Source organism: Cibotium barometz, chromosome 7 (genome assembly GCF_041138505.1).
Source record: "Cibotium barometz isolate CiBa-2024 chromosome 7, ASM4113850v1, whole genome shotgun sequence".
Lineage (NCBI taxonomy): Eukaryota > Viridiplantae > Streptophyta > Polypodiopsida > Cyatheales > Cibotiaceae > Cibotium > Cibotium barometz.
The window spans coordinates 40,041,486-40,185,664 of NC_141052.1; the positions used below are offsets into that span (position 1 = coordinate 40,041,486).

Consider the following 144,179-nt stretch of genomic DNA (forward strand, 5'->3'; position numbering starts at 1 on the left):
AGAGTCCCACGGGGTGCCCACTGCTGGGCTGTCGACTGTGTCCTCCCGGGTAGTCCCTCTCAAGAAGTCAGTAATCTGTCTCTGTGTGGACTCCCTGCCAGTCGGGAGTCTGCTCCTGATAATGGACTCTCTGAGCCTGCGGATCTCCAGGAGAGAGAGAGAGAGAGAGAGAGAGAGAGAGAGAGAGAGAGAAATGAAATGTTATATTAACGTCTTCAAAGAGGCCAAAGTGACCTATGAGACCAAAGTTCCAACCATGTGACATCTGATACACTGTCTGGAAAAGAAAAGAGATAGCCCCACAATACATCAGTAGGGGGAAGCTAATGCTACTAGTCAAAATGGGGTACATGAGTACATGGATACATGAATACATGAATATGGGGGAGTACAAAAGTGACAGTGAGTACAACAGTATATGGTTGGAGTCGTAATCATCCTAGGAGCTCTAGCATGGGTCTCTGCTGGATGGCCTGGATATCTGCCATAGTGAGATGCCTGGTCGGACGAGCCCGATGCCTCGCAATGATGCTCTGAATCCTCCGGTGTAGGCACCATCTTTGATGTAAGGATCCGCGAACCCTCGGGTGTCTAGATCTGCCCAACTGGATAGCTCTCGCAACTAGAGTCCCACGGGGTGCCCACTGCTGGGCTGTCGGCTGTGTCCCCTCCCGGGTAGTCCCTCTAAATAAGTCAGTAATCTGTCTCTATGTGGACTCCCTGCCGGTCGGGCATCTGCTCCTCATAATGGACTCTCTGAGCCTGCGGATCTCCACAGAGAGAGAGAGACAGAGAGAGAGAGAGAGAGAGAGAGAGAGAGAGAGGGAGAGAGAGAAAGAAAGAAAGAAAGAAAGATATATCAACGCCTGCAAAAGGCCAAAATTGGCCTATGAGACAAACAAGTAGTACAATGATGTTCCTCCAGTCATCAAGAGGAAAATGTGGAGTGAGAATAAAATGTACAAGTATGACAACACGACCATAGGGGACTCAATGGTGGTGTACAAACGAGAGGGTGTGGATGGAGTACTAGGGCTACTAATGCATCTCTATATGCTCAAGGGGCGATACAAGTATGATATGTTATCTGCTCCTAACTCCATCCAATCCCATAGTCTTCAAAAAGGCCAAAGTGAAATGAAATGAAATGTTATATTAACGTCTTCAAAAAGGCCAAAGTGACCTATGAGACCAAAGTTACAACCATGTGACATCTGATACACTGTCTGGAAAAGAAAAGAGATAGCCCCACAATACATCAGTAGAGGGAAGCTAATGCTACTAGTCAAAATGGGGTACATGAGTACATGGATACATGAATACATGAATATAGGGGAGTACAAAAGTGACAGTGAGTACAATAGTATATGGCTAGAGTCGTAATCATCCTAGGAGCTCTAGCATGGGTCTCTGCCGGATGGCCTCGATATCTGCCATAGTGAGATGCCTGGTCGGACGAGCCCGATGCCTCGCAATGATGCTCTGAATCCTCCGGTGTAGGCACCGTCTTTGATGTAAGGATCCACGAACCCTCGGGCGTCTAGATCTGCCCAACTGGATAGCTCTCTCAACTAGAGTCCCACGGGGTGCCCACTGCTAGGCTGTCGGCTATGTGTCCTCCCGGGTAGTCCCTCTAAAGAAGTCAGTAATCTGTCTCTGTGTGAACTCCCTACCAGTCGGGCGTATGCTCCTGCTAATGGACTCTCAAAGCCTGCGGATCTCCAGGAGATAAAAACCCAAGCATCGCTGATCACAATAGTCCATGACTCTAGCCAGTGGTCCAAATCCCTCTCTGAAAAGGCAATGGTAGCGCCCTCGAATCTCATAATATGCTGTGCAGCGACAGATGTAGTGCTCCTCCGTCTCTGGCTCTATCCAACAAATCTGACAAATCCTGTCCCCTGGAGGTATGCCTCTAAATCTGCCTGTCTTTATCTCTAACTGATGTGAAGAGGTGCGGATCTGCCGAGTGGCGCACCTCAATCCATGAGACAGATGGGTATCCATGTAGCTCGGTCTAAGTATAAAGCCATCCTCATCAGTGGTGCAGAGAAGATGGTCTCTATAGAAAGCCATCTTCGTCCCCAACTCCTGTGAGGGCTCTAGCCATGTCCTCCTAGTGTCCAACTGAATGAGGTTCTGTGTGATGACTCTACTAATCTTAGAATGTGTCAAGGTGAGAGAGGGTGCCTCCAGAGAGTACTGGAAGGGTGGAAGTTTGTCTAAACTGAACCCGTGGAGGTCAAACCAGGATGCTATCTGCGCATACCAAGATGAAGTGTCTCCCTCCATGGCTAGCTGATGCGAGGACTCTAAAGCACGTCGTGCATACCGGTGTCGGGGAAGCTCCCAGGTGCTATGAATGAAGGACATTGATCTAGCAAGAGCCTCCACTACAATCGGTGGTGCTCCCATCTCGGCTCTAATAATCTCATGGGGTACTGAGGCCTTAGCCCGAATCATCCTGGAGATCATGGACACAAGTGGTCTCTCCATCGATCTCCATCCATCGTATGTGCGTCCCAATTGATTGTGACGATCTAGGCTAGGCCCCCAGATCTGTACTCCATATAGCATAGCCGATGTGACCACCGTGTCAAAAAGCCACAGCTTAGTGCGTGGCTCCTGAAACTGTACCTATGAGCACATCCTCTCTAGACCTCCTAGTGCTGCATACCTCTAGTCAATCTGGCCTCTGCTGCCCCCTCATGGAAAATGTGGGCCCAGTGAACACCACTCCAAGATATGTGTATGAGTCAACATACTCCACTGTCTCCTGCCCATATGTGAAAATAGGCGCTGATCTCCAAACCCACAGAGCTGTAGTGTTAAACACCATAACCTTGGTCTTACCAAGGTTAACTGAGAGCCCACTGTCCTGTGCATAAGCATGTAAAGTATCCAAGTGCCTCTGCATACCCTCTGGTGAGTCTGCTATAAGCACAATATCATCAGCATATAAGAGCAGAGGTATCCAAGTGCCAGCCAACTGGGCTCCTCTGTCCCCTTGTGTCCCAATATAATCAGAGATCTCATCAATGTATAGTCCAAATAGAGTCGGAGAGAGCGGGCAGCTTTGTTTCACCCCTATAGTGGAGTGTACTGGCTGGGAGAGACCCTCTGAAGTCCGCACCTGCCCAACTACTGTCTCATAAAGTGCCATAATACCCCAAATAAGCTCACATGGAACCCCCAAGTCTTGCAGCCTGCGCATCAGTCTAGCTCTGGGCACTGTGTCAAAGGCCTTGCAGAAATCCACAAAGCCACAGTAGATCCTCCTCCCATGTGCTCTGCCCTCCTCAATGATAGCCCTGAGGGTAAAGATATGATCCAAAGTAGAGAATCTCCTCTTGAAACCGGCATGTCCTTGAGCTCGGACCCCTTGTCTCTCTGCCCATCTACTCAACTCCTGCTCAAGAATAGAGGCATATAGCTTGGCCAGGGAGTGACCAATCATAATGGTGCGGTAGTTAGTCGGCAGGCTCGTATCTCCAGACTTGAGTACCGGCACAATCGTGGAAGTACTCCAAGTCCCAGGAAACCCCTCACACATGGCTCTATTAAACATGAGAGCGAGCAAGTCTACAATCATATCTCTAGCATGTATGAAATGCTCGGCTACAATGCCCTCATGATCCTGTGCCCTCCCTGTATGCAATCTGTTGATGGCCCTCCTCACCATCTCTGCTGGAAGAAGGTAGAAATGGGTGGACAAGGCTCTGGAGGGTTCGGTAGAGGTGGCTGCCATGGTACTGTGTAGAGGGAGGCTGCATACTCGCCCCATGTATCTGGAGAGGTAATGGCCGGAGGCGGGGGGCGTGCTCTCTAAGCAATCTCCAGGCCTCCCCAGAATCCTGACTCAAAAACAACTGATAGATGTCTCTCTCCAGCCGAGCTAAGAATGCTCTCTTCTTCCGCCGAATGAGGGATCGGAAGATGATGCGTGACTGTGTATATGTAGTAACACCTGTGGCCACCTCTCTCTGTAGCCGGGCACTAAGCTCCCTACAGTCATCATCATACCAACTATTCTGGGGCATGCTCCCAGGACGTGGTCGTACTGTGGGCTGCGTGTGTGGTGGGAAGGCCGTCACTGCAGCTGTATGTAAAGCCTCTGTCGGGATTTGTGTGAGCTCTGCTAATGGCCTCTGTGGATCCTCTGCACTCAACAAGCTGTAGATCTCTGCGGTGTATACTCCATCAATCTCTCTACAGAAGGTATATCTCGAGTGATAGGAGGACTGCCCAACCTGGCAGGTACTGTAGTGGAAATCCACCGTAAAGGAGAAAAGTGCACGATCCACCGTAACTCCGATGGGCCTGGGGCCAATCGCAAAATCCAAGATACTCGGGATGAAGGTTGGCGAGGCTAGAACATAATCCACTGTGCTGGCCCCATGTCTGTGTGGAAAGCAAGTAAAGCCACTGGCAAGTGGATACCTCTCTAGGCCATTTAAAATGGCCAGCCCATGTGCAGTCCCCATCTCCAAGAGGTATCTCCCATACTCAGTACACTTCACCTCATCCTGTGATCTCCAGGTCAAACACATCTCCTCCACATCTATCTCTCTCAACATCTCCTCCGAAGTGTCAAAGAAGGAGGTCTGGTACTGAGCCATTCGAGCATTAAAGTCCCCAAGTATGATAACATCTCCCTCCCTGGAGAACTCCCATATGTCCTCATCTAGAATCATATATGGAGATTGCCCCTTGGGCACTGCATAATGAGATGTGCTGGGTGGAAAGTAACATATAGCAATGTATAGGGGTCTACCCTCATCTGCCCTCACTCTGACCCACATGTACCTCGCGCTCTCATCACGGCGCATAACATGGATGAGTGGCTGAAGCTTCTCTCTAAAAAGAACTGCAACTCCTCTAGATCCGCGACCACCATGCTTCGAACGGGCCTCCTGTCTACAAGTCGTCTCCCATCTGTATCCCGCCACTCTCGGTAATGTGCTGCCTGGGGCCTGATGTGTCTCCGAGTAGACCCTATCTCTGAAGCTGTCCACAAAGGCCCCCACATCCAGTCTCAATGCTCCGTTGCAGTTCCATATTGCAAGTCTCAGACTCGTCCCATAGGTCTCGCACCGGCAGGTGGTGCATCTCTCTAGTATCACCACTCTGCCTCCTCTGTAAAATGCTAGCTTCCCTTTTTCTCTGGCTGCCCTAATCTCCAGCATGCACTCCCTCATATGTGCTAGCTATGCCAAGGTGAGGTCATCTCCTAAAAAGATGCCCGTTTTCTTAAGGGCGGAGCGCTTGGCCAAGAAATCCTTCTTGGCCTCCAAGGTGGGAAAGCGTAAAATGAGAGCTCTCTCCTCCATTCTTGTCTTTCTTGCCCACTCTCCAAGCCCCCGTGTGTGTAGGCCTCGAAATGCCCATGCGTGTGTATAAATCTTTGGCTTCCTCTACATTGTCACCGTCCTTAAGCCCCGTGATCCGCACATGAAGTTCCCTTGTCTTTCTTCTTTGTTCCTCCTCAATGGTTAGGTTGATAATCTTCGAGGTAGATGTGCTTTCGGCCTCCTTGTTCTTACCTTTCTTGACCACTTCTATCCATTTCTCCGTTTCATCTACTTGTTTTTGCGTCTTCGTGAGCACCTCCACCCACGAGGAGATCTCCCGGGCCTTCTTTTCTTCTCCCTCTTGAAGTGTTTTCACTTGGGTCTTGATGGTGTTCAGCTCCTCCATCATGACGGGCTGAATTTCACCTTCCTCGAGCTTATGTTGAGCACGTGCTTCTTCTATCTCTATCTTGAGATTTGCGATCTCTGCATCTTGGGCTGCTATCCGCGCTTCAAGTTTCTTGACTTTGTCAAGAAGGCTCCGGTTGACCATATTAATTGCATTGTCCGTCTCTTTCTTGTGTTGTTGGATGGCTGCCTTGATCACGTCTTCAATGTCAATCCTCTCCATCTTGTCTCGGGCTGAAAAAGGCTGGTTTCGGGTTAAAAATTAATTAACCCTTGGCCATAGGAAGAGCTCTGTGCATGTCTGCAGCGCTTCCCAGAGAGAGAGAGGCCAGAGGCGGCTACACGAGAGAGCGAAGGAGGCGAGGCGAAGGAAGCGAAGTGAGAGAGAGAGAGAGAGAGAGTCAGCAAGCGGGAGAGGGAGGTGACACAGGTTCGAAGAGAGAGACGGAGGCAACAGAGGTTCGAAGAGAGAGAGAGAGAGAGAGAGAGAGAGAGAAGAGAGAGATAAAGATAATGCACAAATAAAGAGAGATTTCTACGACTCAAGTGATGTGACTTGTGTTATATTTCTTCACTCAAGTACAAATGCTTTTATAGGCTTAGAGCCTCTCTTGTATGACATCATTGCTTAGGTCAGTGCACATCCTGCCTTGTGAGCCTTCATGCTATTTGTACATGGCTGCCTTCTATGCACGTCTGGTTGCAACCAACACCTAGGTTTTCTTCCAATACAGGGATTCCCGACAGCAATCCCGTCTTCCGGTAACCATATCCATTTAGCCACAGGGAAGAAGACAAGACTGCTCGATAATTACAATAGTATCTCAATAAGGGCTTTGTTCAATAGAGTAAGTGTCCATGGGGTGCACACGTTCTTTTGTCAAAGAAGAAAGATGGCGGCATGTGTTTCGATGTTGATAACAAAGGGTGAAACAAACTCACTATCAAGAACAAGCATCTTTTCCCGAGGATGGGTGACCAAGTTGATCGTCTTCAAATCAGGTTACCATCAAATAAGGATAAAACATGTGCCTAAGACTGTGTTTCAAATGCGGTATGGCCATTATGTGATGAACAATATGTTTTGTCCATATCTAGGGAAGTGGATTGTTGTCTTCTTGGATGATATACTGATTTACACTAGATCATCAGAAGAGCATATATGGTATCTCAAGATCATCTTCCATATTTGAAGACAAAAGAAGCTGTTTGCAAAGGAGTCTAAGTGTGACTTCTTCAAACAAACAAGAACTTCTCTATCAAGATCATATGGTGTGAGGATTGACACGGATAAGGTTCAAAAGGTCTTGGCATGGCCTATTCCACGAATGATTAGGCAAAAGAAATCTTTTTTTGGGTTTCACTGACTTTCTTCAAAGTTAATCAAGGCTTATGCCAAGATTGCAACCCCGTCGACTCAACTTTTATTTTTTTTCCCGGGAAAGAGATCCTTCTATTAGTTACCGAACAAAACAGCAATAATGGCCAAGTACAAACTCAGCTCCATACAAGGGAGCATACAAGGGAGCGAGAATCAAGAAAATTGAAATAAAGGATCCTTCTCCCCCAACTGGCCACCCTGGGAGGAGAAGGCTAAGCAATAATGGCCAAGTACAAACTCAGCTCCATACAAGGGAGCATACAAGGGAGTGAGAATCAAGAAAATTGAAAAAAAGGATCCTTCTCCCCCAACTGGCCACCCTGGGAGGAGAAGGCTACCTCATACAATGTTGGGTGGGGGAGGGGAAAACAACCACATAGGTGGTTTATAATACCAAGTGGGCTCACCACCATTGTCAGTGAGAAAAGAACCATCATGATGCCAAGTCCACAAGAAGGCCTCATAACGCTTCCGCATGTGATTGGAGCCACCCTAAAGCTTCCCCAATGTCCACGGAGGGTATGCGTTGACTCAACTTTTAAAGAGGGTGAGGAGCAAGAAAGGCAAGATAGTCCTACAGTGGTTTGGAATGACAAGTTGGATCCTTGCTTTTGAGCACTAGAGGAGCTAGTCACCTCGGCTCCTATCTTGTTCCACGATGGGAGACCAATAGCATTTGAAAGGAAGAAGCTTTCTGATGCACGATGCGGTATCATACCCAAGAAAAGGAGCTTTTGGTAGTTGTTCATGCACTTTAAATCTAGAGACACTATTTATATGGTGCCAGGTAAGTGGTATGGTTCAGACACTATTTATATGGTGCCAGGTTAGTGGTATGGTCAAATCACCATTCATTGAAGTATGCTTGTGATCAACCTGACCTAAGAGGGGTCAGAAGGCCAGCTTGGTTGGACTCATGCAGGAAATCGATTTTGAGATCCGTTACCGAAAGGGGGCAACCAATCGGGTTGCAAATGCACTTAGTAGGATTGTCATCTCCTTCTCGAAGATATCAACTGACTTCTATCTCTCTCTCAAAGGGCATTGCCAAGAGTATTCGTATTGCGAGAACCTTGGCCTTCGTCAACCGGCATTTTTATTGGCTGCATATGAAATCTTTTATTGAGGATGATGTGTGAAAGTGAGCCTAGTGCCAGCTCAACAAAGCTGAGAGACTTAGAACTGGGGATATGTTGCATCCACTGCAAATTCCTAAGACCAAATGGCATAGTATCTCGTGTTGGAAATAAGTGCTCACTAGGAGTACTTTTAGTCTTGGTCATCTCAGTGTATGCCACGTGGCACCTCTATAATTGTCCCATAAGTCACTCTACTCTATCTTGTACTTCTCACCTATATATTGTGGGTGTCACATCAATGAAAGCATCTATCTTGTGTCTTGTCTACACTCATCTCAAGGTATGTCTAAGCTTTGTGTTTCCTTTTTAGTCTTGCTCTCATTTCAGTTTCAGTTTTAGCTTTGTCTCTCCCCCATTTTTCTTACATGGTATCAGAGCAGGTTTATCCTGGCTCCCTTCAACCCACCATAGCCTCAGCTCACCGACTATCTACTCGCTGCTCTTGCTCTCCACAGTCCATGGCAGCTCAAGTTCTACCCATACTGACTCAGCCGTTGCCATTCCTAGTTCGCCCCTGTTCCCTGTAAGCGACAGCCTGCAGTCGCTTGGTTCAGAACAGGCCGCCGCCTTTGCTGTTGGCCACCGCTTAGTTGGGTGCTGCCCCTGTTTTTGGTAGTCGACCTGCTGCTGTAGCAGCCCAACAACTAACTGCGCTTCTGTCCTCTAGTATTGCACATGCAGCAGCTCAGCAATTTTTTTTTGGAGCCACCTCAGCTTTGGACGTTTATCGTACTACCCTGATGCGTTACTTTGGCTGCCTTCTTCATCGATTCAAGGGGCTATCTCTGCCTGGGATTTATTGCGCTTGAAAAGTCTACAAGGAGGGAGTTACTATAGCCTCTCATGTCAATTATTTTCGCAGTCTTATGGTTCAGCTTGCATCAGTAAAGTCCCCCATCTCCGAAGATATTGCTATTGCTGTGCTTCTCAAAAGCTTACCTGACACCTATGCTACACTTGTCACTACCTTCAAGTATCACAATAATCCTACTCTTGAAGGTATCATCAATGCTCTCCAAGAAGAGGAAAGAACAAAACAACAAAAGGTAACTGACACTGCATTTCTAGCAAAGAAAGGAAGTTCTAAGGTAAGAAAGCCTTGCACCCATTGTGGAAAAACTAATCATATGGAGAAGGACTGCTTCAAGGCTCATCCATGCACCATTTGTGGCCGTGATAATCACCGGGAGAAGGACTGCTACTCTAAAACCTCTACATCAGCCCCCGCATCTACCTCAGCCCATGTTGCTGCAGCATCTTCATCGGCAGATCTTGCTGTTCATTCCTCACATGATGAGGAGTGGGCTTTCTGATTACTTCACCTTTCTTTTCTACCACTTTGACCACCGATGATGTAGGTCAAGGGGTTCTAGTGTCTTACTCATTATGCTTTTTGACCTCTCTCTTGACCCTACCCAAGAGGCAAAGATTGCCCTTGAGGAGGGGATGTCTTCAAGGTCCATCTTTCTGTCTACAGTCAGGTCTACAGTCAGTCTTCTGTCTATCTAGTCTTGTCTGTCTGTCTATTTGTCTATCAATCTGACTGTGTCTTGTTTTAGATCCATCTTGTCCCTATCCTTGTGGACCCATATGAGGATATCACTTGAGGAGGGGTGTCTCAGGATCTTTTGTCTGTCATGTCTTGTCTCTCAGTCTATAGGTCTTTATGTCTATCTTCTAGTCTTGTCTTTCTGTCTTTCTCCTAGTGTCCACTTAAGGAGGGTGTTGGAAATAAGTGCTCACTAGGAGTACTTTTAGTCTTGGTCATCTCAGTGTATGCCACGTGGCACCTCTATAATTGTCCCATAAGTCACTCTACTCTATCTTGTACTTCTCACCTATATATTGTGGGTGTCACATCAATGAAAGCATCTATCTTGTGTCTTGTCTACACTCATCTCAAGGTATGTCTAAGCTTTGTGTTTCCTTTTTAGTCTTGCTCTCATTTCAGTTTCAGTTTTAGCTTTGTCTCTCCCCCATTTTTCTTACATCTCGATGGATTTTGTAGTGGGTGTTTACCTCAGACTAGTAGGGGCCATGATTCAATATGGGTAATTGTGGACCGATTGGCAAAGATGGCGGGGTTTATCCCTACAAAGTTGATGATAAAGAATTGGCTCGGGTCTTTGTGGAGCCGTTGTACAACCTCTATGGATTGCCTCATTTAGGTGGTGGAGACCCACATGTTTACTCAAATGTGCTTTTCTTCAACCAAACCACGGCCTTGCAAGAAGGATTAGCCCATATCTGGATCATCGATTCTCGTGTCTTCATGCACGTATGAAAGTACTTTACACATACTATATCCTCGTGCATGTATGAAATTACTTTACACATTCATGAAAGGCATATGCACTAAGAAAATCCATCAACCAGCTTTGGACCTGCTCATGTCAAGGCACAAGCAACGCAAAACAGAGGTATACATGTGTACTCAAATGTGCTTTTCTCCAACCAAACCAGTGTCTTGCAAGAAGGGTAAGCCCATATCTGGATCATTGATTCTCACGTCTTCATGCATGTATGAAACTACTCTACACAGACTATATTCTCATTCTCATTCATGAATGCCACATACAATCAGCTCGCCCATCGTCCAGCTTTGGACCTGCTCATGTCAAGACACAAGCAAGGCAAAATAGAGGTACCATAAGACCATAGTTGCCAAACGTTTTTAAAACGGGAAGTATTATACGAGTTTTATACTTTTAAAAATGTTTTTTTATTTTTGGAAAAGTTTTTTATTCATTAATTTTTTTAAGCTATAATTATGGCCTGTATATATAGTTTTAAAGCCTAGGAACCACAAATTTTATGTATAAAAGTTAAACTTGTGCATAAAAACTCAAGAGTGAACAATTTGAAGCCTATGGCTATCATAATTCATTAAATCATAATGATAATACATTCACATGGCCCGAGGCTCCCATGGGTCTGGTGACGACAATGCCATTCAACATCAACTTTAATATTGATTTACCAAGGACTATTCAAAGTTAACCATTCATGTGTCAAAAAAAACATGACCCCCAAAAAAAAAAGTTTTAAAAATATTTTTTTAATTTAAAAATTTGTCTTTGAAAAAACGCGTCCCAAAAACTAGGACGTTTTGAAACGTACACGTTTAGTATTTTTTCAAAAAAAACGCGTTTTTTTGCAACTATGCATAAGACGACAAACTATGTTCTCATGCTCACACATGAACGATGCATGCAATGAAAATATTCAATGATTCGTCGACCAGCTTTGTACCCGCTAATGTCAAGACACAAGCAAGGTATACATTATGTGACAAGTGCAGCCGCCCATGCACATGCATGGGCAGAGATATTATATGGTTTGCATAGAAATGCATAATAAACAAAAGCTCTTTGTTCTTTTTGATACTGACCCTTAGAGTTAAATCTATGGTGTAGATTGAATTTATGTTCACACTTTTGCACTTCTATTATATATAGACACGCACAAATTTACTCAAATGTGATTTCCTCTAACCAAACTGCTCCTTGCAAAAAGGGTTAACCCCTCTCCGAACTAAAGGGTGATGATAGGGCATGAAAACCATGTGTAGAGCCACATATCTTGCATGAGATGATCATGCTTCGATCAACAACAAAAAAGGGACCATGGCAAGATGTGGAGTGTCACATACAGACTTGACTGATTGGAAACAGAGCATACAGCTTTTAAAACTGTATAATAAAATCCTGCAAAAGTTTCTTACATCTTTCACAATGAGGGAGGCTATTTGATCCCGATCCAAAAATGAAACCAATGCGTCTGCAAGAATCTACAAGGACAAAAGTCATAGCATTAAAATTATGAATTACAAAAAATACACGAGGAATTAAATCTAAAACAGTGACTGCATCTCAGTAGAACGACAACTCAACAATGAAAAAATGACAACTCAACAACTTTCATTACAGAAAACCTCCATTCTGGCAACGACTAATCCGTAGGTACGGGAAATGGCCAAAACGGAGGGCCTCCAAGTGGAAACAACTGTTTCAGAAGTCCTTCAGCCCAGAACACAATTCTGCCATTTGGAGGGGGGGGAGCGGATGTTTCAGTCGTTTCCCATCTTCTCTGTCGTTTCTGGCCCTTTCCCCAGCAACTAGCATCTTTCATCTGCACCCCCCATCTCAGGTCAAGTTTCCTCAGCCACCTTCTTTCTTCTCCTCTCCATCGAGAAATTTGGCAAAGTTCGCCATACTTGTTGGCATAGAGTGAGATAAAATTAGGTGACTGCACAAAGTAGCTCACATATTCCTCCACATTTTCAACTAACTTTACATTCTATGATTGCTACCTGCTGGAGTGGCTAAATAGATGGCACAACTTGTGGGCAAGCCCTTCGGGGAAGCAGAGGGAAGGTCATAAAGGGATGAAGCAACATAATGTCCCTCTTTAGTTGGTCCAGAGGTGGCACACTCATACCTGTAGCCCGACAGTACAAGATTCACCAGCTAAGGAGGTCATTTAGAGAGGACTAGAATCCTAGCCAAAGTGTGCAGCTAGCCACAATCGCACCATGGTGCTTATATGCAGTTACCTAGCAAGGAACAGAAGGCTTGCTTACAAGGATGTTCTACTGCTTGTGGCTGAAGCCCCCCTTGCCCACAGAATGAGAGCAACAAAAAACATGCATATAAACACTGATCGAGCTTTAGAAAAGTGAAGTCTCTCTGATGGCGGTTGATTGAAAAGAAGTGATCATTAAAAATAGCATGCTGTACCTTTACAATTTGCGGCAAAGACGAAAGCTCCACTGTTGGCAACTCCAAGGTTTCATTGCTCACTCCATCTGAAAAATGGCATCTTTAATTGCTAGCCCAGAAACTAATGATATTCAGTTAATGATGCATGGATAACCCTGCCTTTCAAAAATGGCGATACTAACCATTGCCTTGCGACGTGCCTAGATGTTCCAAGACCTCATTTGCAGATCCAGGACCAACATCCAAAGCTGCAGTCAAAACAGAGCAATAAGTGGTGGCATATTTCCATCATCAACCAAGGAAAAGATAGTGCTTTTTTTTCTTCTTCTTCTCTTTTTTTTTTGGCTTTTTTGGGGGAATGGGAATGGTTGGGCAGGGAATGTTCTTTACCCACGGGTCAGCAGTTGGACGGGTAAGAATACGCATCCATCCTCAACAGCAATGGGTGGGAACTGTTCTAGCCTAAAGACTAATTTCAATGCCACAAAGTATTGTTTACATTATCCTGGCCAACTATCTATACACATCCGAAGTACAAACCAACTATACCATAGAGATTAGTTTCCTATCTAAAGTTCAAGTCCATGCCACCCATGTGGTGGAAAGTTTCAACTCTCACCTCCTACGGCCGAGAAATGAACAGACCTTCGCACATCACAGATCTGATCCCTGCAAACAAGACAATGAGGATTATCCTCAGTAAAATATTGCCCCTTGGTGTGCATATCATTTGAGAGGAAAATCTTTTTTGGTAAGCAAATAGTCAAGAAAGGATGACACTAAAAATGCTTTTAAACAGGCCAAACTAGATAAAAATGACCTCAAGCACACTAGAAAGTGTAGTTCCTGACTCTCAAAACAGCAAACACGTATGTATCGCCCGCTGTGACATTCCTGATGCTCATAAAAGCAGGCACGCATTTACCGCAAGTTGTACACATGATAATTAAAAAACACTGATGAAAAGAAGCATAAGGGACATACCAGATATAAGAACAACACAGCGTCTCCTGAAAACTTAAAGCCAGATCTGTTGCAACCTCTGGATCTCTCCAAGATATGATTGTGTCTGCGAAAATCCACGAAACGCTAAGAAAACCTTGATCTTAAAAAGTGACTACTAACAAGACCCTGGTCCTCTAGAGCACCCCTAGATGAGGTGCTCCCTCAAAATTCAAAGAGACACCTACCACACGTACTAACAGTACCAAAGTGGCAGGACGCAGTGAAAAGGAAGATCCAACAGGTGGCAGACTCCTTCGCGAGTCAACTGGAGGCTGCGATGGAAACTGAAGTGAAAGAAACCATAGATCGACGGCAAGGAGCAGCTTGGGTTGAGATCTATTGGAGATTGCCATTGATCACCTTTTGTACCAGAAAAAGGTTCAGTTGTATTTCATTCATTGTACATAATACAGATTAGCATTAGGATCACTAGTATGTGTATGGTCTTGGCTTGTCTCTGCTGCACATCTATCTCTATTAATGCAATCGCAGTACCAGTAGTCTTACATCTGGTATTGAAGCCTAGCCTGCAAGCATCCCTACTGTGTTGCCTGCCTGAATCCTAATTAGCATTAGATCAGGGGAATGTTAGGGTTTGGGAAGAATAAGTTTGGGTATCTTTACTGATCCACAGTATTTTGTCTGTGTGCATCATGGACACAAAAGCAATGATGGCTGCATTCTCCAGCTGCTAGAGCCAACAGATGGAGCACCTAGAGGCTTGCCTACGGCAAGAGTTGGAACCACCCCCCCCCCCCCCCCCCCCGCCCCCAAATAAAGGATGAAAACCCTTGAACACTCCCAACTCAACATCCATTGCTGCCTGTCACTCACAGCAAGAAGATGACGACCTCAAGCAGGAGGCGGAGTAGCCAGTTTTCTCCAACCAGCACGGTGAGAGGCAGTTGGAGCGCAGTTCCAGATAACAGGAGCACTCTCAACATCAGACAAGCTGGCACAAGAGCAACCATTCATTGAGCTGGCAGTAGCAACCCCTTCAAGGGGAGCGCACCCCCCCCCCCCCCCCCCAAAAAAAGAAAACCACAGCATGCCCATTCTCCATCCTCACTACTACGTCGCACAGCTCAGTTACTAGAATCCAGGACTTTGTTCTCATGCCTCGAGAGGAGCGGAACCAATTGTTGAAGCTGCTTAAACTTCCAAAGTTCAACAGGAAGATGGAATGTGAAGTAGTCACAAACTAGGCAACAGAGGTGTCCGCCACTCTTGCTGTGGCAGGCGTTTCAATGCACTTCAGCTACATCTTGTGTGGGCAGTGTTGATTCGCACCGTGCTGTTGTGTTGGGAAGATTACTTGAAGAGCTATGTGGTGAAGAACTCAAGCGACTGCCGTCACGCACTTTTGAAGATGTTCACCCCCATTGATTGCTGGTGCAGATTGCGGAAGTAATGGGAGAGCTTCTCACAAAGGCAAGAAATGCTCTACACAGCAGTTTCACCTCGGCTCCCAAGTAGCTATTGGTCACCTTAGAGTCTCATCACATCGATTGGAGATTGAGACTGGCACAGCAACACAGATCCCCCGAGAGGAGAGGGTATGCAGATGCACAGCATATACAGCCATCAGAGAGAGAGATCCCATTTTATTCAGAGAGCCACATTCCCTACGCCAACTCTTTGAGACAGCAGACCAGCGCATACTGGGAAGATTCATTCTAGACATACAGCGTCACAGAGAGACATCATTACAAGCTCAAACAGCTCCAGAGGGGGGACAACAAACACAGATTACTACATTTTTTCAGAGATCCACCCCACTCCCAGTCCCTACACAGCAGGAAATTACTCTCCAGAGAGCAGAGACACTCAGAGCCCGCAGGAGACAGAGGACACCTGGCTTTCGGACACCACGCCTATACCAGAGAGAAATGACAGAGATCAGAGCTCAATTTCACAGAGAGGGTGCGGAGCGACTGGCTCGCTTCAAAGCAGACCCAGGCATGTTCTTCAGGGAGCTGTGGACACCCCCTTCATTCCCAGTATGGTACAGGATGGAGCTAGCTAGGTTGCATATCATGATTATATACTCCATGCATATAGCTTTGCATTCTCCTAGTAGTAGAGCTCCATCCCCTCCCCCACTCATTATACTTATTGCACAACCAGATTCACCTTTTTAGTTCATTACTTTTTCATTTTGTTGGGATGACAGAGGATACCCCACACGTACACTGATTTGTCTCATAGGCCGAGTTCGGTCTTTTGGAAGACGTTAATAAAATCTTTCTTTCTTTCTTTCTTTCTCTCGTGAGAAGCCGACAGGTCTGCAGGGAGGCCTGGACGGGCAGATGCAGCAGAGACACGTGCTTTTTCTCCTTGGAGGACTGTCGGGCTGCAAGAAGCGCACAGCCAATCTCTCTCTCTCTCTCTCTCTCTCTCTCTCTCTCTCTCTCTCTCTCTCTCTCTCCGTTCCACATGATATTGTATCCCCTCACTATATTCCACTCACCTCCATAGCGTACCCCCCCCCTCACTATATTCACACCCTATAAGGGTTTCTGTTTACCTTCCATTTCCAGTTTCATTTTCTAGGTGCCTGTAGTATCATCTTTATTTTTCATTTTCTGGGTTTTTTTTTTATCCAGACATTGTATCAGATCCACCATGATGTAACTTTTGGTCTCATAGGTCATTATGGCCTTTTGAAGACGTTAATATAACATTTCATTTCTCTCTCTCTCTCTCTCTCTCTCTCTCTCTCTCTCTCTCTCTCTTCGCAAGTCTGGGGGAGGTTCTGGAGACTGAAGACATGTCACTTTCTTTCTCTCTCTTGCTTTTTGGGAGAAAACAGGGGGCTGGCAGGCTGCTTTTGGGCGCTTTTCTATGTGTGCAAAAGTTGAGGGCTGAAGCTGCGGCACATGCTCCTTTCTCTCTCTCTCTCTCTCTCTCTCTCTCTCTCTCTCTCTCTCTCTCTCGCTTGGTGCACAGGAGGGCTGGACTGTAGGCGCTCAGGGCTGCGTGCTCCTCCTGGGTGGCCAGGGGGCTGGTTTCACTGGACATCAAGGCGGACAGGGGCTGGTTTTTCATGAACATAGACATCATGTCGATGGCCTTCAACTAATGGAACTTTCAGCTTCTCTTTGCTTTGGTTCGGGACTGTTTTGGAAAGGCTTTATGGACTGCTTCGTGGCAGTGCATGTGGCTACGAACATGAGCAATTTTTGAGACTGTTTATGGGCTGTTTTTGGTTGGCTGCAAATTCAGCTATGTGCTTGGGTTTCCAGCTGCAAGTACAGGTCAATTGAAAGTGTTTCTTGGCATGGGAGTGATGCAAGCTCGCATGGCTGCGTGCTCATGGAGCAGATTGTTTTCTTCCTGTTAGAAAGGAACAGAGGGACCTACAGTTATGGGCATCTCTAAGTTTCCAGATGTTTCATGAGGGAACAGGTAACTAGATGTATGCCGTTGTTGGCACTGTTGTTGAATGGTGCTGTGAATGGTTCTGTATGAAAACAGGACAAAAGTTTCAAAGGGAAACAAGCCTAAGGGTTTCATGTGGAAACAGGTCGTAGGTTTCTCGAGGAAACATGTATTTGGGTTTCTCTGTCATGAACCATAGAGCTTGATTTCCACATGTACATAGGGGCCCATGGGCAAGAGGAGAAAGTGACTATAAATAGGGCTTGGGAGGATCTTTTGACATCTTTTGACACTTTTACTAATTTTGGTCATCTTGTACCTTTGGGCTCCATCTATGGAGATTTGGCCTTCCATGGTCAAGTTCATGGCTAGCTTGAAAGCAATCCTCTTGGTGAGAGGTTAAACACACTTAGGCTATTTGTGCATCTTCTCTTGCTACATGCACTTATAGATTCTCTCTCTCTTGTATATTCATGTGATGAGCCATTTGATCACTAATCTCATGATTAATGGATGCTAGATTCTTGCTTTGATGTGTTTGATCCAATATTTTACTCTAGATCCATTTCATTTGGTATCAGAGCCTTGATTTTGATCCATTATCAAGGTTTTGGGCATGAGATTAGTCATTTTCTTGATAATTTTCTGAATTTTCTCTTGATTTCTTGGAGTTTTGGCTTAATCTTGCTTAATTTCTACTTAATCTTTGGAGATTAGTGGAGGGGAGGCATCATTTCATGTGATTTCATGGAGATTTGGCCTTCCATGGTCAAGTTCATGGCTAGCATGAAAGCCATCCTCTTGGTGAGAGGTTAAACACACTTAGGCTATTTGTGCATCTTCTCTTGCTACATGCACTTATAGATTCTCTCTCTCTTGTATATGCATGTGATGAGCCATTTGATAACTAATCTCATGATTAATGGATGCTGGATTCTTGCTTTGATGTGTTTGATTCAATATTTTACTCTAGATCCACGGATGTCAAGAAGTTTGTTTTGGAATGTGTGTCATGCCAAAGAAATAAGGATAGTCACCAATTGCCAAGTGGTTTACTTCATCCTTTGCCTATTCCGGATGGAAAATGGACTCACATTTCCATGGACTTCATCACAGGCTTGCCAAAGACGAAGCATGGATGGGATCAAGTATTTGTGGTGGTGGATAGACTCACCAAATCAGCTCATTTTATTGCTTCCAAGACTACTTATGGGGCCTCTCACATTGCCAAGCAATTTATGGAGCATGTATTCAAGATACATGGTTTGCCACTCAACATAGTTTGTGATAGAGATACCAAGTTCATGGGCACTTTTTGGAGGACATTGTATGAGAACTTGGGGACTCAAATCACTCCTTCTACAGCCTATCACCCTAAAACGGATGGGCAAATGGAGTGCACAAACAAGCATCATGGGATGAATGGCTTTACCTTGCTGAATTTTGTCATAATTCAAGCAAGAATTTGAGTATTGGGATATCACCTTTCAAGGCGCTTATGGGTATCAAGTGCATGTGCCATCTATTGCCTTCCATGAGGATAAAATGGTTAATCCTTTAGCCAAGGAAGAGTTGGAAAGGATGAGACAGCTTCTTCAATTATGCAAGGATAATATGAAGAAGGCACAAGAAGTCATGAAAGCAAATGCGGATGAGCATAGACGCAAAATGGAGTTCAAGGAAGGTGATTATGTGTTGCTCAAGCTTCCTAAGAGCCGTCACAATATTCTCAAAGGGTCTTCCAATTCCAAGTTGGCACATAGATACTATGGACCATATTTGGTAGTCAAAAAAGTGAGAGATTTGGCTTATAAGCTTGACCTACCTCCTTCTACAAGGATTCATAATGTGTTTCATGTATCCAACCTTAAGAGGTTTGTGGGCTCTAGCTCCCCCTGTTTGTTTTCCTTCTCTTGATTCTCAAAGGTGTTGAAGTGTTTTGTGTGCGAGTGTTTGTTTCACCACCCATCACATTTCTGAAGGCCGGTTTCAGAATAACACTTGGGAGTTGGTTCCACTGCCGTCAAAACGGTCAGCCATTGTTGTAAGGTGGGTCTTTAAGACCAAGTATACGTCTGATGGATCGGTGGACAAGCACAAGGCCAGACTTGTGGCTAAGGGCTATGCTCAACTGCCTCGCATCAAATATGAGGACACCTTAGCACCGACAACGAGGATGACCACAATTCGGACAATTCTTGCCCTTGCCTCTTCTCAACAGCGACCGGTGTATCAAATGGATATAAAATCTATGTTCCTTAATGGTGACTTACAGGAGGAGGTGTATGTTGAGCAACCTCCAGGCTTTGAGTTTCCCGGATCAAAGGGAATGGTTTACACGTTACGGAAGGCCTTGTATGGTCTTAAGCAGGCTCCCAAGGCTTGGAATCAGAAGATTCATTCCTTCTTTCTACGGAAGGGATTCAAGAGATCAGTTGCAGATCCAAACTTCTCTCTCTTTCAAGAACGTGGTATGGTCACCTTGAATATCCTTAATGTGGATGATCTTATTTTCACTCGCAGTCATGTGGAGCACATAGCTATGACAAAGGTTGCCTTGTCAAAGGAGTTTGAGATGACGGATTTAGGCTTACTCCATTTCTTTTTGGGATTGGAGATTTGGCATACCCAGAGGGGGTTCTTTGTCTCTCAGCAGCGGTATGTTCATGAGTTGTTGGAGGCCTTTGATATGGAGAACTGCAAGTCTATTTCTTCCCCGATGGACCCAAATACCAAACTTACAGTTAATGATCCTTGTGAGCACGTTGTTGGCTCCTTGTATCGGAAGCTTGTTGGTTCATTGATTTGGTTGCTGAACACTAGATTGGACTTGAGTTTTCCAGTGGGGCTATTGAGCTCATTCATGTAGACACCTTTGAAGACTCATTGGGACGCAAGATTGCGGATCTTGCGATATTTACAGGGTACGAAGGATCTTGGACTCTTCTATGTTACTGGAGGGGGAAAGAAGGACCGAGTCAGACTCCGAGGTTGGAGTGACTCAGATTCAAGGTGGTTCCAAACATAGTGAACGATACGTTTAGTACGTTTGGAAAACGTGCTAAACGTGCTAAAAAGATTCCAAACGTTGCCTCCGATATATATGTATACAAAATTTATAGTTTACGTATAAAATTTTGAAATATGAAGTTTGAAGATTCATCAATGAACATTAAGACACTTACTAATACTATACAACCTTTAATTTCAATTTTGCGCAACTTACAACTTACAAGTCACAAGTGACAATGGCAAATGCAAATATCAAATAAAATAATTAAACAATGAACATAGATGATAGTGAAATGGATCATGGATAAATCCGAAATCATAAGACTGTAGACATAAGTCATACATGATACTACAAAGAATATAATCTCAATTCTGATTCCTAGAGGCTAGGCCCCTCAAACTAAGAGGCTGGGCCTAACAAACAAAGCAAAGTCTAGACTAGTTACCAAAAAAAAAAACTATAACTATAAAACTATAATAGCAGCTAGCTACTCATCTAAACCAGATGATGACTCTAAAGAAATATCTCCATCCATCAACATGTTGCCATCCAAGTCATAGTCAGGCTCTCTCACCACCGACACTGTAGGAATGGCGTCACTCGTATCTATGGGCCCCTCATCTAAGGGACCATCATCATCATGTGCAAGAGACTCGCGTTGCTGAGCTATCAGAGCACGGCCTCACCCTCGACCTCACCTACCACAACAGCCCCAACCACCATGACTGCTAGTAGAAGCTCCATGAGCATCAGCATCTACAATACTCATAGCTCGTGATCAAGCACATGTAACCCTGAAATCTATGCTCTCAAGCTCTCTGTGGAGCTCTCGGTATATCTTCCCCTGCTCATCTCGCAACCGGTTCTCCTGAAGCTGAGCTTCCGCATCACTAGTATGAGCGAGGAGCCTATCAAAGATAAAGGGATCCACCTGCCACATGTGACATGGCGCATAACACATATCAAGAGTCAATACTCAATGCTCAATGCTTATGAGCATTCATTAGAACTCAAGAGTCAATGCTCATGGGGTTACACATAATGAAGTTTAATAACAAACATTTTGAGTTGGCAAGTAATTTACCTCGTTCACACCGGTGGCAGTCTTGAGTGTGCGCAAAAGATGGAGGTTCGAGCAACAAAACACCAACCTCGCTAACTGCTAAGTACTCAAGTGATTACGGATCTTGGTGTGCACAAGAGAGTATGCACTCCAATTCCGTTTGCATGCACCAGCAGAGCTACTCTGCACATGCCACATAGCACTAGTAAATGTCAAAAGACAAGATTACACATTGGCTGCATTGTATAAACAAAGAACTTCAAAGTTACAAACCTGAGATAGCAATCTAAAGGCCACTTTTTGGACAGTTTTGGCTTGGTATCCATGGATGTCCCACCACGTAAGTAGTTTCGCTGCCCTTGAACTGCTGAGGCACTCAACTTGCCAAAGGCAACTCCCACCCGATTGCGGTAGACGACCAACTCCTCATCGAAGGTCACCATGTCATCATAGCTAAGCACTTGAGACACGTAAGCATCCATCCTTGAGTAAATTGAGTTGCGTGTCTGTTTGGAGCTTGACCTTGTTGAACATCGGATGGAGTAATGCTGCAATCCCATGAATGGAACAACGCATGAAAGTCTATCGTGAGTCAGCAATGGCCATTACCTTGCCACGTCTGACATTCCAAAATAGATATCCAATAGTAAGTATATCATATAACCAAAATTACAGCACGTACCATAAACCATATTACATAATATATATTGGTCCTTGGATATACCTGGCAGGAGTGATAGTCGACGAGGTGACTAATGACACCATCTCTCTCATTCGATGAAAATGATAATAGAGGAGCCCCAATGTAAAGCCCTCCATGTCACTGAATCGGATGAAGACATACATGAGCTTTGCTAAGCTCTCAATATCAAACCAAAAGGATCATCCAACACTTTGCGTTGGATGTATCAAGTGGGCTCGTTGGTCGAATCATGTATCTCCCTCCATGCCAATGATACCACTGAGGCTCGAAGTGCATCCTGTACCTCATGTAACCTGCTAAGCACAAGATACATATAGGCACATCGGGTCTTGGATGGCCGCACCATGTCCAAGTGTGAGTGGGATCGAAAGATAGATAATGCCTAGTGTTTCTTCCTGAAGAAGGTAGTGATGTGTATGGCCTCATCCACATCTGGCTTCACCCATCGAAACTTCCTTGTCCTCCATCATGAGGTCCAAGCACTGTGTAGCACATGAAGTCCCCACAATGGATAGAAACTCTGCCTCAATCATCTCTCCCATGCTCTTGCAGTTGGACGCATTGTCCGTAATGACCTGCACCACATTCTCTGGGCCAGTATCGATAATAGCTTGCTTGATGTGTTGGAAGATGAATGTTGCAGTGATCCTCTCCCCTGCCTTGCCTGCATCCACGGCACGCAAGAAATAAGTGCCCATGCAACTAGAAACAAGGATGTTGATGATATGTCTTCTCCGCACATCACTCCATCCATCTGAAATCATACTACAACCATGCTTCTTCCAAGAATCTCTTATTGGCTCTAGTGCATTCTGTATGTGTTGTTTCTCATCCTCTAGCATGGTTGTCCGCATCTGCTGGTAGTCTAATCCATACCAGTTCTCACATGGACCTACATCAGAGACGGCTTTAATCATTCTCTTCCACTGATCCGTGCGAAGGACATTGAAAGAGATATTGCACTCAATGAGAGTGTGCTCTATCTCTATCTCCGCCTTCCGCTGCCTCTCCTTCACCCATGAGAATTGGTTCAATGTACTACGTAGAGTGGCCTGATGGTGTCATCATGCACTACCACATGCAATATCCTCCACATGAGACTGTCCCATCATCTACTCTAGTCCTCTTTCAGCTAGGACCTGCACCTGAACGTGTGGATGGCCCTTCCACTAAGCCTGACTGTGACATCTGTCCACCCACATATGAACATGCTGGCCCCCCAACAGCTGATGGGCCCATATGCGCAGGTGTATCTAGTTGCTCATCCTCAATGATGACTCTACCAACCCTACCAAGCTATGATCCGAGGAAGATCCGTGGGTTTTCCCGACGAATCTCATCAACCACCTCTTGTGGTGCATTTGCACATGGTCTGCACATGGTCTAATGCCACCTCCCGTACCTTGGCCAACATGATAAATAACACGAGTGGATGTGCTAGTAAATATTCCTCCACAATATTTGCACTTCCACACACGCGTGTTGGAGCGACCGACACATGGGGTGTTGGGTGTGCCTTGAATGATGGTGTGCTTTGCCCATACGGAACTCGGTGCACCCTGCATCTATGGCATATGCACAAAAAGCAATCAAGAAAATGGAGAAATGTCAAGATGACTCAAGAGTTATATTTCAAGCACAAAACAATTCAGCCTGTGTGTAGGGAAGGTGTGACATAGAGAGAATCCTGGAAGTCAATGATCCTGGAGAGTGGACCGAATCCCTCACGAAATAGACAACGAAACCTCCCGCAGATCTCATAGTATACTGGGTAGCGGCATATGTAATGCTCCTCCGTCTCAACCTCTGTGTGGCATAGTCGGCAGATCCTCTCCTCTCTAGGTGTCCGTACGAGCTTCCCGGCTCTGAAGATGCGCTCAGCTCTACCTGTCTCCACTCTGAGGCGGTGGGAAGAAACCCATATCTGGCCAATCGCAATCCGCATGGCATGGGACATGTGAACACTCAAGTAGCCCGGCTGCTGGATGAATCATCCTCAATGAGTGTGACGAAGTGGTCTCTGTAAAAGTGCATCTTCGTGGGGAGCTCCGGGGGTGTGATCCATGTGCAATGTGTGTAGAGGCTAAGAAGATCTGACCGGATAACCCGGTTGGTATCCTCGTGAGACAGCCGGAAAAAAGGAGAGTCCAAACTGTATTGAAGGAGGGGTAGGCGGTCCATGCAGAGCCCATATACTGAGAACCAAGTGGAAACTAGTGCATACCATACTCCGGAGTGCCCCTCATGTGCTAGCTATCTGGAGGACTCCAAGGCAAGCCTCGGGTACCTGTGGGGATCACATATGACTAATGCAATGGAGGTATGTGACTGTCTGGAAGAGTGCCTCCACTACCATCGGGGCTACAGCGAACTCTGCCTGGATAATCTGGTGTGGGACTGATGGTTTGCTGCGGATCATACGGGAGAACATCATGACCTGGGGCCTCTCAACTCGCTGCCAATCCTCATCGGATAAATCTGTCCCCAGAAAGCTACTCCATACATCAAGGCTGGTGTGACGAGGGTGTCAAAAAGTCAGCCCTTCGTCCTGGGCTCCTGGAAATGTGGCTGGAAGCACTGCCGCTCAAGTAAGCTCAAGGCTGCATATCCCCGCGTCACTCTGGCATGTGCTGCGGGAAGCATGGTAAAGCGTGGGCCAGTGAGAGTGACACCAAGGTAGACATAGGACGAGACAATCTCCACAGGATCCACTCTATATGTGAAGCTCAATCTGGATGTGACAAGGCGAGAGGTGAAGACCATTACCTTGGTTTTACCAATAACAGAGAGGTCCCGCTGAGTGCAAAAGTCATGTAAGGCATCCAACTCTCTCTGAAGCCCTTCGGCTAAGTCTCAGAGGAGGACGATGTCATCTGCATAAAGTAGTATGGGGATCAATATGCCTGCCAGTGTGGGACCAGCCCCGCCTAATCCATCAATGAAGCTCGAGATCTCATCAATGTAGAGGCCGAAAAGAGTGGGTGATAGAGGGCAGCCCTGTTTCACCCCAATAGTGCTGGAAATCTCCTGTGCTGTACCTCCTGGGGCTCTCACTCGTCCGGTGATGGACTCATAGAGGGCGATGATGCTCCAAACCATGTCAGATGGGACTCCAATCTCCTGTAGACGGTGTAAGAGTCGGGGAACAGTATCAAAAGCTTTGCGGAAATCCACAAAGCAGCAATAAATCCCTGGTGTCGTGCTCTACCCTCCTCGATGATGGCACGGAGGGTGAAGATGTTGTCAAGGGTAGAGTAGCTCCTCCGGAAGCCAGCTTGTCCTGAGGCTCTGCATCCCTGGCTTTCTGCAAATGAACTGAGCTCCGCCTCGAGCACTGATCCATAGAGTTTGGCCAATGTGTGGCCAATCATGATCGTCCTATAGTTATTAGGATCAAGTGGATCTCCGGCTTTGAGGATGGGGGTGTCGGTGTCGGTGTCGGTCTCGGTGGACCAAGAGGGTGGAAATCCTTCACAAAGGGCTCTATTGAACATGTAGGCTAGTAGGGGCGCTAGAGTATCACGGGCATGCGAGATGTACTCGCTAGTGAGTCCCTCATGATCTTGGGCTCGCCCATTGCGTACTCTACAAATGGCCTTGAGGACCATGGTCTTTGTGAATAAGGTGGAGGTGGTGGGGCGGGGGTTTGGTGGTGGGGGTAGGGGTAGGGGTAGGGGTGACTGATGGGGGATATGATAGAGGGAGCGTGCATAGGAGTGCCATGTGTCGAGGCAGGTGATAGGTGTGGGAGGGCGATGTTCTCGGAGTTTCCTCCATGCCTCTTTGCAGTTCGGCCCTAAGAAAAGTTGGTATAACTCATCCTCTTTCCGAGCACAGAACTCCCGTTTCTTGCGTTGGGTGAGCCGTTGAGAAATCCGTTGCGCTTGGCGCTTCGTGATTTGCCCAATCTGTACCTCATGCTTAAGACGGGAGCGTGTGGCCTGACATTCGTCATCATACCAACAATTCTGGGGCATGGAACCGCAAGGTGGCTTGGCGATAGACCACCGCGTGCAGATGAAAGAAGCTGTGGCGGATGTGTGGAGTATGGTGGTGAGTTGTGTTGTGAGGGTGGATAGGGGGACAATAGGTTCCACATCCTGGAGTTGGCGATAGATGTGGTTGGAGTAAACAAGGTCAAGCTCGTCATCAAAGAGGACCTGAGTGTAATGTGGGATTGGGGGGGGGGGGGGGGGGGGGGGAGGGACGGGTGGTGTGCAGGTAAGAGTGAAAGAGAGGTAGGCATGGTCAGCTTCAAAAGGGGGTGGCGGAATGGAGAAGTCGGGGATAAGGTGTGTCAAGCCGGAGATCCCATAAGGTAGTCCACAGTGCTAGTACCTCCTGAGCGAGGGAAGGAGGTGAGGGCGCCGGAGGAGGGCCACAGGACATCCCGTTATAGATAACGAGACTATGTGCAGCTCCCAGCTCTAAGAAATCTCTCCCGTACACTGTGAACTCCTCACGGTCCTGTGATGATCGCTGCAGCCCTGTGTCAGTGATGTCCAACTCCTATAGTCTGATAGGGTCGTCTAGATCGAGTAGTGGGACTTGCTGACTTCCCGTCCTGGCGTTGAAATCCCCGAGCAGGACGACTTTCCCCAACTGTGAGAACTCCATGATATCCTCATTTAATGGTAAGTACGGTGGTTGGCCATGCTGTGCGGCATAAGGGGAGTGGCGTGGTGGAAAATAACACACAGCAATGTGGATGACTCTGTCACTGCTAAGTTGTAGCCGCACCCGAAGATATCGTGCATCCTCGTCCTTCTAGACAATGCTGAGAATCTATCGAAGATGGGATCTAAAAAGGATAGCAACCCCCCAAGAGCCACGTACTCCTCCTAATGTGCGGGTCTCGCCTCGAACATCTGACTCCCACTCATACCCGGCTATGTATGGTAAGCAGGGCTCTGATGAGTCTCTGTATAAAAAAATGGCATCCTTGCCTGTGAGAATCTCGCTCAAGCCTCCTAGATTCGACAACAGCATGCCATTACAGTTCCATACTGCCAACCCCAGGTGTTTGGTCTCATAGACCCCGCGTCCCTATTTGGGACGGCGCTCACTGATAATGACTTGACCATAGCCCACTTGACTGCTCAAGGGGGAGAGAGAGAGAGAGAGAGAGAGAGAGAGAGAGAGAGAGAGGTATTAACGTCCGTAGAATGCAACACGAGGGCATATACGACCAACGGTGGGACTTGAACCCCGGTGGATCATGGCCTTTATGAGAGAGAGAGAGAGAGAGAGAGAGAGAGAGAGAGAAATGAAATGAAATGAAATGATATATTAACGTCTTCAAAAGGCCAAAATGACCTATGAGACCAAAAAGGTTACAACAATTGGTGGATCTGATACAATGTCTGTGTAAGAAAAGCTAAAAACAACTAACTGAAACTGAAATAACTATGAGGAAAAGTACGGTACTAGGAGCTCCTAATGGATAACATCTGGGAGGAAAACTCCAGCAACAAAGGTAAGCATCATACACATCACTATCCAAAGAAGTCTCTCATCGGTCGATGGCGGATATCCTCAATGTCCTCCATGGTGAGTACTCTGACTGGACGTCTCCCATGCCGTGCTAGTATGGTCCTGATCCTCTGTTCTAGTCTCCGCCGGTGTCGAGATGGGCCTCTCATCTTGGGGCGCCTGGACCGCCCCAGCTCTATAGCCCGATCAATCAGTGTACCTCTAGTGCGGCTATACTCTGGGGCTAGCTGCAATGCCTGCTGGCCTGACTGCTCAATCTCTGGTCGAAAGAAGTCTGTAATCTGCCTCTGTAGGTGTCTCTCCCTCTCTGATCCCCTCCCTCTCAAGAGACCCTCTCTATGTCTACGAAGCTCCAGCAAGTATAATCCGAGGCATCTCTGATCCTAGTATCTCATGACTCTAGAAAGTGGTCCGAAACCCCCTCTAAACAGGCAGTGAAAACGGCCTCGTATCTCATAATATACTGGACAGTGACATATGTAATGTAACTCTGTCTCTGGCTCCATCTGGCATAGCTGACAAATCCTGGCCTCAGCTGGTACTCCTCTGAATCTGCCAGTCTCAATCTCTAGCTGGTGTGAGGATGTGCGCATCTGACCAATAGCACACCGTACCCCATGAGAAAGATGAGTATCCATGTAGCTGGGTCTAATCACAAACCCATCCTGCGTGAGCTGGAGAAGATGATCTCTATAGAAAGCCATCTTCGTACCAAGCTCCTGTGTCGGCTGTATCCATGTCCTCCTAGTGTCCAGCTGAATCAAGTCCTGCCTGATAAGTCTGGTAATCTCTGCCCGTGTGAGAGAGAGGGAGGGTGCATCCAGGGAGTACTGAAATGGAGGTAGCCTTTCCATACTAAAGCCATGCAACTGGAACCAAGCTGTCATCTGTGCATACCAGCATGATCCGTCTCCCTGTGATGCCAACTGTCGTGAAGACTCCAGGGCTAAGCGAGCATATCTGTCTCTAGGGAGAGCCCAAGTGCTATGTATAAAGGAGACTGATCGAGTGAGTGCCTCTACTACTAATGGGGGGGCAGCCATCTCTGCACGGATAATATCATGTGGTACGGAGGCCTTGGCCCTAATCATCCGGGAAATCATAGAAACCAAGGGCCTCTCCATATGTCTCCATCCATCAGTGCTACCAGCTCGGCTGTGGTGATCTACTGAGGGTCCCCATATCTCCACTCCATACAGCATGGCTGAAGTGACCAAAGTGTCAAAGAGCCAGAGCTTTGTTCGAGGTTCCTGAAACTGAACCTGCGAACACATCCTCTCTAGTCTCCCCAATGCTGCATAAGCTCTGGTCAATCTGGTCTCCGCTGCTCTCCTCAAGGAAAATAGTGGGCCACTGAAAACCACACCAAGGTAAGTATATGCATCTGTATACTCCACTGTCTCCTGACCATATGTAAAGGTGGGTACTAACCTCCTAACCCACTGTGCTGTGGTGTTAAACACCATCACCTTGGTTTTACCAAGGTTAACAGACAATCCACTGTCCTGTGCAAAGGTGTGCAATGCATCCAAATGACGCTGCATCCCCTCTGGAGAATCTAAGATCAGCACAATATCATCAGCATACAATAACAGCGGAATCCATGTCCCTGAGCTAGCTGTGCTCCTCTGTCACCCTCCCGCTCTACATAGTCTGAAACCTCATCCACGTACATCCCAAATAAGGTGGGAGAAAGGGGGCAGCCCTGTTTCACCCCAATAGTGGAGTGAACCATCTCAGATATACCCTGAGTAGTACGTACCTGCCCCACAACTGTCATGTATAAAGCCATGATTCCCCAAATCAGCTCTGTGGGCACTCCCATCTCCTGTAGTCTGCGCATCAGTCTGGCTCTCGGTACTGTGTCAAAAGCTTTGCGGAAATCCACAAAGCAACAATAAATCCTCCTGCCATATAATCTGCTCTCCTCAATAATAGCTCTGAGTGTCAAGATATGGTCAAGAGTGGAGAAACCTCTCCTGAACCCTGCCTGCCCTGATGCGCGTATGCCCTCTCTCTCTGCCCATCTACTCAACTCCTGCTCAAGAATAGATGCATATAATCTAGCCAATGTGTGACCAATCATGATGGTACGATAATTCCCAGGAAGCATGGGATCCCCTGACTTGAAGATAGGCACAATCGTGGACATATTCCAAGTCTCAGGAAAACCCTCACACATGGCTCGGTTAAACATCATAGCAATAAGCTCTGCAAGCATATCTCTGGCATGAATAAAGTGCTCTGCTACCAAACCATCATGATCATATGCTCTCCCAGTCCTCATCCTGTCAATAGCTTTCCTTACCATCTCAGCAGTAAAGAAAGCACATGTCTCTGGGCATGGCTCCGATGGGTCTGGCAAGGGCGGCTGTCCTGCTGCTGTGTACAGGGATGCTGCATTCTCACCCCAAATCTCTGTGGAGGTAATGGCTGGTGATGGTGAATGCTCATGGAATAGTCTCCATGCCTCGCCTGAGTCCTGACTCATAAATAACTGATACAAATCCCTCTCTAACTGAGCAAGATAAGCCCTCTTCTTCCGTCGCACTAGGTGCCGGAAGGTGATCCGTGACTGTCTGTGAGTGGTAACACCCATGAGCACCTCTCTCTGTAATCTGATCCTCATCTCTCTGCACTCCTCATCATACCAACTGTTCTGGGGCATGTTCCCAGATCGTCTCCGTGTAGGCTGACTATGGGGATATGCCTCTGATGCTGCAGCATGAAGCGTATCTATCAATATCTGAGTGAGCTCATCTAATGGCCGTCCTGGCTCCTCGGCACATAAGCGTCTGTATATCTCATCTGTGTACACGGTGTCAGTCGCCCTCGTAAAGGTATAACGAGTGTGTGTGGAGACCTGTCCCAATGGAGCGGTGCTGAACTGAAATGTAAGAGTGAAGGACAAGACAGCATGATCCACTGCTATTCCAACCGGCCTAGTGCCTACCATAAAATCCTGAAAAGAGGGAATGAGACTAGGCTGAGCCATAACATAGTCCATTGTACTAGCACCATGCCTATGTGGAAAGCAAGTGAAACCGCCCGATGTCGGGAATCTCTGTAGGCCATTCAGGATGGCCAATCCATGTGAAGTCCCCATGTCTATCAAATACCGCCCATACACTGTATGCTCCTCATCCTGTGAGAGTCTAGATAGGCCCATATCCCTAACATCAAGCTCCCTCAACATCTCCTCTGAGAGAGAGAGAGAGAGAGAGAGAGAGAGGCTTGCGAGAGGGAGAGAGAGACTTGCGAGAGGGGAGGAGAGAGAGGGAGAGAGAGAGAGAGAGAGAGAGAGAGAGAAAGAAAGAAAGATATATTAACGTCTACGAGAGGCCAAAGTCGGCCTATGAGACAAAAAATAATACAACTGTGTTCTTCCGGTCATCGGAAGAAAAGAAAGAAAAGAAAAAAGTGTGCATGTGTCTGGATACAACTGTGAATCATCATGGATCGGTGGAGCCCATATACAAACAATATAAAGGGAGGTGGGGATGTGGATGGAGTGCTAAGGCAAGATGCATCTCTATATGCTGAAAGGGTAGTACAAGCATGCTATGCAGATCTATGTCTAACTCCATCCAGTGCCATAAGAGGGATATAAGATATCATACATCGCTGATGCTGAGGCTGTGAATGGCGTGAACATGTACCCTGAGTCTGGACTCTGAATGAAAGCGAGCTAGCCTCTCCTGTGTCTCCATCTGGTGTCTCATTCGGATAGCTGCTATCTCTCGGTGACGGAGTCGGAGTGCTCTATGTCCAGTCTGTCTAGGTCTCCTCCTGGCTCTCAATTTCTCTGCTCTCTGTGCGGTCACCCCACGTGGTACATCAGCTGGCATTGGCATAGCTCTCTGGAAGAAATCTGTGAGCTGGGACTGTCTCCCACCCCTAGTGGGAGCGGGTGTCTGGAGGAGTCTCTCTCAAGAACTATGAAGCTCTAGTAGTAGTCTGCCAAGCTGTCGCTGGTCCGAGGCCTCCATCAACTGATGTAGTGAAGAGTGCTCCTCAAACAATCCTGCATATCTATCTCTGACCCCCTGGTGGGCTCTACATCTACATACAAAGTGATCTTCACTCTCCACCTCCTCGCGGCACAATCTGCATATCCGCTCAGCTCCGGGAACCCGTGCCGCTCTCCCAGCCTCTATCTCTAGCTGATGTGATGAGACTCGTAGCTGTCCAATAGCAACGCGAGAGCTGTGTGGCATGTATACATCTATGTACCGCGGTCGCTGTATAAACCCATCCCCTGAGATGCTCATAAAGTGGTCTCTGTAATACAGCATCTTCGGTGGTAGTGGGCTCTCTGGTGCTGTCCATGTCTCCTGTATGTAGTGCTGCCATATGTCCTGTCTCATCAATCTGTTCCTCTCATTGAGAGAGAGGTAACCCCGTGGAGCAGACTGATCATACTGAAAAGGTGGCAACCGCTCAATGTCTATCCCATGATGTGAGAACCACTGTAGCATCTGTGCATACCAAGATCCAGTGTGTCCAGGCCTCGGCCAGCTGTCTGGATGCCTCAAAAGCTCGGCGGGATAATCTCTCCGTGGGCATCTCCCTCATCCTGTATATAAAGGAGATCGTCTGGAACAATGCCTCCACTGCCATAGGTGGTGCAACAAACTCAGCTCGAACAATGTCGTGCGGGACGGATGGTTTGCTGCGTATCATCCTCGAGAACCGCTGCTGCATACATCAAGGCTGGTGTCACTAATGTATCAAAGAGCCACCCCTTCGTGCGGGGTTCCTGAAAATGTGCCTGATGACACTGACGCTCAAGGCCAACAAGAGCTGCATACCCCCGGGTCACTCTGTCTCGGACTGCCTGAGCCATGGAGAAGCGTCTAGCTGAGCTAGTAAATGTGATGCCAAGGTAAACATAAGAGCTCACCACCTCGACCCGCCCTCCTGCTAATGTGAGAGTTGGCTCCTGACTGCGGGTGAGGTGTGGAAGATCATAAACTTGGAGAGAGAGAGAGACTTGCGGGAGAGAAAGAGAGAGAGACTTGCGGGGGAGAGAGAGAGAGAGAGAGAGAGAGAGAGAGAGAGAAATGAAATGAAATGAAATGATATATTAACGTCTTCAAAAGGCCAAAATGACCTATGAGACCAAAAAGGTTACAACAATTGGTGGATCTGATACAATGTCTGTGTAAGGAAAGCTAAAAACAACTAAACAACTAACTGAAACTGAAACAACTATGAGGAAAAGTACGGTACCAGGAACGCCTAATGGATAACATCTAGGAGGAAAACTCCAGCAACAAAGGTAAGCATCATACACATCACTATCCAAAGATGTCTCTCATCGGTCGATGGCGGATATCCTCAATGTCCTCCATGGTGAGTACTCTGACTGGACGTCTCCCATGCCGTGCTAGTATGATCCTGATCCTCTGTTGTAGTCTCCGCCGGTGTCGAGATGGGCCTCTCATCTTGGGGCGCCTGGACCGCCCCAGCTCTATAGCCCGATCAATCAGTGTACCTCTGGTGCGGCTGTACTCTGGGGCTAGCTGCAATGCCTGCTGACCTGACTGCTCAATCTCTGGTCGAAAGAAGTCTGTAATCTGCCTCTGTAGGTGTCTCTCCCTCTCTGATCCCCTCCCTCTCAGGAGACCCTCTCTATGTCTACGCAGCTCCAGCAAGTACAATCCGAGGCATCTCTGATCCTGGTATCTCATGACTCTAGAAAGTGGTCCAAAGCCCTCTCTGAACAGGCAGAGAGAGAGAGAGAGAGAGAGAGAGAGAGAAAGAAAGCTGTATTAACGTCTACTAGAGACCGAACTCGACCTATGAGACAAATCAATGTACAACTGTCAATGTCCTCTGGATGTCCAGAAAAAAAGGACAAAATAAACATGAAATAACCTATGAAAGTATTGAGCTAGTGGGGGGGTGTGATGGATGGAATACTACTGCTAAAGGCCCAGTATGCAACCTATATGCGTAGGGTATACAAGAATGCAATGCAAATCTATCTAGCTCCAACCAGACACTTGTGGGAGAGAGAGAGAGAGAGAGAGAGAGAGAGAGAGAGAGAGAGAGAGAGAGAGAAAGCTCTACTAGAGGCCGAACTCGACCTATGAGACAAATCAATGAACAATTGTCAATGTCCTCTAGATGTCCAGAAACAAAAAAAGGACAAAATGAGCATGAAATAAACTATGAAAGTACTGAGCTACTGGGGGGGGGGGGGGGGGGGGTGATGGATGGAGCACTACTGCTAGAGGCTCAGTATGCAACCTATATGCGTAGGGTATACAAGAATGCAATGCAGATCTGTCTAGCTCCAACCAGTACTGTCATGGCCCTGTGAAAATGGAACAGAACAAGTGTGGGCATGGTGGTTGCAGAGTCAGAATATTTTATGATTCACATGGGGGGTGCCCGGACAGATACAAGTGCCTGCAAGTACAGATAGGTGCTGTTGCTTCCTCCAGTGCTGTTTCACGAGCTGAACTTGGTAAGCTCCGTTTCTGTTCATCTATCTCTCTTTCTACTGCTTGATGTCTGTTGTAGATATGAGTTATCTGGCCCCTTGTGAGAGGAGGGGTATGGCAGATTGACAAGGGTTGAGACAGAGTTTGGACAGCACATGTATGTTTGAGCTGAGATGATGTATCATGCTCTTGAGTTATGCCAGATGTATGCCCATGGCTGGCCTGCTTAGTGATCTTGGCTAATCAGAGGGAGGCACAGTGTGTTATTTGGAGACACAGATCTGTGTGCATAGATCCTCTGTGCTAAGAAGGATTTGTGGGCCGTCAGATTGGATATACAAGTGTAAACTCTTGGCTGATTTTTGTGTTGTACTCAGCCATTCATATTATTTTAATTGAATAAAGAAATACCGCAAGGGGCGCCAAGCTTTGGGGCCAACAGGTGTCGCTGTGTTTTCAGATTTGGGCACTCTAGCTCCAATCTGTTTTGTTTTCACATCTAGACTACAAGTGGACGGGTGACTGCTAGTCTACCGCACTCTGGTTTTCTATCAGAGGCCGGTTTCAAGGTTCCGTTGCCGGGACCAATCATCAACTTTCTGAAGGGGGTGAGCTCGTGGTTGCTTTGAAGAAAGCCATCGCTGAAAATTCAGCAAACATGTCTGATACAGAGGATGAGTACTTCTATCATGAAGAAGAAGAGCAAGAGACTTCTCCTGAAAGAGATGTATCTGAGGATATTTTTGCAGGAGAACAGGCTGCAGATGTTGAGCCTTATGAGGATGTAACACAGCCAGAAGATGTGCATGGTAAAGAGGGTGATGATGCTCGGTTCAAAGATCGCTTGGCTAGTGTTATGGATACTTTTATGCAGCTCACACAGAGTGAGAGATTTGCTGAATTTATGAGATCTCGCACAGAGTCCCGCACAGAGCCCGAGAAAAAGACGAAGAAGGTTCGTTCAAAGAATCTTCCTCAGGGTCATAGTGGTACCACTCCACAGGATCCATTTCCTGCACAGTTTCCGAACATGCAGCATGCTTTTGGTGCTAACCCACAGAGTTCCTTCTATGGACAGCCACCTATTCCTCAGCAGAATATGCATCCAGGTTATTTTGGTGGTGGCTCGGTGTTCCAATCCATGACTGGGGGTTACCCTCAGGGAGGCATGGGTATGTATGGGCCTTTTGGAGCCAATTTTCAGCCTGGCATGCAGGGGAATATGTATGGTGGTATGCAGTCCGCTATGCAAGGAAATGTGTTTGGAGGCATGCAACCTGGGATGCAAGGCAATATGTTTGGTGGTATGCAGCCAGGTATGCATAACGGAATGTTTGGAAACATGGCTGGAATGTATGGTATGCCTGGTGTGGGAATGGGAAATGTTGACCCAATGATGGGTATGAATGTTGGGGGCATCAATCTTACGAAACCACTTCCATATGATAATCTAACGCCTATGGGAAAGGCGAAGGATTACAAGGAAGGGGGAGCTGCAGTGAAGTTTGACACTTTCAGTGGGGCCAAGGATAAATTGAAAGCACTTACCTTTTTACAACAGTTTGATGCTGCTTTTTCTGGTGGGAATTACACAGAGTCCTCTAAGGTGAGAAAAGCTGCCACTTTTCTCAAGGGCAATGCTTTGCAGTGGTGGTCTACTCTTCTTTTGCAGGGCATAGCACCCACCACATGGGTCCAATTCAAACAGGTTTTCTCTTCCGTATGGCTCACATCTACATTTGAGATGGATGTTATGACCGCATGGCACAAGCTGGATGCTTCAAAGTGTGATAGTTTGGAGGATTATAACAAGAAGTTTTGGGAAGCTCTACTCCCAGTAACTTCTTATCGTGCCGTGCCATTATCTGAGCAGGTAGAGAAGTATTGTTGTGGGCTGCCCAAGGAGGTACGAGATTATTGTATAAAGACAAGAGTAACGAACATGTCACAGATGATTGAAAATGCTATGACAGCTAATGCGTTACTCACAGGTGGTTCATCTGGGTTTAAAGGCAGTAAGAAATTGAGCAAGAAAGCTGAAAAATATGGGCATGCTTCTCGTGATGCTAAAGGGTCTTCAGAGACAAAGTATAAGAAGTTGCCAATGCCCAAGAGGACTTCTTAGGAAAGACAGGCTTTGAGAGATGCTCAAAAGTGTTTTTACTGTACTGAAGAGGGGCATATGTCATTCAATTGTCCCAAAAGAAAGTCCCAAAAGGACCCTGACAATAAAGGAGAGCCCAAGCCAAAGAAACCAAAGCCTTCTGCAGGCTTAGTTCCTGATCTTGTGGGGGAGCAGCTAGGCGGTGAAGCTACAGAGTTGTGCACGGCATGGGACAAAGTGAGAGATCAGAATGCTTTGATCTTCTTTGACACAGGTGCTAGAGCCAACTTCATTTCACCAGATTTGGCTGGCCGATTGGGGATTCGCGCAGAGGAGATGGGGCCGTTACATGAGGCAAATATGGCTTGTCCAGGGTATGTAGAACCCGTTACTCCTATTATTGGAAAGCTTCGGCTTCATATGCAGGGTTATGTGGACAGCGAAGAGTTCTTCATCATGCCTTTGGATGGCTGTGATGTTTTGTTGGGAATGCCATGGTGCCACAGGGTACATGCGGTGGTGGATACTTACAATAGGACAATTACTCTGACTCATAGAGGGAAAGAGCATGTATTGGATGTAAAACTCAAAGAGGAATCTGTTCCTATTGTATCCGCTTCAGCGATTTCATCAGTAATGAAAAAGCATCTTTCCGCGTACTTGATTTATGTAAAGGATGCACAGGATGATGAGTCTAAGTCTAATTTGTTAATGTTAGATAAGGACAGGACTGATTTCTTAAGTGGGTTTCAAGACTGTTTTTCCGAGTCATTGCCAGGAGAATCTCCTGAGAGGCCAGAAGATCATGCCATAGATCTGATTCCTGGTAGTACTCCACCGAATAGACCGCCGTACCGTGTTAGTGCAGCCCAACAGGAAGAGATTATGAGTCAGGTGCAGGAGCTTTTGAATAAAGGGTTGATACAGCCTAGCTCATCACCCTTTTGCTCACCTGTGCTCTTAGTGCAGAAGAAGGATGGTTCTTGGCGCATGTGTATTGATTACAGGGCGCTGAACAAGAATACCATCAAGAATCGATTCCCCATACCGAGGATCGATGACATCTTGGACCGCTTACAGGGCTCCACAATTTTCAGTCGTATTGACTTGAAAAGCGGGTATCATCAGATACGCCCCCGAGGATGTGCATAAGACAGCATTCCGAACCACGTTTGGGTTGTATGAGTTCTTGGTTATGCCCTTTGGTTTAACGAATGCGCCTGCCACATTTAACAGAATGATGGACAGGATTTTCAGGCCTCATAGAGAGTTTGTGGGCACATTCTTTGATGATATGATTGTGCATTCACGAACTGAGGAAGAGCATAGAAGGCATTTGGCCATTGTGTTTGCAGAACTCAGAAACCATAGATTGGTGGTTAATGGCAAGAAGAGTGAGTTTTTCTTGCAGGAGATACATTTCTTGGGGCATATTGTGTCTGGTCATGGAGTCCGTATGGATCCAGCAAAGGTGGAAGCAATACTTAATTGGCCAGCTTTGAGGACCGTGCATGATGTACGCAGCTTTTTAGGATTGTGTTCCTATTACAGGCGTTACATACGGCACTTTGCTGAAATTGCTTCGCCTCTTCATGCTTTGACGAAGAAAGCAACTCCGTTTAGATGGGCTGATCGGGAAATTACAGCATTCAAAAAGCTCAAAGAAAAGCTTACTTCGGACCCAGTATTGGTGTTACCGGACCTCCGAAAGGCTTTTGTTGTCCAGTGTGATGCATGTGGAAGTAGCATTGGTGCAGTTCTCATGCAAGAGGGACATGTGATAGCCTATGAGAGTAGAGTTTTGCAAGATACTGAGAAGCATTTACAGGTGTATGAGAAAGAGATGTTGGCTGTAATTCACGCTCTTTCTACTTGGAAACACTACTTGCTTGGGGCTGATTTCACTGTGCAGACAGATCATCAGACCTTGCGTTATTTCCTCACGCAGACTAAGCTTTCAGAGAAGCATATGCGTTGGGCAAACTTTTTGTCAATGTTTCACTTTCAGATTGTGCATGTGGAAGGCAAAAAGAATGTAGTGGCAGATGCTTTGTCACGCAAGCCACAGGTCTCTGCAGTTTCACTTGCTTATCATCATGAGCTTGATGAAATGAAAGAGCAGTATGCCCATGATGAGGATTTTGAAAGGTTGTATGATCAAATGTCTGAGGGTCAGCGACATGAGCACTATACTCTCAGAGATGGGTTTTTATTGATGCATGGCAGACTGTGTGTTACCAGGCCATTGCGACTCAAGGTTATGATTGAAAGTCATGCTCCACCGTATGCAGGTCATAGAGGTATTGACGCCACAGTCAAAGCAGTGGAGACTTTCTTTTATTGGCCAACCTTGAGAAGAGATGTTGATGCCTTTGTGAGGCAATGCATCGTATGTCAGAAGGTAAAGTTTGACCGTCAGAAGACACTAGGGTTATTACAGCCTTTACCTATTCCGGATAGACCTTGGGAGAGCATTGCCATGGATTTTGTATTTGATCTTCCACGGACACAAACGGGAAATGATGGCATCTGGACTATCATATGCAGGTTCAGTAAGCAGGCTCATTTCATTCCCGTGCGGAAGACAATTAAAGTGGATCATATGGTGAAGTTGTTCATGGCGAACATCTTCAAGTATCATGGCTTGCCTACGTCTATCATTAGTGACCGTGATCCACGGATGACGAGTTTGTTTTGGAGAGGGTTGTTTGACAACATGGGTACAACTCTCAAGTTTTCATCGTCATTTCATCCACAGACAGATGGTCAATCAGAAGAGGCTAACTCTACAGTGTTGGATCTTCTCAAGTGTTATGTGTCAGAGCACAAGCAACAATGGGAAAAGTATCTTCCTTTGGTGGAGTTTGCATATAACAACACTGTACATAGCTCGACAGGCAAGGCGCCTTTTGAGATTGTAGAAGGAGGGAAGAAGGTACCGCCCATTTTGCATACAAAGGATAAGATCTTTGAGGCTGATCAGTATGTGGAGAGCTTGGATGAAGCTTATCGGAGAGTTAAGTTGGCCCTCCAGAAAACTCAGCAGAAGCAAAAGAAAGCCGCAGACCGTCACAGACGTGATTTACAGTTTGCATTGGGTGATTGGGTTCTTTTGCGCTTTGAAAAGGCTAGACTCAAGAAGATGAAGGGTAAAGAGCGCTTATTCCCTAAGTTGAGCATGCAATATTATGGGCCTTTTCAGGTTTTGGAAAAGATTGGTGAGGTAACCTATCATTTGAAGTTACCAGATCACTGGAAGATTCACAATGCTTTTCACGTGAGTCTCCTTAGACCTTTCCGTGGGGATGTGCCTGAGGATGTATCAGATGAGGCTCAGCCGGAAGTTGAGGAACTTGATGAGGTTCTGATTCCAGAGCAGATACTGGCACATAAAGAAAGGAAGGTACGAGGTAAAGTTTCCCGTCGCTATCTTGTGAAGTTCAAGAACTATTCACCGATGGATGCGAAGTGGATGGAGGAAGGTGACTTAACAAATTCACCTCAGGTTTTGCAGCTTTATCTCCATGCCTTTGAGTTAGAGCCGACTCTTATTGTGGCTCATTCAGGTTCAGCAGAGCACGGGTCTGGAGCATTACCTGATGCTCAAGAGGGGGGTAGCACCTCCACTCCCTTGATACAGACAGGCTTAGATGACATCTAGAGGTCGCTTGGTGCAGTTTTTATCTCACCCGAAGGTACTGAGGCTGACAGTACATCTGTTTATGGGACTTCTATGATATATGTGTACTAGTCACATGGAGATTTTTGTGGATATGTATGGTTCACAGTGGTATACAACTTGGACTATTACTATGCCATTGGTTTGCAGTGAATGTTGATACATGTGTATGGCTTAGAGAGATTGGGACGCTGATCTTGCCATATTGTATTTTTCACTTTGGATATTTTGATGCATCACCAGAATGCAATCGAGGACGCTTGCCATTTTTCAAGAGGGGGGTATGTCATGGCCCTGTGAAAATGGAACAGAACAAGTGTAGGCATGGTGGTTGCAGAGTCGGAATATTTTATGATTCACATGGGGGGTGCCCGGACAGAGTTTAAGATGTGTGGACATCCCTAGGTGTGAAGGGGGGGAACTAGAAACATTAAACTTTAATGTTTATTAAAGTTTGCCCCTAGGCCTTAGTGGCCCTAGGGAACTTATTAAAGTTTGGGGCCCTAGGGATTATTTTGGGGAGGAGAGTCACTCCACTTTTGGAGTAAGTGTATCTCTCTCTTCTCTCTCTCTCTCTCTAGCTTTTGGAAAAGAGGGAATCGTAGAGTTCTTCAAGCGCATGTACACAAGCGTGGAGAAGTGGAAGGAGAAGGGCGACTGCTGAAGACTGTTTGCTGCTGTTTTCCCTGTGCAAACCAGCCGTACAGCCCTGTACGGACAGGCTGCAGGCTCTTTCTTGGTCCACGCTACACACACAGGAGCTGCTGTACGCCTTTTTCTCTGCTGGATTCTCTGCGCACAGGTCCTGTGCAGGCTGTACCAGCAAGTACACAGCCAGTACAGTACTGTACGGCTGCCGTACAGTGTACGGACAGCCAGGTACAGCAAGTACAGTTGCTGCAGGCGGTGTAGACAGGTGCTGGACAGAACTGAATATTCAGATTCAGGCGAGTATAAGTGTGGACAGCCGACTGCTTGTGCAAGTACAACTCCTGGCACGTATCCCGAGGTGGTGCAGACGGGTACAGTGCTGTTTTTCAGATCTGTACTTTCAAGGACAGCATAAGAGTGAACATCAAGAGGAGGGTACAGGCAAGTACAAGCACATGTGTGAAGCAGGGTTGTGGATACAAGTGCCTGCAAGTACAGATTGGTGCTGTTGCTTCCTCCAGTGCTGTTTCACGAGCTGAACTTGGTAAGCTCCGTTTCTGTTCATCTATCTCTCTTTCTACTGCTTGATGTCTGTTGCAGATATGAGTTGTCTGGCCCCTTGTGAGAGGAGGGGTATGGCAGATTGACAAGGGTTGAGACAGAGTTTGGACAGCACATGTATGTTTGAGCTGAGATGATGTATCATGCTCTTGAGTTATGCCAGATGTATGCCCATGGCTGGCCTGCTTAGTGATCTTGGCTGATCAGAGGGAGGCACAGTGTGTTATTTGGAGACATAGATCTGTGTGCATAGATCCTCTGTGCTAAGAAGGATTTGTGGGCCGTCAGATTGGATATACAGGTGTAAACTCTTGGCTGATTTTTGTGTTGTACTCAGCCATTCATATTATTTTAATTGAATAAAGAAATACCGCAAGGGGCGCCAAGCTTTGGGGCCAACAGGTGTCGCTGTGTTTTCAGATTTGGGCACTCTAGCTCCAATCTGTTTTGTTTTCACATCTAGACTACAAGTGGACGGGTGACTGCTAGTCTACCGCACTCTGGTTTTCTATCAGAGGCCGGTTTCAAGTACCATAATGGGGGTGTAATATGTGATACATAGGCGATGGCGAGACAAAAATCCCTCAGAGCATGATCTCCGGGTGTGAGTGTAAATGAGCTAGCCGCTCCTCGATATGGTGCTGATGTCGAGCCCGTATCTCTGTGATCTCTCTCTAATGTATTGTAGGGCTAGATACTTACCTTCAGTCCTTTTCCAGATAGTGTATCAGATGTCATATGGTTGTAACTTTGGTCTCATAGGTCACTTTGGCCTTTTGAAGACGTTAATATAACATTTCATTTCATTTCTGATGTAGTCTGGGAGTCTAGTAGCCTGGTGCTCTCGGTCTCCGTCTGGCTCGGAGGTCCTCAGCGCGCTGAAGTGTAACCATTGCCTTGTTCTCTACAGACGCAGAGTACCAAGCTGCTTGTGGTGCTGCTTGCGAGGTTGTGGGGCTGCGGAGGTTACTTGGCGAGATTGGGTTTCCACAGAAGGAACCCACAGTCATCCAGTGCGATAACCACAGCTGTATAGCTATTGCTCGAAACTCGGTCTTCCATGCCCGGACTAAGCACATAGAGATACAATATCACTTTGTTCGTGTCATGTGCACAGTGTGTATCTACCGTCTGCTACACGCACACAAGACTAGCTTCGAGGTTTGGGGAAGCTTGGAGCTAGGCAGGCTGATTGGCGAGTTGGTAGACTAACGAGCGGGCACCCAAGTATGGACGGGCAAGCGCCCAAGTGTGGACGCCCGGTGACCGGCCAAGAGCCTATAAAAGGGTGGCCAAGGTTAGTCAATAGTTCATAGAGTCTCGCATGTCTTTGTGAGAGCTCTATGGTCAGGAGCCTGGATCTAGTGCAAACGTGCGCCTGCTTTATCAAGCCAAGGCCAGCCAACAGTCTCGAGGCCCACGAGGGTAGCTTCATGGCGGTATGGGACGTCACGAGGTAGAGATTGTTGGTCAGCAAGTCCATCTAGTTAGCTCAGCTCGTGGCTCGGTGGGGACAGCCAAGACTTGTGGGCTTGCCCACAGCTGTCAAGGTTGGGAGGTGAGTCAGGCCTGCATCCCCTTCACGTTTGCTTGGTTTGTTTTGTAGGTTTCGAGCCTTGTATCAGGAGCGTTCTACGAGGTGATCCTGTTGGGGATTGACAATGGTATCAAAGCAAACCTCGAGAACGAGCAAGTCGGTAGGTAGAGAGAAAGAGGTCAAAGAAAAGGTACAAGTTCGAGAAGATTGCTGTTTTTCTATGTATACTGCTGTTTTTTCAAATTCAGCATGATTGCTTTTGCATAGTAGGAACCCGTGATGAGGGTTTTGGTCTTGTATGGGTTGGTTTGCTTTGCAAGAAGAAGGGCTGTGTTTTTTTCAATAAGAGAAAGAGAGAGAAGAAGTGAAAAGTCTTTCACCTATAAATCTATGAGAGAGAGAGAGAGAGAGAAGAGGGGAAGGCTGTTCATGACTAAGTGGCTGTAGCTGTGTGATGCCTGAAGGCCGCGCAGCCCACATGTGCAAAGACGCCAGCCGCAAGAACACTGCACCAGTCGCACGCGGGTCGTACACGCAAGCGGACCAGGTAATTCACGTAGGCGGGATGGTACACACAGGCTGATCGCAGGCGGCGCACATAGGCAGGCGGTCACGTTGCAAAAAAAAAAACAGCCAAAAAGCAAACGCCGGGTGGCAGGAAGGCGGCACTGAGGTTCTTGCAAGAATTAGCGAAAAGCAAACGCGTGGAGTTTTTTTTTTTTTTAACCCACACCTTGTTTCGCATTGCTTTCGTTTTTTTTTCTGAACCTTAGCAAAGGGGTTTAAAAACCCATGCCTTGTTTTATATGTGTTTTTTTTTAGCAATATATATATATATATATATAAACACAAAAGCAAAAGCTACTCATGCTTTTGGGGAAGCCTATAAATTCCTCTTAAGGAGGCTTCTTGCCACACATCTCTCAAGCTCTCTAGCACTCTTCCTTGTGTAAGATCAATCTTTTCTCTCGTCTTACCCTCTTCAAGATGTCGACCCAAGAATCCGAGTTGGAGCCCATTCCCAAACGTGAAGACCTGCCGGCTACGGAAGCCACCAATGGTGATCTTTTCGACGATTTTGTTTCAAAATCTGATTTCCAAGAGTTTAAAGTTGCTTTCGAAGCTTCTTTCTCGGAACGTCAAGCACAAGTCGCCGCGCGGATGTAGGCTTTACAAAACTCCATCTCTTTATTGACCACTACCCTATGTACTCTTTCGGGTATGGATACTCTGGCATCTGCTTTAGGCCCCAACATTACTTAGGAACAGTTTGGGGGCGAGCAAAAGTAACGTACCAAGGAGATAGTGGACACTTGGCTACATACGTGGCAGGTCCATTTTTAGTTTCATCCATATGACGATGGCAAAAAGATCCAATTAGCAACAGGTTTCCTCTCCGGCAAAGCTTTGCTTTGGTCGAAAGAACTCAAATCTAAACCAGGGACTTGGGCACAGTTCGAAGAAGTCTTCAAGAAAGAATTCCTCAAGAAAGAGGATGACTATGATATTGTCGCCTAATTTGCTAGTTTGACCATGACCTCACAGAACTTCATTTATGAGGTCTATCTCCAAAAATTTAGGGACTTGCAGATGAAAGCTACGAAGATGGATTCTACTACTCTTTTGGGTTTCTTCGTAGCCGGTTTACCCGACTCGTACCGTTTACATGTTAAAAATAACAAATGCAAAACTTTGGGCGAGGCCGTTCATTTCGCTCGTATTTATGACGATGCAATTGTCTCTTCCAAGTCTAAACCCGTGACCGAGCAGGGGAACAAGCACAAAAGGAAGTTCTCTGCACCGATGGCTGGCACGACAAAAGGAAAGTCTTCGGACCATAGTCACCAGAAACAAGAAATGGGAACGGAAACGATGAACATGTCGAAACGCGAAACGCTTGTCACTAGGAACCGGGACCGGCAAGAACCGGCTGGTGGAGTCGGCTAAGTATAAATTATTGGAATAGATAACGAACAACCATGAAAAACATAGAAAAATATAAATAACGAACAACAATAGGAATTTGAGACCCCTTGATTTATAATCAATGAAATTACATCGGGATACAAGTTACAAAAGTCTCATAAGTGAGAGACTAGCTCAAAAACCGGAATAAAAGCCTTCCGGCTCGAAAAAGTCATCATGATCAAGCTCATTGGAGCCACAATCTCCTGTTGCTATAGCAAAAGAACTAGCAACCATGTCGGGTGGAGTAGAGGGATGCTCCATCCGCTCCAAATCCTCTTCGTCCTCCTCGGACCAATGCTTCCAAGCATCTAGAAACTCCAAGTGCTCAAGAAGACGTAGATTGGCACTCACATAAACCAAGTCATTGGCTTTTAGAGTGCCAAGACGGTTACGCTTCTTTGAAGCGACATGGCTGAATGAGCTCCATAGTTGCTCTAAGCAAGACTAACTAACAGCTTGGCTTAAAATCTTGATGGCAAGCCCTTGTAAATCTGGTGCATCTGCTCCATAATCTTCCCACCACACACATGGATAAGTGGTCATTCGATCCAGCAAAGCATTCGCTTTACCAAACCTCTTCTTGAGGGCCCTGTAGTCAGCTAGTTGATTCCTGATGGTTCTTTGTAGAGTGTTTGTCGAGCACCTTGTCCCACCCAGCTGACACCTCCCCATCTGCATATTGCTTTCTTGATTGGAAATACGGGTCGACCACAAGAGCTGTTGCATGCATAGGAAAATGGTACTCACTCCACCTGTCAGTGCATACGTTCCTCATCTCCGTATACAAGACTTTATTTGTCTCTATTTGCACCAGCTTCTCTATCATCCTGTCCATTGCTTCATAAATTCGACCAATGCATGGCTGCAAAGCATCTGTCATCCTTTAACAAGTGGATGATGGGCTTCCCTAGATCGAATATTTTCCTGCACTACACCCAAAATTCCGAGTTTGCGATGTTTGTCTTGCAATCCTTCCCTGCTTTTGTGCGTGCTAGATGATGTTTCTCAAACTCATCACTAACCATGAGTTGCTTTAGAGAACTAGAGCTCTTCTGTATGGACTCCATCATCAAGAAGTTGTATCCGAAACGAGTGTCCGAATACTTTCGAAGATCTCTTTGCGACCTCTTCCTGAACTCAGCCAACAAGAAAGTGTGCCTGTAAATGAAGGACACAATCTAGTTGCCCTTCTCTATGGTATCTGCTACCCACTTTATGTGTCCTAGGTCTTTGAGCAGGTTGTTCAAACAATGGGCCATGCACACGGAGAAAGTGAAATGTGGATATCACTCCTCCAACAATCTACCAGCTACCCTATTTGCTGGCTCCCCATCGGTTACAAGCTGTATCACCTTCTCTGGACCAACTACTTCTACTGCATCGGACCACTCTTTGAATAATGTCTCTGCACTCTTCCTTGTCTCCGATGCGTCATGTGCACTGATGAAGTATGCTTGCCCCCTAGAATAGGCAATGACTCCATGAATCGACCTAGACCGCGTGTCACTCCATCCAACTGTAATTAGAGTGATGCCGTTCCGCTCCCAAGAGGCCCTCACAACCTCCGTCGGTCGCTCCATGCACTGCGTCCTTCTCCTTTGACAAGATAGTGGTCCTCAAGGCCTCAGAAGTAGGGGGAGTGTAGGTGGGTCCAAACTTTGCAATTTTTCTCACCATATCCTTGAAATAGAAGCTCCGGGCTGCTTGGAAGGCGATGGCATCATGGTAGAAGAAACGACCGACTGCTACATCCACCACCTCCTTCTTCTTAGGATCCCACCGACCTGGAAGAGTGCTCTGCCTCATTGAAGCTCCCATGGGCACTGTTGGAGGAGGCCCGAACGGCATGGCCGTAGCCTCCTCGAGCTAGACACGATGGTGCTCTTTGGAGCCATAATTGACGCTGCCAATATTACATAGTAGGTTTCAATAAGAAATGAAAAAAACATTTGGACTACATTGTGCAAATTAATGAGCAAGCGACAAAGCGAGCGTTATTTTTCCATTAATATTTCCGTAGAATAAGTTCAGGATACAAACATATGGGCCCTCTTTCGAATCGCATCAACCAAATCTAGGCTTTCCCTTAATGGCAAAGGGCAACCACATCCGGCAGTTTCGATATATTGTCGTTCCGCCACACACGAGCGACAAAAGCAAACAGTTTGCTCATAGAACGTCATACTAGCAAGCACACCCACATGAAAAGGCCTCACCACTCACCAAAATATTACAGGCAGGAGTTGAAAGAACTTATAATTTAGGGGAAAAAAAAAGGGTGAATTGAAGCCCTCAAAAAATGCAAAAAAAAGGCATATGCAAATATTGATTTAAAAAAATACCTACTGGAGCTTACACAAGTTTGGCTCCGGGACCAACTCTGCACGTAGAATCTTCTTTGTTTGCAGCCTTTGCGAGAGAGAGAGAGAAAGAAGAGAGAGAGAGAGAGAGAGAGAGAGAGAGTAGGAATAATACAAGAGAAAGGGGCCAGGTTTGGTGTAGAGAGAGAAAGAAAGAGGAACTGGCTGCACTATGGTTGATGGAGAGAGAGACTCTTGCGAGAAAGTACCTCCCCATCTGTTTATTATACAGATTCTACAACCACAGGTCCATAGCCCAACGTACATAACATAAGAAAACGGCCCACAGCCCAACGTTTAGAAAAAAACGGAAGGAAGCTTATGTCCAACGTTTAGGGAAAAAAAAAACGGAAGGAAAAAAACGTGCTACACTTTTTTTTTGGGGAAAAAACGGGCTGCCCTTGTCTATTAAAAAAAACGGGCTGCGCTTTTCTATCTTGCCACGTTTTTTATTTTTAAAAAAATAGCTATGCTTTTCTATATAAAAAAACGGGCTTCAAATGTATTTAAAAAAAACGAGCTTCAAACATTTTAAAAAAAACGGTCACCTTTGCACGTTCCTGCCCGTTTCCAACCGCCTTTTCATGCGATCCCTGTGAGAAATGCCCGTTGCTAGTCGATTAGCGATTCTTCAGCGTTTCATGCTTCATGGATCCAAAAAAACGTGTTTTCACGTTTCCACCCTTGGAAACGGGCATTTCTTGTGTCTATGCTTCGGACCAATCTTTGAAGAATTCTACTTCGACCCCAGCAAAGAAAAAACGTCTCCTCAAGGCTTTGAAGCTCAAGAAGGAGGGACGTTGCTTCAACTGCGAAGAAAAAGGACATATGCGTAACGAGTGCCCGAAGAAGAAGGATGCCAAGACCAACGCAGGACCCAAGCCAAAGGCAGCTAACAGTTGTCTTTGACAAGTACGTCAGTTATTGTACTTTCTCGCCCTAGTTCATGTTCTGATTGTATGTTCAACTCTACAGTTTTTGGATTGCATGATTACCTAGAGTAGGGGCTGATCCAAGCACTCCCCTCTGAAGGAGTATCACCTCGTCCCGCAATTTCTGAATATCAGCCTATAAATCAGTCCGGAGTTTGGCCATTTGCTCCTCAAAGTAAGATTTTTCCACTCCTTCAACCTCCTCCTCTTGCTCAACCTCAATATGCTCCCCATCAAGTTGAGGATGCTCCGATAAAATACTCTTAGCCCAAGAAATCCTCAAAGCACATGCACATTTTCCAATACTGGCCACAAAACAATGGCCTTAATCTTCTCCAAATCCATTGAGACATGTGTCCCAATTTTCACCACATGAAAAATTTGGTCTGTTGAGAGTGAAGCAACAACTGACATAAGGCCATCTCCACATGCTTCCCATGTTCATCTTTAATCTTGCTATAGACCAAGATATCTGAAGACAATGATAAAAGGCTGAAAAATCTGAAACATCATCTTGTTGAAGGTAGTCGGGGCATTCGTCAACCCAAATGGCATCACAAATAATCCTAACTAAGTCTGGAAAGCTATCTTGAATATCATTTGGATATATACAAGCTTGATGGTATCTCGATTTTAGATCCAACTTACTAAATCAACTTCACTCTTGCGAGGTGATCCAACAAGTCATCAATGCAAAAGAGCGGGAACTTCTTGTTGACAATAAGCTTATGAACGCCCAATAGTCCACATGCAAATGTATACCCCAGCTCAGGACTGTTCATCCCATGCGGGACACGAGACAACGGTCCTCTGATCGAGACAAAGGTAACTCCTCGACCAGATCGGTACTAGACAGATGTCCATTCTTGTCCAAAATGTGATGCATGTCTATCATGTGCATAGAGTGTATCTACCATGTGCAACACGCACACAAGACTAGCTTCGAGACTTGGGGAAGCTTAAAGCTAGGCAGGTTGATTGGCGAGCTGGGCTAGGGATACGCTTTAGACAAGCTGGGATGTTGCATTCTTTGCAAATCCCAAGTAATAAATGGGAAAGTATTTCCATGGATTTTATTATCGGATTACCAAGAACACGTCAAGGCCACGATTATATTTGGGTTGTGGTGGACCGCTTGACAAAAATGGCTAGATTTTTGCCCACACGGAAGACCGTTACAAATACGCAATTAGCAAGGTAGTTTATCGAGCAATTGTTTAGACTGTACGGGTTACCGCGTAGGACATAGTCAGTGATAGGGACTCTAAGTTTACAAGTGACTTTTGGAGGTTTGTTTTTGAGAAGTTGGAAACAACTTTGAATTTGAGTTCCTCATATCATCCTCAATCTGATGGCCAAACTGAAAGGGTGAATCAGACTTGGAGGATATGCTTCGTGCATATGTCTCCAAAAGACAAAGTTCATGGGAGGATTATCTTCCTATGTTAGAATTTGCATATAATAGTACTAAGCATACGAGTACAGGTTTTGGTCCTATTATGCTTATGTACCATTTTTCAACCTAGATCACTTGTTACCGTGGGATTTTCAAGACTTCAGCATGATGCAACGCGTACTTTTTTGCAAGACAGCAAAAAATGTTAGAAGTGCTCAAGACAAAGACAAATTTTATTCTAATAGACATCGTTCACCGAGAGAGTTCTCTCAGAGAACGATGGTGTATTTGCGAGTTTCGAAAGATTCCGAGACTTTAGGGACAGGTCGATCTCCGAAATTATCCCCTAGATACTGAAGACCATTTCGGGTTATACACCGAATTGGTTCAGTTGCATATGAATTGGACTTGCCTTCTCATGTGAAAGTTCATCCCGTATTTCATGTTAGTAGACTTAAGAAAGTACTGGGTGGAACAAACCAGTTAGTTACTCCTCAAGAAATCATAGATGTCGAGGATATGACATTTGTGCCACACGAACCGGAAAAGATTCTTGGATTTCGTGAAAGACGATTATGGCATACACTACTCATGGAATACAAGATCAAGTGGAAGGATTGTGTTGAGGAGGACGCTACATGGGAAACATTGACTACCCTTCAAGAGGAACTACCCTAGGTTTTTACTGAGCTCAGGAGTGAGCTCTTAAGAGGAAGGGGAGTATGTCATGTGCACAAAGTGTATCTACCATGTACAACATGCACACAAGACTAGCTTCGAGGCTTTGGGGAAGCTTAAAGCTAGGCATGCTGATTGGCGAGCTGGTAGACTGACGGGCGAGCGCCCAACCGTAGACGCCCGGTGACCGGCCAAGAGCCTATAAAAGGGTGGCCAAGGTTAGTCAGTTGTTCATAGAGTCTCGCGAGTCTTTGCGAGAGCTCTATGGTCAGGAGCCTAGATCTAGTGCAAACGTGCACCTGCTTCATGCAGCCGAGGCCGGCAGTAGTCTCAAGGCCCGCAAGGGCAGCTCCTTGGTGGTATGGGATGTCATGGGGTAGAGATTGGTCGGTGCGTCTAGCTAGTTAGCTCAACTCGTGGCTCACTGGGAACAACCAAGACTTGTGGGTTTTGCCCTCGGCTGTCAAGGTTGGGTGGTGAGTCAGGCCTCCATCCCCTTCACGTTGTTTGGCTTTGTTTTGCAGGTTTCGAGTCATGTTTCAAGAGCGTTCTACGAGGAGATCCGTGGGGATTTGACACTGTCTCCCACCAAATCCTCCAAATCATCCGACTTCATAGCCCAAACATACACCATGCATGTGTGACCACCCTCGCATATCGTCCACTTCATCTAAAGAGCGGATACCACTGCCATATAATGGCAAAGGTTCCCCAACCACCTCCGTGTCAACCGAAACTGTCTTGGAATGTCAGCATATTCTCCTTGTGGTAGACCATACCCACATAATTATACAACCATGGGTAGCCTCTCGAATAACAACCACCTGATCCAAAGGTGCCACCTTGAACGAACGAACGACCGACCAGAAAAAATCTCCAAAAGCCAGCACACTCAATGTATGTTGTCTTGCCATAAGGTCTAATTTTACTTACCGCTCATGTGAAACCAAGATCCCAAACATGTTGCTGTTCAAACATAGCTTCTCCTCATAACGGGGACTTTACAAACATGATCTAGCAAATGCCTTGAAGTGGGAGCACTGACCTCTAATACACATAAGGTGGTTCAGAGTGTTAACCAAGAACATTTGGACTCAACAGAAGAAACGACAAGAGAAGTAAATAAGCACAGATGGGATGTCAAAAAAGGGGATTAAATCTTTGTAAAGATTTAATCCCCTTTTGGAATCAACAGAAGAAACGACAAGAGAAGTAAATAAGCACAGATGGGATGTCAAAAAAGGGGGATTAAATCTTTGTAAAGAAGTAAATAAGCACAGATGGGATGTCAAAAAAGGGGATTACATCTTTGTGAAGATTCAGAAATGTGTGTGGCGAGGTTTTTCTGAAGTTGGCACTTAAGATCATTAAAAAGCTCAGTCATTATTGATATGGATCTTTTGTGGTGCATAGGAGGTGACCTTTTTAAAAACAATATTCACTTGTGAAAATTCTACCTGCATAAGGTTCTCCGTTAATTCAACACTTATTTCTTTCTCACCATATCATCAAAGCATCCAAACCAGCAACACGTGCACAAAATTTTTTGAAACTTCCACTCCACTGTCATACCTTCTGCCCTGCGATAAATGTCATCTGCCGAAATGCGGTGCACCAATAATGTTGCGTTGTCCTCCTCATCAATAACTACAAGGCCGACTGCCTCTGATCGCTGTATACATCCCAAAAAAAAAACCCAATAAACATGAATGATAACAATACAAACCTTTTCAGATTGCACATTCCACTGAGAGTCTATTACCTCCAAATATTCTACAGAAACATGACCAGTGCCTTTGTCATCCCAATTTCCTGCATCATTTAACCTGTAAACCTTAGCACGCTGCACAAATTCAAAATCCCATCAGTCAACGTGCTTGTCCTGTGTGCGTGCACACAAATCTAATGCCAAATTATCCTTAACACAGGAAATTCCTTTTAAAAATACTTTAAGGTTTCTCCTTTCCAAGAGCGTGATGACAAGCTGGTCTAAAACCAAAAACTCACAAGGCATACTTGAAGGTTCCACTTTCAAGGAGTATGATGGCGTTGAACAACAAAGAAACTACTTAAATGGTCTTAAAACAGAATGAAGTTCTAAAAGTAGTCAAGACATGGCAGCTGATAGGGTGGGAGCAAAAATCAAACCAAAGTGTAAGTCAAAGCAGCAAATCATGGCTTTATAAGATTGAAGACAAATCTAAGCAAAAAGCATGGTAACATCTCGCACAAACCAAACATCAGTATAAGTCTCCTGCTTCAAAGCAGCAAATCATGGCTTTATAAGATTGAAGACAAATCTAAGCGAAGGGTGTCCAACAACCACCTGGGTACTCGAACCGATCGTGGAGCCTCCTGCCGATGCGGAGGCTCTACTCCAGCTGTAGGCTCAACCTCCTGTACCGACTGAGGTTGATCAACTGGAACAATGGTCTGGGAATCATCATCAGACTCTTCTGGATCTCCAAGAAGTGGCGGCTCCTCGACAGTGGATACTGAAACATGCTCATCAAAGACCACATCCCGGCTGACAACAATCTCATTCCTCTCTGGATCATACAACCTGTATCCCTTGGAAAGAGAATTATACCCCACAAATATAAGCTTGCGGGATTTGAAGTCAAGCTTCCCCCTCTGCTTCTTCGGAATATGTACATACGCATCACTTCCAAAAACACGGAAGTGCGAGACATCAAGGTTTCCTGCCAAAGTATGCCTCAAACGGAGTCATATTAGGTACTGAAGTCGTTGGAGACCGGTTGAGGGTATGGACAGCCGTTGCCACAGCCTCTCCCCAAAGTGGACGAGGAAGATCACGATGCTCCAACATGGTCCTCGCCATCTCCACCACAGTCCTGTTTTTGCGTTCTACAACTCCATTCTCTGAAGGCGATCCTGTATTGGCCAGTTCTCTCTTGATGCCATGATCTGCACAAAATCTGAGAAATACATTCGAGGAGAATTCACCCCCTTTGTCAGCCCTGAGAGTAATCCAGACTCTTTTTCCACCATCACGTGCCAATCCTTGAACCGTGCAAAAGCTTGGTCCTTCTGTGAAAGAAAGTAGACCCACGTGAATCTGGTACAATCATCAACAAGTAGCATAAAATAGAGAGATCCTCCCAATGATGGTGTCTGCTGAGGTCCACACAAGTCAGTGTGAATCAACTCCAATGGTTTTGAAGCCCGCCTGGAAGCCTGCTTCGGAAAGGATTCCCTGTGCTGCTTACCACGCATGCAAGAACTGCAACGTCCTTGCCTCCTGCCAACATCTGGCAAGCCAACCACCATCTGGTCCCGGAAAGCTCGCCACAGTGCATCCACATTTAAGTGGCCAAAACGAAAGTGCCACAGATCTCCGACCTGAGAACCTGTCAATGAGGAGAGTGCAGAGAGCTTGTAGATACCATTCTCCACACCGCATTCCCAAACAACCTGGCCAGTCTCACAGTCCCGTAGAGCAACTGAATGCCCATCAAATTCCACCCGAAAGCCAGTCTTGCATACTTCATGCACTAACACGGGACGTAAAGAACCAAGAGCAGGGACGTAAAGAACACGGGAGGCATGCTTGCCCCCCTTGCCGTCGGGAATAATCTGTTGGTCATGTCCACTCCCGGCTGGTTCAGGTGTGAACCCAGCTTACTCACGGGCACTTTTTCCTTGTGACTGATACAGGTTTTTCCCCCGTGTGAACACACTTATGTGTGTTGGGCACTTTGCCCTAGGCCTTTTAGTACTCACTTGTACTTTCATTTCATATCATTATTGAGTACATCTTTTCCAGCACTCTCACGTTTCTCTGTGCTTCAGGTTGTGTGTGTGTGTGTGTGTGTGTGTGTGTGTGTGTGTGTGTGTGTGTGTGTGCAGGCTAGCTTCCCTCCTACCCAACATTGGTATCAAAGCCTCGTTAGGGTTAGGGTTAGGGTTTGCCCCCTGCTGCCCTTCAGAGCTTGAGCTTCAACCTATTGCACACATCCTGCATTAGGGTTTTGTTGCATTAGGGTTAGGGTTTCCCCTACTATCCTTTGCATCCGCCTTGCCACTGCCACCCTGTAGCCGCCTTGCCGTCCTCAACTACCCGCCGCTGCCGCTCGTACGCCCTCTGTGTGCGCTGCCGCCACCGCTCAGATCTGCGCCGCCCTGTGTGCGCCGCCGCCGCCGCTCGGATCTGCGCCGCCGCCGTCGTTGCTCAAATCTGAGTCACCCATCAAATCTACGTTCGTAGCCGTCGTCATCTTCAGATCTGCCCTGCACTGCCTTGCGCCGCCTGCATCGTACGCCGCCCATCGCCCCTGCATCGCCGTCGCCTGTGTGACTGTACCTGCACCCTGTACCGACTCAGATCAGTGCGTTGCCTCACAACTCACCGCCCTGAATAGTACCAACATCTTAGATCTGCCCAAAGCAACTCCAAATCTCAGATCTGCAAAGTTTGAGGGATTTACAAATTTTTGACCTGAAATTGCACAATTTACCTATTGAAATTTGGGGCTTTTCACCATTGAGCCTGCAATTGCAACATTGGCACACATTGGCGTTGATTTCAGCACATTTGGTGCATAATTGCACTAGAAATTTGGGGATTTTGCAGAAATTGATACTATTTGCAAGTAATTTTGGGTATTGCAGGTACATTTGGTTGGCATTGGAGCATTTCCCCCTAAATTTTTGGGTATTACAGGCACATTTGGTTGGCATTGGGGCATTTCCCCCAATTTTTGGGCATTACAGCACTTGGTACAAGTGACAAACACATTAGCAGATTTACAGGTGCAGATCTGGTTCAAATGTGGTCTAATTGGTTGCCTACAAATTAGGGCTTTTCTACATTGAGCCCATTTTTGGAGCATTCGACCAATTTACATTTGATCTGCCAGGATTTGAGCACTTGCAGCTCTTACAGGTGTCAGCTGATTGTGTTTTTCACGGCACATGTATACATTTGTGGTTTGCTGCAGTATATATTGCCATTGTGGACACTTTGACAGATTTGCATTATCGTGTAGTACACTTGCAGATTTGGGACATGCATATGTATTTCTCGTGGTGAAGGAGTTCCCTTTCAATCCATTGGTTATCCTGCTATTTATCTCCCGCATTCTTACGGCTTTGCTGGACATTGCATACTCGTGGTGACTTGTGACAGATTTGCTGTCCTATCATTGCCAACAGTAATAATGACCTCTTTGGAATGCTATTTCAAGAGGACAAGCTCAATGGGGACAACTACCCTATGTGGGCTTATATGATGCGTCATGTTTTGGTTGCCAAAAATGTATGGTTGTATGTGGATGGCACTGAGGAGCTTCCTCTTGCACCTGCTCCAGCGGAAGGGGAAGTGATTCCCGCTCATCCTCCTGCAGGTCCACCTCCTCGTCTTCCTCCTACTCAGCAACAGCGTACTTGGGATGCTAGGGATGCTCAGGCCCATGCATTGATTGCTCTCTCGTGCCGCAGGCATATCATTCCACACATTCGATCTTGCACCACTGCAAAGGGTGCTTGGGATACCTTGGCGACATTGTATTCAGGTCGCAATGAGGCTCATGTAGCTTACCTTTGGGGCAAGCTTGAGACTGACCGCATGCTCGAAGGTGACTCTATCGATCAGTACCTTACGCATGTGAAGGACCTACGAGAGCAGCTCATTAACATTGATGAGGTTTTGACAGATAGCTATCTTGTTCAGACAGTTTTGCGCAACTTGCCTGACTCTTATCATACATTTGGCACCACTTTGCGGTTGTTGGCTGGCAATGCACCTAATGCGGTCACTTTTGACAACCTTGTGACTCTCTTGCTCAGTGAAGAGCAATCTCGTTCCAACAGAAACAACATGATGTCTGTTGAGTCAGCAATGGCTGCTCCTTTTTGTGGGAATAGATCTGGGCCTAAACCTAGCCCATCGAATCCTCCCAAGACAGAGGACAAGCCTAAAAAGAAAAAGCGTTGTAAGTTGTAACTATTGCAGGAAAACAAGGCACACCATAGAGGAATGCAGGAAGCGTATTGAGAGTGAAAAAAAGAAGCAACTGGCATCTTCTTCCACAGGTGCAGATCAAGCCAATTTGGCTACACATGTGTCAGCCTTGACACTTACATCTTCATTGCCTGCAAAGATGTCTTCTAATGCCATTGCTTTTGATGACTATGCTTTATAGTCTGTACTCCATGGTATGCATTGTCTGGCAGATGCATTTCAGGGGGGATTCTACTTACCCACATGCAATTAGTGATGCCTCATGGTCACTTATGCTTGTTGACCATTATGTTGGTCTATGCTAGACGCTTTCTCTTATGTGATGTCTACTGGAGATGCCTTTTATGATGTTTTCCCTTGCAGCGGGATTGTTTCTACAGTGTTGACATTGTCACTTTCTCACATGTGATGTTTACTGGGAGTGCCTTTTACACACTTGGCCAGTGTTGACTTGCTCTCATGGTTTTGACATGTCACATGTATATTATTCATTGTGGGATTATGCATCTTTACATTTGCCATACATGCCACTGATCATGGCATCGCTGAGAGTTTACCTATCCTCTCATAGCATTGGCTGATGCCCGCCTCGAGCCCCCACTTTTTCTCCCCATTTTCAGCTTTTCCCATTGCTGATTTTTCCTCATCGGATCCTCCATTGATGAGTTTCACTTTTGCAGCTTACATTGCATGTCTCACAGGCATGACTTCTGGATCCTGTTGCCTTTACACATGCGTATATCTGCTACCTCTTCTTATGCTTATCACTGGTGCAGTTACAGAGCATTGATGTGGATTACATGCAGTTCAGCTTGGCATTTGGTACTTGCCTTCAGGGGGGTATTATGCGATGCCTCTTGATTTGATGCAGTTGATGTCCACATGATCTTTGCCATGCATTTCTGGTGATGCATTTATGTACTACTGTGCTCTAGCATTAGCACTATGACATTGGGGATTCTCCTTTTTCCCGTCATATAGTGCTTGCTTTTTCCATTGGCACTGCAGTTCACTCTTACTGTGGAGCATAGTACAGGGCAGCATTCACAGCTTTATAACCCTGCTGCTACCCGTTCACACCATTCACTTGAGGGGGGTTTGTTGGTCATGTCCACTCCCGGCTAGTTCAGGTGTGAACCCAGCTTACTCACGGACACTTTTTCCCTGTGACTGGACACAGGTTTTTTCCCCATGTGAACACACTTATGTGTGTTGGGCACTTTGCCCTAGGCCTTTTAGTACTCACTTGTACTTTCATTTCATATCATTATTGAGTACATCTTTTCCAACAGTCACGTTTCTCTATGCTTGAGGTTGTGTGTGTGTGTGTGTGTGTGTGTGCAGGCTAGCTTCCCTCCTACCCAACATAATCTCCATCCAGCCCTCACTGTGTATCGGAATGGTGGAGTTGTCACCAATGAAAATGCGACCTGACTGCCATTTCAGATCCAAAAAGAAGTCACGGGACGGAGTCATGTGCCTGGAAGCACCACTGTCAAGAATCCATTCTCGAGTATCCTTCGCGGTGAAGCCAACTGCCTCCTCGCTCGAAGATGATGAAGCATCGGAGTCCATCATCTCTAAGTGCACAAATGCAGGAGTCTTTGCAGCTGAGGCTGAAGAATCAGCACTCTTCCTAGTCCGCTCAGGACACTTCCTCCAATAGTGGCCTTTCTCGCCACAATCATTGCAGGACCGCTCGGCCTTCAGTTTCTCTCGTTCTGTTTCAGGCTTCTTCTCAGAAGACTTCTCCAGTGAAGCCTTCCCTTGGCCCTTGTTGTTATTCCGGCCTTTCGGCCGTTGGCCAATTAAGGCCTCCGAACCTCCGCTGTGAGGAGGGTTCGTGAAACGTTCCTCCTGGTCCAAGACCATGGGCACAAGCTTCTCCCAGGTAATGGTGCTGAGCCTGCCACTAGTAATCAAAGAGTAGTAGAAAGCGGAATACTCAGCAGGCAAGTGGGACAACAAAGTAATGGCCATATCTTCTGATGATATCTCCTTCCCAGCCTGGAGGACTTCCTGCTGAAGGGCTTGCAGCTTGTTAATGTGCTCCCGTATCATCGACGACTTTACAGGGTTCATAACCCGCATCTGCACTTCCAAGGAAATCCTCTTCATGGGCGATACCCTGTTATGAAGAGAAGCCAAGTGCTACCATATGCCTCTGGCCAGCGTCATATGCTTAACGTGAGTGATTACTTGCGGTGTGCAGTTGAGGAAGATAAATGACCGGACCCTGGCATTGACACGATCCCACATCTGTGTCTGTGCCTCACAGTCCTTCTTCATTGTCAGTAACTCCCCTTCCTCTGCTTCCGGCCGTGGAACCATGATAACGATGAAATCAGCAAGGTCATATGATTCCAGCATAGACTCCATCATAACCTTCCAGATGCCGTAATTGTTCCCGTCCAACTGACGGTCTACTGGGAACGTGGGGAGAGTTGGGATCTTCACATGTTTCTCAACCAGCTCTTAACAAATCTGCCATCACGAGGATGTAACTGAAAAGGGGTGGGAAAAAAAACTTTAAACCTGCAAGTGGCTGTCCAGCAACTTAGCCCGCCTTCCTCTTGCTACTTCTCTTCCCGAACAGTCCCTAACAGTCCACCAATCAGCAACACAACAATCCCCCTCCTGCTCAGAAAAGTCCGAAGATCTTTCAAGAGCCTAAGGCTCTGATACCATGTCAAAATACGCAGCGGAGATGATAACCAAATCTGAGACCACAAGAGCAAGTAGAGTGCAGATAATAGACAGCACAAGAGAAGGAGAGAGAGATAGGCGTGTAACTCTTCTCTATACACAAGATCCCGAATCTGAAAACTGGATACAATGATGTGGGGGCCATGGGGCCATTTTATATGTCCCCATACATGCAATCGGCCTGTGCAAGAACAGCCAACTTGGCCTACATGTCCACGACCAGCCCATACATGCAGTCGGCCAGCTGTGCATAGTCGGCCAGTATGCAGGAGAGGTCAGGGACCACACAGGGAAGTCGGCCAGCAACCAGATCATCCGACCAGCAGTCGGCCACCATCTGGATCAGCCGGGGTGCAGAAAACTGCCTCCCACACCATGGGAAAAATGGGGAAAAATACGGGGAGTGAGGAAAAATGAGAAAACACCTATACAGGGCGGGCACACCCACAACATAGGCCCTGGTGTCTGATAAAGACAGGAGATGACTTCTAACAGTTTGATGCTGGTCGGCTGGCTACAGAGCTGACCGACTGCATCATAAATGCTACAGAGCTGACCGATTGCATCATAAATGCTACACGATTGAATAATATGTGATAAATGCTGAAATTATGATAATAAAATGCTAGAAAATATGATAAAAATGTAGAATAATGCTGAATAATATTCTGATGATTCTGCCATGGCCTATGTGGTCTTATGTGGATATGGGATGAATGTTATGCGAAATGCAACCATGAATTGATGAGACCCTAAGGCTTCTACTGACTCTATATGCATGAATTATTCTCTCCAAGTGGGTTAAGGGACTTTGACTAACTGACTGACTCTCTAAGGCTCAGGAATGACTTACGTAGCTCGTGCCTAACATATCTTGAACTAAGGATTACAATGGGGTCACGGCGTACGACAAATATCAAATCCTAGAGGGTTCTACTACTATACAGTGTTGCATTGATGATGAGCCATCTTGTCACCATGCATTACAGTGCAGAGTGCATGTGACACTTAGTTGTTATTCCAGAGTCGAAATCCAAAACTAGTTCTTTATCTGCTGCCCCTTCACGAAATAGCCCTCGGATCAGCATGTACATGTGCATGCACATGACATCCCCCTCTACTAAACTTGATGACAGAATTCCAACTTCTGTTCTTGGATGGCTGTCATCGTCCCATTGTCCATTCATGGAGTCCCAAACCTATCATCCTTCCCCCTCATGGAAACCTTTTCATTGAAAACCCTGCCCACTCTCCAAATCCAACTCCAAAGATCTCTGCATTTGTTCCATCCTTCCCTATCCCTTCATGCCCTGTCCCTAACACTTTCTCTAGTCTTCTTTTCCTAAGTATTGAGTCTGGCACTCTCACTCCACCCCTTGGAGGATCATCCTCCCTTAGACCGTTGCCTGAAAGCCTTTCACACGAAAAGACCAAGGTCAAAAGAAAGTCGAGAAAGATGGAGCAACTTCCTTAATTATAACCCCGACGATCCTAATTAGAAAGTAGAAGGTATCCTTACGAGAGCCTATACCGAAGAAAAATATCGATAATTAGGAAGTAGAAGGTATCCTTACGAGAGCCTATACATAAGAATGACCCACATAGACCAAAGTATCAATATGAGCATCAACCAATTGGCAGGAGACATTCTTTTGTAGGTGCACAAAGGGTCGCAAAGGGTTGATAAACATGAAAATTCATTGGAGGATGATGTGCAAAGGATCATGTGGGTAATCCATAGAACTAATGCTAGAGGTGTGGTCAAATGCCAAGGATACTTGGAGGATATAGGGATAAAAGGTAATCGATTAATTGACAAAATAGGAAGAAAAGAAAAAGAGGAAGAACTAATGCTAGAGGTGAGGTCAAATTCCAGGGATACTTGGAGTATAGAGGGATGAAAGGTAATCGATTAATTGACAAAAGAGGAAGAAAAGGAAAAAATAGGGTTCTTGTACCTTCATTCTCAGGGTCAAGGTAAGAGGACAAACCATACCACATGTCATTTTGGATGGAGGATCCAGAGTATATTTCCGGAGTGAATATACAGTCAAAAAGCTTAGCCAAAAGAATGGGCATAACCGCAAGTGAAGATTGGGAGGCTCAATGAATGACAAGGAGCATAGCCTAGCCTATTTATAGGCCTTGAAGACCTTGGTGGGCTGGCCGACTTGCTGTCAACCAGGTCCCCTGGACAAAGCCTCCAATCTGCTCCAACCGGCAGAGATATCTCCTCATGCACATTGGCCGATAGCCTCCCAGGTATTCCCACCGCCTTCCTGCCCATGCCTTGGCTGCCGTAGCTCCAGAGTCAAGTCCAAAACTGGTTCTTTATCTACTGCCCCTACCCTGGGATAAGCACGTACATGTGCATGCACATGACATACCATTACCTACCCCTTCTGTTAGATTCAAGTAGGATTTGAAGCTTAACCTCTTGAATCCAACAAGTAGGAGACAATCAATTGTGAGCTTAACCTCAAATAAGTATATCCCACCACAACATCCACATAAGTTCTCTAGTCCTAGGGTGGAACTGTCACCATTTTGGGCATCTCCACAATTCATTAGTGTGGATGGGCTTTGGATGCCCAAAAGATCAAGAATGTACAAGCTTTGGGATGGGGGATTATCGAGTGATAAAGTTGCACGATGCGGAAGCAAAATATAGGAGAGAGGGAGAGCAAAGGGGAGAGAGAGAAATCAAACAATGAACATCATGTTATGTAGCAAGAGGCTTTTACAATGGCAATCCCAGCCCATGTATATGATCATTGCCCTTCTTTGAGAACTTGGTCCTAGCCTGGGCTATACCTTTGGTTTTGCAATCCTTGGCCAAATGAACCTGCTTTCTAGAAGAGAGGCAGTGACACCGTCCTGTATGTTGCACTATAGCAAGTGCCTGATCCTGTCCACTAGGAGGGAAACTTACCTACTGTTGAGAAACAAGGATAGATGTCTCCTCCAAGAGGGAACCCATATGCACGGCAATAGCACACCTCCACTAATGATCTGAACACTCCACAACCAATCTCCAATGCTTCTCCAACGGAACGAGGTATGAGGAACATGCAGCCCCCTCGCAAAACTGAGAGAAGAAGGGGCTGGACAACAGTAGTAAACAGTCCACCAAAACTTACCGGAAAACATCCACAAAGTAGGTAGATCCATCAAAGAAGAGGCAAGCTGAAGATGCCACAAGGCTGTGATGCTCCACATGCGAAGAAGAGGACCAACTGCTATCCAAAGATCTGCTCCAAACACAAACACCGCGAAAGCACAAGACCGACAGCCCCTTCTCAACAAGGCTGAAGCACACGGGAAGAAACACCTCCACTGCTACCCAAGGCTGAAAACTTAGCCCACGCACCACCAACAACGGATGATGGAGAAGATAGCATAGGAGAGAAAGAGCTGCTGCCACAACAAAAACGCAGCCACCAAAGCTGACACACAGCACCCTAGACAAAAAAACGCGGCCACCAATGTGAAAACACAGCCTTCAGGAGGAAAATGTAGTAGCCAGAAGAAAACACAGTCACAAAGTGGTGAGGAAAACGGAACCGCCGGGAAAATTTGCACAAAACGCAGCTCTCTACTGCATATGTAGCAAAAACGCAAGCCTTCTTCTGCTCCCAAAACGCTTAACTTCTTGCAATAAGGAAACTTGCTGCCCCCGTTCGAAGTGCCGGTCACCTAAGCTACTGATACCATGATAAAGTTGAACAATGCGGAAGCAAAACATAGAAAAAGGAGAGGGAGAGACATCAGACAATGAACATCATATTATGTAGCAAGAGGCTTTACAATGGCAATATCAACCAGCAAATGGTGTAGAACATGTGCCTGTGAATAGGTTAGATGAGATAACAAGTGAATATGGGAGGACCCCTTTTATAGTGATGCAAAAGGGAGCTGGCCGACTACTTATGGAAGCTGGCCAACTGCCCACGACCAACTAAAAAGAAAGAAAAATAGGATAAAACCCATAATTAGGCATTCCCCCAAATACACTGAGATGCACAATTTCTAACATCTAGTATAGAGGACCAAGTTTCATAGCATGGTCCAAGCACTTGAAGATGGTTTCTTGGACACAGAAATGGGCTTTGGAGCTCAAGTGTCAAGTGGACAGTATGTATGGCAAACTCTTGAGGATTTGGGAGAGATCGAGCAATGAGACAGGTTTCCACATGGTGCTTACATGTATTCCTCATGCGGTGGAACACAAAGAGATCACTTCTAAATTTTAGGAGAAGTTGCTATTTTTGGCAATCTCTGATGGAATTTCCGTTTGCATCATTACCTCTGGAATTCGATAGAGATCGAGGATTGCCAAAGCACAATGTGAAATTAGCTATCATCTGGGATATTTTTAGAGCTGAAGATTGTGGAATTTTTGGCCTTTGGATTTGGGACATGTGGCAAATAAGAGAATAAAAGTGCGACAAGTGTCCTCACACTTGTCAATTCAGCTCTACGCATGGCATTGTAGCATTTTCTTGCTTATTTGAACATGAGAGAGTCATCTCTTGGGCGACTTTGAACCTCAAGCAGGTTTTTGGAGGCTGAAAACTCTGCTTTTTCACCATTTCTCTTCATTTCTAAGCCCACCATAGCCATATCCAACTTAGGGAAGATGATTTTCACTACTCTACACCATCTTGCACACCCTAGATGACTGTTTTGCCGAAAAACAATCCTAAAGCTTGCTGAAATTTCTAGTTTTATCCAATGTACAAGGTGTTCTACAAGTTTATGCCCTCATGGATGAACCACATGTGCTGGTCTACAGGTTTATGAGCTCATGGGTGAGCCACATGGGCTGGTTTACAGGTTATGTGCTTGTGGAAGAGCAATATGGGTTGTCATACAAGTTTATGCGTGTATGGAAGAGCCATGTGGATTGTTATACATGTTTGTTCGCCTATGGAAGGACATGTTGGATAGCCATATTGGATAAAGGACAAGTTTATGGTTGTATATGGATAATCCAGCATCTCCCGTGGGGAGAGTAAGGCCCTCAAAGCTTGTACATGTTATATTTCTCCAACACCCTCACCTCCTTTCCTTACTCAGGAGGTACCAACATCGTGGATTACTTGATAGGATCTCCCAGCTTTGGCACGTGTCTATCTTCTATATTTGTATTATGGATTTCTATTTGTCTCATGGCTTCATGATGTTTTCAGCAAAGAAGAAGAGCTAAGTATTCTTTGAGGCTACAAAGCTATTACTTTTTTATTCTTCATGGTTTATGTGTTTTGAACACCTAACCGTTATGCAAGGAGAAGCGTTGTATGTTATTCTTGAATGTATTTCAAGAAAATTTATTTTCATGGCTGAGAAGCCTAGAATCTAGAGGTCATCTCTATTGTGAGCATGATACTTGAGGACTACAATATATGACATGGTTATATATATATATATATATATATATATGGTCATCTTTTGCATTCTTCAGTTTGATGGCGTTATGGACACAGCTCCCTTTAATGGAATGTGAATTCTGTTGGGGTAAAGGCGTTATGCCCACCCTTATAGTGTGTACAAGCCCATAAGTTATAGTACATAGTACACTTAGTACTTTTAATGTACTAAGTGCACTATGTGTACTAGTGCAATATACATGTGTGATAGGGGAGTCACACACTCATGCTTTTCATGAGTTGACTTATCCCCACAACTCTCTCTCTCTCTCCCTTGCTTCTCTGTGTATGTCTCCCATGAATGAACTCTAACCCTAATTTAGGTTTCTCCCCATCAACTGGTATCAGAGCCATCTTGGTCCCTCCCTCAGTCTGTTCTGGTCGTATTCAGCTTCCATCAACTGGAGCAATTAAACGTGGTGAGCGCTGGCCCTTCAGCGTGAGATGTGTTGTGGCATCAACATTCGCAGCAAGGCCTGGCTGAGGCAGCACACGACCATACTCAGGCCTGGCTGTAGCGTGGCTGGGGCAGCCACTTCTGCATCTGAGCGTGGAGCGAAGGAGCATAGCATTGCTGGCCCTTCAGCGTAAGAGGCGAAGCGTGTGAGCGAAGGTGTTGGCGCTGGGCGTAGAAGGCACTAGGCGAAGGCCCTTCAGCGTATTAGCGTTGGGCGGAGCTCGTCTTATAGCTGGCGCTAGGCGAATACGTGGCAACAAGTAGCGCTGGATCCGACGGAGCCCGTCGACGTGCAACTGACTGCTGGGCGTGAAGCGAAGGAGCCAGCGCTGACTGCTGGGCGTGAAGCAAAGGCGCCAGCATTAAGCTGGTGAAGCGTGGAGTTCCAGCGCACGCACTTGGCGCCAGGCGCTCAGCAGCGAGCGAACCAGGCAAACACCAGGCGGAGCGATGGCGTGGCAGCTGGTAGGCAGGCGAGCATAGAAGAACGCCGTGCATTCAGCTGGTGATCTAAATCTGCAGCGCAGCCAACTCCATCAACACAAGCAGAATCAGTTTTGCCTCCCCCTTTCTGCATCAGTTTCTTGCAACAAAATTCAGAAATCAAGGTATTTGCCTCAATTTTTTTTTTGGGGATTTGCAATTGAGCAGGTGCAATCATTAATTGAGCGAATACAGGCGCCGAATTGCTCAATTTTTGAGCAAAATTGGCAAAATTGGGTGACATTGGTCACAATCAGGATCAATTTGCAGGAAATTGGTCAAATCAGGATCAATTTGCAGGAAATTGGATGTCGAAATTTGGGGCTTTTGATGTAATTGTGCAATTAAGCACTCATACATGCTGTATGATGTGAAAAATCGCACATTTGGGCAAAATTGCAGCAAATTGCAGTGCAAATCAAGGGGCTTTTGTGCCGATTTGGTTGATTTGCATGCAGGCAATCGCATTTGATGCTGTGGATAATGTGTTGATGCCTTACAAGCACTCAATGTGCCTGTAAATCAAGGGGCTTTCATGTATTTGATGTATATGTGGCCAGGGGGAAGCATCGTGAACACTCTGGATGCCTTCATGTGCGTCAATGTACCATGCATGATCAGAAATTGATCTCAAATCAAGGGGCTTTTCAAGTTTGTATGCTTGTTGAGCTTGGCAAAGCAGCAGGCAAGACATTTATGCCTTGAATCCTCAAAAATCAGCTTGCAGTCAAGGGGCTTTTGCCCAATTTCTGTTCGGGACTGTTGTATGCAGTGTACAGGACTGTAAAAGTCTGATTTTCACTCATTTGGACAGCCAGGAGAGCATTTATTGCTACTGTACCTGCTGGTACAGATTTGGCACATCTTTGTGCATGTTTTGGCATGGCTGTACACTGTTTTGAGTGACCAAAAGATTCAATTTCAGCTGCTGAAATTGCTGGTACAGGTTTGGTACATCATTGGTGAGCACTTGGTACTGCTGTACAGTACTTTGGAAGGGCAAAAGAGCACATTTAAGGTGCTGTCCAAAATCTGCAGCAACCAGATTTTGGTGTTTTCATCACAAAAAGTGGGAGAAAAGTTGCATTCTTGCTTCCGCAGTGGGAGATAAAGCTTGGGAGAACATTTGTGAGCACTTTGTGTGCTTTGGGTGCAGTGTTTGCACATTTTGGGTGCAGTGTTTGCACATTTGCAGGGAGTCAGGCATTGACAGGTTGCATTTTGCTATGGCAACCACAGGTGAGAGCTCTTCATTGCTTCACATCAAGAAGCTTGAAGGCTCACATAATTATGATATTTGGCAAACCCAGTGCTACAATGTGTTGCTTCAGAAAAAGCAGCACAAGCCTATCAAAGAAAGGGGTGTGATGCCCGCTTCTCTTACGGCTGAAGAGTGGGAAGATATGGATGAGTTGGCAAGATCTACTATCATGTTGTCTGTGTCAGACTCATTACTTTTCAGCATTCGTGAAGAGAAGACAGCTTGGGGAATGTGGCAGAGATTGCAGGACTTGTATGCCCAACAAAGTGCCTCAAGCAAAGTGTATTGGTTGAAGAAACTCATAGGTCTTCAGATGAAGGAAGGGGCGTCTATGACAGCCCATTTAAATGAGTTTAATGGCATTGTCAGCCAGGTCATTAATCAAAAGTTGGCAATGGACGATGAGTTCAAAGCCACTTTTTTGTTATGCACTTTGCCAGAGAGTTGGGACACATTTAGGACAGCCACTAGCAATTCGAATGCTATGCTGTCATATGCAGATGTTGAGGGTGCTCTTCTTCAAGAAGAGATGAACAGGAAGAACAACTCTGTTGGAAAGTCCAATGCAATGAATGCACGTGGGAGATCCCAGCAAAGGGGGAAAAGCCAAGAAAGGGGAAGGAGCAAGTCTCGCTCCAAAAAGGATTTGGAATGCCATTATTGTGGCAAAAAGGGACACATTAAAAAACAATGCTACAAATGGAAAAATGATCAAAAAGAAAAGGGAAAAGGCAAAGACAAAGAAAAAGATGAAGCCAAAGATGTAAAGCCAAAGGGCAAAAGTGGAGTCAAGATCGAAGAAATCAATGTGTCACATGCAGGTGGCAGTGAGGATGAGGTCCTCTTTACGTCTTCACTTGATGCCCATTCACTTCTTACAGGTGGTCATGGTATGCACTCATGGATCATTGATTCAGGTGCCTCCTTTCATGTCACAGGTTGCAGAGACTTGTTTGTCAGATACACTGCTGGCAATGAAGGAGTGGTTTATTTGGGTGATAACCATGCATGCAAAATTCTTGGCAGAGGTGATGTGAGGCTTGTATTTTCAGATGGCTCACAGCTTATGCTCCATGATGTCAGGCATGTGCCTGAGATCAAGAAGAATCTGCTTTCTACTGGACAGCTTGATGATGCTGATTATGTTACCACATTTGGTAGTGGAAAGTGGAAGATTAGTAAGGGCTCACTGGTTGTTGCCAGAGGCTCTAAGGTGGACACTCTTTATTTCATGCATGCAGGTGTTTGTCACCATGCTAATGTAAATGCAACCGAGCTGCCGGAAATTTCTATGTGGCATAGCCGGTTGGGACACATGAGTGTCAAGGGAATGGAGCAATTGTCTCGTTTGGGTTACTTGCCTTCTCTAAAGTTTTCAAGTTTTCAGTTTTGTGAGCATTGTATATATGGTAGGCAACTACAGTGCCCCCACAAGAAAGCTCTTGGACAGAAAGATGCTCAGTTAGAGCTTGTGCATACAGATGTATGTGAGATGCCTCAGCTTTCTTTGGGAGGGGCAAAATATTTTGTCTTTTATTGATGATGCCACACGCAAGGTGTGGGTTTATCCTCTTCGTTTGAAGAGTGATACATTCTCAGTGTTTGAGAAGTTTGTTGCTCTTGTTGAGAATCAAACTGGCAAAACACTGAAGGCTTTGCATTCCGACAATGGTGGAGAGTATATGTCCAAACAGTTCCAGGACTTTTGTGATGCTAAAGGCATCAAGAGGGAGCTCTCTACTCCTTATGATCCTCCACAAAACGGGACAGCAGAGAGGATGAACAGGACCATACAAGAGAAGGTCCGTTCTATGTTGTCACATGCTGCACTACCTCATGGTTTTTGGGCTGAAGCTGTTATGACAGCCGTTCACCTTATAAACAGGTCACCTAACACGAGGCTTGGTGGGAAAGTGCCAGAAGAAGTATGGACAGGGAAGCCTCCGTCATACAAGCACTTGAGAGTGTTTGGTTGCGTTGCGTACGTGCACATACGCAGGGAAATGCGCACCAAACTTGATCCTAAGTCTCATAAATGCATATTCCTAGGATATGGTGACAGAGGTGAAATGGGGTATAGACTTTGGAATCCCATGAATAGAAAGATCATACGCAGCAATGATGTCATTTTTTATGAAACATGCATGTATAAGGAGCCTGCAAGGCAACAGGAGCCTGGCAGAGTCATCTTTGATGATGATGGACATCATGGACAACAACAAAGGGCTGTAAATCAGCCATTACAGCAGGAAAACCAGCCCTTAAATGGTGCTGAAAATGGTCCAAATGGACAGCCAGATATGGCAGAAGATATCCCTATGGATATACCACAGTTGGAGGAGATACCGGGCATTATATTTCAGCCTTATGGCATGGAACAGGAGCCACCAATAGGTGATATGCAGGCTGGACAGCAACCTGCAAATGATGGTCATTGGGTACGGAGGTCCACTAGACCCTCCAGAGCCCCTGACAGGTTTGTTCCAGGGGTTGACTATTTGATGCTTACTGACTGTGGAGAGCCCTCATGTTATAAGGAGGCTTTACAGAGGGCAGACAAGGCTCTTTGGGAGCGTGCCATGAAGTCAGAGATGGATTCTCTGCATAAAAATGAAACATGGAAGTTGGTGCATTTGCCTGCAGGCAAGAAAGTTTTGCCATGCAAGTGGGTATACAGGCTCAAAGTTGCACCAGATGCAAAGCCAAGATACAAAGCCAGGTTAGTGGCTAAGGGCTTTAAGCAGGAATATGGTGTGGACTTTGATGAGATCTTCTCTCCAGTGGTCAAAATGACCACACTTAGAGCTGTGTTGGCTTTGGTTGCGCATGATGATCTGGACTTGATTCAGATGGATGTGAAGACTGCTTTTCTTCACGGTGATCTCCATGAGGAGATATATATGCAGCAGCCAGAGGGTTATGCAGTAAGTGGAAAGGAGAAGCTTGTATGCAAGCTGAAAAAGAGTCTTTATGGGCTCAAACAGGCACCAAGTGAATGGTATCATAAATTTGATACATTCATGAAATCTCAGAAATTCAGGAGAAGTGACATAGATCACTGCTTGTACACCAAGAAAGCTTTGGATGGCAGTCTCTTGATTCTCATTTTGTATGTTGATGATATGTTGATTGCCGGGAAATCTCGTAAAGAGATGGATGCCTTGAAGCAGAGGCTGCATCAAACCTTTGATATGAAGGATTTGGGTGATGCAAATCACATCTTGGGTATGCGGATACTTCGGGACAGAAATCAGCATGTGTTGTATTTGTCTCAGAAGGAATACATTGGCAAAGTCTTGCAGAGGTTCAATATGGACGGGGGGAAGAAAGCTAGTACTCCTTTGCCTCCATATGTGAAACTCAGTGCTATGGACAGCCCACAGTCAGATAGAGACAGGGCTGATATGGCCAAGATTCCGTATGCTTCAGCTTGTGGCAGTCTCATGTATGCCATGGTTGCTACTAGGCCGGACATTGCATTTGCAGTGGGAGTGGTTTCTAGATACATGGCCAACCCTGGCAAGAAGCATTGGGAAGCAGTGAAAGGTGTCATGAGATACCTGAAGGGCACACAGGATTTGTGCATTTGCTTTGGCAAACAGGATGCATTAGTGCATGGTTACACGGATTCGGATTATGCCGGTCATCCAGATAACCGGAAGTCTACTACCGGTTATGTCTTTACATTCACAGGAGGTGCTGTGTCATGGATATCCAGGATGCAGAAGTGCATTGCCTTATCTACTACAGAGGCCGAGTATATTGCAGCCACAGAGGCTTGCAAGGAGGCATTATGGCTATCTCGGTTAGTGGTTGATTTGGGTTATACAGGGGATATTCCATTGTTGCATTGTGACAGTCAGAGTGCCATCCAGTTGGCAAAGAACCCTGTCTTTCATGCAAAGACGAAGCATGTGGATGTGAAGTATCACTTCATCAGAGAGGTGATAGAGAACAAGCAAATTCAGCTTGTTAAGATTCACACGGATGACAACCCGGCTGATCTGTTGACGAAGAGTTTGCCTCCGGAGCGGTTTGCTCATTGCAGACACTTGATGGGCATTGGATGAGGCCATTTTCAGCCTTGATATGGCCTTGTATATTATCATGTACATGCTGATTTTTTTCTTTTCCTTTACTTAAGGGCACTTTGCCTTTAAGTGGGAGGTTGTTGGGGTAAAGGCGTTATGCCCACCCTTATAGTGTGTACAAGCCCATAAGTTATAGTACATAGTACACTTAGTACTTTTAATGTACTAAGTGCACTATGTGTACTAGTGCAATATACATGTGTGATAGGGGAGTCACACACTCATGCTTTTCATGAGTTGACTTATCCCCACAACTCTCTCTCTCTCTCCCTTGCTTCTCTGTGTATGTCTCCCATGAATGAACTCTAACCCTAATTTAGGTTTCTCCCCATCAAATTCTTTTCATGGTTCCCTTTATTGGGATGGATTATGTTTTTTGCTCCCTTTATTTGGGAGGCATTGGGACTTACGAAACTCGTGGTTATCTCATGGATCGAGGTTTTCTATTGGAGGCCAAAATGCCTCTAAACTGTGTAGCAGAAATGTTTATGGAGCACCAGGATATCTATGCTTGTAAGTGATTCTTATTTTATGTTACACACTTGAGCCCACCTCTTCTCCAAGGTGTGTGGTCAACACTGAGTGCAAGTGGTAGAGTGGACATGACGCCTGGTTGACAGGGAACTTATGTCTACGCCTAAGGTCATGTGGACTGACACCTTGTTGGCAGGGGCTTATGTCTACGCCAAGTGTCAATAGACTAGAATCTAGATTTATGTGACTGACTTGTCTCACCCATTTACTTGGGACATGATTACGATATCTAGACTTATGGGATTGATTTGTCTCACCCATTTAATTGGGATATGATTTTGATATTGGAATCACTATCTCCCCATACGGAGGCCAAATAGGTGTCCTCACACTTACCACAAGGCATTGTAGCATTTTCTTGCTTATTTGAACATGAGAGAGTCATCTCTTAGGCGACTTTGAGCTTCAAGCAAGTTTTTGGAGGCTGAAAACGCTGATTTTTCACCATTTCTCTTCATTTCTAAGCCCACCATAGCCATATCCAACTTGGGGAAGATGATTTTCACTACTCTACACCATCTTTCACACCCCATATGGCTGTTTTTCAGCAATACAATCCTAAAGCTTGCTGAAATTTCTGGTTTTATGCGATATATAGGCTGTTCTATAGGTTTATGCACTCATGGACAAACCACATGTGCGGGTCTACAAATTTATGAGCTCATGGATGAGCCACATGGACTGGTTTACAGATTTACGAGCTCATGAATGAGCCACATGGACTTGTTTGCAGGTTATGCGCTTGTGGAAGAGCCATATGGACTGTCATACAAGTTTATGCGCGTATGGAAGAGCCATGTGGATTGTTATACATATTTGTGCGCCTATGGAAGGACATGTTGGATAGCCATATTGGATGAAGGAGAGGTTCATGGTTGTACATTGATAATCTGGCGTCTCCCATGGGAAGAGTAAGGCCCTCAAAGCTTGTACATGTTATATTTCTCCTTGGATAATAAAATACTCCGAGGGGGCAGCCCATTCCGGCCTCTATGTGGTGTTATATGCGCAACCTTTATTTTCAGCTTTGTGGATTGCTTAACGCCTATGATTAAATGCCGAAATGTTTAATTGTGCCGATGGTGAAGCGACGCACACCCACTCTCGTGCTTCCTGAGTGAGTTACAGGAACTCCTCTTGTGGATCCTTGCTACTGGAATCACAAATCCCTATAAGTTAACTTGATTCCATCTTGACATGAAGGTCAGACTTGAATACAAAGAAACAAGTTGTCATGTGCATGAAAGATGCCATGGACATTCTCAGGTGCTGATCGAGAAGAGGCAGCCAGATAAAGAGTATGAACCAGATATAGTTAGGATTTTGAGCACAAGAAACAGAAGAGGACCAAGTGTTGGACTTGGAGCAAAGCATGGAAGAAAAGGAAAACTGCACACAGGCTCTGTCGGCTGCACGCAAGTACTAACGATTACATCACAGAGGGAGTCGACTGGATCTAAAGAAGGCGCTTCAACACCTCAGCATTTCAGGTGGCCGACCAGTATATATGGGGAAAAGGGGGGCTGTCGGTTGTCCGACTGCTGCAGTCCAGGGGGTCCAAGGCCTATAACAGGAGCAGGTGCTCAATGTTATGTTCATTCAATCCTCTAGGGATTGGGTCTTTAGGGTCCTAGAGTAGGACAAGAATTTTGGTGTTAATCACCCTTTTTATGAAGACAGCCTAGTGCTGTAGCAAAGTACCCTTTTTGTACTATGTGAAATATACTGAAATTCCAGCACATCTCTCTCTCTCTACTCTCTCTCTATATCTGCGTTTTGCATCAGATGGTTTCCAGGAGTGTTTAGGGCTGAAAGAAGACTCCCAGAGCTTTTCGCATGTTACACAAGTCCCACCAAGGACAACCCCACCAATTCACTGCATCATTCAACCCTCACCCCAAACTATCTATGCTAGTGCTTGTCAGCAGTCACTAGCTAACACTGTGATACAAAGTTGTCAGTGCATCCCATTCGCACTTTATTTCATATACAATACCAAAAATACATGCATGTTCAATCATGAGTTGACTGAATCAACCCATGTATCCGTAGCAAGTTGGACCAACTTTCCCATCTCATGCATGGATAGACCTTTGCACCATACCACTACTTGTACAACTTGCCAATAGCTCTTTCTCAAAGCCATGATGGTTACACCATGTGATACATGCAGCCACGTGCGAGGAAAGTCCTCTAGCATGACCCAATATCCAAGACAGCAACTCGTGTTGCTCTGTAACAAGTTCTCAAAAGCACCGAATTCTGATCACAAGATCCCCTCTGTCAACAATCCAAGGGCTGAACCGAGACCTTGTTCTGGCTCTGTTCAATAGTCGGTAAACTATGCTACCTTTCCACATCTTTCAGCCAAAAATTCCTCCCTTCCATGAGAACTCGCCCTAGTTACCATAAGCCCTTGTTCTCACTTAATGGAGCTTTCCCCACAAAGATGCAAAAAGCAATCAATCTCTGACGGTTGACCTAAGTTTGTCGAGAAAAGTTCCCCATTGGTTTTTGGTACAGCTGAGGCTTAACTGCCAACCTTCTCTCCTTGTCTCAATGTCCTCTCTTCCATCAACATCAGTCCTCACACACAATCTGTTCCCATGGAAGTCTCTAGTGGAGGTCCCACAACATGGACAAGCAGATATATCTGTGTCTTGAAGGAAAGCTGAGAGGGTGGGGAGCAAGATGGACCCAAGATGTCTGACACCTAGTTGGGCAAAACATGCTGCCAGCCAAGACCATCTCCCAGGCAAACCACGTGTGCTTCTTTACATCTGCCAAGCTCCTGTTTGGTTCCTACCTTCCCGGCCCAACTTACCAACAATATGAATAAACGCGACACCACTGGCAAATCTACTCCCAACAAGCTTCACTGAAACACAGGTTCGATATCTCTGTCTTAAAAGACAGTCTGCATGGCAATGCAACCCCTCGACAAAGTGTGGTAGATGTACAGCATCATAGACATGGGCGGACTGTTAGTAATCATCTACTCATCCTCTGATCTCCAAGTAACCTCATTGCTGATATGTATGAACTCACTGCAAGAGCTGAGCAATCATTGCTTCTTGGGTAACTTCCTCTGTAGGACAATTGTTAACACAAGATGATGGGCTTGGCTTGCCACGATGGAGTCAGCTTCTCATCCTGTGCTTCATCTAGATGCAACAACCTTGCTTTTAGTGGTTCTTAAGAACCAGCAATGGCAGTTGAGATGCCAAACTCTGAGCATTTGACACATCACCTTTCCTTCAGAGGATCTGCACTTCATTTCATAGACTGCAGGATGACCAACTCGTTGCAACCAAACAACTCTTGCTACCATTACGGTCAAGTTACACAACTTGATTGTTCACAATGGTTCACTTCAACCTCTTCATGAAGTAGTAGGCCTCTACATGCTTCTCAGCCATGATAAAGGCAAGCTCGCAGCCAGTTTAGGGTTTGCAAACTCAGCGGAAGAAGAACAGAAAAATACATGTGCAGGAAAAAAAAACACTATGCCACCGCCGCAACCAGCAATAGTCTCATCTTTCCCTCGCGCAATTCTTTGCTATGTGGATTCTTTGCTATGTGGCATGATGACTAATGCGATGTGGCAACAGAGAGGTAGAGATGGCAGCAGATTAACTGCAAAAAGCATGGGTGGGGAAGCGAACCTGTAGATACCGGTGAATATCCATGGTGCTGGGGCGAATCGCAGGTTCACAAAAAGGTCATCACCTACTCCTTGGCATAATTTGGCCTTTTAAAGTTCCACGGAACGGCGTGATCGAGAAGCTGCAGAGCCGCGCGCCAGCGAGCAGAATTCAGTCAAACCTCGGGCCAGGGCCCGGGCCCCTCCGCTGAAGAAGAAAGCCTAGCTCGACTGCAGCGATGGCGACGCAGAAACCCTAAAACACAGTGATGAGGGTAGGAACCTCTAAAGCAACACAGAAATTAGGATAGAAACCCTAGAAAGGCACAGGGATGAGGGCAGGAACCCTCACAAGCGCAGAAACCCTAAAACGTCATGGCATAGCTCCGAAAGGAGGGATTAGTGGCAAAAAGACTGTGTTTGGAGAGAGAGAGACAGAGACACACACACACAGACACACAGCTCTTAATTTGTGAAACCCTATAGCTTAGAGAGACAAACTGACACAGAAAAACAGCATGTGTTCAACACCAAGCTCCCCCTTGTCCTGCTTGAAAATTTATTATGTCCAAAAGGAAAAAATAAAGAAACTTGAAGGGGAAAACTTACATCTCTTAAGTCTTGAGTCCCACTAGGACCTTTTCTTGAGGAACCAATTTTAGCACATGCAAGACACTTCTCTTTGTAGGGCTTTCCCCTTCTAGGCCTTTGGGGGATGTCACAAAGCCTGATCGTGATGGCACATACATTGCACAGAACTGTCAAGAGCAAGTATAACCATGTTTATTTGCAGTCAAATATGTAAGACTCACCTCAAAGAACCAAGTCTTGTGCCTCCCTTCCCCCTCTCGTATGTCAAGAACTCGAGTCCTTGTATCCACGCTCAAGGCACTCTCGTCCTTGCAAACATTACATCATACTACTAGCAAGCATCTCAAGAAGTAGCAGAGAAAGTTATAGGCCAATCAAAACAACAATAAAAGTAACCATGAAAATGGTACATATGTTCACTACCATGGGTGCAATGTAATAAAGCCCTTTACTCTAGGCCGCTACTTTTTGTAAGAGCAAACATGCTCGAGTTCACCATGCTACTGTAAGTGTTGCGAAATTTAAGACTTTTATTTAAAAAAGAATTGTCATGCAACAATGATGTACTAGCCCTCCCACCCCTCAAAAAAGGGCCCCATGTGAATCTCTAGTTTCATAATGTCTCTTCGATGAAAGAAAAACTAGAGATGTTAGAATCTTTGTTCTCTCTCTCTCTCTCTCTCTCTCTCTCTCTCTCTCTCTCTCTCTCTAGTACACAAAAATACAATCACACACATTTAAATGGCACTCCTTTCATGGAGCAATCTCCTAGGAAACTTTATTTTATCCTTGCTTCCATGATATGTGACAAATTCCTTTCTTACAACACTCCTTTTGTGTTAGCATTTCATCACATTGTCATGATTGTATATCTAAAATATATTGAGTTTTTAGCTACCCTCAATCTCATTCTTAATAAGTCCACAAAACAACTATTGGCTTGATGTCTTAATTTTTAAGCTACCCTCATCTAGTCACAACATGTGTTTAAGAATGTGGGGTCTTGTACGCTTAAGAAAGCTGTTTGTTTTTCCAATCTTGCACACACAATGATACCTTTAAAGGCCACCCATTGATCCACATCACCGATGGAAGCAAACCATCTTATAACCACATCTAGTCTAAATAACTTTATTTTAAACCTTCAAAAGTGTCTAGTACTTTTTTGGCCCTTCTAAGACCTTGTGTTCCTCCTCCTTTTTTGGATGTCAAAGGTCTTTAGTCATATACTGGATTTTTGTTTTTGTCTATCTTTGCAACTTTCGAATATCCACTTGTCGCCTATAAGTAATTTTCCAATATCTTACCATAACCATATTGCATTATTTGTTAGTTTTGCCTTCCAATTTGGTTTTGTGTGCACTTTAAGAACACTAATACCCTAGCAGCCCTAGTAATGTCCCCAAAAAACAACGCTCATTTTTAAGTTGTCCTAATCTAGTAGTCACAATCTATTTTTTTCCAAATTTTTATGAATAAAACATAAACATTTAGAGTGTGTGTCATTGTAAGCTTTAAAAGACTCTTTATTTTTTAGACCTTTCATGCCCATTGATAGCATGATAGCATGATGGATGGAAGCCAAAACCACCTTACATGTTGAGCTATAATATTTCAACACTAAGGTAACAAATAAATCATACAAAAACACAATTGCAAGTGTAAACAATATTAAGAAAACAAGCAAGCTTGAAATGAAAAAGATAAGTTGATGCATGTGCTTGCAAGTCTTACTTGAGAATATTGAATCTAGCAAAACTCAAGATAAATCTTTAATACCTCTTTAAGAGAGTCAATATGATGAAGCTTAAGCTTGCTTGAAACGTATACATATAAATTAAACCTCAAGAAGCTATTATGCTGGAACTCTTGCACAATAGCCTCTACTTGTCGCTCTATAGTTTCTCCTCATCCACATACCCCATAGTGACCAAAATTTATGAGTTCACATTCCTTAATGTGGGCTAGCACTTTTTAGCTCATCATATAGTTTTCAACATTTTCTAGTAACTCTGCTAATCTAGCTTAACAAATGAAGGTTTCTATGAATGATCCTCACATATTCAAGAACTCTTTTTGCAACCAACTCTACCCAACCAGCTAAGTTGGTCCAAACAAGCAATCCTGCTATAGCTAGTTTAGCCCTAGCATGCTAGTTTCTTGTGCACCTTTTTCCACCAACTAGGTGTTCCGTCAAGCTAGAACATCCATAACTTTTTCCAACAAGCTAGCTCATCCTCCTCCTTCAAGCATGTTTACAAGAGTTGTGATGCATCCAATGATGCTACTGTTTTATCAAGATGATAACGATGCCTTGGGTCTAGCTTAAACTTCTATTGCTCCTTCCCTGCTCATTTCTTTGCTCTCTATCATATGCAATCTTAGTTCCTCACATATAACAATTCGTCATAAGCATAATCTACATTTTTAGCATTGTGGTTGTCCTTGTAAAGGAAATGTCGTGTTGTAGATATTTGGATGAATTGAGACAAGGGTGCTTATTAATCTCTCTCTCTCTCTCTCTCTCTCTCTCTCTCTCTCTCTCTCTCTCTCTCTCTCTCTCTCTCTCTCTCTCGTGCGTATTAACCACTTCGCAGGTTAACATGGTTTCATCTACCTAACCTACCCAAGGCACTTTGTCATCTTAACCACTTGAACGGATGGCACTGGACTTTATAAAGCAACCTTACCACATGAGTTTAATGCCAAATAGAGAAATCACCAACTTCGTGTGAAGATATAATTGGCTTTTCACTAGAACTAGTGGCGTGGGACTATTTATAAGTTTTGTCTAGCCTAGTGTAAAAGTTGGCCACTTGTATATAAGTCATTTTTTACATTGAGCAACACACATTCATTTCCTTGCAATAGAATACTTATGAGCTATTCTGTTCTCTACACTTGCTTACAAATCATGCTTGCCTAATAGATGCATGCTAGATAGATTTGTTTGTAGTTTCCCATCTTCCATTAGCTTCTTCCCTATCCACGTTTTGTAAGAAAGAACTATCGCAAAGAATGTCTCCTTCTTGCCTCCTTTTAAGGAAGGGAAGCTCTACCTTCGATCCCTTAGCAAAGGAGCGTTCTAGTGTGACAACAATGGAATGAGGATGCAATAGACTAGCTAGAGCACACCCACATCAGGGAGTTGCATTGTGGCTTGAAGGTAAGACCCAATGACATATAATTCAACAAGGCTAAGATAAACACTTGAGAAGAAAATATTTGGCGTCGCCGGAGACAAGGACTAGTTATTTTTTACGTTATTTTAAAGCTTGTTGCATTAGGGAATTCTAGTTTCGTACCTTGGAAGGAGAAACCTTGGTTTCTTGGTGATTTGCATGATTTTAAACCCCACAAGGCTTAGATTTCATTACATTGATTCAAAAAATAGCTTAGCAATTATGATTAGGAGAGGAATCAAGAAATAGCTCGGGGAACCCACTTCAAAAACATAAGCATTGAGCTCCATTAGGTGTGGATTAGAGTGGGATTTTTTGTTCATGCATTTCATATTTTTTCATACATTACTGAAGTTAGTAGCTTAGCGCATGCAAAATCAACAAAAACCAATCAAAAACCACTTACACACTTGCACAACCACCATTAAGCAGGATTATGAAAAAAACATCAAAAACTCTTAAAACTAGGCTAAACCATCTCTTGAGTTGGGAGAAGTGAGTCCACAATCTCGCACAAAAAATAAATAAATAAATAAATGCGAGCCTACAGTCTCGTTTAAAGAAAAAAGGTTGTGAGCCTACAGTATCGAAAAAAATATATGAAAAATATGTGAGTCAACACACATGAGTCTGGAGATGTGAGTCAACACACATGAGTCTGGAGATGTGAGATGTGAGTCTGGAGGTGTGAGTAATGTGTGAGTCAACAGATGTGACCCTAGCAATAGGTGAACCTAATCTTATATTAGTTAATTAAAACAGCCTCTTGAAGACTTGTAAGGACATGCCTACCCATGTCTTATAAAGACTTTCATGTTATACAATTTGTACCAACTACAAATTCTAAGGAAAATTCTTGTCCTTTACAATTATTAGAGCATTAAGTGTAATTATTTTACAATAACACCAACCCTGTAATAAACATATTTCATAAAAGTTAATGCCTAGGCATAAAAATCAATTTCCTGAGTCTAGTTCATACAAAAAATCATGAGCTTAGTTCATATAAAAAGAAAGTGAGAGACATGAGTCTATAAACATTAGTCTAGAGGTGTGAGTCCACAAACATGAGCCTACAGATATGAGTCTAAAGGCATGAGCCTACATCCCGTGAGCTTAGAGATGCGAGTCTACACCTAAAGACATAAATCCACACGCGTGAGTCTAGAGGCGTGAATCTACATGCGTAAGTCTAGATGCATGACCTTACATACATGAGCCTAGAGACATAAGTCTATAGGAACCTAGATACGTGAGCCTAGAAAAAAAAAAAGGTTTTAAAAAATAAATAAATAAACTTATTTTTTGTAGTTGGAGTAGAACATACATGTCTGAAATCAGTTTTGGAGTAGAACATACATGTATGAAATCAGTTTTGGACCTACTTTAGGAAGCACTAGAGTGAAACCCTTTGATGCAAACTCAATCCAGACTAATTGTTGGAAATAACCATCCACTTGATTATAATGCATCCACCAACAACACTTCCTTGTAGTGCATCCAACAACACTCCCTCAAACCCACCTAGCCTTTGGTCCCGACAAACAACGAAGAGCGCTCCCAAGTTAAGAAGGAAAGACACCTTTGGATCCACCTTAAGCGTGAGGAGCCTTAGGATGAGATGAGCCAATTAAACATAGATGTGAGCAAAGGATAATCAAAATCCCTAGGAACGAGAGGCCACCACGGTCCTCCATGCCCTAGGATCACTAAGTAGATGTATCATCAACTTTGTAAAAAGGCCATTAAACTGCCTTATCTTTGGGTGAAGATCTAATGAGCAGGACCAAGAATCTCAAGGTTTGACCTCAAGCTCCACTCTCCTAGGTAGTGCTCATAGACACCGTAATGTTTCAAACACTTGGTGTTGCGATCCTACTGATGAGACTAAGCATCCCAATAACCACAAATGACAATTGGGATGACATGTCTCTTCTGATATACCATTCAAGTCAAGTATTCCACATCCCAACAACCACATTACAAATAGCATGTCCCTTTTAGTGTACCATTAGGGGTAAGTATTCCAAAAAACACCCAACAACAAGCACACATAATGTAAGTTGGAGTCCCACCTTCTACAAGAACCTATTATAGAAGCTTCTTCACTACCGAACACCAAGTTTCAGTTCCTCTCTATTTGGATAAGAGAATAGAAGAAAGGGTAAAGAGCCAATGATTGGGACTACCCCGACCCGAAGGGATCCACGAGAGCAATCACATAACATGTTCTCAACCATAGAGCAAGCCTAGAGCTACAAAGCTAGGCCACCATAGGACAAATGCCACTACAAATTTCATATCCCAACCCAATGGGGCAAGGAACTCTAAACCCTGAAACATAAGGTTCTGTGTGTAACCACTTCCTTACATTCAACTACCTTCTGAATATGTAGAAGATATGCTTAGGATGGCATTTCAAATGGAAAGGGGAATTATGACAAGCACATAACACTAGGTTTAGAATTGGGGAATTATGACAAGCACATAACACTAGGTTTAGAATTGGGCAAAATAAAGCCAATCCACATCTCAAGGATGATGACCAAATTTGATGAAACTAGAGGTCCATTCAATACCTAGAAAAGCTTGATCAAGTTTGTGAAGCCATGGGTAGGATTGATGATCCCACCAAGATCTGCTCATTCGGATTTTACCTTGAAGGAAAAGTAGGCCAGTGAGTTATGTCTCTAAACCCACGTGAACAAGCTAACTATGAGGTCGCGAGACATACCTCATTGTGGGATTCTCGCCCAATGGAGCCAGATCGCCAATGATTTTGCCTATATGGAGCTATGTTTTGTAGATAACCCCTTCCTATCGATGCTTAAAGCTTCACTTGAGACTCTACAAGCCTTGTTGGTAAAAAGCAGGTTTGAAGCATTTGAGCCATTTCTTATGAGATTTAAAGCTTTCTTGAGGCAAATAGGCAAAGGTTTAAGTACCCCTTCGGGCTTATGTGTTGGGTCCATATTAAGTTAATAAGGCATAGCATGTATATCCTTCCACATCCCTTTCCAATAGAATCTCTTCCTTATCTTGTCAAAGGTCTTGAATTTCCCAAGTGCCGTACCATTGGTGAAGAATGCATTTCTTCCATGATCCTCTGCTAGTAGTTTGATGTGGCCACAAGGTAGGCTCTATCTTTGTAGCAAGGGAGACCATGTTGTAGCATGAAGTGGGGAAACTCTTTGTGAGAACCATGCTATGATTTTTGCACCTTTTCTGACACCTCCTCATCCAAGAGATATTCCTCTTGAATGTCCATAACCCAATCTTTGTGTACTTTGTAGATAGCTGATAGAGAACATAGCCACATTCTTGATAGTGCATCGTCGAGCGACCACCACATTATCCTTTCCCTTCAGAATCATAATTTTGCAAGGTTGGTACCATCAACCTTAAAGGGAAAGTCCAGGTATGATTGGGTACAAATAGCCAAAACAATCATAAGGATGCTAGAGACCCCATTTGGAAAAGGTAAAAAACTAGATGTGAAAATTAGTGAATTTTTCTCGGCCATGAAAAATTCACTAAGGGAAAGTCTAGATTTAATTGGTTGGGCACAAACACTGACTATATTTACCATTAACCTCTAAGGGAAAGTCCGAGTATGATTGGGTACAAACATCCAAAACAATCATAAGGATGCTAGAGACCCAATGTGGAAAAGATAAAAAATATGATTTGAAAAATAGTGAGTTTTTCATGATCGTGAAAAATTTGGAGATTGTCACACAAGGAGGAACAAAAAACACTAGTGCTAAAGGCTTCCTTAACCTCTCTATCAAAATCCAAGACACTCACAAGTAAATAGAAGATGTTCATCACCATGAAAAACATTACTTGTTTTTCATGCCCTCAAAGGAAAAATGAAAAAGTTGTTATAACCACATCACTAACTTAGATCTTCATGCATGCATAATTTTGACACATCCTGAACATCAAAGGTGAAGACGTAAATGGAACCAAAATCTTTAGTCTTTTATGTCGTGAAAATGTTTGTCTCAAATATTGTAAAAAAGCACCCACCATCATTAAAACATAGCTATCTTATTTGTGTCATTATTTCTAAATCTGGCGATGGTTGCTTTCTTCTTCTCCATTCTTTGCTTTCTTGCTCTTTTTGCTCATCTTTCACCATCGTTTCTCACACAAATAGCTATCCTATTTGTGTCATTATTTCAAAATTTGGCGATGGTTGCTTTCTTCTTCTCCATTCTTTGCTTTCTTGCTCTTTTTGCTCATCTTTCACCATCGTTTCTCACACTTTATTACTTGCTTAGCTTTCATTTGGATGTTGAAACATCCATTGCGCTTACACAGAGTGTGCTGCTCTTTATCATCATCACAATCGTGTGTGGAAGAAGTGATGCCCAAGCACCCATTGGTCAATAAAGACTCATAGCTATCAAACATCTGGTAGAGGCAAACACTACTTCATTCCTTTGTATTCTTTTTCTTAAATCTTCTTTGTTTTTACTTGATTCTTCTTTTCACGTTACTATACCTTTAAAGCTAGATGGTCCCAACATTAGAAGAACCCTATGTTTTGAAAACACTAACTTGCCTAATGTCTTCATGTTTTTCTATCTATCATGCATATCATTGAAACAACACCACAAACTACCAACGAAAAATTCAAAAAGAAACATGCTAAATTTATGCACCATGAAAAGCTAGTTGGTTCTTTCACACCATAAAAATAAGAATGGTTTTTCATGTCACAAAAAATCTTGGATATGTGTTTAATCTCAAAATTGACAACACACTTTAATTGCTCATCTCAATTAACAATTCCTCTGGCTAATATGTCACCATAGAAAACTCATTAAGTTCTTTATACTAAGGTTAAAACATGTTTTCATGCTAGCACAAATTTGATGTAGAGTAGCCAGAAACCATATTTTCTTATCCTTATTACATCTAACTAAACCACTATGCATGCAGAAAGTTAAAGATCAAGTTCCAAGTTCACCAGGGAAAACAAAGTTTCATGCCATGACAACTTGTGGTTTTTCATGTAAAAGATTAATTTGGTTTTCATCATGTAAGCGCTTTTGCAACATTAAAAACTGAAAAAATTCCATGTGAAAAAGTGGGTTTTCCATGACCATGAAAACTAACTCTCTGGATTTTCACATCCAAAAGATATCAATAAAACTAGGTTTAAAGACTTTTTAGTGGTCCCCCACTTATTGGTTTTGTGAATCCCAATTAGGATTAACAATTATTCTCCTCCAATTGAGTACATTAATAAGTGTCATGCAAAGGCACTATAAAAGTTGTAATATTATGAGATATTGGCCACCCAAGGTCTTAGTTAGTAAGTTTTGGGCACCCAAGTGTGAATAAGGGCTAACTATATATAAGGTATTTTCTCATAATGAATGGACACAATCCCCCTTTGTGCTATGAGAGTTCTTGCCTTGTTTTTGAGAGAGTGTGAGAGTGTACTCTAGTACATGCGCCTTCTCTATGCTTGTATGCTTGTGTAGAGAAGTGAGAGAGAGAGATTGCCTTGTGTGGTGGTGTGAGCGACTCTACGGTGACAACGTGGAGATGAAGCTTGGAGCATTTGAGCTTCTTGAAGTGAGCTTGGAGACCTCAAGGGACATGAGCTCAAAGCATTGGTATGTTCCCTATGATGGTTGTAATCTATTGCTTCTTCTAAAGGTGAATTCTTAGAGTTTCTTCTATGGAGGTATGGCAACCCATAACATTTTTGGTGCCGCTACCAAGGAAACACCCTTGTTTCTTCTATCCTCCTTGATTTTTAGTTCCCACTATACAAGTTTCATCATTGCCTTTGCATTCTAGTAGTGCATTGTGTAAGGAATGAATGGAGAAGGTTTGAGTGGAAGTGAAGAGTTGTGAGAAATTGGTTGTTTTTGTTGCATGCGAAAGTACTGGGGTGACCCTAGAGGAAAGCTACACCATTTTTTCCTTTCATTTTTGATGTTTGTATCACCAAATTCGTGAACGTGAACGAGTAGGGTGATACTCTGTTTTTTATTTCTTCAAAAAAATCCACAAAAATCATAAAAATAAGGAGACATTGGTTGTGTTTTGAACTCGCATTACACTCCTTATGACTAGCACAACCATTTTGGAGCATCTAGATAGGTAATTTACACCCATACTCTTCTCTATCGGTGCGAGAACTTCACATGTGAAAGTGTAGGAAAATGGTTCATGATGTGAACTATTTCTTGCTATCTCACATGTGAACCGCTTTTGCAATCAACGTCAAAAATCACGGGATTACCTTGCTAAAAATAGGTCACCTTATCCTAACATCTCTGACACGCATAGCTTTTCACGATGTAAATTGTTAAATATTTCACGATGTGAACCGTTTTTCTACAGTTTCACGGTGTAATCAGATATAGTTCATGAACCTAGTATTGTTAGATTAAGGTTAGGGAAGTATCTTACTTGGGCAAATTGAGATCAATCAATTTACATATCAAGGCATTGATTGGTTGGGGGCCTCTACAGTGACTAAAGAATCAAGCATTTTAGGAGGTAAAGAGTGGATTATGGTCTTTTTTCTATAATTTCTAAATGTTTCTTTCTTCTCAACCCCTCTCAAGCTTGAGAAGCTTTAATTTGAATGGCTTTTGAATATTATTAAAATGATTTAATGTATTGTAATAAAGAAACACATAAATTTCTATTTATGCTTAATTTTAATGGTTTTTAAGCATTTCTCTCTCCCCCCCAAAGAAAGGTCATTCCTATTGCTTGTCTAATTGGAGGCCAAAATAATGGATTTTTAATGCTTTTATGATATTTATTTCACAGAGAAATCATGAATCAATCCATAATTGGATAGTGATCCAATTAGTGGTCATTCTAACCATATTAATAATATTAAACTTCATCCTCTCAATTAAATTGAGAATTATTTGTAATAGCAGCGAAGCTATGAAATTTTTTTTGTAAAATAAACACATAAAATATTTTCATTCATAATATGAAAAGAGGACTTCCTACCATATTATAGGAATTATCATCCTAGATTAATTGAATGATTCTCATTGTAATCATGGAAAAATTTATTTTTATGATTATGCATAATTAGTAAATTAGAAAAAAGAGAAATTTTTGGTAATTTATTTTTATGTTAAAAGAGTAATTCCCAAGACATTGAAAATCCATGTATTCCAATGATTTAGAGAATAGAGTTGGAATGCTAAAATAATGTATAATTTATGAAAGATTTTAGTTAAATTTATCTTTTTGTATAGATAAATTTTTAGGATGAAAGAGGAATTTCCACCATATTGGAATCCAATTAATTAAATGAAGAAAGTATAATTCCTAGTGCAAAGGAATTAATGAAGATTTTTATTTAATTTTTAAGAGAAAATATAGTTAAATTTATCTTTTTGTATAGATAAATTTTTATTATGAAAGAGGAATTCCCACCATATTGGAATAGAATTAATTAAATGAAGAAGGCAGAACCTCTCATTGGCAATGATTTTGTTAAAGCTGAAAATGATGCGTGGTGTCATCCTATATCATTCAACACCTCAGAATTTCAAACTTTCATGCCAAGTCTACAGACTCCTTAGTTGGTTTATTCCTAGTAAGGAGAAGATAATAGCTCCCTTGTCAGTAAGTGAACATTTGTATCAGGGCATGGCTATGGCCCAGTACCGTCGTCTTATGCATCTCCCGAGGAGATTTTGAATTCTGGAGCCGAGTTGCTCTATGTATATATTGCAACTTTTATATCAATAAAGAAATGTTTTTTGGAGAAACATTCCCTGTTATATAAGTGATTGTTTATGGACGAACTATTAAAGAAAATCTGTTATCAGACATATGTCATAGATCTCCAATAAGATCATTGTCTTGTTTAAGAACTTGTTTTCGAACCTCTTAAGTCTTAGGATCTCGTGGACGATATCAAAATAAAAATTTAATGATATATAATTTTTGGCAGAATCATGAGACAAGGAAACCGTGGCCGTTTCAACTAGACCCTCTCTCTGAAGATGATGAGTTTGACCACCTTGATGTTCGCAAGGCTCTTCATAGGACTCAGCTAGGACCCTTCAAAGGAGAAGAGGAGAACCTAGGCGAGGTTATGGAGAAATGGGTGGAAGCCATGGAAGAATATTTTGATGTCACAGGCTACAATGAACGGAGCAAAATGGCTCTTGCCAGGCTGAAAATAGTGGAAACAGCCAGGGTGGCATGGAGGAACCACTGTGACGCCAATCGTTTGGATAGAAATACTCAGTCCTGGACCGACCTTAAAACCTATTTGAGAAAGAGATTTTGTCCCCTTGGATTTTTGGAAACCAAAATGAACGAATTCTTAGAGCTAAAGCAGGGGAGCAAAACCATCGAGGAATATCACCAGGCCTTTGCTCTTTTACTCAAATATCCACCACCTCTAGATGAAGAGCAACTCATAGCCAGGTTCATTCGGGGAATGAACGAACCCTTGGATACACTGGTCAAAAATGCCAAGCCAGTGTCCATGGCAGAAGCTGTCAGAATGGCAAAGGACTTTGCCAAAGCCTTCATCGTAAAAGTCCCGCGCCAAAGCCAGCTCCCTCATCCTTCAAGAGATTAAGACACCGAGAAGTTCTTCCAACTTTTCGCCTCCAAAGAGACACAAGGTCCTAACCAGAATGTGGAGACGGGAAGCTTCAGATATGAGAAAATCCTTGGAATGGATTGGTTCCAAAAGAATCAGGTTGACATTCATTGTCTCACAAAGGAACCATCTCTTTCCTAGACCTTCATGGGAATAAAGTTCAAGGAATTGGAATTTTCGGATCCCCAGTGCTGCAATTAGTCAAGGCTTCCAAATTATTAAAAGGGCTCAGAAAAAGGCAAGCTGTGTATGTTGTTAAAATGAATCCGGTAGACATAAAATGCAAGGCTAAAGAACCAGAGTGGTTAAGTGAGAATGCAAATGTATTTCCTGAAGAGCTGACTCCGTCTCGTGAAGTAGATCATGAGATCGAATTAACCCCCGGAGCTCAGTCGGTAGCCCAGCGTGCATACAAAATGCCAGTCCCTAAAGCAATAGAACTTAAGGAGCAGTTAAGACAACTGTTAGAGCAGGGATTCGTCAGACCCAGTGTCTCACCTTGGGGTACACCTGTTCTCTTTCAAAAGAAGAAAGATGGAATGTTAAGACTCTGTATTGACTACAGAGGACTGAATCAATTAACAATTAAGAATAAGTATCCTATTCCTAGGATTGATGAACTTCTGGATCGGTTCAGTGGTACCCAAATGTTTACAAAAATAGATCTCAAATCCGGGTCTACCAGATCAGAATCAAGAGCAAGACATCCCAAAGACAACATTCAATACTCGCTATGGGCATTATGAGTTCACAGTTATGCCATTTGGATTGACTAATGCCTCGGTGACATTTAATTGTCTTATGCAAGATATTCTCAGAGAATACTTGGATGATTTTGTTCTTGTCTTCTTTGATGATATCTTAGTATACTCAAAGAATGCTGCAGACCATGAAGACCATGTGCGCAAAGTCCTGGAAGTCCTAAGGAAACACCAACTCTTTGCAACAAAGAAGAGCAAGTGTTCCTTCTCTGTTGATCAGGTGGAATACTTGGGATTTATAGTGTCAAAGGATGTGATTTCTCCTGACCCCGCAAAGATCTGAGCAGTAGTTGAATGGCCAGAACCCAAGTCAGTAAAGGAAGTCAGAGGATTCCTAGGGGTTAACCGGATGGTATAGAATCTTTATACCTAGGTATGCTCAGATAGCATCCCCTTTAACTAACCTTCTCAAGAAAAGTATACTTTTTCACTGGACTGTAATGTGTCAGAGTGCCTTCGACAAGCTGAAGACAGCCTTAGTAACAACCCCTGTCCTTAAATTGCCAGATTTTACCAAACCCTTTGAGGTAGTTATGCCAGTGGATTTGCCTTAGGTGGTGCTCTAATGCAGGAAGGCCATGCAGTGGCCTATAAATCCAGAAAATTCAGAACACATGAGAGGATTTATGCCGTCCATGACTTGGAGTTACTCTCAGTAGTGTATGCTCTAAAGTTGTGGAAACATTATCTTTTGGGACAAAGATTCACCTTGATGATGACAGATCATCAAAGTCTAAAGTGGATCTTCACCCAAAGGGATCTCAACATGCGTCAAAGGAGATGGATGCAGACCCTGTAGGAATTTGATTTTGAAATAAAGTATCGGCCGGGGAAAGAAAATGTGGTTGCAGATGCGCTCAACAGAAAAGCCTCCTTGCTTGCAATTACAGTGGTGTCAAATCCATTGATCAATGAAGCAAAGGAGAAAATCATGCAGGACAAATTCTTTGCCCCTATTGCTACCCTTCTGATGCAGGAAAGCAAGACTCCTCAGGAAATGAGTCGAGTTCTTGGATACAAACTGGATGAAGGATACATGTATTATAATAATCGTCGGCTATGTATCTCCAATGATGCAGAAATAAAGGGAAGAATTTTGAGAGAAGCCCATGATAGCCTGATAGCTGGACATCTAGGGTTTTTAAAAACCTATATGTCTGTGAAGAAAAGCTTCTTCTGGCCAGGACTCAAAAAGGATGTACTTAATCATGTAAGGAAATGCTTAATGTGCCAAAGAGTCAAGGCAGAGAGAGTCAAGATGCCAGGGAAACTACAGCCTCTAGACATTCCACAGATGAAGTGGAAATGCAACAGTATGGACTTTATCATTGGATTACCTTCAGTGCAATCAGGTTACAACTCCATTTTTGTGGTAGTTGATAGGCTAACCAAAGTTGCCCATTTGATTCCAGTGAAAGAAACATACTCTGCAGAATGTTGCCAGAGTTTTCCTTAAGGAGATCTTCAGATTGCATGGTTTACCCAGGAGGATAGTAAGTGACGGAGATCCCAAATTCACATCGAAATTCTGGACTGCATTCTTTGAAGCAGTAGGAACTTTCTTGGATCTCAGCACAGCCTACCACCCCAAAACAGATGGCCAAATGAAAAGGGTGAATCAAGTAATTGAAGATATCCTTCGGTCATACTGCAGAGCAGGGAACCCAAGAAGTGGTTAAGTCATTTGCATCTGGTCGAATTTGTTTACAATGCTTCTTATCATCGGAGCATTGGAATGAGTCCTTTCAAAGCTTTGTATGGACAAGATTGCCTTACACCGTTGACTTGGTCTGACCCATTGATCAGATTTGAAATGTCCAGACAAATGCTTGATGACATGGACCAGCAAATGCAATCAATCCGTAACGATATAAAGGCAGCCCAAGACAGGCAAAAGCAGTATGCAGATAAAAAGAGATCCAAGAGAGAGTTTGAAGAATCAGATATGGTCTTCATTCGAGTACAACCAAAAAGAAGTTCCTTATCCTTAGGGAAGTACAAGAAGCTCTCTCCCAGATACTGTAGGCCGTATGCTGTCATAAAGAAAGTGGGCGATCTAGCCTACAAACTTCTTCTGCCTCCCCATCTCAAGGTACATGATGTATTCCATGTCAGTTTGCTTAAGAAGTATGTATCTAGCCCGAATCACGTGCTTGGTGATTGAGCAATTGATCTCTCCGACTCAAGGCCAGATGGTACTCCAACTTGAGGAAATCCTTGACGTTCGGGAGAAGATTCTCAGGAGCAGAGTCCTCAGAGAACTCTTAGTAAAGTGAAAGTTCTTCCCTCTAGAAGACGCCACCTGGGAGAAAGAAGAAGAGTTGGCGAAGGATTACTCTCACTTTGCGAGATGAGGACATCTCGCGTTTTTCAAGTGGGAGAGGAAGTAAGATTCCTCCGCAGCTTGAATATCAAATAAGCCTCTACTTCAATCCCTTGTAATCATTCTATGATTGTGAATACAATCCTTGTTTTACCTAGTGAGATAAAAAAATTCTAGAGAGTGGTAAATCAAAATTGGGATATTTTTAGATAAATAAATTCTTCAAATATCAAAAAAATATTTTCCTGAAACAGAAAATCAAAATAGATTTTCCAAGGTGCAATTGGAATTAATTAAAATTGATTCAGAAGACCTTAGCCTAAGGGTCCAGATTTTTGATTTTTTTAAAATTATGGTCCAATTAAGGTTCCTATGGACCGATAAGATTAATCCAAGTTTTGGGACAAGATAAATCCAAAGAATAAAAGAAAATACCCAAAATTGAGTAAATGCCCACATAAGATGAAAAGTTGACCAAGTACTAGGTTTATTAGTTAAAAATTATGGTGTATTAATAAAAAAATAAGATATTTTGGAGTAATCATTCATTTTTGACACATGTGTAAGGAAAAGGGAGACCTTCAAGGAGGCGCCTATTTCACATGCTTGGATGAGTTTAAAACTAAAAAATAATAGAATATTTTTATCTCTCCTCTCTCCTAAATCAAACCAAATAAAAAAGGGAGTCAAACTGGTCCAAAACTTGTCCAAATTCAGCCAAACTAAAGCTGGAAAATTCTAGAATTTAGTTGGACTTAGTTAGTGGCCTCCCTCTCCTATAAATAAACCCTCATTCCTGTTGAAAATACAAGTGAATAGGGTGTGTGCGGGAACAAGCCCTTGGTTAGAGGCTGTAAAAGAGAAGATGTAATTATGAAAGAACCTGTGAAAAGGTGAGAAGAATTTGCTGGGAGAGAATAAAGGGTAGCATGAGAGAATTTAGGAGTGTGGAGTTATTCTGGGAGATATTCAGGGAAAAGAGAAGAGGTGGAGAGAATCAGGCAAGAGGTGGAGATATTCTGGGAGTGAATCATGGAGAAATCAATGGGATTTGATGCTTGATGTAAACTCTATAAATTGAGGCATAGCCCTAATGAGAATTTGCTGGTTTTTGAGTATCCATGCCTACATTAATCTATTTGCTAATTACCCACAACTTATGTCTTAATTATTTACTAATCACTTTGTTAATGATGTTGATTCTAGTGTTTGATCCACCATAGCTCATCATTATGCTCAAATTTCAACATGGTATCAGAGCCATGCCTAGAATCCATCAGGTTTATGAGCCCATTAGTTAATTAATTAGGATTATTAGATAATTAGTAAATAATCAAAATTTTAGTTAGTTTTCACTTCCCCCCTTCACCCCTAGCCAGTGGAGGACTCCACTCAGCTTGTACACTCTAAATTAGGTCTTGTGCTTCTAGCCCAACATAGTCAACATCCTTGGCTTCAAGCACATCAAGACGGTGCAGCAAACCGCCAAGCAACGAAGGAGGATTCGCGATTTTCATCGGCGCAGCAAACCGCCAAGCAACGAAGGAGGATTCGCGATTTTCGTCGGTGCCTTTTTTCTGTGCAATTCTTGACATTGCTACTTCATCAAGTCAAATCTTTCTAATTCCTCCTAGCCCAAGGTGTATTCAAGCATGCTCTACAAGCTGGTGAAGACAGAATTCAATTTCATCAAGTCTACATTGAGAGATCCAAGCTCTTCATCAAATCTGCAGGTGACTTTGGTAAAACAGAGATTAAGCTTTCAATATTTGGTCAAATGTTGTGTTTCTTGGCTTAATCCTCTACTAGACTCATTGCTATTGATGCCTTTGAAAGCATTTGAGCTCATTTGAAGTGTAAGGCACCAGATCTGGACTCCCTGCATACTCTATTTTTTGCACACAAAACAGAGCATTAATTTGCTAATCAGTGATTAATCAATACTAATCACTGTATTTTGGTGCAATTGAGGGTTCAAATTAACCATTAGGTATCTGATATAGATCCCTATAGCTTTAGATTGCAAATAGGAGTTGGTTTGATACTCCAACCATCCCGTACAAATTGGTTACCCTTGATTTAGTGTAATTTCTGGTGATTTTATGCTGATAAATTTGTTGTAATCATCTATTAAACACCAGATTGAGTTGTAAAAGGGTAGACACTGTCCTTGGGAGTAAACCTAATTGTCCTTCTCTCGATCTGAATCAAACAAAAACTTCGTGACCAATTCCAGTTACTAAATCCAAAGAATAGACTACCGGAACTAATCTAGTTTTTCCCTGACCAATCTCACTAAGAATCTAGTTGGATAAATGGATAAAATGACGGGTAGATTACCCTCATGAGAGATCAAGGATCCTCATTATTGAAACTGGGAATTATTGGAAAAAGGGTCTTTGGAACCAATCTCAAATTGGAATCTCACTTGCATTGGTGGAAACTTTGTTTTTCATTCAAAGGACTGTTTTACGCCAGAATGCTGGAGGAAGCATTTGGCTTATTCTTTTCTAAAGGAGGTTTGTTGGAACAGCTGGCGGCGGGGAGTCGACAAAGTCTGCCGAGGTCTTGACTAGCCTCGGTACGGTTGAAATGGTGCACTTTCGGTACGATGGGCGAGGGCCGATGAAGCGGTCCCTGAATGAAGTGCTAGGACACCTAAGGAGGATCCTAGAGGGTTCTAACTAGGCGATGCATGGGCTCGTGGTTGCTAGGACACCCATGCGTATATCGAGGAAGATATCTGATGGACAAAAAGGAAAGGTTTTTGGGAACAAAAATTTGATACTAGATCTCGTTGGTTGGCCAGCTGGTCTTCAATGGAGAGTTCAGATGATGCATTTTTGTAATACAATGGACTTGGAATTTTGGAAAATGATGATCGGAAATATTATGATTTTATTTAAGGATTGTCTTAAAGCCAGTCGAATCTGTTATAAATGGCAATTTCATATTGGGTGTGTATGTGGTATGCCTATTTGATTTTTTAATGAATCGCCGACTAGGGGACCTGGGAACTCTTTTCCTCGGTACCCGGGAAAAAACCCAATCAAATCTTTATAAAGGAATCCCACCAATTCAGTGATCGGCGGGTGGTTGGCTAACCCATGGGTCGTTGGATCGGAGGATTCCTGAGAAACAACTAGATACGATTAGTTACGTTAATCAGTTTAAATCCTGAGAAGACCTTGTTCTGTGGGAAGGGATCATCGGCTATGCCTCAGAAATGAGGAAAAAAGCGGTGATTCCATGGACCAAGTGCAAGTCTCTTCTTGATTTGACCATGTGACTTCAGGTTGGTCAGATCAGTTTAATTTAGTCAAGACTTGACTCGTTAGAGTAATCTCCTATTTAAAATATTTTTCACCTTCCTGGCAGAATCGCTCGTGTTTTTCGAGCAAGGGGAGTCCCTGGGCTAGTCTCTCGTCCCGTACATCCGCGGCGGGCGGGCCCCGAGTGTGTAGGACCCTCGCCCCGTGTGGGAGGCCGACGCCACTTCCACCGTCGGCATGAGCCCCAGAGCGAGTGGGCAACGGGGACCTCACACTACATGTGAAACCTACATTCATGTCTCCTCACTGACCCTAGAAGGAAAATCTCATCAATGGTTTCAAACCCTCAAGCCAGAAGATAAGATCAATTTCACTCGGCTCAAGAATGTGTTCGTGCCAAGCTTTGCTCGAAGTGGTGACAGATGGAATCCGATGGCACAGCTGCATAATATCCAATAGAAAGAAAACGAGTCTATGCGAGACTATGTATCCCGGCTAAAGCACTTGAATTCAAGATGTAAACTACAAGAGAGGCTAACTGGAGAGGAGTCCGAGATCATAAAATTCATGATTATCGAGTGTTAGCCCACCAACCGGCTACTTCGTTTGCATGCTGTGAGTTGGCAATTGAATACAAAGACAATATGCTTGAATTGCCACAACCTAAAGATGTCAAGGCAACTTCAACAGCAATGACTTCAACGAGTTTTGAGTCACCAACACACAAGAACTCAGAGTAAGCAAGTTGGGAATATGATTGTGGATGAACTCAGTGTGATGCCATACTGGACAAATTAAAGGTGAAGAATGGAAGATAAGCAGTAGGGCATGGGCATACTCATCTCTACCCTCGTAGAGATCTCGTATGGTGTTCTATGTGTAGAATGAATCACACTACCATTGAATGCCCTCAGTTAAGAGTAAGGCCATTACTCTATTGTGCTCATTGTGTAAAATTAGGAAATCATGACACTTCCACGTGCAGGTATCTGAGATTCTAAACTATAGCACTGTGACATGAAAAATTGATATCTTTCATTTTCAAATTTGTACATATTTTGATGGTTTCTCAATGGTAATAAGGTGGAAGCTTGTCCAAGAAGATTGCGGCACCCACAATGGAATAATGGCGCGGTGATGCGGCGGCTTGGCAGCTACCCTGAAAACAGCATTCTATCTTCAAATATAATGGTTTTACTTGATTTAGGGTGCACACATTGTAAATGCAGCAAGTATGCTTGATAAATACTTTGGTATGGTCAATAGGCTAGTGATGTGAAAAATAAAAGTGGGCATTCATGCTCACATGGATTTTAATTGTATTATAAATATAGTATTCACCATAAGGCTACAAGTTGGGGAGTGTGGAAGGCATGTGGAGGAGTGTGTGTAGGTGCATAATTGGGAAAGATTCTTCTAGAATGCCTACATGGAAAGATTCTTCTAGAATGACTACATGGAAGAGGAGAATCCCGCCATGTGTAAGTGGGATCTCCACCTACATGCCACTTAGACTTGGCTATTATCTCATCACACTTTCAAAGTCAAAAAATCTTCAATTTAATAATCAATAGAAGACTTAGCCTAAGAGGACAATTGATGGTGACATCTACCCTTATGTCATTGAAGGGTTGAAGATTTTTATGTTGTAATTTATAACAATGGAAGAGAGGGTGATTCTCCACCTGTAAAAGAAGCCCTTCTCTCCCTTTCAAATCAATGAATGAAGCCTCCTCAATTGAGCATTGTGTGTCATTGCCATTCTCTTATCTTCAAATCCTTATTCAATTTATAACAATGGAAGAGAGGGTGATTCTCCACCTGTAAAAGAAGCCCTCCTCTCCCTTTCAAATCAATGAATGAAGCCTCCTTATTGAGCATTGTGTGTCATTGCCATTCTCTTATCTTCAAATCCTTATTCAAACACTCTCTTTACATGTGAATGTCTCATTTAGCATTATCTCCTCATGCTTAACCCAATTTTGGACCTCTTTGATGATTCATGATAAGTGGGATAAGGAGTTATTATCTTGGTGGGCCTGTGACTTCTCAAGGTAACCCTTGCTTTATTGCTGCCCTCCTTTGGAGGTACCAATGGTTTTAGCAGTAATGAGCATGTGGAAAGACTTTGGGGACCATAGGTAAATCTTTACGATTGTCCGCTGAGCAGTGTTAACCCTTATCCTCTAGCTTGAATAATGAAGGAGATGAAAGGCAAGAGGCTATGTGAAAATTGAGGTTTCATGCAAAGAGAGGGAAGTGCAGTTTTTGTGGTCTAATACCCAAATTTTTACTGGTAATTACTCATCACTCGGGTATTGGTTTCTGAAATTGATCATATGGCTAGGAATCTCTATATATGCTCTTTCCACTCATGTAACTAATTTCTTAATCCTTTACTTCATTGATGATCAGAATTTCTCCCAAAGTTGCTAACTGTTAGGCGAATCTTGACAGTTTATAGTCTTGTAGTAAAATGCTCATAACTTTTCGCTCGGTTGCCCGTTTTTGAAAGTTTTTATATAGGCACAAAACTCTCTTCAAGCTTTACGTACCTATGTAATACTATTTTGTACAACCTATATGGATTGAAAATTGCAATTCTCTGTGTATCTCTATTTTTATAGACTTTTGGTTATTATTTTTTCTTAATAATGATTAATTCCTCTTAATCTCTTATCAAAAAGCAAATCCCATGTATCTTATCCTCTTTTAAGTGATTGCTATATTCTTTTACTTTAAGATGTTTGTTGGAATTAGGGTTGCAGGAATGCACACACAACTTCAAGAAGATGAGGAAGCTTGAGCACAACACAGTAGTGTATTATGAGTGCCAAAAATGAAGATAACCAGCCCTAGAAGATAATGGGCGTATATACAATGCACGGGGGAAAAAACCTCATAGTGAGGGAAAAAGTGCCCCGGCGGTCCTAAGTGTGTTCACACACATCACTACTATAATATGGTAACAAATCCCCCCTGGAGTGATGCGGTGAACAAGAGCTAGCACTCATGTATAGGGAAGTGTCTAGCTATGTGGACGAATCCACAAAAGGGAGTAAGCCCAAAGCTTTGCGAAAAGCTTCGAACTTCTCACGAGGCAGAGCCTTTGTGAAAAGGTCTGCAAGGTTATCCTGTGTTGGCACATAAGCCAAACTGATCTCTCCTGCAGAGAGTCTCTCCCTGACATAATGGTAGTGCACCTCAATGTGCTTCGTACGAGCATGGAACACTGGGTTCCGCGCAACTGCCAATGCGCTCTGACTGTCAGTGAAGATGGTGGTGGCAGATGGCTGCCCAACACCCAAATCAGCCATAAGGCGTCTGAGCCACACACACTCAACCGTAGCTGTGAAAGCTGCCCTGTACTCAGCTTCACAACTAGAAGTGGCCACAGTAGGCTGCTTCTTGCTCAACCATGATATGCATGAGCTTCCAAGCATGAAGCAAAAACCACTCGTGGACACGCGTGTGTCATAACAACCAGCCCAGTCAGAATCTGAAAAAACATGTAAATCTGGCGGCAATGATCCCCCCTTGGGATAAAACAACCCAAGATGCCGAGTACCACTCAAATAGCGAAAGATACGCTTCACTGCCTGCCAATGCTTAATGCCTGGGCTATGCATAAATCTGCTCACCTGTGAGACTGCAAACTGAATGTCTGGCCTCGTAATGCATACATAAATGAGGCAACCAACAGCTGTCTGATAGAGTGTGACATCAAAGTGATCTCCAGCATCATGAAGACTCAACTTCAAACCTGTCTCCATTGGAGTAGCAATAGGCTTGCAGTCTTCAAGGCCAAATCTCCGCAACAATGTTTCAATATACTTTGTCTGACACAAAGCAATACCTCCATCACACTGCTTAAATTGTATCCCCAAATAATGATGCAAATGCCCCAAATCTGACATCTCAAAAGAGGCATTCAAATCAGCCTTAAAATCAGCAATATGACTCTCATTTGGTCCTGTGAGCAGCATGTCATCGACATAGAGAGCAATGATTAGATGTACACCATCCACACGTTTAACATACAAAGTGCTTTCTGTTGGACTATTCTGAAACCCATGTGCAGTCAAATATGCATGTATTTTTTCATACCAAGCTCGTGGAGCTTGCTTTAAACCATATAAAGCCTTTTTTAACCTGCACACTTTGTTTTCCTGCCCTCTTTGAACAAAACCACGAGGCTGCGATACATACACCTCCTCATGCAACTCTCCATTTAAGAACGCAGTCTTTATGTCCAGCTGATGTACATTCCAACCATTATGAGCTGCTAATGCACAGATGCTACGAACAGTGGTCATACGACATGTGGGAGCAAAAGTCTCATCAAAATCAATGCCCTTCTCTTGAGCATAACCTTTTGCAACAAGCCTAGCCTTATGGCGATCCACTGTGCCATCAGGCTTACGCTTCAATTTGTATACCCACTTAGTGCCAATGGCCTTCTTGCCAGGGGGCAAGTCACATAAAGACCATGTACCATTCTTCATAATAGCATCGTATTCTGCTTGCATAGCAGCCATCCAATTTTCTGAACTTTGTGCCTCATCAAATGAAACAGGCTCACTTTCATCGCACATACTAGAAACAGCCAATGCATAACAATCTGACGCATAAGAGGCACCATGAGAGCCAGAACGAGTGCGACTAGACAAAGGGGCATCCAACTTGCTGTCACGCAAAGTCTGCACCAGCCATCTAGGCATATTCCTAGAGCCCTCAATCTCTTGTCTCTCATCCTCAAGTGCATCATGCACATCTGCATCAGATATAGGCTGATCTGTGCCATCATTTAAAACCTGCATAGGCTGAAAAACTGCCTCATGAGGTATTGCACTTGACTGTGCACCACTGAAAAGAGGCAACAATGTATCATAGACATCACGTGAGCTGATATCTGTCTCCTTAGTACATGAAACCAAGGGCTGAACTGCATCTTCCACAAATACAACATCACGGCTAACCAAAATGCGCTTTGTCTGTGGATGATACAAACGATAGCCTTTGCTCTCAGCACTATATCCAACAAAAATACATTTAACAGCTTTGTCATCCAATTTTCTGCGATGTTGCACAGGCACTAATGCATATGCTAGGCAACCAAAAACACGTAAATGGCCAACAGATGGCTTGCGGCTATGCCAAGCCTCATATGGAGTGACAACCTGTAATGCTTTGGTGGGACACCTGTTTAGTACATAAGTGGCACACATGACAGCCTCAAGCCAAAAACCATGTGGTAGACTTTGACTCTTAACCATACATCTTGCCATTTCCATGAGAGACCTGTTTTTTCTCTCAGCCACACCATTTTGCTGTGGTGTATACGGCACTGTACATTGGTGTTTTATCCCACGCCCAGCCAGAAATGCATTAAATTCTGAAGACATATACTCCCCCCCTCGATCTGAACGGAGGGTGCCCATCTTACTTTCTGACACATTTTCAGCCATAACCAAAAACTGTTTGAAGCACAAAAACACTTCGGACTTTGCCTTCAAAGGATATACCCATGCATGCCTGGTAAAATCATCAATGAAAGTCACGAAGTAAAGGTAGTTTCCAAATGATGGAGTTTGCATGGGACCACAAACATCACTGTGAACAAGCTGCAATCTGCGTTCAGCTCTCACTGATCCATCTTTGGGAAAGGAAGCACGCTGCATTTTACCCAATATGCAGCCCTCACAAACATGCTTGACAGGTGCCTCAAGCTTAGGCAAAGAAGACACCATTTCAGATTTCTGCAGGCGCAGCAAACTTGCAAAATTCAGATGACCAAAACGTGCATGCCATAGTTTTGCATTTGAAATAGCCTGCGTATCCATAATAGCACATGCTGAATCCTCTACACATTTGCCATCCATATTGAGCTTATACAGCCCTCGACATAGTGAACCAGATGCTACAATGATGTCACCACAAGAGAGATCATGAACAGTACATCTGTCATCCACAAATTTTACAACCAAACCTGTTTTGGCAAATGCGGAGACTGACAGCAGATTCTTTTTGATCCCTGGCACATACAATGCATCAAAAAGTGTAAAGGTGTTGCCATTTGCAACATTCAGCACAATCTGTCCAACTCCTTTAACGGGATAAGAGGAGTTATTGGCACAAGTGACAGTATTCCCTGTGGGAGCAGACTCAAGGAAAGTGAATAAACTGCGCTGCGAGGTGATATGCTTAGTGGCACCACTGTCAAAGTACCATACATCTGAATCTACTGCAGACATACATGTGTCATGCAAAGATGGGTCATAACTGCACTGCGCATTGAATGCCCATTCTGTATCTAGCACAACATTAGCAGATTCATTGTTAGAAGGAGAGGCATCTGCAACAGCCATACCAGCCTCTTTCTTCTTAGCCTCTTTCGCAGCCAGCTTAGGACACGCTTTGATGACATGATCATTTCCCTTACAGTACTTGCAAAATGTCTTCTGTTTGTCACCCTTCTTCTCATCTTTGTCTTCCTTCTTTGGTTGCGCAGCATTTGCAGATTTCTGCTTACTAGAAGAAAAGCCAGCTTTACCTTTCCCGCTTCTCTGACTAGCAACGAAAGCTTGATCTGCGACACGCATAATATTCCTGTTTTGCCTTGACTGGTCTTCTTGCAGCAAAACAGAAACTAACTCCTCAAATGATAAGGCATTGGGATTGCCTTTCATCATCAAGCGAAGAGTGGAAGCAAAACCCTGATAAGAATCTGGTAGACCATTCAAAACAGTCTGCACAAGTGAACTGTCTGACAGGATTTCATCTGCAGAAATGAGCTGCTCTTTGAAATCCTTGATCTTTGTCAAAAAGCTATCCATAGAATCACCTTCGTTCATATGCTCACTCTCCAACTGTTTTCGGAGATAAGCAACACGAGCCTCATTTCTTGCCTGATACAATGTGGCAAGTACATCCCAAGCATCCTTAGAAGTCCTGCAGGAGCGAATATGTGGGATAATGGTACGTTTGACAGACAGCGCAATCAAGGCATGAGCCTGCGCATCTCTACCATCCCAACGAATCTGCTCTGCTGAAAGTGGTGGTTCTCGAACAGCTGCTACAGCACTTGTGCCTGCACCATCATCAACAGTACCTGTTTCTGATGTGTTTGCAGCATTCCCAGCCACAATAGGACGTGCATCAATACCCTGCACAATGTTCCATAACCCCTTTGCTACCAATACATGTCGCATCATATATGCCCACAATGGATAGTTGGTGCCATCCAACTTATCCTCAGCAGCCAACATGCGGAATACATCATTGTTGTCAGCCATGGCCAATGACTGTACTACTAGATGTAAATGCTGTCTGTAAGAGGTAAACCTGTATAAAATCGACCTGTGCTATGTAGCACAGCCCAAAACAGACGAATGGGCACCTGTCCTGCAGATTTTGATCTTGACAGAAAATCTGCACAGTAGGACGATTTTGCCTGCGCAGTACTTGGAATGCAAAAACGGAGGGCGAAATGACTTCAGATCAAAATTCTGAAACGACCTAGCCCTACGGGATATCCCGCGGCATATACTAACCTGCAGACGCTCGTGAAACCTCGTTGCAATCGGAGGAGATGAAGCGGCAGGTGCCGGTGATGCTGCCCGGGAGAAGGAAGCCTGCTCTGATACCAATTGTTGGAATTAGGGTTGCAGGAATGCACACACAACTTCAAGAAGATGAGGAAGCTTGAGCACAACACAGTAGTGTATTATGAGTGCCAAAAATGAAGATAACCAGCCCTAGAAGATAATGGGCGTATATACAATGCACGGGGGAAAAAACCTCCTAGTGAGGGAAAAAGTGCCCCGGCGGTCCTAAGTGTGTTCACACACATCACTACTATAATATGGTAACAATGTTTTGTCCAAATCGCCCAATTCGAACGGATGAACCTTACTAACATTCCTCGTATGTTTCCGTTCACACAATCCTGAGTCGGAAGATTTTCTTCCAATAAAGAATTGCCCTCTTGTTTGGAGCTGCAAGACTGGCATAAATTCTTGCTTCTCCCTGAGCCTTTCATCTTTCCTTCCATGAATTATGATCTCACCTTTGATGTGTTTATCTTTATCTTAACCTAGGAAGAGAAAGGGAGGTGAGGAGGCTGTGAGGTTTCATACAAGTGCGTTTTGATTCTAAGAAGTGACCGAAGTCAAAACCCCAACTTTGTGTCACATCTTTTGGTGGAGACGGCGGGTAGGTTTTACTTAGAATTATTCTATTTCAACCTCAAGGTCCCGCATGATTCAAGAAATGTTATTTTGAAATAAGTAAATTTCCCTTGTTACTACTCATCTTTTGGTGCAAGATGTTCAACATTTCGGTGTTCCAAGGATCGGAAAGAGAAGACTCGGGGAGTTATCTCCAAGAGTTTAACTGAGCATGCCGCTTGACGGGTTGGTCTATGAAGAATAGGGAAGAAATACTTCCAGATTTCTTGGAGGAGAGTGTGGCCTTAACTTGGCATGAGGCTTTGCCAGAGAAGTCCAAGAATGATTGGGAGGGAAAGGTTGACCAAAGCAATGAAGGAGAGATTTGGGATAGTGGAGTCAGCAAATGCTTTACTATTGCAATTGGATCAGATTTTCCAAAAGGAAGCAGAGTCAGTTCTTACCTTTTCAGTTAGGTATGAAGTTTTGTTCCTTAAATATCAACAAGCTGCTTTACATGTTGTCGCTTCTTCTTTTTCACCTTCTATGGGAGATTCAAAGAGTTCTTTAGCAATGGAGCACCTTAAGATGAGCAAGTTTATCATGGCTTTGGATCCCCGCTTGCATGGAAAAGTTCTTAGCAAAGATCCCACTACTTTTAAAGAGGCTCTTTGTATTGCTTTGAAGAAGGAGGCCACTCTTCATATTGAGTCCACATTCCAATTTTCTCCGAGTGTGCTGACCCCACCACGAGTAGAGATAGCCTCAACATCTCAGGTACAAGCTCCATCCTTGGATCATAACATTGCACAACTTATGGCAGAATTTGCTGATTTGAAGTTACACTTAGTCAACGCAAGGTCACCTAAGGTTCCACGAGTTGAGGATAAACCTAGGGATAGAAGTAGTGTCACATGCTATGAATGTCAAGAGAAGGAGCACTATCGCACTGAGTGTCCAAAATTGAGGAAAAGAGAGGATAAAAGTTTAGTACTTTTAGAGGAAACATGCTGAGAAGAAGAAGAGGAAACATGCTGAGAAGAAGAAGAGGAGACATTGATGCCAGTAATGGCAAAAAGGGGTCGTAAAACTAGGAGCCAAGAAAAAGAAGAACAAGAAGATAAATCTAAAGAAGAGGAGAAAAATAATAAGAAGAAGAAGTCATCTAGGAGAAAAATTGGACAATCTGACTTTCCTCTTGGACAAGGATCTCTTAGTTATGACCTCTTAACAGATCGTAGGGAGAAAACGGCACAAATCACATTTGGACAGCTTTTGGCACTCTCTCCAGGCACTCTCTCCAAAGCTCAGAAAGGAATGGGGTAAGCTGGCTAGCACAAGGGAATCTAAGAAAAAGAAGAAGAGGGATAATAGGACTCTTATGGCTCAAAAGGTGGATATTGATGTAGGAGATAATGTGCCTGTGATTGATGTCATCATTGAGTGAAACAATTTCTAATGCATACATTGATGGAGGTGCGTCGATCAATGTCATGAGTGAAAAAACAATGAAAGATGCCGATTTAAAGTTGTCTTCTACTAACTCTCCCTATCATGCATCAAACTTGCTGTAAGGTTTGTACATATAAAAACCTTTGCCCAAATAATTGCTAATGGGCCTTTTCACATGAATTAACTTTGTGTACATTTGCACATATAATAATCTTGTGCACATTCGCACATTCCATTAAGTTGAATCCTGCATAAATTAAATTAAGCATTATTTTCTATGATTATTAATTTATAAAAAATATGATAAAATATATAACAGTCCTCCGATTTGAGGAAGCAACTATCCTTATTTGTGTAAGAAAAATGTTGAGAGAACAAAATTATGTTCGTAGTAGGTATTGATGTCATAACCTGCAAGGTTTAATCAGAGGTCCGAACATGGCTCAGAGGCACAAAGGCATGGCTTAGAGGTTCTTATGGACATGGAATACCAACAACAAGAAAAAGTCATGCGACACCTAAATTGGTGATCGTCACACTGATTATCAAATGAATAATAATATGCAACAAAAAGTCTAATGAATGATTCATAAAAGAAAAATGATCATCATCTTCACATCACTCCTCAATCCACCAGCCATACGACACCTCAATTGGTACACTCGTATAGTGCGATACCTCAATCGGTACCCTTGCACTTCTCATTGGCTATACTTAGACACTGTCCACGTTAGTTAAACAATTAATTGAACACATCAATTAATCCCAATGTCGTCTTGAGATATAGATAACCCATAAGTATTCAAATAATAGCCACACACATGTTTGCCAGGCGTAAGTAACCCGTGAATCACCCCTCCATATAAACCAACTGAAACAAATAGTGGAGGCCCAAAAGCATGCCTCGATATAAAATTGCATAAATGCACAAGAGGATGGATTTATGATTAGTGTGGAAGACTAGATCTATACATAATGCATATGTAATGAACCAATCAAATGAATGTATGTAAGACGAGTCTAAGTGTCCCATACCACATAGGTGCATTGCACATACACACATCGGATGGTAAAAGATAGAAGACATAAATGTGTCTAGAGTAAGTATATGAAACCAATCTGATGTCCCATACCACCAGATTAATTCCATACATCACTTCCTTTAGAATAAAAGTTTGAGGCGGAGTGGCCAGTTTCCTCTAAAACTTAAATTTTGACACAAATTTTCTCTATCTAGAAATTTTATTTAAGTTACTGGACTTGAACTAATCTTAATGTTGAATCTATGGTTTATTAATTAGGTTCTTAGGTTGTAAAAATATTATAAAAACTCTTATGAAAAAGTCTTGTAAATAAAAGTGAGTATATACATATACATACCTTCATCATTGCGGTGTAATTGAAATAATCTGTCAAAAATAATATTAACACTCGAAAGAGATGTGAATCGTTATTACTTCTATGGATAGGGTATATAAAGTCATTAAACAGAATCTCATGAGAAACTTAACATCATAAGAATAAAAGTTAAATTGGTTATGTATATAAGGATAGGAAATAAAAATCGTTTGAAAGAATGTGAGATTATAAATGAAGAGTGGACAAAATTGAATATGAATGACTAGTAACAATTCTAACAATCTTGATTAAGTGAACAAGTCTAGATGATGAAAGATTAATTTACATTTGAAGTTGAAGTAAACTTGAATAATAAACATTTGAAGTTGAAGTAAACTTGAATAATAAACATGAAATTAAGCATAAGAGAGTTGTACCTTTTATATATTCGATTGCAATGATGATCTACATTGAGAAAAATGAGAAACAATGCAAATGGATTGAAATATAATTATTCTTCCAAACGTAGCTAGGGTTATATTTAACTATGACTTTATAAGAAATAGAACTTATAGTAGTATGATTTGAAACTCTGTGTATAATTATTTAAGTATGATTATTGTAAGGATAGAAATGAGAAACTTACTTAGACGATATTTGAATTACTGTCTGAAAGATAAAACTTTCATAAAGATATTGGAAGAATTATTTACTAAGTTATGAAAAATAGCAACTTACTTACAAGTGTCGGATAGTTTTGCTACAAGATACATTATTAAAAAGGACACAAATACCATAAGCATATTTGACATTTTAATTTGCTATGAAGATTAAATTATGGAAAATAGAGAAACAATTGACTATGGGCATAAAGATAAAGAGTTACCAATAAGAGAACTGAATACAAGAAATCAGACAATATTCACATTCGTCTAATGATGTGGGTATGGTCAAGTATCATCATTTTCTCAGGGGGTAATCTGGTTCTATGATACTGGAGTCGATTCATAAACTCGACGAATCATCTTCTATAGTATATCCACGTATGATGTTGATCCACTCTAGAAGGTGACAAAAGCGTATGTTTGGAGTAAAAACTATGGTGTTTCCAATGGGTATGAAAACAAAACATTCTTTGTGATCATGCGTCGAGATTTTTGACCATTCATCTTCTCGCCGGTTGTTGAATATCCGTATAGCAATTGTTGATAAATAGCATGATTTTGTTCAGATAAATATGCTAAGCGGGTGCATTGTGTCTTCAAAGGCATATGAGAATCATGAGGTGATGATTGAGTCATAATGCTATAATCATCATAAAAGAATTTTTTTTTTGACATGAGGACTTGTTGAGTGTAGTTGGTGCAATGTTGTATAATTAATTTTAGTTTTAGTAAGAGAGTCTTGAGGTTATGCACTATTATAATTTAAATACAATGATAAACTAATAACAATTTTAACAATCTAGATTATAAAAGAAATAAAAGGAAGGAACACAATTGTAAAGTCTATAATTCAAGATAAAATAAATTTAAATACATCTTTTGTCTAGGGCCAAGGATGCCAGGAGCCCTGCTCAAACAATCTAAAAAGATATCAGGAGAAAAGTATTAATAAGGTTTGTGATAGCTATTATGGGGAATGCTGCCAAATAGTTGGGTACGTGGATACGAGTTTTAGAAACCATTTCGAAAATGTATAGAATGTACAGCTTAGGTAAGGTGTTAGGAAAGGTATTATGGGTAATTGCCATGATGTCAAAATCCACGACTTTTGTTGTTGAGTCCCAAACGATTCCTCGTACCCATAGGGTGATAGAAGTCCATCCCTCAAAGAAGGGCCATGGGGCAAGCTCATGGTCGATGAGTTTCTTGACTAAAAGATAGATATGTGGTCTAGAAGTCTCTCTGAGGGCCAATATCGATGTTGACTTCAAGCCAAAGTAGTCGAACTTTACAAGATAAAGAATCTTGTGAGAAAATGTATTTTATCTAAAATCCTAGGTAAGGGTCTTTTAAATACTTTCATAACATTCAATCAAGAAGAAAATTTTAAACAATTGAACAAGAAGCATAATTTTAAACTACCCCTATTTATATGCTATGTTTTACTATTAAACATAGTGAGAAGATACTGAAAATTGATAAGATGAAGAAAGAATAACACATATAGGTGGTGGTCAGTATAATTGGATTAGGGATGAGGTGAGTTGAGGGATCTTGAGGTAAAGTTTATAAATGTTTTCTTTTTGAGAGTGATAAGTTGGATAATTTAAAAGTTTGGTGTAGGCTTTGCTAGACTAGTCTAATCCTACGATGGTCATTTCACAAAGCTTCTCTTTTCCTTTTTCTTTGGGGCCATGAAAATCTTTGGTGTTACGAAAATATAAACCTTTTTGGTCTTACGTAGTACCTAAGATTTATATTTATATTGGTTTTTTTTTAGATTTTTTTTAAAAAGCTTATGGTAATAAGCTTTCCCTAAGCTTTCTCTTTTTAGAAAGATGATTGAAGCTATTAAAAGCTTTAATTTAGTTTTCAAGGTAAACTATTAAAGGTTACAGGTAGCTAGCGTGTAAGGGCATTGAGAGGCACAGCCGTTGATTCTTTCCATAGAACAATTTTTGTCCAGGATTTACTTCATCTATCGTACCATAACAGAATTGAGTCTCAATTTAAGGATCCATCAGTCTAGCCTAATCCCATCCAATCCCATGGGTTAGCCAACCGCCCAACCACTGTAGTGATGGGATCCAACTAAGAATTTGGTTAGGTTTTGTCCCAGGTACGAGGGAAAAGAGTTCCGAGACCCCCTAGTCGGATATTCATGCAAACTTAAAACTAGTCACACCACTTACACACCCAATATGAAATTGCCTTTTTCTCAGCATCAGCTATCTTTAAAACAATCATTTAATGAAACCATTGTGTCACTGATCACAATCCTCAAAATCTCCGGTTAAATCCTTATTTCCGATCATTCCTTCATAGGTGTACCTATGGCATCATTGGCAACCAGAATGCTCACCACTTGTTCACTCAGAGGCCTTTTCGATAGTTCCTAGCTCATAGTAACCGGCAATATATTCACGTATCAAAATGGAATCTCCGTTGAAGATCAGCAAGATCAACCAATGGATCCATATAAAAGAGCCATGGACTCATCCATTGAGGACCAGCAAGGTCAACCAACAGAATGCATGCGCGAATTCAGAAAAAAACTCTTACTCCTTGTTCCAATATCTTCTCGGACGTACGTGTGAGTATCTTCGTCGACCCTCTAGAGCCCGAGCATAGTATGGTCAGCACTGTCTAGGATGCTTCATAGGAGGTCACCTAGCGCTTCACTCATAGGCCGCTTCCTTGGTCCCTCATCCACTGTACCGGAAGCTCACCATTTAAATCAAGACCTCGGCCGACCCTGCTACGCGAGACGTCCTCCGTTGACTCTCTATCTCAGCAGTGGCAACTTTAACAGATAGGTCTCCACGACCTCATTCACAAGACGGTCAAAATGCTTCCCCAGCATTCTTGACATAAAACAATCATTTAAAAACAGACATAAAACAGTCATTTTAAAGCAGATTTCACATACAAATACAGTTTCAACAATATTTTCATTTTTTCTCATCACTCCACATCCTTTCACATTAGTCCCCATCTTTTCTCATCTTCCCACAATTTTTTTTCTTCATCGATCCCTCTCACATCACATCATTCCCACATCAAATCACATCCAATCGCATCATCCACACATCAATACATCCATCCACATCAATCCACACATCCATCTACATCTTTCATACATCCAATCACATCAATCCACATCATCCATACATCCATCCACACCAATCCACATCATCCATACATCCATCCACATCAATCCACACATCCATCCACATCTTTCATACATCCATCCACATCAATCCACATTACCCACACATCAATCCACATTCATTTCATAAGTATTCCCATTCTCATCTAATCACATCTTTTTCTATCTCATCACTTATTTCCTCATTTATCCTCATCAGATCACATCTACTTGCATCTACCCATACATCTCATCACTTCACATACATTAACATCTATCCAGTTTACATCGCATCTCATCACATCCATTTCACATCACATCTTATTCATTCACATCCCGATTCACATGCTAACACATTCATTCACATCCCTTATCGTTCATTCACATCTCAATTCACATTCATTCACATCCTATATCATTCATTTACATCCTGATTCACATGACATGACATCTCATCTATTCACATCCTATATCATTCATTTACATCCTGATTCACATGACATCACATCTCATCTGTTCATTCACATTTATCTGATTTGCATCACATATCATCACATCTATTTACCTTTCATTCTCATCACTTCTATTCTCATCACATCCATCCTCTATTCATTCTCATCTATCTGATTCATATCACATCTTATCACATTTATTTATAGAATGTAAGAGAATTCTTATTTTTGATATAAAGATTCTTTACGCATCTATTTATGCATAAGAACAACTTCAGTGGGAAATAACAATTTTATAAAAATCCTTTTATGCATCTATTTATGCATAAATTCAATTTTATAAGGAGAATAACACTTTCGAAATAAAAATAAATCTTTTATGCATAAATTTAATTTCAATGAGAATAACTCTTTTGAAATAAAAATAATTTTCTTTATGCATCTTTCTATGCAAAAAATCAAAATTGATGAGAATAATTCTTTTGAAATAAAAAAAAATTTCTTTATGCATCTTTCTATGCATAAAATCAAAATTGATGAGAATAACTCTTTTGAAATAAAAATAAATTTCTTTATGCATCTTTCTATGCATAAATTCAAAATTTGATGAAAGTAACACTTTTATAAAAAAATTCTTTTATGCATCTATTTATGCATAAATTTAATTTTAATGAAAGTAACACTTTTATAATAAAAAAAATTCTTTTATGCATCTATTTATGTATAAAAATCAATTTTGATGAAAGTAACACTTTTATAATCAAAATATTCCCAATATGCATCTTTCTATGCATAGAAATTAATTCTAATGAAAATAACACTTTTATTATAAAAATATTTCTAATATGCATTTTTCTATGCATAGAATAAAAATAACACTTTTTGAATACACAAGCGGTGGGGATTACTCTTTTTGAATAATAAAAGATAAAATTTATTTCTCAAAATTTACGAAAATTTTTCCATAACCTCCTTTGTATGGCTGATCATTTTTCAATTTTTTTCATTTTCAAGTTACTTAGAAATTATCCCAAATGGTTTAAAGCATTCTAAACTAATCAAATTCCACTTTTTAAAGAGAAACAATTTGAAAAGTTTAATTCTAACAATTTTATTACACATTTAGGATAAAGAAAGGCTGAATTCAAGAATGAAGAGAGGGGGAAAGCCTTTCCAACAAGGCATAGCATCATTTTTCATTTTAAAGAAAACAAAAATTAGAAAACCATTAAATGGAATAAAGAAAAAGTAGGGTTTCTAGCTTACATGAATTTTTGTGAGCTTTCCTTTGGCTTAATGGTTTGAGGGATCTACTCTTGTTTGCAAAAAGAGTGGCCACCAATTCTTTTGAAGAGGAAATGGTCAAAAACTAATGAATTATCAATAAATTCACTGTTTTTGGCTCTAGGGAGAGGAGTAGAGTAACAGTACATAAAACACTATTAACCATTTACAAAGGGGGAGGCTTCATCTATAGGAAAAAGTGAGCCTCTAGCCAAGCAAACTGATTCTAGAATTTTTCAGATCAGTTTGGTCAATTTTTGATCATTTTTAGGTCAGTTTAGCTTGCTTTTTGGATCTAGTTGAAGCAGGAGAGAGGAGAGATAAAAATATCTCATTATTTGTGAGTTTAAAACTCAACCACACATGTGAAATAGGTGCCTCCTTCATGAGGAAAATTCTCCCACACACTGAGGTGTTAAAAATGCATCATTTCTTCTAAATATCTCTTCTTTTTTAACTAATAACCTTGTCCTTAGTCAACTCTTCATCTTATGTGAGTATTTACTCATTTTTGGGGGGATTTCCTTTTATTCTTCAATTTATCTCTTCTCTACATTTGGATTAATCTAATTGGTCCATAAGAACCTTAATTCAAAAATTTTAAAAAATCTGGATCCTTAGGCTAAGGTCCTTTTACCTGGTTTCAATTTATTCCAATTGCACATTGGAAATTTCTTTTTGAATATCTATTTCAAGGGAAACCATTTTAGACACTAGGAGGATTTTTATATCCAAAAATATCTCAATTTTGAATTACCTCCCTCTAGACATTTTCTCTCTCTAGGCCAAAACAGGGTAAAATAGAATCTTTCTTTTATTTCAGAGAGGGGAATAATTATAAGATCAGAAGGGGAGGTTTTTATACCTGCACACCTCCAAAACCGAAGGAAAGAATCTTACATCCTACCCCACTTAAAAAATGCGAGATGTCCTCATCTTGCAAAACTAGAGGAGAACTCTTTTCTTTAAGATCCAACTGATTCTGGGGTTCCTCATAGTCTGGTGAACCCAATAGAATCCTGGGATAAAGATCCTTTATATAAAACTCATCATCAGATAATAATTCACTCAGATCGTATCATTCAAATCCTTATCTCACAATAATGGTCTATTAGACCGATTTTTCTATCTGAACAGTCTTTCATGGAAATTTTCAATTATACAGATTTTTAATTTAACATCCCTTAACTTGATCCACTGGGTCAAGTGTTAACAGCAGCAATCTGCCAGCACAATCCACTAATCTCATAGTGATTTACTGAAGTCATGTGATTTGCTGAAGTCATTAACGTCATTCCAGCTCTACGAACATCATCACCAGGGACTCGTCCCATTCATCCTCATTGTGGTTTTGCTTAGTTTATTACATTTCAACCAAAATTTAAGAATCTTCATTTTCAATCAAAATCCAAATCAACGCATCAGTTCTCAACCAGAATTTAAAATCATATCAACCACATTCGAATTCATCATCTGGATAGTATTAATGCTTATAATTTCAAGTCTTAGATTTACTCGTATATACTGTCAGTAAAGAGCTGCAGTTATACCCTCGGTATATACGGCTAGTCACGGTCCTTGGAACTATAAGGTAAATACCATCATGTCTAGGCCTCAAGCAAGTTAGGGATTCCATACAATTGCAGTACTTCCATCTGAAGACCTAATTACCAATTTACGAATTTCAGTTTGAATATCAATTCGTATGACTTTTTTTCACACAATTACAACCTTTTACTGCTTCTTCATAAATTTTTGATATTTTTGGCTTCTCGGTTGATCCTCGTTAGCCAATTCGGTGTGATACCAGCTGTGAGGTCCCTATCCCCACCGCGCAACGAATTCAGGGGTTCTAGCAGTGGAAGTAGCATTTCTTGCGCGGGGCAGGGTCTCACACTCGGGGCCTCGCCCCCACGGATATCCAGACAAGAGACTAATCTATCGGTTCTTCCAAAACTGATCCCGAAAAAACTTCCCTTGCCTGGAAAGCACGGTTGATTCTCTTTTTGATTAATAAAAGATGAAATTTATTTCACAAATTTTTAGAAAATTTTACCATAACCTCCTTTGTATGGCTGACCATTTTTTAATTTTTCTAACCTTAATCTACTTAGGAATTATCCCCAATTGGTTTAAAGCATTCTAAACTAATCAATTTTCACTTTTAAGAGAGAAACAATATGAAAAGTTTAATTCCAACAATTAGATCACTTAACTAGGATAAAGAAGGACTGATTTTAAGAATGAGAGAGGGGGAAAGCCTTTCCAAGAAGGCATAGCATTTGTTTATCATTTTAAGATAACAAACAATTTAGAAAACCATTAAAAGAATAAAGAAAAATATAAGATTTCTAACTTACATGAATTCTGGGAGCTTTCCTTTGGCTTGATGGTTTGAGGGTTCTACTCTTGTTTGCAACAAGAGTGGCCACCAATTCTTTAGAAGAGGGAATGGTCAAAAACTAGTGAATTATTAAGACATTCACAGTTCTTGGCTCTTGGGAGGAGTAGAGTAATAGTGCATAAAACACTATTAAGCTTCAACAAACGGGGGGGCTTCTATTTAAAGGAAAAAGTGAGCTCCTAACCAAGCAAACTGATTCTAGAATTTTTTGATCAGTTTGGTCAATTTTTGACCATTTTTAAGTCAGTTTAGCTTACTTTTTGGAACTAGACTTGAATTAGGAGAGAGGAGAGATGAAATATCTCAATTTTTGATAATTTTAAACTCCACCACACATGTAAAGTAGGCGCCTCCTTCATGAGGGGGGAATTCCCATTGTGAGGTGTCAAAAATCAATTTTTTGTCCTTAGTCCACTCTTCATCTTATGTGAGTATTTACTCATTTTTTGGGAGATTTTCTTTATTTCTTCTATTTATCTTCTCCACACATTTGGATAGAAGTGATGAGAATGAAAGGTAAATAGATGTGATGATATGTGATGTGAATCAGATAAATGTGAATGAATAGATGAGATGTGATGTCATGTGAATCAGGATGTAAATGAATGATATAGGATGTGAATGAATGTGATAACATGTGCATCGGGATGTGAATGAACGATAAGGGACATGAATGAATGTGTTAGCATGTGAATCAGGATGTGAATGAATGAGATGTGATGTGAAATGGATGTGATAAGATGCGATGTAAACTGGATAGATGTTAATGTATGTGAAGTGATGAGATGTATGGGTAGATGCAAGTAGATGTGATTTGAGGAGGATAAATGAGGAAATAAGTGATGAGATAGAAAAAGATGTGATTAGATGAGAATGGGAATACTTATGAAATGAATGTGGATTGATGTGTGGGTAATGTGGATTGATGTGGATGGATGTATGGATGATGTGGATTGGTGTGAATGATGTGGATGGAGGTATGGATGATGTGGATTGATGTGTGGATGATGTGATTGGATGTGATTTGATGTGGGAATGATGTGATGTGATAGGGATCGATGAAGAAAAAAAAATTATGAGAAGATGAGAAAAGATGGGGACTAATGTGAAAGGATGTGGAGTGATGAGAAAAAATGAAAATATTGTTGGAACTATATTTGTATGTGAAATCTGTTTTTAAATGACTGTTTTATGTCAAGAATGCTGGGGAAGCATTTTGACCGTCTTGTGAATGAGGTCATGGTGGAGACCTATTTGTTAAAGTTGCAACTGCTGAGATGACGGAGAGTCAATGGAGGACGTCTCGCGTAGTAGCAAGGTTGTGGCCGAGGTCTTGACCAGCCTCGGTTTGATTTAAATGGTGAGCTTCCAATACAGTGGATGAGGGACCAAGGAAGCGGCCTATGAGTAAAGCGCTAGGTGAAGGATCCTAGAGAGTGCTGACCATACGGTGCTCGGGCTGCTCTGGGTCATCGAAGATACCCACACGTACGTCAGGGAAGATATTGGAACAAGGAGTAAGAGTTTTTTTCTGAATTCGGGCATGCATTCTGTTGGTTGACCTTGCTGGTCCTCAATGGATGAGTCCATGGCTCTTTTATATGGATCCGTTGGTTGATCTTGCAATCTTCAACGGAGATTCCATTTTGGTATATGAATATCTTGCCGGTTACTATGAGCTAGGAACTATCAAAAAGGCCCCTGAACAAGTGGTGAGCGTTCTAGTTGCCAATGATATCATAGGTACACCGATGAAGGAATGATCGAAAATAAGGATTCAACCGGAGATTTTGAGGATTGTTATCAGTGACACAATGGTTTCATTAAATGATTGTTTTAAAGATAGCTGATGCTGAGAAAAAGGCAATTTTATATTGGGTGTGGTGTGACTAGTTTTAAGTTTGCATGAATATCTGACTAGGGGGTCTAGGAACTCTTTTCCCTGGTACCCGGGACAAAACCTAACCAAATTCTTAGTTGGATCCCATCATCGTTTGTGTATTCTAAAAGTGTCATTTTCATTCATGCATAGAAAGATGCATATTGATTATTTTTATTATAAAAAAGTGATTTTCAATAGAATTGTTCTATGCATAGAAAGATGCATATTGATTTTATTTTTATTATAAAAGAATGATTTTTAATAAAATTAAGTTCTATGCATAGAAAGATGCATGTTGATTATTTTTTAATTATAAAAGAGTGATTTTTAATAGAATTAAATTCTATGCATAGAACGATGCATATTGATTATTTTTTTAATTATAAAAGAATAAATTTCAATAGAATTAAATTCTATGTACAGAAAGATGCATATTGATCATTTTTTTAATTACAAAAGTGTTAATTTCATCAAAATGGATTTTATGCATAAATAGATGCATAAAAGAATATTTTTTTAATTATAAAAGTGTTACATTCATCAAAATGGATTTTTATGCATAGATAGATGCATAAAAGAATATTTTTTTAATTATAAAAGTGTTACTTTCATCAAAATGGATTTTTATGCATAAAAGAATATTTTTATTATAAAAGTGTTACTTTCATCAAAATGGATTTTTATGCATAAATAGATGTATAAAAGAAATTTTTTTAATTATAAAAGTGTTACTTTCACTAATATTGATTTTTATGCATAAAAGAATTTTTTTAATTAAAAAAGTGTTGCTTTCACCAATATTGAATTTTATGAATAAATTGATGCATAAAAGAATTTTTTAATCAAAATAAGAGTTCACTTTAATCCTATGTTTAAATCCCATGAATATTGGAAAAATGAATAAGTAAATACTCAGTGAAAGGAAAATTATACCGTTTTATATTCTCTAGGATGGTAATGAGAAAATTCAAAAAAACTATCGAAGTCGGAATTTAGATAAATGACTAATTTATTCCTCATAGGAATTCGTGTTTAGTTTTGAATTCAGTAAAGTAGTAATTGAAATATTACCTTCGAGAAAGATAGTTCAGGGAGAACCTTTCCAGACTCAAACCCTGAATCAGACTATGACCAAGACGTAACTCCTTTGTCAGTTTCAAGAAATGACGATGTGACCGGTTCAATAATCTATACTTAAATCACCCACCGAATTTGAAACTAAGTTGAGACCTTTGATTTTGATCTGAGGATCAAGAATTCAGAATTCGAGGAATTCTGCTTGGGAATCCAGACCTGTGATCTAGAAGTCTTGGGATATGGAATTAAGATATATTCATTGTATTCAAAAGAAAATCAAAACTAAAAACTTGCATAGAAACCTTGTTTTCTTAAAGGACTGTCTTAAACCAGAATGCTGGAGGGAGCATTTGGTATATGTGTGTTCTAAGGGAAGCTCAGTTGCAACAGCTGGTGGGGAGTGTTCAAAGGACGGCTCACATGGCAATTCCTGCCCAGGTCTTGACAAGCCTTGGTATGGTTAAAATGGTGCACTTTCGATACGATGGACGAGGGCCGACGAAGCGGTCCCTAAGTGAAGTGCTAGGACACCTAAGGAGGATCCTGGAGGGTTCTGACCAGGCGATGCACGGGCTCGCGGTGTCGAGGACACCCATGCGTATGTCGTGGAAGATATATATATATGATGACGAGAAACTTATTGTAATCTGTTACTGGATCTCGTTGTTGACCTGCTGGTGTCAATGGAGAGTCCAGAGTGATACTGTTTTATGAGAAACAAGGATTGAATGGAAATTTTGAGTTGTGACATCTGTACCCATTGTCAATGGATTGTTTTATAAATTAAAGTTTAAAGAGGAGTGTGTGAGTATCTGTATTCTAAAGCAAAAGTTAAGAAAGGCTTTCAATTATGGGTGGGTGAGTACTTGTCTGGTTCTACTATTCCAGTGGTTGGGCGGTGGCTAACCCATGGGCCGGATGGGGTTAGGCTGGAATCAGTAGAGTTTTAATAATAAAATTGATTAATAGGATTACGCTTAGAACTCGAGTAGTTAATAAAATTGAGTACTTGTCTGGTTCTACTATTCCAGTGGTTGGGCGGTGGCTAACCCATGGGCCGGATGGGGTTAGGCTGGAATCAGTACAATTTTAATAATAAAATTGATTAATAGGATTACGCTTAGAACTCGAGTAGTTAATTAAAAGCCTGAAGACTTCTCAAATGAATAGATCAACAGCTGTGCCTGATTCAATTAGGAAAAAAGCGTTGATCCCTTCAAGTTAAGTCTATAATAGTTTCTCTTCTATGTGGTTTATTCAGATGAAGGTTAGTTCAGTATCTTGACCTCGTTAGAAAAACTTGTTAAGAAAATATAAATGGTGGAATCATCCGCGTTTTTTGGGCATGGGAAATTTTCATGGTTTTGGTTTTTGGAATGACCACTAGCTTAGTCTCGTGCACCCGGACATACGAGGGTGAGGCCCCGACGAGTGGGAAACCCTGCCTTGCGCATGAGGGAGCTGCTTCCGCTGTGCCAGTAATTCGGGAATCCGGTGTGTGGAGGGGGCAGTGGGATCTCACAGTTGGTATCAGAGCGCTGTTATAATCTACGTAACAGCAACAAAAATTGCTTAAGAATTTTAAAGTAAATCTGGGAAAAAAAATATTTTTGCTTATTAATATTATGTTGAAGGAACTTCAAAAATTGAAAACTCATAAATTGAATTGGAAATTTATAGATGGATACCCCAAATCTATCTAGCATTCTTGAACTCTCCTAGAGTCAGGATATGATAGCCTTTGCATTCGACCACCTCATCAATTCTGCTACGACCCGAGTAAGCAGAGTGAGACTCGCACGTCATTTCTAGAGTCTTTACTTTCCTGATCCTCTTGAGCGATGTCGATATATGTGGTTCTATGGAGGACGATGTATTAATGTCAGTACCAGTCAGCGTTAGAGGCTTAGGGCAGAATATTTCCTTAGCCATGATTCTGATAAGGCTAGGGCTTGTTCAGCATGTGCAACTCTTTGATCATTCACCTAGGAACTTTAGAACTTCATGACGAGTTTTTAGGCTTCTTAGCCGCTTTATCCCTAGAGATAGAATTACAGCACCTCTTTCTGTAATCAATCGTGTGTACCATGGCATGTCTCCTTCGCAGTTTCTCTTCTTTATGCGAATACGATTGAGGTAGTGATTTTGGGAGCCGTGATGCTCTATGTATATATCGAAAACTTTTGATAATAAATGATGTTTTGCAAAAAAAATTCCAAATTGTTTTCATGATTGTGAATATGGTTAATCTTGTTTCATAAAGTATGATGAAATAATTATTTGTTTAAAGAATAAATCATAAAAATTAAATAATCATAAATCTGTTGTCAAAGTTAAGTTGATGAAAATCTCGTTTTGTCAGAGTCATGAGGCGTGTGCAAGGCAACCGAATCCTCTAACCGATGACGAAGAGTTAGATCTAGATGTTCGAAAAGCCCTACATAGATCCCAACCTGGTCCCTTCAAGGGTGAAGGGGAACAGTTAGGTGAAGTAGTAGAAAAGTGGATTCAGGCAATGGAGGAATACTTTGATGTAACTGGCTACAATGAGAGAAGGACGATGGCTCTCGCCAGGTTAAAGATTGTGGAAACGGCCAGGGTCGCTTGGAGGAATTACTGCAAGACTAACCGTCTCGATCGGAATACCGATCTTAAAGCTTACCTCAGAAAGAGGTTTTGTCCTCCGGGCTTCCTTGAAACTAAAATGAATGAATTCTTGGAATTAAAGTAGGATAGCTGTACAATTGAAGAGTACCATCAAGATTTTGCCCTTCTCCTCAAATATTCCCCTCGGTTGGAAGAGCAACTGATGGCCAGGTTCATTCGAGTAATGAACGAGCCATTGGACACCTTAGTAAAGAATGCCAAACCTGTCTCAATGGCTGAAGCAGTAAGAATCGCAAAGGACTTTGCCAAAGCCTTTGTTGTTAAGGTCCCGCCAAAGCCTCTGCACCCTCTAACTTTAAAAGATTCCAAACCCCGAGAAGAACTTCAAACTTTCCTCCCCCAAAGAGGCAGCAAGGCCCAATTCAAAATCAGGATGCGGGAAGATTCAGAAGTGAAGGAAGACCCTTCCCCCACAACACTTTCTCAGGAGCCCCACCTATTTCAAGGATTCAGAGGGATGAGCTCAGAAGTGAGAACCGGTGTTTTGGATGCCAGGGTTTTGGTCACCAGCTGAAGAAACACTGCCCGACTCTTGCCATGTCAAGGGGACAAGGAAGTCAAGGACCGAGAATGCAAAGACCAACCCCTTCCTATCAGTCAAATCAAGGTCCATCTTGTCCAAATCAGGGAAATCCCAGAAGAACTCCAGCTCAGTCGTCTACCTCTATCCAGAGTAGCCTCAAAACTCCTTCCCAAAACTGGGGCAACCAAAGAGAAAGAGTCCCACCTCAGACTGCAGCAGCCAGAGCAGTCACAATTGCAGAAGTAGTGGAAGAGGAAAGAGGACAGATTTATGATGCAATTGAAAACCAAGGGCCAAACCATCAATTCTCCGGTCATTCATACTCCAGCTAAGTATCAAGGTAAGCCTTTTAAGCTTTTGATTAATTCAGGCATTGATTCAGGCAGTACTCATTCTTTCATTTCCCCTGGATGCTCGCATAAGCTAGTCTTAGATCAGAAATCAAGGAAACCTATGCAAGTTGAATTGGCAAGTGGGAAGATTCTTTTTACTCACCTTGAGACAGATCGTATTCAATTCAATCTAGATGGGAATTTAACGGACTATTAGTTTAGAGTTATACCTTTAGGAGCTTTCTACGAGAGTTATACCTTTAGGAGCTTTCTACGAGATCCTTGGAATGGATTGGCTCCACAAAAATCAAGCTGACATTCACTGTCATAATGGAACCATCTCCTTCCGTGACCTTCACGAAAACAAAGTTCAAGGAACCGGAATTTCAGGATCCCCTAGTCTGCAGTTAGTAAAAGCTTCTAAGTTACTAAAAGGACTTAGAAAGAAGCAACCCATTTATCTTGTCAAAATGAATCTGGTAGACTCAAAGTTAAAAGCTAAAGAACCTGAATGGTTAAGTGAATATTATGATTTATTCACAGCAGAATTAACAGAGATGCCTCCAATTCGGGAAGTAGATCATGTCATAGAATTGACCCCCGGAGCTCAACCAGTAGCCTTGCACATGTACAAAATGCCAGTTCCTGAAGCCATTAAACTCAAGGAACAACTTAGACAGCTGTTGGAACAAGGGTTTGGAAGACCCAGTGTTTCACCTTGGGGTGCACCAGTTCTCTTTCAGAAAAAGAAAGATGGAACGCTAAGACTCTGTGTGAACTATAGAGGTCTCAATCAGCTGACAATTAAGAATAAGTATCCTATCCCCAAAATTGATGAGCTTCTGGACAGGCTAAGTGGAGCCCAGATCTTCACAAAGATAGATCTCAAATCAAGGTATTATCAGATCAGGATTAATGAGTAAGATATCTTGAAAACAGCCATCAATACTCAGTATGGACATTATGAATTCACTTTCATGCCGTTTGGATTGACAAATGCCCCAGCTACATTCAATCGCTTAATGCAAGACATTCTCAGAGAATACTTGGATGATTTTGTTCTTGTTTTCTTTGATGATATTCTGATCTACTCAAAGAATCCAGCTGACCATGAAGCTCATGTCAGAAAAGTTCTTGAGATTCTAAGGAAGCACCAACTCTTTGCAAAAAAGAGGAAATGCACTTTCTCTATCGACCATGTTGGCTTTCTCGTATCCAAAGATGGAATTTCTCCAGACTCCGCGAAACTCCAAGCGGTCATAGATTGGCCTAAACCAAAGACAGTGAAAGAAGTCAGAGGATTCTTGGGATTGACTGGTTGGTATAGAATTTTTATACCAAAGTATGCTCTCATAGCTGCCCCCTGACTAATCTTCTCAAGAAGAATATCCTGTTTGAATGGTCTGCCAGGTGCCAGAGTGCTTTTGATAAGCTGAAGACCGGCCTTGGTAGCCAATCCCGTTTTGAAGCTGCCAGATTTCTCTCTACCCTTTGAGGTAGTAATAACTGATGCCAGTGGTTTTGTCCTGGGAGGTGCACTCATGCAGTGTCCTGTGAATCCCGAAAACTCAGAACACATGAGAGGAATTATGCTGTCCACGACCTGGAACTACTTTCAGTAGTATATGTCCTAAAGTTATGGAGACATTACCTACTGGGTCAAAGATTCACTTTGATGAACAGATCATCAGGGCTTAAAGCGGATCTTCACTCAGAAGGATCTCAACATGTGCCAGAAAAGGTGGATGCAGACCCTGCAGGAATTTGATTTTGAAATCAAGTACCGCCCAAGCAAAGAAAATGTGGTAGCAGATGCCCTCAGCAGAAAATCCTCCTTGCTTGCAATTACTGTAGTTTCAAATCCTTTGATTATTGAAGCAAGAGAGAAGATCATGCAGGATAGATTCTTTGGCCCTATTGCTACCCTACTTATGTAGGAAAGCAAAACTCCACAGAACCGAGTTCAAGGGTATAGCCTGGATGATGGAATTATGTATTATAATAGTAGGCTATGTATTCCCAATGATGAGGGAACTAAGGGTCAAATTTTGAATGAAGCCCATGACAGCCTTATTGCAGGACATCCAGGTTTCATCAAAACCTACATGTCTATGAAGAAAAGCTTCTTTTGGCCTGGTCTAAAAAAGGATGTGCTTAATCATGTACGTCAATGTTTGTTTGACCTGTCAGAAAGTCAAGGCCAAGAGAGTAAAAATGCCTGGGAAATTACATCCATTAGACATCCCCCAGATGAAGTGGAAATGCATCAGTATGGATTTTATTATTGGATTACCTTCAGTGCAATCAGGTTACAACTCCATCTTCGTGGATTACCTTCAGTGCAATCAGGTTACAACTCCATCTTCGTGGTAGTTGATAGACTAACCAAAGTTGCCCATCTGATTCCAATAAAAGAAACTTACAGTGCAGCGGATGTGGCTAGAGTGTTCCTCAAGGAAATCTTCCGATTGCATGGCCTACCCAGAAGAATAGTAAGTGATCGAGATCCCAATTCATGTCAAGATTCTGGACTGCATTTTTTGAAGCAGTAGGAACTTTCTTGGATCTCACCACAGCTTTACCACCCTGAAACCGATGGTCAAACAGAAAGGGTAAACCAAGTAATCGAAGATATACTTTGGTCATGCTGGCAGGGAACCCAAGAAGTGGCTAAGCTATCTGCACCTAGTCGAGTTTGCCTACAATGCTTCTTATCACAGAAGTATTGGGATGAGCCCTTTCAAAGCTTTGTATGGACAAGATTGCTTAACTCCATTAACTTGGTCCAACCCATTGATTAGGGTCGAGATGTCCAGACAGATGCTTGATGACATGGAGCAGTAGATGCAGTCAATTCGCAAAGATATAAAAGCTGCCTAAGATAGACAGAAGCAGTATGCAGATAAGAAGAGGATAGATAGAGAATTCAAAGAAGTAGATATGGTCTTCATTCGAGTATGCCCCAAAAGCAGTTCTCTATCTCTTGGGAAGTACAAGAAGTAATCCCCCAGATATTGTGGGCCATATCTGATTACAAAGAAAGTAGGTGACTTAGCCTACGAGCTTCTTGCGCCTCCTCATCTCAAAGTACATAATATACTTCATGTCAGCCTTCTTAAAAAGTATGTATTTCATGTCCCTTCTAAAAAAGTATGTACCAAGCCCAAATCATGTGCTTGATGATGAAATCTTAACTTCTTCAACCCAAGGGCAGATGGAAATCCAACCTGAAGAAATCCTTGATGTTTGAGAAAAGGTTCTCAGGAAATGAATTCTGAGAGAATTATTGGTCAAATGGAAGTTCTATCCTTTTGAAGATGCCACCTGGGAGAAAGAATCCAAACTGTTGCGAGATTACCCCCAGTTTTCGAGATGAGGACATCTCGCGTTTTTCAAGTGGGAGAGAATGTAAGATTCCTCCCCAGCCTCTCAAGATGTCCAATATCTTCCCCTGTAATCAATCCCCTCTTTAAAAATATAAAAGATCTTGTTTCTACCTGTTTTGGCCTAGAGAGAGAAAATATTCTAGAGAGAGGTTATTTAGATTTTGAATATTCTTGGATGGAAAAATATCTCTTATTATTAAAATAAGTTCCCCTGAAATAGAAGTTCAAAAAGATTTTCAGAAGGTGCATTAGAAATCAAGTATAATCTGTTCAAGTGGCCTTATCCTAGGGGTCCAGATTTTCAAAAAATTTTAAATTAAGGTTTTGAGAGGCGAATCAGATTCATCCAAATGTGTGGAGAAGATAAATAGAAGAAATAAAGAAAATCCTCCCAAAAATGAGTAAATTCTCACATAAGATGAAGAGTGGACTAAGGACGAAAGGAATTACTAAAAAAAAGGATTTTTGATACCTCACAATGGGAATTCCCCCTCATGAAGGAGGCGCCTACTTCACATGTCTGGTGGAGTTTAAAATTATCAAAAATTGAGATATTTCATCTTTCCTCTCTCCTAATTCAAGTCTAGTTCTAAAAAGTAATTTAAACTGACCTAAAAATGGTCAAAAATTGACCAAACTGATCTGGAAAATTCTAGAATCAATTTGCTTGGTTAGGAGCTCACTTTTCCTTTAAATAGAAGCCTCCCCCCTTTGTTGAAGCTTAATAGTGTTTTATGCGCACTGTTACTCTACTCCTCCCAAGAGCCAAGAACTATGAATTTCTTAATAATTCACTAGTTTTTGACCATTCCCTCTTCTAAAGAATTGGTGGCCACTCTTGTTGCAAACAAGAGTAGAACCCTCAAACCATCAAGCCAAAGAAAAGCTCCCAGAATTCATGTAAGTTAGGAATCTTATATTTTTCTTTATTCTTTTAATGGTTTTCTAAATTGTTTGTTATCTTAAAATGATAAACAGATGCTATGCCTTCTTGGAAAGGCTTTCCCCCTCTTTCATTCTTAAAATCAGCCCTTTTATATCTTAGTTAAGTGATCTAATTGTTGGAATTAAAGATTTCATATTGTTTCTCTCTTAAAAGTGAAAATTGATTAGTTTAGAATGTTTTAAACCAATTGGGGATAATTCCTAAGTAGATTAAGGTTAAAAAATTTAAAAAATGGTCAGCCATACAAAGGAGGTTATGGCAAAATTTTCTAAAAATTTGTGAAATAAATTTCATCTTTTATTAATCAAAAAGAGTAATCCCCATCGTTTGTGTATTCTAAAAGTGTCATTTTCATTCATGCATAGAAAGATGCATATTGATTATTTTTATTTTAAAAAGTTGATTTTCAATAGAATTAAGTTCTATGCATAGAAAGATGCATATTAATTATTATTTTTTATTATAAAAGAATGATTTTTAATAGAATTAAGTTCTATGTATAGAAAGATGCATATTGATTATTATTTTTTATTACAAAAGTGTTAATTTCATCAAAATGAATTTTATGCATAAATAGATGCATAAAAGAATATTCTTTTATTATAAAAGTGTTAATTTCATCAAAATGGATTTTATGCATAAATAGATGCATAAAATAATATTTTTTTAATTATAAAAGTGTTACTTTCATCAAAATGGATTTTTATGCATAGATAGATACATAAAAGAATATTTTTTTAATTATAAAAGTGTTACTTTCATCAAAATGGATTTTTATGCATAAATAGATGCATAAAAGAATATTTTTATTATAAAAGTGTTACTTTCATCAAAATGGATTTTTATGCATAAATAGATGTATAAAAGAATTTTTTTAAATTGTAAAAGTGTTACTTTCACTAATATTGATTTTTATGCATAAAATGATGCATAAAAGAATTTTTTTTATTACAAAAGTGTTGCTTTCACCAATATTGAATTTTATGAATAAATTGATGCATAAAAGAATTTTTTAATCAAAATAAGAGTTCACTTTAATCCTATGTTTAAATCCCATGAATATTGGAAAAATGAATAAGTAAACACTCAGTGAAAGGAAAATTATACCGTTTTATATTCTCTAGGATGGTAATGAGAAAATTCAGAAAAACTATCGAAGTCGGAATTTAGATAAATGACTAATTTATTCCTCATAGGAATTCATGTTTAGTTTTGAATTCAGTAAAGTAGTAATTGAAATATTACCTTCGAGAAAGATAGTTCAGGGAGAACCTTTCCAGACTCAAACCCTGAATCAGACTATGACTAAGACGTAACTCCTTTGTCAGTTTCAAGAAATGACGATATGACTGGTTCAATAATCTACACTCAAATCACCCACCGAATTTGAAACTAAGTTGAGACCTTTGATTTTGATCTGAGGATCAAGAATTCAGAATTTGAGGAATTCTTCTTGGGAATCCAGAATTGTGATCTAGAAGTCTTGGGATACGGAATTAAGATATATTCATTGTATTCAAAAGAAAATCAAAACTGAAAACTTGCATAGAAACCCTATTTTCTTAAAGGACTGCCTTACACCAGAATGCTGGAGGGAGCATTTGGTATATGTGTGTTCTAAGGGAAGTTTGGTTGCAACAGCTAGCGGGGAGTGTTCAAAGGACGGCTCACGCGGCAAAGCCTTTGACGAGCCTCGGTATGGTTAAAATGGTGTGCTTCCGGTACGATGGATGAGGGCCGACGAAGCGGTCCCTGAGTGAAGTGCCAAGACACCTAAGGAGGATCCTGGAGTTTCTGACCAGGCGATGCATGGGCTTGCGGTGGCGAGGACACCCATGCATATCTGTTACTGGATCTCGTTGTTGACTTGCTGGTCTCAACGGAGAGTCCAGAGTGATATTGTTTTATGAGAAACAAGGATTGAATGGAAATTTTGAGTTGTGACATCTGTACCCAGTAATTGTTTGTCAATGGATTGTTTTATAAATTAAAGTTTAAAGAGGAGTGTGTGAGTATCTGTATTCTAAAGAAAAAGTTAAGAAAGACTTTCAATTATGGGTGGATGAGTACTTGTCTGGTTCTACTATTCCAGTGGTTGGGCGGTTACTAACCCATGGGCCGAATAGGCTGGAATCAGTAGAGTTTTAATAATAAAATTGATTAATAAGATTACGCTTAGAACTCGAGTAGTTAATTAAAAGCCTGAAGACTTCTCAAATGAATAGATCAACGGCTGTGCCTGATTCAATTAGGAAAAAAACGTTGATCCCTTCAAGTTAAGTCTGTAATAGTTTCCCTTCTATATGGTTTATTCAGATGAAGGTTAGTTCAGTATCTTGACCTCGTTAGAAAAATTCGTTAAGAAAATATAAATGGTGGAATTGTCCCCGTTTTTCGGGCATGGGAAATTTTTCCGGCTTCGGTTTTCGGAATGACCACTAGCTTAGTCTCGTGCTCGGACATTCGAGGGCAAGGCCCCGAGTGGGAAACCCTGCCCCGCGCATGAGGGAGCTGCTTCCGCTGCCAGCAATTCGGGAATCCGGTGCGCGGAGGGGGCAGTGGGATCTCACAACCTCGGCCGAAACCTTGGTACGCGAGACGTCCTCCGTTGACTCTGCATTCAGCAGTTGCAACTTTAACAGATAGGTCTCCACGACCTCATTCACAAGACAGTCAAAATGCTTCCCCAGCATTCTTGACATAAAACAGTCATTTAAAAACAGATTTCACATACAAATACAGTTCCAACAATATTTCCATTTTTTCTCATCACTCCACATCCTTCACATTAGTCCCCATCTTTTCTCATCTTCCCACAATTTTTTTTTCTTCATCGATCCCTATCACATCACATCATTCCCACATCAAATGACATCCAATTGCATCATCCACATCATCCATAAATCCATCCACATCATCCACACCAATCCACATCATCCATACATCCATCCACATCAATCTACATTATCCACACATCCATCCACATCTTCCATACATCCATCCACATTACCCACACATCAATCTACATTCATATCATAAGTATTCCCATTCTCATCTAATCACATCTTTTTCTATCTCATCACTTATTTCCTCATTTATCCTCATTCGATCACATCTACTTGCATCTACCCATACATCTCATCACTTCACATACATTAACATCTATCCAGTTTACATCGCATCTTATCACATCTATTTCACATCACATCTCATTCATTCACATCCTGATTCACATGCCAACACATTCATTCACGTCTCTTATCATTTATTCACATCCCGATTCACATGTTATCACATTTATCACATCCTATATCATTCATTTACATCCTAATTCACATGACATCACATCTCATCTATTCATTCACATTTATCTGATTCGCATCACATATCATCACATCTATTTACCTTTCATTCTCATCACTTCTATTCTCATCACATCCATCCATCCATTCTTTCCCATCTATCTGATTTGCATTACATCTCATCACATCTATTCACCTCACATTTTCGTCATTCCTATTCTCATCGCATCCATCCATCCATCCATTCATTCCCATCTATCTGATTCGCATCACATATCATCACATCTATTTACCTCTCATTCTCATCACATCCATCCATCCATTTATTCCCATCTACCTAATTCGCATCACATATCATCACATCTATTTACCTTTCATTCTTATCACTTCTATTCTCATCACATCCATCCATCCATTCATTCTTATTTATCTGATTCGCATCACATATCATCACATCTATTTACCTTTCATTCTCATCACATCCATCCTCTGATTCATTCTCATCTATCTGATTCATATAAAATCTTATCACATTTATTTATAGAATGTAAGAGAATTCTTATTTTCGATATAAAGATGCTTTACGCATCTATTTATGCATAAGAACAACTTCAGTGGGAAATAACACTTTTATAAAAATCCTTTATGCCTCTATTTATGCATAAATTCAATTTTATAAGGAGAATAACACTTTCGAAATAAAATAAAACCTTTTATGCATCTTTCTATGCATAAGTTCAATTTTAATGAGAATAACTCTTTTGAAATAATTTTTTTCTTTCTTTATGCATCTTTCTATGCAAAAAATCAAAATTGATGAGAATAACTCTTTTGAAATAAAAACAAATTTCTCTATACATCTTTCTATGCATAAAATCAAAATTAATGAGAATAACTCTTTTGAAATAAAAATAAATTTCTTTATGCATCTTTCTATGCATAAATTCAAAATTTGATGAAAGTAACACTTTTATAAAAAAATTCTTTTATGCATCTATTTATGCATAAATTCAATTTTAATGAAAGTAATACTTTTATAATAAAAAAATTCTTTTATGCATCTATTTATGCATAAAAATCAATTTTGATGAAAGTAACACTTTCCTAATCAAAATATTCCCAATATGCATCTTTCTATGCATAGAAATTAATCCTAATGAAAATAACACTTTTATTATAAAAATATTTTTAATATGCATTTTTCTATGCATAGAATAAAAATAACACTTTTAGAATACACAAGCGGTGGGGATTACTCTTTTTGAATAATAAAAGATAAAACTTATTTCACAAAATTTAAGAAAATTTTACCATAAACTCCTTTGTATGGCTGACCATTTTTTATTTTTTTTTCATTTTCAAGTTACTTAGAAATTATCCCAAATGGTTTAAAGCATTCTAAACTAATCCAATTTCACTTTTTAAAGAGAAATAATATGAAAAGTTTAATTCTAACAATTTTATTACACATTTAGGATAAAGAAAGGCTGAATTCAAGAATGAAGAGAGGGGGAAAACATTTCCAACAACGCATAGCATCATTTTTCATTTTAAAGAAAACAAAAATTAGAAAACCATTAAATGGAATAAAGAAAAAGTAGGGTTTTTAGCTTACATGAATTTTTGTGAGCTTTCCTTTGGCTTGATGGTTTGAGGGATCTACTCTTGTTTGCAACAAGAGTGGCCACCAATTCGTTTGAAGAGGAATTGGTCAAAACTAATGAATTATCAATAAATTCACTGTTTTTGGCTCTAGGGAGAGGAGTAGAGTAACAGTGCATAAAACACTATTAACCATTTACAAAGGGGGAGGCTTCATCTATAGGAAAAGTGAGCCTCTAACCAAGCAAACTGATTCTAGAATTTTCCAAATCAGTTTGGTCAATTTTTGACCATTTTTAGGCCAATTTAGCTTACTTTTTGGATCTAGTTGAAGCAGGAGAGAGGAGAGAATATCTCATTATTTGTGAGTTTAAAACTCAACCACACATGCGAAATAGGCGCCTCCTTCATGAGGGAAATTCTCCCACACACTGAGGTGTCAAAAATGCATCATTTCTTCTAAATATCTCTTCTTTTTTAACTAATAACCTTGTCCTTAGTCAACTCTTCATCTTATGTGAGTATTTACTCATTTTTGGGAGGGATTTCCTTTTATTCTTCAATTTATCTCCTCTCCCTACATTTGGATTAATCTAATTGGTCCATAGAAACCTTAATTCAAAAATTTTAAAAAATCTGGACCCTTTGGCTAAGGTTCTTTTTACCTGATTTCAATTATTCCAATTGCACATTGGAAATTTCTTTTTGAATATTTGTTTTAGGGGAAACCATTTTAGACACTAGGAGGATTTTTATATCCAAAAATATCTCAATTTTGAATTATCTCCCTCTAGACATTTTCTCTCTCTAGGCCAAAACAGGGTAAAATAGGATCTTTCTTTTATTTCAGAGAGGGAAATAATTATAAGATCAGAAGGGGAGGTTTTTACACCTGCACACCTCAAAAGCCGGAGGGAGGAATCTTACATCCTACCCCACTTAAAAGACGCGAGATGTCCTCATCTCGCAAAACTAGAGGAGAACTCTTTTCTTTAAGATCCAACTGATTCTGGGGTTTCTCATAGTCTGGTGAACCCAACACAATCTTGGGATAAAGATCCCTTATATAAAACTCATCATCTAATAATAATTCACTCAGATCGTATCATTCAAATCCTTAACAATAATGGTCCATTAGACCGAATTTTCTATCTCAACAGTCCTTCATGGAAATTTTCAATTATACAGATTTTTAATTTGACATCCCTTAACTTGATCCACTGGGTCAAGTGTTAACAATAACAGCAATCTGCCAGCACAATCCACTAATCTCATAGTGATTTGGTGAAGTCATTAACGTCATTCCAGCAAAACGAACATCATTAAAGGGACTCGTCCCATTCATCCTCATTGTGGTTTTGCTTGGTTTATTACATTTCAACCAAAATTCAAGAATCTTCATTTTTCAATTAGAATCCAAATCAACTCATCAGTTCTCAACCAGAATTTAAAATCATATCAACCACATTCGAATTCATCATCTCTGGATAGTATTAATGCTTATAATTTCAAGTCTTAGATTTACTCGTATATACTGTCAGTAAATACTGTCAGTATAGAGCTGCAGTTATATACTGTCAGTAAAGAGCTGCAGTTATATACTGTCAGTAAAGAGCTGCAGTTATACCCTCGGCATATACGGGTAGTCACGGTCCTTGGAACTATAAGGTAAATACCATCATGTCTAGGCCTCAAGCAAGTCAGGGATTCCATACAATTGCGATACTTCCATCTGAAGACCCAATTACCAATTTACAAATTTCAGTTTGAATATCAATTCGTATGACTTTTTTTCACACAATTACAACCTTTTACTGCTTCTTCATAAATTTTTGACATTTTTGGCTTCTCGGTTATCCTCATTAGCCAATTCGCTGTGATACCAGCTATGAGGTTTCTATCCCCACCGTGCAAGGAATTAAGGGGTTCTAGCAGCGGAAGTAGCATTTCTTGTGCGGGGCAGGGTCTCACACTTGGGGCCTCGCCCATGGATATTCGGACAAGAGACTAATTCCCTTGCCCGGAAATCACAGGCGATTCCTCCAGGATAACTTTTCTCTAATGTAGTCAAAAGCCTTAACTAACTGAACTGATCTGACCGAACCCGTAAGTCCCAAGTCAGATCAGGGAAAAGATTGCACTTGGATCATAGAGACTAATGCTTTTTTCCTCATTGAGAGGCACAACCATTGATTCTTTTCCATAGAACAATTTTTGTCCGAGATATACTTCATCTATCGTACCATAACAGAATTGAGTCTCAATTTAAGGATCCATAGTCCAGCCCCACCGAACCATGGTAGTGATGGGATCCATAGTCCAGCCACCCAACCATTGTAGTGATGGGATCCAACTAAGAATTTGGTTAGGTTTTGTCCCGGGTGCCAGGGAAAAGAGCTCCCTGACCCCCTAGCCAAATATTCATGCAAACTTAAAACTGTTGAAATATACAAGTGAATAGGTGTGTGCGGAAACAAGCCCTTGGCTAGAGGCTGTAAAAGAGAATCTGTAAATGTGAGAGAACCTGTGAAAAGGTGAGAAGAATCTACTGGGAGAGAATAAAGGGTAGCGTGAGGAGATTTAGGAGGTGTGGAGATATTCTGGGAGAGGTGGAGAGAATCAAGCAAAAGAGGTGGAGTGAATCAAGGAGAAATCAGTGGGATTAGATGCTTGGATGTAAACTCTATAAATTGAGGCATTGGCCTAATGAGAACTTGTTGGTTTTTGATTATCCATGCCTACATTAAGATATTAGTTAATTACTCACTAATCACATCTTAATTATTATCTAATCACTTTGTTAATAATGTTGATTCTAGCATTTGATCCACCATAGCTCATCACATTGCTATAATTTTAACATGGTATCAGAGCCAACAAGCCTAGAATCCATCAATTTGTGAGCCCATTATCTTGCTAATCACTTGGCTAATTAGGATTAGTAGCTAATTAATATTTTTTCCTCTTTTTCAACTAACCCTCTGTACCCCAGCTGGTGGAGGAGCTCTATCTCCTTACATACATCAAATTAGCCCAAACCCTTCTAGCCCAACATAGCTACTTCATTGGTGCTCCAGCCCATCGAATCAGCGCAGCAAATCGCCGGCGCAATTAGGAGAAATCGTATTTTTTTTCCAGCGCTTGTGAAGATCTTGGCTACTCCAGTAGCAATGGGTCTAATTACTCTTAGCCCCAGGGGTTTTCAAGCATGCTCTACAAGGTGGTGAAGTCAGAATTTGATTTGATCAAGTCTACAGCGAGATCCAAGATCTTCATCAAATCTGCAGGTGACTTTGGTAAAACAGAGATTAAGCATTCAATGTTTGGTCAAATCTTGTGTTTCTTGGCTTAATCCTCTACGAGACTAATTGCTATTGATGGCCTTGAAAGGATTTGAGCTCATTTGAACTCTAAGGCCTCAGATCTGGGCTCCCCGCATACTCTGTTTTTTGCACACAAAACAGAGGATTAATTTGTTAATCAGTGATTAATCAATATTAATCACTATATTTTGGTGCAATTGAGGGTTTAAATTAACCATTAGGTATTTGACACAGATCCCTATAACTTGAGATTACAATTCAGAGATGGTTTGATACTCCAACCATTCCGTACAAATTGGTTACCCTTGATTTAATGTAATTTTTGGTGATTTTATGCTGATGTTGTAATCATCTCTTAAACACCAGATTGAGTTGTAAAAAGGGTAGACACTACCCTTGAATCTTGAAATTGGATCAAGAGGTAAGACCCCCTTCACATCATCATGAGTACAGCACAAGAGATAGCCAAATTTAATGGGGAGCAATTTTACACATGGCAGACAAAAACCATGTATCTGCTCATGAGGAAAAATCTGTGGGGGCTAGTTGAGGGAAGAGATGAATGCCCAGAGGTGAGAGGGAAAAATGAGTGGAAGAGAAGGAATGAAAAAGCATTGGGACTTATAGCACTCAGTTTAAATGATGAAATCATTCATCACATCACAGGGATACAATGGGCAAAAGATGCATGGGATGAACTCAATAAATTATTTGGCACACAAGCTAAAAATTCAAAGATAAATTTGTTAATGTAATTCTACAAATTGGATATGAAGGAAAGTGAACCTTTAATCACACACTTGAACAGATATAAATGCATTAAGCAACAACTGGTAGCTATTGGCAAAAAGGTAGAAGATGATGAGGCACTAGTAGTGCTTCTGAAGAGTGTGGACAAAGGTGAATATGAAAACATTGTAGCAACACTAAAGAATGTACCTGAATTGAAGCTACATGAGATAGAAGGAGCTCTACTAGAGCAAGAGAGCAGAGGCAAAGAGAAGAAATGGCTCCACTCAACAGCAGGAGAAGAAAAAGCATTCTTCACCTGAGGAGGATTCTCTCGAGGACGAGGACGGGGAAGAGGCAGAGTAGGAGGAAGGACCTTCACTTGCCACAACTGTGGAAAGCCAGGACACATGGCAAGAGACTACTACAGCAAACCCAGAGAGAGAGAGAGAGAGAAACCCCACAACCCAATGTAACCTACCCCAACAAAGTAAAACCACCTCTGAGCCACCGATGATGTAGGCCATATGGTAGATGTATGTGTGAGCACTTTAGTCAAGGTCGCAGGTACTTGTAGTAGCCTTGGACACATAGAGAGAGAGAGAGTGTCAAGGACTATGAGTTTAGGGACTTAAGGCACTGGTCGCGGACTATCAAGTAAAAGGGAAACTTGGTATAGGGTCCAGGTGTGCTAGGAGTATTCACTTGAGGGGAGGTGTTGAAATATACAAGTGAATAGAGTGTGTGCAAAAACAAGCCCTTGGCTAGAGGCTGTAAAAGAGAATCTGTAAATGTGAGAGAACGTGTGAAAAGGTGAGAAGAATCTACTAGGAGAGAATAAAGGGTAGCATGAGGAGATTTAGGAGGTGTGGAGATATTTTGGGAGAGGTGGAGAGAATCAAGCAAAAGAGGTGGAGTGAATCAAGGAGAAATCAGTGGGATTAGATACTTGGATGTAAACTCTATAAATTGAGGCATTGGCCTAATGAGAACTTGCTAGTTTTTGATTATCCATGCCTACATTAAGCTATTAGTTCATTACTCACTAATCATGTCTTAATTATCATCTAATCACTTTGTTAATGATGTTGATTCTAGCATTTGATCTACCATAGCTCATCACATTGCTATAATTTTAACAAAAACTAGTCACACCACTTACACACCCAATATGAAATTGCCTTTTTCTCAGCATCAACTATCTTTAAAACAATCATTTAATGAAACCATTGTGTCATTAATCACAATCCTAAAAATCTCCGGTTGAATCCTTATTTCCAATCATTCCTTCATCGGTGTACCTATGGCATCATTGGCAACTAGAACGCTCACCACCTGTTCACTCAGGGGCCTTTTCGATAGTTCTTAGCTCATTTAGTAACCGGCAATATATTCACATATCAAAATGGAATCTCTGTTGAAGATCAACCAACGGATCCATATAAAAGAGCCATGGACTCATCCGTTGAGGACCATCAAGGTCAACCAGCCAGATCCATGCCCGAATTCAAAAAACAACTCTTACTTCTTGTTCCAATATCTTCCCTGACGTACGTGTGGGTATCTTCAGTGACCCAGAGCCCGAGCACCGTATGGTCAGCACCCTCTAGGATCCTTCGTAGGTCACCTAACGCTTCACTCATAGGCCGCTTCCTTGGTCCCTTATCCACTGTACCGGAAGCTCACCATTTAAATCAAACCGAGGCTGGTCAAGACCTCGGCCGAGACCTTGCTATGCGAGACGTCCTCCGTTGACTCTCCATCACAACAGCTGCAACTTTAACAGATAGGTCTCCACGACCTCATTCACAAGACGGTCAAAATGCTTCCCTAGCATTCTTGACATAAAATAGTCATTTAAAAACAGATTTCACATACAAATACAGTTCCAACAATATTTCCATTTTTTCTCATCACTCCACATCCTTTTACATTAGTCCCCATCTTTTCTCATCTTCCCATAAATTTTTTTTCTTCATCGATCCCTATCACATCACATCATTCCCACATCAAATCACATCCAATTGCATCATCCACACATCAATCCACATTAACCATACATCCATCCACATCATCTACACCAATCCACATCATCCATACATCCATCCACATCAATCCACATTATCCACACATCCATCCACATCTTCCATACATCCATCCACATCAACCCACATTACCCACACATTAATCCACATTCATTTCATAAGTATTCCCATTCTCATCTAATCACATCTTTTTCTATCTCATCACTTATTTCCTCATTTATCCTCATCAGATCGCATCTACTTGCATCTACCCATACATCTCATCACTTCACATACATTAACATCTATCTAGTTTACATCGCATCTTATCACATCCATTTCACATCACATCTCATTCATTTACATCCTGATTCACATGCTAACACATTCATTCACGTCCCTTATTATTCATTCACATCCCGATTCACATGTTATACATTCATTCACATCCTATATCATTCATTACATCCTGATGCACATGACATGACATCACATCTCATCTATTCATTTACATCATGATTCACATGATATCACACATATCATCACATCTATTTACCTTTCATTCTCATCACTTCTATTCTCATCACATCCACCATCCATTCTTTCCCATCTATCTTATTCGCATTACATCTCATCACATGTATTCACCTCACATTCTCGCCATTCCTATTCTCATCGCATCCATCCATCCATTCATTCCCATCTATCCGATTTGCATCACATATCATCACATCTATTCACCTCACATTCTCGTCATTCCTATTCTCATCGCATCCATCCATCCATTCATTCCCATCTATCCGATTCGCATCACATATCATCACATCTCATTCTCCTCACTTCTATTCTCATCACATCCATCCATCCATTCATTCCCATTTATCTGATTCGCATCACATATCATCACATCTATTTACCTTTCATTCTCATCACTTCTATTCTCATCACATCCATCCATCCATCCATTCCCATTTATGTGATTTGCATCACATATCATGTGTCACATCTATTTACCTTTCATTCTCATCAACTCTATTCTCATCACATCCATCATTCTCCATTCATTCTCATCTATCTGATTCATATCACATCTTATCACATTTTTTTATAAAATGTAAGAGAATTCTTATTTTTGATATAAAGATTCTTTACGCATCTATTTATGCATAAGAACAACTTCAGTAGAAAAAACACTTTTATAAAAATCCGTTTATGCATAAATTCAATTTTAAGAAGAATAACACTTTCGAAATAAAAATAAATCTTTAATGCATTTTTTAATGCATAAATTCAATTTTAATGAGAATAACTCTTTTGAAATAAAAATAAATTTCTTTATGCATCTTTCTATGCAAAAAATCAAAATTGATGAGAATAACTCTTTTGAAATAAAAATAAATTTCTTTATGCATCTTTCTATGCATAAAATTAAAATTAATGAGAATAACTCTTTTGAAATAAAAATAAATTTCTTTATGCATCTTTCTATGCATAAAATCAAAATTGATGAGAATAAATCTTTTGAAATAAAAATAAATATCTTTATGCATCTTTCTATGCATAAATTCAAAATTCGATGAAAGTAACACTTTTATAAAAAAATTCTTTTATGCATAAATTCAATTTTAATGAAAGTAATACTTTTATAATAAAAAATTCTTTTATGCATCTATTTATGCATAAAAATCAATTTTGATGAAAGTAACACTTTCTTAATCAAAATATTCCCAATATGCATCTTTCTATGCATAGAAATTAATTCTAATGAAAATAACACTTTATTATAAAAATATTTCTAATATGCATTTTTCTATGCATATAGAATAAAAATAACACTTTTAGAATACACAAGCGGTGGGGATTACTCTTTTTGAATAATAAAAGATAAAATTTATTTCACAAAATTTAAGAAATTTTTGCCATAACCTTGACCATTTTTTAATTTTTTTCATTTTCAAGTTACTTAAAAATTATCCCAAACGGTTTAAAGCATTCTAAACTAATCAAATTCCACTTTTTAAAGAGAAACAATATGAAAAGTTTAATTCTAACAATTTTATTACACATTTAGGAGGATAAGGAAAGGCTGAATTCAAGAATGAAGAGAGGAGGAAAACCTTTCCAACAAGGCATAGCATCATTTTTCATTTTAAAGAAAACAAAAATTAGAAAACCATTAAATGGAATAAAGAAAAAGTAGGATTTCTAGCTTACATGAATTTTTGTAAGCTTTCCTTTGGCTTGATGGTTTGAGGGATCTACTCTTGTTTGCAACAAGAGTATTTTTGAAGAGGAAATGGTCAAAAACTAATGAATTATTCATAAATTCACTGTTTTTGGCTCTGGGGAGAAGAAGAGTAACAGTGCATAAAACACTATTAACCATTTACAAAGGGGGAAGCTTCATTTATAGGAAAAAGTGAGCCTCTAACCAAGAATTTTCCAGATCAGTTTGGTCAATTTTCAACCATTTTTTGGTCAATTTAGTTTACTTTTTGGATCTAGTTGAAGCAGGAGAGAGGAGAGATAAAAATATCTCATTATTTGTGAGTTTAAAACTCAACCACACATGTGAAATAGGCACCTCCTTCATGAGGGAAATTCCCCCACACTGAGGTGTCAAAAATGCATCATTTCTTCTAAATATCTCTTCTTTTTTAACTAATAACCTTGTCCTTAGTCAACTCTTCATCTTATGTGAGTATTTACTCATTTTTGGGGGGATTTTCTTTTATTCTTCAATTTATCTCCTCCCTACATTTGGATTAATCTAATTGGTCCATAGGAACCTTAATTCAAAAATTTCAAAAAATCTGGACCCTTAGGCTAAGGTCCTTTTTACATGATTTCAATTTATTCCAATTGCACATTAGAAATTTCTTTTTGAATATCTATTTCAGGGGAAGCCATTTTAGACACTAGGAGGATTTTTATATCCAAAAATATCTCAATTTTGAATTACCTCCCTCTAGACATTTTCTCTCTCTAGGCCAAAACAGGGTAAAACAGGATCTTTCTTTTATTTCAGAGAGGGGAATAATTATAAGATCAGAAGGGGAAGTTTTTACACCTGCACACCTCAAAAGTCGGAGGGAGGAATCTTACAGATTCTTGGGATATAATTAAGTGCTTATTACCTCCAAAAATTAGCACAACCCTCAGGGGGTGCACTACTAAGAAACCCTATGTATTATGTGCATTCAAGGGGTATTTAAAAATCTCTTTTACCTGTGAATTTTTTATGAGTAAAAGGACCTCTTTTTCTTTATGGAATTATGGGTTTTTTTTCAAAATCAATTAAAAAACCCCTTCTATAAATGTATTTCTGTGAATTTATCTTAAAATTTTAAATTAAAAAACCCCTTTATTTGAACTCATGTGGTATACTTACATATTTCCCCTGAGCACAATTCGTATTTACATGCTCAATGGGTGGAATATTTACTTATGATGTCATACCCTTTGAACTGGTGATCTCATTGTTGTAGATTAAGCAGTGTTGTAGGTTGTATATAGATGACTTTGTTACAAGTATTTAATTGGTTGTAGGTAAAGATGTCTGCTAGCTTGTTACAAATTGTGAGCGTGGACAATAATAGCTTCTAGGCTTGGAAATTTAGAATGACCAATTTCCTTATGGGAAAAGGATATTGGGAGTTAATCACACAGATGATGAAAGGGAGCCAGAGATTGCTGAAGAAAATGCCACCCCATAGCACGTGCAAGATATGAAGCATGAGCTAGAAAGATGCTATATTGGTTGTTTGTTCGTGTGCGAGGCTCTATGATTGTGCATATACAGGATTCAAAAATGTCTAAGGAGGCTTGGGACACCTTGGTGAAGATGTATAATATAAATACTCAAGCTTGAAAGATGCAAATAAAGTAAGAGCTACATAATGTGGCCAACGGGGGAAGCTGAGTATAAATGATTACTTAATGAAGGGTGAAAGGGCTTGTAGATGCCGTTACATCTATAGGATCACCATGATATGCCTTTAATTCTCTTGGAAAGTAATACAACCAATTTTAGACCTCCGTTTTGGAGTTCAATAGAACTTTCCTAATTTTTAAGAGCTGATTACTCCCGTCATATGTGAGGAGATAAATATTAGGGGAGGCTCATCCTCTAGAAATTCACATGCGCAGGCCTTCTACTTGGATACAGGTAGAGGAAAAGGCCACTCTAGAGGTAGGGGTAGCCAAAGAGGCCAAGGTGGTTGGCAAAGAAATTAAAATATAAATAGCATGGAGTGCTATTATATGGAAAACTAGGGCACATTGCAAAGGACTGGTATAAAAAGCAGAATGATATGAAAGGTAAAAAGTTACAATAAGGCAACTATGCATCATTAAGTAAACAAGGTGATGAGACAGAAGTGAGCAGTTATTTGTGTTGCAACACATGCTCACAAGAGATGTATCAAGATCAGGAGGCATTTTGGCATTTCTAACCATCTGACCAATCATGGGTGAGTGGTTATTAGAGATACATAGAAAATGAAAAAACCAAGGTTTGTGGAAATAGGTCATGATACTGTACACCCCATTGCACATGTTGGTAAAGTGCCATTATCTACTACGAAAATGGCATGATGTGTACTTTCGATGTTAACATCATGTGTGAGGTAAAGACAACTATGTTGCATATGGGACAAGTGTCATTGGCAAATATTGACATATGGCCCCATGTTTACTTCTCGGATGTTAACATGCTTGAGGTAAAGGCAACCATGTTTACATATGGAGTAGGTGTCATTGTAGATATTGACATATGGTATAAGCACGTTGGTCATGTAAATATATAACAGTGATTGAAGTCTTTCAATGTTAATATCATGTGTGAGGTAAAGGCAACTATGTTGCATATGGGATAAGTGTCAAATATTGACATATGGCACCATGTTTACTTCAGATGTTAATATGCCTGAGGTAAAGACATCCATGTTTATGTATGGGATAGTTGTCACTGTAGATATTGACATATAACATAAGCACGTTGGTCATGTGAATATATAATGGTGGTTGAAGTTAATACATCGGGGGTTGAAGTCTATGAGACCCAAAATATTATTGCAAGTTTATCAAAGTTTAAGGTTGATGGTATGCACAAACTATCTGAAGCATGCCTGCTTGGTAAGTAGGCTAAACATGCTTTTCCACATGAAAAGCACACCATTTTAATATATGGGGATTGACCAAGACTGCAACAATTACAAGTTGCAGATACTATGTTACATTCATTGATCACACTAGGAAAGTGTGGGTTTACTTCATGAAGAGGAGAAAAGTGAAGTGTTTGCTCACATTCACAGATTTAAAGCCTTGGTTGAGAAGGACAAAGGATATAGATCAAATTCCTAAGATTAAATGGTGAGGGATAATATTTCTCCACTGAGCTCAGTGATTTCTTGAACAAGTAGAGAATCAAGAGAGAGGCAATTCACATGCAGGTATACTCCATAACAAATTGGTGTTGTAGAAAGGAAAAACATGCGCATTGCAGAAGTTTCTCATGCCTTGATATCTAAAAATAATATGTCAAATTACTTTTATGCTAAAGCAATAGTGAGTGCTATTTACATTATGAACATGACTCTCATTGTAGTTGTTTATGGCATGACATGCATGAATAGAAGTTTACAAGCATAAAACTAGATGTGTCACACTTAAAAGTGTTGGGATATATTGCATATGTGCATATTGTTGAAGTGAGAATGAAGTTGGATCCAAAGGGAGAGAACTTCTCTAGCTTGGGCTTGGTACTCTTTTCGGTCCTTGGAGTAGATCAGAAGGCATGATTGTCTAGCTTCTTCATGAATATATCTTGTATGAGCCTATCGAAAGTTGAAAGGCATCAATCAACACAATTGGTATTATGGTTAGTTCATAATGCCCACATTTAAAGTTCAATCCTGTCTTTGGGATGTCTTCCTCCCTGACTCAAATCTGATAGTTACTAGACTTCAAATCTAACTTTGTAAAAACTTTGTCTCTGTGTAGTCAGCAGTCTAGAGTTTCATCAATCCTAGAACTGGGATACTTGTTTTTTTCATAGTAAGTTGATTTAGACCTCTATAGGTAATGCATAACTGGAAGGTTCCATCCTTCTTCTTCTGAAATAGGGTTGCAACTCTCTAAGATACACTCGCCGTTCATGAATATTTGCTTCAACATTTGTCAAATTTTCTTCTTTGAGTTCTATGTACCCATGCAATGACATTTTATATGCCTGTTAGCAGCCACTAGTTGTGCTCCTTGAAATAAGCCCTATTTGGTGGTCAATTTTCATATGCGGATGGTATCTAAGTAGGATCTTCTAGAAGAGATTCACAAACTCTTGTTTTGTTAGTCTAGGTCCCTCATTTTTGGATCATCTCACTAACTTCAATGAGTTTAACTATGAACACCCTTTGATTTTTCCTAAGGTCTTTTTACAATTTGCTTGTTTTTATTAACTATGAATAGGTTTGCCCATTCTCTTAAGGTTATTTCTTCTTGAGACTTTTCTAGTCTCATAATTTAGGGTGGCATTATTTGCTTCTAACCAATCCATGCCAAGATTATTGTTATAGACCCCTAATGGTATAGCTTGAAAAGTAGTCTTGGGTTGTAAAAAAAAAAAACCTCTAAGGTCTTATCCACTACGAGGACTCCAAAAATATAAAGTATTCAAAATTTTAACTTTTTCTAAAACTCAGAGCATATATATTTTCGCATCTAGGATCCTAATCCTACTTGCTTTAATGAGTAGGTGGGGACAATAAAAAATTCCATTCTAATCACTAATGATGATGGTTGGTAATGGTCTAGGAGGTATTTTGCCCAGGCCTTTTGTTCAACAGTTATTAATGTGGTCGAAGGTCCCTTTAAACTATACCAATGTGGTCAGTGATGCTAGAACAAGGCCATACTCACCAATTCAAAACTACAAGTTTAAGATTCATTAAATTGCGAGGGAGAATCTAGCCAACGCCAATGAAGGAGTTCCAACATTAATGCATAAGGAGAAGAAGTGGGTCCAGTGGCTAGCTCACTGATACACGAGGAGGAGGACCCAGTCGTCCCCCAACAAAGAAAAATGGGGAGGGGGGTCGGCACTGTACTGATGGCCTCCTCCATTGTTTATTATTATTATTATTATTATTTCAAAAAAAGAGATATATGTATGTTTAAGAAGAGGTTCACGGGAGACAAAATAAGGATTTTACAGGTTGATTGATTATTCCTTTGAAATTTCCCACTCTTTGCCTAGAGTGCTTCTTGTAGAGTGCTTGTGCACTTGATTATAAGGTGAACGTTTCTTTGTCCTTGAATTTTTATTCATACCCAACTAAAGATGATTCTATATCTTGAAGCTTAATTTTAGGTATATTTTTAAGTGTAGCCACCATAAGTGATTCATATCGTTCTTTATCAATGCTTTTTAATAGTACAACAATAGACTCATCTTCTTCAAGAACTTTCTTCAAGGTACCTTTGAACTTGTTGATATGTTGTGCCGTGCTCTCTGTTTCCTTCTTCTCAAACTTGTAGAATTTCATGAGGAGGTTAACCTTGGAGCTCTTTGAGTCGATGCAGAAAAACTTGTTAAGCTCCTGCCATGTCAATTTGGCATCCTTGATGCTAACAATGTGACTAATCATATCATCACCCAAGTTTTGAGCAATAAGGCCCAATTTTTTGTTATTTTCAAGTTGCTCAACCTACACTTGTTCATCCCCGGTGCCAAAGCCCCTTACATAAATACATGGTCTTACTTTGCCATGTAAATAAACAGTCACCATTGAACCTTAAGATAATCTCTATATGCTCCGTGATGAGAAGGATGTCTTATCTTGAGCCTTGATTTTAGTCCTAGGAAAGTGCTATCCCTTTTACAATTTTCTTGCAATTTATTGAGATTATGTCTAATGCAAGAGAGGACTAGATAGGCAATGCAAATGGGGATATCCCAAGGTAAATACCTACCCAATGATTTTGATTTTGAAGCTCACTCACTTCAATTTTCACTAATTAAACCTTAACGATAGTGATTAATAGGATGTAAATTTGGAGGCTTCAATTAGGCTCTTGCCTTGAACACTAGCTTTCTCTCTCTAGAAATTAGGCATAATCCCTATCTTCTCTCTAATTTTTTCCCAAAACTTAGCTACATTGATGATGACCATAATTGTAGGTCCCTAGGTTTTTCTATAGTTAATTTATGCTATATCCATAAATTTTGTTTTCTCTCTCTAAAGTTTAATTATTAATATTATGATTTATTGTTTAAAAAATTATGAGGTTTTCCTGAATTCAAGAATCAATCTTATTCCATAAGGGAAAATCATTTCTAAATTCATTTGCATGATAAATTTCAAGTTGGGATGTTAAGGTTTATGCATGTAAAACTTAACTATGGGTGAACTAAAGTCTAATGTCAATTTATGTTCTTAAAAAGGTTTGAAAGAACACATTCAAATTAAAATTTTAAACAAATAGAATGAAGTAAATGCCAAATTTTGAATATAGACTTGAACTACCTTTGATAAATTGACTTAGAGGATGTATATTAATTTAAATAATAATAGCAAAGGTTTGAAACCACACATTCATATTCAAATTTCAAACAAATAGATTAAGGTAAATGCAAAATTTTGAATGTAGACTTGAATTACCTTCAATAAATTGACTTCGGGGATCTATAAGAGGTTGATGTAGAGTATTGCAAAAGTGCACGCGAAGGCACATGACTAAAGAGTCATAATCTCCTAAGAGGAATCTGGGTGTGACTCGTACCTCTCTATTTACACAATAATCTGGTAGTGGAAATCACATTAAGGCTAGAGCGACTAACTTGGGGCCTCTTATCTTAATATTTTGATGCTTGGGTATTATGTCAGCTTCCCTCACTCTTACGAGAACAAGCCTTACATAAAGTTAAATGATTCCTCCAAGTGGTTTTCCTTCATAATTCTCACAAGCAAGTCACATAGAGCGGGTTCCCAAGGCTCAACAAGATGTTATGGCTCCTTAATTATGAAGACACTTCATCTATCCTTATTCAATGACTACTCATCCCAAGTTTCTCCTTCTAGACTACTCATCCCAAGTTTCTCCTTCTAGACTACTCAACCCAAGTTTCTAGTTCTAAAATACAATTTGGTCTCATTTTAAAGACCCGCAAGCTCGGTTTTCTAGTGCTTGATCCCTTTTCTACCTAGACAAGTTCCATAGGCTTATCCCCTAGCCCCACGAAACCAAGATCTAGAACTTCTCTGTTTGGATGAGGAACATGAAACATGAGAAAGTGTAAAGCGACAATCTTTGGGACTACCTCAACCCAAAGGGATCCACAACAGTAATCTCATAACATGTCCTTGACTAGTAAGCCTATAGACTCAAGGCCAGGTGGGTGGAGAACAAGTGCCATTGGAAACCGCATAGAGTAAGAAATAGCGTACCTTGAAACATGGGGTTTTGCATAACCACTTCCTTACATTCCATCACCGCGTGAACATGCAAAAGATAATAAAGATGGCATTTGAAATGGGAAGGGGTGTTGTAACCAACATAGCACCTGGAGGCTCAAAGTTGGGCAAAGCCAAGCTAATCCATATCTTAAGGATGTCTAAATTTGATAAAACTAGAGATCCTATTCAATACCTAGAGATGTTTGATCAAATTTATGAGGCCATAGGAAGGCTTAATGATCCCACCAAGATCTGCTCATGTAGACTTTACCTTGAAGGCCAAAAGTAAGCCATTGGTTTAAATCACTAAACCCACTTGAAAAGGCTAGCTGCAAGGTCTTGAGACACACTTTCATAGTGGGATTCTCACCTAGTAGAGCCAAATGGAGCCCCATTGCACATATCTATAACCGTAAGCGGGACGATGTAGAGATACATTGCTAGGACCAAGTATCTTCATATGAGATGTATCTCTCATCAATTGGTTTGATCGGTCTTAAGAGGAAGAAGCTTCATGCCTTTAGCAAACTTGAACCAAGGGATATGGGGATACATTATCCAAAGCCTCATCATCGACCAAGGGTGCCCAACCCCCACCCAGTGCCAACTAGAGTCCTAATCAAGGACATGAGCATGGACAAGTTGTTAGAGAATTTTCTCAACCATTTAGGTCAGTAGTGGTGGTGACAGCCCCAAGGGTTAGCCCCAAGGCTATAGCCCCCAACTAGCACCTCAAACAGGACACCCACAACTATTCCCAATGGAGAG

The 144,179-nt window shown here is 41.8% G+C and overlaps 1 protein-coding gene and 1 long non-coding RNA gene across 2 annotated transcripts; both read right to left on the minus strand.

Moving 5' to 3' along the window:
• Positions 1 to 10,633: 10,633 nt before the first annotated feature.
• LOC147637003 (uncharacterized) lies at positions 10,634 to 75,055 on the minus strand. Its single transcript, XM_086800606.1, has 9 exons — positions 74,526 to 75,055; positions 51,679 to 51,759; positions 51,489 to 51,588; positions 13,925 to 14,009; positions 13,560 to 13,609; positions 13,123 to 13,188; positions 12,959 to 13,026; positions 11,944 to 12,009; positions 10,634 to 10,827 (listed from the first exon to the last, which is right to left on the minus strand). Exons 1-9 carry the CDS (start codon positions 74,547 to 74,549, stop codon positions 10,777 to 10,779), a joined length of 591 nt encoding a protein of 196 aa, XP_086656732.1. The 5' UTR covers positions 74,550 to 75,055; the 3' UTR covers positions 10,634 to 10,776.
• Positions 20,637 to 21,853, minus strand: LOC147637004 (uncharacterized). Its single transcript, XR_015266308.1, has 3 exons — positions 21,676 to 21,853; positions 21,424 to 21,585; positions 20,637 to 21,270 (listed from the first exon to the last, which is right to left on the minus strand). It is a non-coding gene; the product is annotated as an uncharacterized LOC147637004 (long non-coding RNA).
• Positions 75,056 to 144,179: the final 69,124 nt, after the last annotated feature.

Excerpts from the sequence above, each read along its gene's own strand:
- LOC147637003 (XM_086800606.1), bottom strand. The coding sequence starts at position 74,549 with ATGGATATTCACCGGTATCTACAG. Across the intron at positions 51,760-74,525 it reads ATATTCACCGGTATCTACAG|CGTGCTAAGGTTTACAGGTT; the intron begins GTTCGCTTCCCC and ends GAATTTGTGCAG. Across the intron at positions 13,610-13,924 it reads CTGTGTTGTTCTTATATCTG|GGATCAGATCTGTGATGTGC; the intron begins GTATGTCCCTTA and ends TCTTGTTTGCAG.